General features: G+C 42.0%; 3 protein-coding genes and 1 long non-coding RNA gene across 4 annotated transcripts; 2 read left to right on the plus strand and 2 right to left on the minus strand.

The window, feature by feature from the left end:
• Nucleotides 1–3,510: 3,510 nt before the first annotated feature.
• Nucleotides 3,511–10,456, plus strand: LOC142045930 (uncharacterized). Its single transcript, XR_012654856.1, has 3 exons — nt 3,511–3,573; nt 7,084–9,226; nt 10,415–10,456. It is a non-coding gene; the product is annotated as an uncharacterized LOC142045930 (long non-coding RNA).
• CCDC38 (coiled-coil domain containing 38) lies at nt 4,362–58,918 on the minus strand. The gene is given in 16 exon segments (XM_075060746.1): nt 4,362–4,418; nt 4,420–4,473; nt 6,692–6,785; nt 19,641–19,846; nt 29,706–29,841; nt 35,084–35,235; nt 35,619–35,682; nt 36,973–37,084; nt 41,349–41,474; nt 42,524–42,792; nt 52,816–52,896; nt 52,993–53,156; nt 54,149–54,216; nt 55,275–55,449; nt 58,454–58,548; nt 58,852–58,918. Coding segments are annotated over 16 exon segments (1,920 nt in total).
• Nucleotides 58,919–64,721: 5,803 nt separating this feature from the next.
• Nucleotides 64,722–85,779, plus strand: AMDHD1 (amidohydrolase domain containing 1). Its single transcript, XM_032788519.2, has 9 exons — nt 64,722–64,858; nt 72,604–72,710; nt 74,472–74,536; nt 76,950–77,227; nt 81,571–81,796; nt 82,778–82,902; nt 84,555–84,648; nt 85,071–85,231; nt 85,662–85,779. Exons 1-9 carry the CDS (start codon nt 64,722–64,724, stop codon nt 85,765–85,767), a joined length of 1,299 nt encoding a protein of 432 aa, XP_032644410.1. The 3' UTR covers nt 85,768–85,779.
• Nucleotides 85,780–90,482: 4,703 nt separating this feature from the next.
• HAL (histidine ammonia-lyase) lies at nt 90,483–119,752 on the minus strand. Its single transcript, XM_032788528.2, has 20 exons — nt 119,377–119,752; nt 118,912–118,972; nt 118,712–118,739; nt 118,091–118,165; nt 117,918–117,990; nt 117,760–117,826; nt 117,544–117,581; nt 117,333–117,458; nt 104,765–104,904; nt 103,036–103,083; nt 100,827–100,974; nt 100,643–100,738; nt 100,469–100,527; nt 99,698–99,778; nt 98,776–98,841; nt 98,525–98,690; nt 94,065–94,199; nt 92,766–92,874; nt 92,594–92,663; nt 90,483–91,286 (listed from the first exon to the last, which is right to left on the minus strand). Exons 1-20 carry the CDS (start codon nt 119,621–119,623, stop codon nt 91,137–91,139), a joined length of 1,983 nt encoding a protein of 660 aa, XP_032644419.1. The 5' UTR covers nt 119,624–119,752; the 3' UTR covers nt 90,483–91,136.
• Nucleotides 119,753–122,978: the final 3,226 nt, after the last annotated feature.

Consider the following 122,978-nt stretch of genomic DNA (forward strand, 5'->3'; position numbering starts at 1 on the left):
CAACACAGCTAAAGTTAATTAAGTGTAAGCCAGAAGGGCATTCTGGGCACCCTATTGCCAAGAGAGGTAGCAGTAGTTCTATTGCTTGAGGTTTAAAACTATACTGCAGTTTCCAGTCCTGCAGTGGCAGGGACACAGACTAGATGAGTTAAGTGTTCTTTTCCTGTTTTAGTTTTGATAATTCCACGCCCATATTAATTAAAATACCCTACTCTATACACTACTCTTTTAAAATGAAATCCAGTTCACTACGCTTTGCTCCACCTCAACATATTGCATGAAACTGGAAAAAACTGGTTTTATATGAAAAGACAGTATAACAGAGTTTCTTACCCGAAGGCTCCACCATACACCTCCGAAAGCTTAATGCAGGCTAACCACTGCCACCTTGTGGATAAATATATACACTCACACTACATTCACTTCTGGGATGAGATTGAATCTGGTTTGCAGATTTGTAACCCTGTCGTTCCCAGTAAAAACAAACAGGAGGACTTGTGGCATTTTAGAGACTAACAAAGTTATTTGAGCATAAGCTTTGATGGACTACAGCCCACTTCACTGGATGCATAGAATGGAACATATAGTAAGGAGATATATATACATGACATACAGAGAACGTGAAAAGGTGGGAGTTGCCCTACCAACTCTAAGATGCTAATTAATTAGGATGAGCAATTATTCCCAGGTTATTACAAAGACAATGGGGTTGAGGGAGGATCTTTTACTGCCTGGATCAACTTCAGTTGGTGAATTGCATGTCTTCCAGAAAAACAAAAAAATGAAATTCTAAGAAGGTGGCAGTGACCCCTTTAGCTCCAATCCTGCCATAAGCTTCCATTTTTTTTAAACATTTTTTTGCTCAAATTTAACAGGTTCATTCTCAGCTCAGGAATGAATTTATCATTTATTTGGTGATATTTGTAAGCAAAATGGTTGAGTAGTTTTCAAAAACTAAGAGCACAAACTAAATTCCTTGAAGTTTGTGAGGCACTTGGCTGCTCTGGCTATGGGGGAACTGGAGAAATAATGGGGTATGGATAAGTCTATGAATTAAATAATCAGCTTCACAGCATTGCACAGTGCAGTGCTGCGCACTGGGTCAGGCCACGGTAAGTAGTCTGCGGGGAAAGGCCCTGACCCTGCAAGGGGCTCCACGTGCTTTGGTTCCTCCCTGGGCCTTGGGGACAGTCTGTCTCCCTCTCCCCCCCCACCATCATAAAACCGCTAAGAAAGCGCAGATTCAAATTTCAGCCTCCACATACACACAGGATTACGGCGTGGAACCAGCTGCTACAGGTCGCCCTAACGCAGGGGACGGGGCGTGGCCTTCGACCCTTCCGTCTCCAGGTGGGTCGCGTCACCAACCCCAGTCCCGCCACTCAGCGCCCGACTTTTCCGTTCGCGCGCTAGCCCTCGTGCCCAATGGGACTGAGGCTTTCGTGGGCGGGGAAAAGGCGACAAGTCAGGGTCCCTCCCGGAAGTGAATGCGCAGACGTCACTTCCTGCTTTTCTCTTAGACTTCGGCGGGCGCACGTGCGGCCCTGCGAGTAATTTTTGTTTTTACCGCTGCCTCGTGCCAGGCCGCGTTACCATGGTGAGCGGGGCGCTGCCGCGAGGGGGAGGGGTGGGGGTGTCAGCGGGGGCGCCCTGGGGCGGGGGAGGTGAGGGGGGAATGGCCGGAGAGAGGGGGCGGGGCGGGGTTCGGGAGCCGGGCCCCTCCCCTGACCGCCGCCGTTGTGGTGACTTGCCCCCGCAGCAGCTTGCCCTGAACCCCCAAGCCCTCTGAACGGCTGCGGGAAGCCGGTGATGGTGAAGCTGAAGTGGGGATGGAGACAAAGGGCTAACCTGGTGTCTGTCGACGCTACATGAGTCATGCAGTGTCATGGAGCCGGACCGGCGCGTCCCGAGGGCTGCGGCGTGGGGCTGCTGCAGGAGGGATGGGGATGGGCCCAGAGTGGTGGGGGACGATCAAAAGTTGGGTGTGTGTCAGGAGGTCAAGGGGCCCAGAAGTGGTGTGGGTGTCTGTGTATCATGGTCGTTCAGAGGGGATGGGGCCCTACAAGGCGGTGATGATAGGTATTCAGGGGCCATTCGGGGATGACTTGCTGGTGGTCAAATAATCCATCTGACAGGTAGGTAGGACAGCAGCTTGTCAAGGTGAAGGTAAGACTGGATTGAGAACTGATTAAAAAGGTCTATATAAGGAACTGATTAGTAGTTGCTTTGAAGCCTGATGGCAACTATGTTGTTTTAATCCTCAAAGTCAACTTACAGGAAAGTTTAAAAGCAATAGAATACTTGGTAATAATATTACACACTGGTAGTCAAATCTTAAATGAAAGTGAAACATAATCAAGCTATATGCATCTAAAATAAAGTGCTCTATTGAGGTTGAGTTACTATGAACAGACCCAGTGTCCAAAACCATAACCCTTGAGGTGACTTCAGCCTTACAAAGTCTTACTGATTGCTGGCCGAGATTTTCTTCACAGTCTAATATTTTTTCCTTTCAAAGCTTGCAAACACAGACGAATACATCGATAGGTATGTGCAGGAGCACCTTGTGAAGTTATGATAACGGTAACTATCAAATTGAGTATTTATAAGTACATTAAGCTAGGAATATTACATGTGATGGACATAGTTAGTCCTATACTCAGCCTAAAACCAATCCTGAAACTTGCAACGTTAAGACAATTAATTTTTGTAGTTCCATTTCTTTGTAAACGGTGCCAGACAACACTTGTTAAAGGATAACACTAAATAGTATAGATTTGGATCGGAGGAAGCAGGTGGGAGAAGGAACACTAAAATAGACAGATGGTTTCATAATTTCACATCCTTTTGTAAATGATGATCTTTCATTGGTTCATCATGGGTTACATATGATTGGATAAATTGATATGAAGATCTCTGTGATCAAATACCTGAGGAGAAATTCTCCACTACCGAGAGTGATGGAAGTTTAATATGTAAGCACTGCGAACAGGCTTTGTCACAGAAATGCAAGGGTCTTAAATATGGGAGAGTATCCAACAGGTACAGAGACCCATCAACTAAGTATGGTGGGGAGGGCAGAGAGTTTTCAACAGAAGTATCTAATAAATCTAATTACATATGTATTAAAGCGCCTGGCCTTCTGCAAACAGCATAGTGCTTGAAGTTAAGCGATGGGCATAAGTTTATAGGATATCGGGCCCTAAAAATAAGTTAGTACTAGTGTACAATGGAATCTGTCATTCTTTTAGTAACTTATTTTCTCAGGCATTTTGTATACGGTCCATTATAACAATCTGAAAGTCACTTGGACTGTGGGATCACCATCAAAATATATTTAATTGGTTAGCCTGATAAACTTGATGATGGAGGGTTGTTTTTTTTAAATAGAGCTGGTCCAAGTTCAATTTGAAAAAACATGTCACTTAGTTAAAAACTAGTGTTCATCTGGGGAAAGTCAACAAAAACATGTTTAAAATTAAAGAGAACTTCTGGTTCTATTACAGGTGTAACAATGTCCTATACATCAGAGGAGTAGAAGAAGAAGAAGAAGATGGGGAAATGAGAGAATAAGTTGTATATTTTCTGCGGAAAATAAAGATCAGTTTTTCACAACTTTTGTTAAGGAGTCCGAAGTTTTACTGTACAAATTTATATAAAATTCATAACTTTTTATTTAGTGTATTCTCATATGGAGGGAACTTTGAACTTATATAACCCATCTAATTTAAAGTTCAAACTTTTTTAAAGTTGTTACAAGATTAACGCTAGAGAGGAAATCTGTTCAGTCTGAAACGGAAATAAGATTACATAGTTGATAGGATGAAAAATGACATTTTAAAATACTAATATGTGTACTACTTTATTCTTAGAGGTGAACTCTTGCATCTAAGTGGCTTCCCATAGTAAATTTATATCTTTAAAGTTGTGCATATCAACAGGATTGTGGCAAATCACTTTATGTAGCAAAGGGTGTTCTATCTCTTTCATTGCACTGCAGTTGTATTATAGAGCAGCTCAAAAGTCAATGAGGATTTTTTTTTTACTGTTGCAAGCAGCTGTCTTTCTAAGCTGACTAACTGGAGTGTACTGAAGTAGTTATGGAATGGCATTTTTCTCTGCTGATAGTGGTAATAGGTGTTACTGAACAAGCAGTGAAGACATTCTGGTTTTTTTCACATATGATGTACAAAATAGGTTTACTACTTACACTATGGATCCCTGCTTTGTTAGTGATAACTCCTCTTTGTTTGTAAATTCGTTAAACTACAGTACAGAATATTAATCTTTTGCTCTAGATGAACTAAGTAGGAAGATATACCTGCAAACCTCCCTTTAAGGAGGTGCAACTACTTTTAAACTCAAGTGAAAAATAACATATCGTCTTGCATTTTTGTGTTGATCTCTTTCAGGCACACGCTCCTTCTTTCTGATCTCTGGAGGCTGTGAGCGAAATACCAGCTTTCTTCCCATCTGAAATGTTGGAGAAGGAAAATGTTGAACATAACATATGCATCTATGGAGACTCACATTTTTATCATAATTCTATTATAGACTATATAGGGTTGCATTGTGAAATACTTCCACAGCTCCCTTTGGGTGTGGAATTGGCATTATGCCCCAATGATTCCAAGAGTCATTTTGCCCTGAGTAGTCAAAGCCTCCTGAAGTATGGCTGCTGTATTACCTATAGAGAAAAATATGGCCTCAGTGGCTGGATGGTGACATAATAGAGATAATCCTCAGCTGTTGTACATTTGCATAGTTCCATTGAAGTCAATGGAGCTATGAAAATTTACAGTAGGTGAGGATCTCTCCAAGGTCTCCTACTATGCATAGGTCTGGCACAGCATAGCCTTAGTCTGGTTTATAACATGCAGATTCTTCCTTAAGAATATAACTAGACTTTAAGGTTTAAAAAAGAATAAAACTGTTAGTTGATTATTTAAAAAAAAATAAAATGTCCTCAACCCTTGCCTGTGCATCTGGCCTGAAGTTCACAGCTGCTTTGCTGTTATCACCAGCCTGAAGACCATGACCCTTCTGAGGCTGTGATGGCACATTATATCTAAGAGTGTAAACCCCTATGCATTTAGTTCAGAATGGCAAAGTACAAACCAGAACTAAACGGGGGTATTAGTGGAGTATGAAGAAGAATTAGTAGAGGAGAGAAGGGTCTGTGAATGCACAGACTGTCAGAACCTGGAGCACATAAGAGGCTATAAACACCAGCTACTTGCACAGGAATGAGAAAAAGCAGCTTGGGGGGCTCACTGGGCGGGAGTCTGATGACATGGTACAGAGGGCGAGGGGTGGGCAAGGACCACCCTCCCGCAGGGCCAGCTCAAGGAAGGCCTGAGAGGTAGGCAGGAAAGGTTACCTTCCCCTCCTGGAGTATACAGCAGGAACATGAGGGGTGGAGAGCCCCATGTACTGACTCACTGCAGCAGCTGTGCAGGCAGCTCTGGTTTGGCTGTGAGTTTGCCTCACATGTAGGGCCTGATCCAAAGTCCAACTGAGTCAGTAGAAAGACTGGTTGATTCCACGGGGCTTTGGATCAGGTCTTTACCCAACTGCCTTCAAAGCAGACTCTTGATTTACACCAGTGTAACTGAGAAGAGATTCAGGCTTGATAGCTAGTAAGGCAGAGATCATTGAAGGGATTTCAGCTGGGAAATGTTTGCTAATGGAAAGGCCAGCATGAGGGGACAGGGAGGGATAGCTCAGTGGTTTGAGCATTGGCCTACTAAACCCAGGGTTGTGAGTTTAATCCTTAAGGGGGCCATTTGGGGATTGGTCCTGCTTTGAGCAGGGGGTTGGACTAGATGATCGCCTGAGGTCCCTTCCAACCCTAATAATCTATGATCTTAGATGTATAATTAGTGTTACTGCATTTGCTTCATTATATAATTAATATATACAGTCAGAGGGAAGAAATAAGGTTGGGGTGATAATGTTCTGTCAGTTTTCTGATTTTACACTGTGTTTTGGCTGTAATTGAACAACTGCACAACTCATTCTACATTTACAGGCCTACTCAGTTTGAGTAATAATGCTAGCAGAATGCAGAGTAGTACCAGCATCCAGAAAACGTTAACCAGATAGTATTGTACATCTTATATATTGCAGTTGAGGCCATGGAAACAGTTCAAGTATCACCCTCTTGAAATGTGAATTCTCTGCTGATTTCTAACGGCTAATGATGTGACCTCTTAATTAAATAAAAGGACCCTGAACTGGATCATACCTTATATTTCCCTCAGCCACCTTCAAGTACTATTTTACTGAAATATTCAGTTAGTCACTATTCAAAATAAGGGCTAGATATTTTCAGTTAATCCACTAATTGGCTACTTGCATATTGTAGTGTTTTATAATTGAGTTTTCACCAACTGCTAGTTAGCTCTTACTCAAAAAGGCCTGTCTGATGTCAAATAAAAAATGACAGTGGATTAACTATTTTTAGTGATCTACTGCTACTGCAAATTTTGTAAATTTATTTACAGACTAGGCTAATGATCAGTGGTGTTTTTTGTTTTATTCATAACTACATGCAAATTTCTCTCCTGCATAGAAAAAGTAAAGCTAATCCTAATATTTAACTTTAAAAGTGCTATAAAGGGAGAGGATTTTTATTAAGAAAAATACACATGGTCTCAGACTTTTCAGAAAAAATAAACTAAATGCAAACCTTCTTCTTTGGTGCTGCAATTGCTCTTTTCAGAGAACACTGGAGTCGTTCTTCCTGAAGTTTCGTTTCTTGTTTCTTTTTTTCTTCACGTAACCTGCAATAGGGAAAAATGAAATTTGCTAGTGACTCATAAGGTATTAATAGGAACAAAAAGGTCTGAAACTTTTAACACAAACTCTTTTTGCTTCTTTAAATTTAATTTTGGAGGCAACAAACAGTAGCTTTGAAACAGTAGTTAATTATCTTGGTTCAAGGAAGGTGTTTTCCTGAACTACCAGCAAAATGACTAAGGAGAATGAAGTAGGGAGGTTTGCAGATTAGAATGTTTTTTAAATAATCTGGGATCCTATATAGTTTCTTGGTTTTTTACTAGAGTATTGTTACTGTTTCAGATATCACATGGGATGATCTGTTCAGGAATTTGGTGGAAGCAAAGCTTGTTTCTTATAAAAGGGCATCATGTCTAACTTGCAGAGCAGCGGAGAAGAAAAAGGCACCATGATGTTATTTCCACACAAGGCAGTCATTGGCTTTAATTTTCTTTTTTCTTCTTTTAAGACTTTTTTTTTTTTTTTAAATCATGCCCTCTTGTGCTGTGATTACATCAGCTCTCACAAGCTATGTGATGTTGGTCCTAATCAGCACTCAGATAGGACACTTCTAAACAACAACTGCATGACAGAGAAAGTGTTTTGACAGGACGAGACACTCCTCTCTCTCCAACTAAATTGAACCTCACAGACTGGTGAGAAGGGGTACTGTGCTGCTGGAATTGCTGCTTTTGGAGACATAATGCATGACGACAATCGGTGAGGACCTTAAAATTCTCATGGGACTTCTTTGCAAAACAAAAGTTAGCCAAACGCTGACCTATCCAAATCCAAGCATGGGTAATCACACTGACATTTCAAAAGGAACTTAAGTAGTGCACTGTTAGATAGCTGCCATATTCTACCCCAGAAATGACTATACATGTGTATAACTAATAGGTTCCAAATACTTTAGGAACTATTGCTGAAATCATTTTATCCACTTCCAGGATGGAACATGGTAGCAGTTTCACAGTGACATTATTTAGGTTAGAACAGAAAGCAAATACTAACATATCCTCTTGAAACTGCAAGGTATGTTGAAAGGGGATGGGAAGGCAGGAGGCAGATACAATATTGTTACCCAAATTGGGCTTTGGTCAGAACTAGCTAACTTTCTTTCATCTCTTTCAAAAGGGGCTACAAAATCTTTATCACGTGTTCAGGTGTGGGGTTTTATGTCTTCTCTGAACGATGGCATATCCATCCAAAAGTACAATCTGTCCCTTCACATCATGCTAGGGTACTAGTTTAGTAATGACTCAGAATAAAGAATGGCCTTCCAGCTACATTACTCTCCTTTTTTTTCCAGGCATACTCTTTTGATGCTGTGTGCTTTGTTTATTCTTTTCTGGGGTGGGTGTACAGTAGACTGCAAACTGTAACTTACCAAATGTATGATACTAGGACAAAACAAAGAGGCTTTACAAAATTCTGGTTACTAATGTAGCTAATGCACAAAAAGTTTTATATACTATTTAAGTATCTCATATGCTGATAAATCCCATAAGGGGGCAGTACAGTACAACTATTCACTATATTAGACATCACATCATATGGTTAATGCAAAAGTGTCACTTAAAAACAAAATGGTGACTTTGCAACAATGCAGAGGAAGCCTTAAATATTGCTAAAACAAACAAACCCATGAACTCGTTTACTCACTTCACAACAGGCTGCCATGTAGAGAATCAATTTAAGCTCTGATCCTGCAAACCCCTATGCATGTCCTCTGAAGAAGTTCTTAAATTACCAGAAATGATCATGCAAAATCTCTCCTCAAAAGAGCAAACCAACTTTTGAAAGAATTGAAACCATTTGAAAAAATTACCACAGTAACAGGCTGGTACTGGAGTTAAACTACCTGCATTACATCAGATATGTTTGTTCTGAACTTTCATTCAAAACTCCTTACATTTGTAATAATTTTTTGGTGACTAGACGTGATTGTCAAGGCAGGAACCTAATACGCCTGCCAGGTCTTTTATCTCTGTTTTTGCTGGGTAATTTAACACAAGAACAAAGCACACTGTAACTGCCTTGACATCTATTTAACTTTGGAATTCAGCTAAAACAGATGCCAGTTTCTTTTCCCAGATAGTACTGCCTTATGGCATCTTGTGGTGTCACACAATAGCAGTAGCTTTATTAATTGTCGTATTATCTATGCTCCCACAGCCCAAGTCAATGCAATTAGCACTGCTGTGATCGCTACACAAATACTATGTCTTGTTCTGGTGTCCACATTTCAAGAAGGATGTTGAAAAATTGGAAAAGGTTCAGAGAAGAGCCCTGAGAATGCTTAAAGGATTAGAAAACATGTCTTACAGCAATAGACTCAAGGAGCTCAATCTATTTAGCTCAACAAAGAGAAGGTTAAGGGATGATTTGATTACAGTCTATATGTACCTGAATGGAAAACAAATAGTTAATAATGGGCTCTTCAGTCTAGCAGAGAAAGGTAGAACATGAGCCAATGGCTCATATGATGGTATACACTGTAGAGTGATCCATGGAGGGCAGCTCACTAACAGCTTCCAGGTGCGAACTGAAGTCAGACAAGGATGCTTGTTGTCAACACTTCTCTTTCTCCTCGTCATCGATTGGATTATGAAGACATCCACTTACGAGCATAGGAACGGAATCCAGCGGACGTTGTGGACCCAGCTTGACGACCTGGACTTTGCTGACGATCTTGGACTTCTTTCGCACAGTAAAGAGCAGATGCAAGAGAAGACCAACACTGTGGCAGCCACGTCATCACAGGTTGGCCTCAACATTCACAAGGACAAGACCAAGATCCTTAGGATTAATTCCATCAGCAACGACCCAGTCACACTGAATGGAAGCCCCTTGGAAGAAGTGCAGTCCTTCACCTACTAGGTAGCATCATCGACCAGCAGGGTGCACAGATGCAGACATCAAAGTAAGGATTAGTAAGGCAAGAGCAGCCTTCTACAGCCTCAAGAACATCTGGAGCTCCAGAGAGCTGTCTTTGGCAATAAAAATTTGACTGTTCAACTCCAATGTGAAATCAGTCCTACTGTATGGAGCTGAAACCTGGAGGACAACCAAAACAACCACCAGGAAGATCCAGACCTTCATTAATAGCTGCTCAGAAGGATTCTCAGAATCGCTGGCCAGACACCATCAGTAACATCCACCTCTTGGAGAGGACCCGCAACTCCCAGCAGAGGAAGAAATCAGAAGGAGAAGGTGGGTTTGGATAGGACATACACTATGCAAGCAGCCAACTAACATCGACCAGACAGGCACTGCGGTGAACCCCCAAGGCAAGCGGAAAGAGGCCATCCAAGAAACCCTGGCGAGGCGACCTTCAGGCTGATAGCAAAAAAATGGGCTATACCTGGAACCAGCTAGTAGCGAATGGCCAGGATAGAAGACTCTGGAGATCTGTGGTTGGCAGCCCATACCCGATTGGGTGACGGGCATGAGTGAGAGTGAGTGAACCAATGGCAGAAAGTTGAAGCTAGACAAATGCAGACTGGAAATAAGATGTACATTTTTAACAATGAGATTAATTTCCCATTGGAACAATTACAAGGGTCATGGTGGAGTCTGTCACTGACAATTTTAAATCGATTTGGATGTTTTTCTAAAAGATCTGCTCTAGGAATTATTTTGGGGAAGTTCCATGGCCTGTGTTATAGGAGATGACTAGATGATCACAGGTCGCCTTCCAGGCTTGGAATCTATGTGGCTAGTTTCTTAACAAAGTGTGTGTGTGTGTGTGTGTGTGTGTGTGTGTGTGTGTGTTGGCGGGATTAGCAGGGCCTTAGTCCCTTGCTTCTGTGAAAGTAGCACAGCAAGGGTAACATGCTCAGCCCCTCTCATCAGGAAAAGGATCTCTGCCTTTCAAAGGCAGTTCTCCTGCTGATTCATGGCAAGGAGCATATCTCCTCCGAATCCCTTCCTCCTGGGCTGAGAGGTCTGATGCATGCTAAAGGTAGAAACAGCATTCATCTTCTGATAGAAGAAAATTTAGTGCACCAGGGACTCTATGGCAGTTTAGAACAAGTGGGAGCATTGGGACTTGAAGGACACTTCCAGCTGCAAAGGAAAATGTGCTGTTATTTGGAAAAGCCAAATTGTGTTTTTATGTGTGATATTTTGAACATGGTTGACACTCCCTAATTTTAAATGGGATATTGATGTTCCAGAATAGACATCCAGTGCCATGCAGCTGGAGAGTAGTCGTATCTCCGCTTTGTTGTTTTTGTAGATCATCTAAAAGCAACTCACAGTCCTAAAACATTTTAATGTGACCTTGTTTCAACAGATACATCTGGTGCATTGACAGAAAATAAAAACCTTTTAGCTACTTGTATTTTTATTGTAATATTCATATAGAAATGTCAACTATAGTATTCCAGTATACCACAGTATAAAGATTTAACTCATGATTTCACTTCCCTAACAAAAAACAAAAGCATTTTTATTATATAACAAAAGAAGTGTAGACCTATTACTGCACCAAAAGTAGAAAAAATAATTCCAGAAATGCTTAGAACATAAAAATATAATTGGGGCCTTTTATGAGATCAGTGTTGTATTAAAATAAATATTTCTGAGGGGCTATGTGTATTAAACCGTTTGTTTTATGTTTTTTAAAAAATGTGTGTGATATCACATTAAATGAACTGTTTTTCTGACCTGTGGTAAACCCAGCTTTGAAATATACTGTAGTGACATCCAAAGAAGAAGCATTTGGCAAGATGTTTGCTCCCCTGAGAACTCCAACTCGATACTATCTCACTGGCACTATTAGCATATCACACTCTGTCCCCCTAACATAATTCATTTAAAAAACAAGTAACAGGAAAAACAGGAAGAAAAAATTTCCCAATCCATTTGTTTCCATTGGTGCATAGCTGTACAAATATAGTACCTCCAGATAATGAATGCTAGACTATTGAGGACCAACCAGACACTCTCATATACAATAGGGCAAAAAGTTGAACTATAGTGCATTGTTAATGGCTATAATGTGATAGTGCTCCTCTGTCACATTATCACTGTAACACATGTGTTAGGGTCTGCTCCCTACTCCGGCTGACTTCAATGGAGCAGGATCAAGCCATTAGTGACTTTCCTGGTTGTTTCTCTATTGTTCTAGGACTAGAGAGCCCATCAAGTCATACGTTTTTGTCCATTTAATAAAAGTAAAAACATCTCAGTTTGCTAAACCCAATAGGTTAGACATCCACTGGCTGATATTAGACACCATACAAGTCCTTCATATCCCATGATCAGAGGCGGATTATGGTTTCCAGGGGCCCTGGGCCAGAGCAACGGAGGGGGCCCTTCCCACCCTTCTGTCTGCAGTCCTGCCCCTTCTGCCTGCAAACCCACCCACAGCCCCACCCCTTTCTGACTCCTCCCCAGGACCCAGCCTCTGTTTCACCCAGGGCCTCTCTCCCATTCCGCCCATCCCACAACCTGTTTGCTCCTTTCTGCCCTCCCCCCACTCCACCCCAAGACTGGAGAGGCTCTGTCCCCATGCCATGGCCCCAGGGCTGTAGCAGGGAGTGAGATCTCCTCCAGTCCCAGGGCCGCAGCAGGGGTCCAGGTGTTGGGGCTTCCCTGCCACCCTCCGCACTTCTGCAGGGGACCAGGGTTGGGGCACTGGGCTTCTCCTGCTCCGCCTGCCTGGCACTTTGCCAGAGAGTGGGTTCGGCATGGGGGCTTCACCTGCTATCCTACGGCTTCTGCCGGGAGGAGGTCAGGGGGCTTCCCTGACCCATTCGGCAGGCAGCAGAAGCAGGGAGAGCCCTAGTTGGCTGGGGCCCCTGGGCTCAGGCCCTGTGGCTAATCTGCCACTGCCTGCTGTGCTTCTCAGAATACTGGCTTTATTTATGTCTGAAGGTGCTGTCATCTGCCTTCACACATAGCTGAAGATCCACTGGTATATGCCTCGCTCTAAAAAACAGATGACTCTCCAGATCCTGCATACCATCTGCATTTGTACTGGGAGGCATCTATTAGAGCATGTGAGCTAATGCATGTGAAAACTACCAACTGCCCTGTTTCACTACAGTTTTACCTCAAGTTAAGAACCTGCCTTTTTTGCGTGGGAGTAGTAGTGAAAACTAGGCTCTAGATGTCTGATGTTGTGGTAAACGTCTGTCCCAATCTGGACTTTAGCGACAAAATCTGGCTGCTTACTGTGAACCTTCCAAGCTTATACCCAGTTTGGATCTTATTTCGCTGCCACCGCCGAAGTTTTCCAAGGTTTCGGCCCCTCGGGTTCCCCAAACTTTTCCTTGGGGGACCCTCCAAGACCCAGAGCCCCTGGGTCTCCTCTATCTCATTCCTCCAGCTTCCCCCCCTTTCCTGGGATAGCCGGTGCGATGCTGTCCTATTCCCTTTGAATACAACCAGAGAGGCAATCTAGCTTCCCCGAAGCTATGCATTCAACCCTACTCAGCTCACACCAAAGATTACCCCTCCTTTGTCCCGTTTGTTGTTTGGTTCCCCCTTTGTTCACCCTTTACAGGTAAAAGAAAAGTAACCCTTACCTATCTACTTATGACACGCCCCCAAATCACCGACAGTGTAAAATTTCACTGGAGGTGATTTCTACCTAGAACTTAACTAAACAGAGTAATACAACACATGCACCTTTACATTTACTAGTAAGCATGTAAACTACAAGACTTCTACATCTTAAGGAAAAGTTTTAACCAGCGTATTCCGGGAAACTCTTGCGGGAGAGTGCATCCACTACTTTGTTAGAAGCTCCTGAAATGTGTTGAATTGAAAATCAAAATCTTGGAGAGCTAGACTCCAACAAAGAAGTTTCTTTGTTTCCCTTTGCTGTATGAAGCCACTTTAGCGCAGCATGGTCAGTTTGTAGCTGGGAACGCCGTCCCAAACGTATGGGCGTAGCTTTTCCAGGGCGTACACAATGGCACAGCATTCCTTTCACTGACTGACCAGTTGACTTTCCCTCTCAGATAGTTTCTTGCTGAGAAACACGACAGGATGGAAGTTGTGATCCAGTCCTTCCTGCATGAGAACTGCTCCTATACCACCTCAGATGCATCGGTGGTTACTAGGAATGGTTTGTCAAAGTCTGGGGCCCTTAGTACAGGGTCAGACGTGAGCGCCGCCTTAAGTTGGGTAAAGGCCTCCTGACACTCCTCAGTCCATTTAACTGTAGTTGGCTGGGGCTTCTTGGTCAGGTCGGTCAGTGGTGCAGCGATTTGGCTTGTAGTATGGTACAAATTGCCTGTAGTACCGGCCAAGCCTAAGAAGGATTGGACCTGTTCTTTGACTTTGGGACAGGCCACTTTGGATAGCCTCCACCTTGCCTGTAGGGGGTTTATGGTTCCTCGACCCACCTGGTGTCCCAGGTAAGTCACTCTGTTTTGGCCTATTTGACACTTTTTGGCCTTAACAGTTAGTCCTGCCTGTCTGATACGGTCAAGACCTTTTCCAGGTGTACTAGTGTTCGGGCCAGGAGTCTGAAAAAATGGCCACATCATCGAGGTAGGCAACTGCATATCTCCCAGTCCTGCTAGTAGAACATCTACCAGTCTCTGGAAGTGGGGGTGCATTTCGCAGCCGAAGGAGTACATTAAATTCATATACCCCTGCATGGGTGACGAATGCTGACCTTCTGGCAGGTTCATCTAGCAGTACTTGCCAGTACCCCTTGGTTAAGTCTATTGTAGAGATGAACTGGGCACGTCCCAACTTTTCCAATAGCTCATCGGTGCGTGCATTGGATAGTTGTCTGGACAAGTTACCGCATTTAGCTTACGGTAGTCCACGCAAAGCGTATTTCCCCATCTTGTTTGTGGGTACCAGACACCTGGAGATGCCATGCACTGGGTAGATGAGCGATTATACCCATCTGTAGCTGTTCTGATCTCCGCTCTATAGCAGCGTGCGTGAGGGGACACCCGGTAGGTGGTGTTTCTAATTGGGTGAGCATTACCTGTGTCAATGGAGTGGTATGCCTGTTCAGTCCTCCTGGAGTGGCTGAGAACAATGGTGCGAAGCTGGTGCACAGCTCCTGGATTTGTGCGCTGCAGAACGTTCAGGGTGGTTGAGAGGTTCACCTCTTCCACGCCCCGTCCTCTTCCCGTCATAGTAGACGCCATCAGGCCACTCTGCGTCCTCTGTCCCTGGACTGTAACTGACAAACCTGTAAGTCTCTGGAAAAAGGGCTTGAGAGAATTAACATGGTACACTTTGGTTTTAGTGAGGAATTGGGAAATGCTATGAGATAGTTAACAGCTTCCCAGCGCTCTTGGACCGTGAATGGCCCCTCCATGATGCTTCATCTTATGGGCCTGTTGCGCCTTCAAGACCATAACCTGGTCTCCTCTCTTGAAGGAACGGTATCTGGTATGTTTATCGTACCAGGCCTTTTGCTCTTCCTGAATATCCTTTAGGTTTCTCTAGCAAGGCGTAAAGAATGGCGGAGGGTGTTTTGTAGGTGCTTACAAAGTCCAGAATGTTAGTTCCTGAGAAGGTGTAAACCCCTCCCATTGTTGCTTCACCAACTGTAATGCCCTTAACCTCATGGCCATACACAAGTTCAAAGGGTGAGAACCCTAAACTGAGAGTGTGTACAGCCCTGTAAGCAAAGAGCAACTGCTGCAACACTAGGTCCCAGTCGTTGGAGTATTCATTTACGGATTTACGGATCATGGCCCCAAAGTTCCATTAACCTTTCCACCGGCCATTGGTTGATGGTGGTACGCGGTGGAACCAAGTGATTCATCCATGATTTTCCCACAGGTCTTTCATGGTGCCTGCAGGAATTAGATCCTGAATCGTAAGGATATCGGAAAGGGCCAAACTACCCTGGCGAAAATGTCTGTTAGGGCCTGGCACACCGCTTTGCCTGGGTTGCTAGAGCAACTGCTTCTGGCATCGGGTAGCAAAAGTCCACGAAAGTCAGTACGTACTGCTTTCCCCTGGGTGTCTTTCTCAGAAAAGGACCAGAATATCCACAGCTACTCACTGAAATGGACCTCAATTATGGGGGTGGCTGGAGAGGGGCCTTGACCAGATCTTGAGGCTTTCCCACTCTTTGGCACACCTCACAAGACTGGACATACTGGGCAACTTCCTTGCCCATCCCTCCAAGTGAAGACTTCCCACCTGTCTTGTTCTATTTACCCCAGCATGGCCACTGGGATGATCATGGCTAAGCTTAAGAGCTTCCCCCGTACTTAGTTGGAACCACTAACCGTTTGTGCGGCTGCCATTCTTCCTGGTGTCCCCAGAAAGAATTCCTTGTATAAAGTCCTTGGTCTATAACAAACCGGGATCGGTTAGAAGAGCTGAGAGGCGGTGGGTTGCTCCGTCCGCCACCCAAGCTTTCTGAAGGCTGTCATCTGCTTCCTGCTCAGTCTGGAACTGTTCCCTTGAAGCTGGGACACCAGTTCTTCCTCAGACTGGGGACTTGGGCTTGGTCCTCTGGAAGTGATGTAGATGATGGGGTTGTTTCTGTAGCTGGGGGGGTACGCTGTCCGCTGGTGCACCTGTGGTATTTCAGGCTCTGCCTGAGCCTCTTCGGTATGGTTGTCTGTTGCTTCTGCCAGTTCAGGCTCGTTGGCCTTCTGGCCGTTGGGATGAATGGTTGTGGTTGCACTTGCTTGTGATGGTGCTGGTTGCTGTTCCAGTTCCGGGTCTGGGACTGAGGTGTTGTGGCTGGTTTAAGCGTTGACATGGATCGGTCCACTACCTCAGTCTGGGTCTCTGGTAACACAGACAGGTTCTCTGTTGGACGGCTCAGGAACAGGAATGGGTCTGGAAGCTTGCCTGGCTTGGCTGCGTGTAAACCATTCCACTCTTTGGACTGCTTCACTTGGTTGGCCAAGTCTTCCCCAGTAGCATGGGGATGGATAATTGTCATAGACTGCAAAAGTCCACATTCCTGACCACCTTTGTACTGGACAAGCAGTTCAGCTGTAGGCAAGTCCCAGTTGGACATGAAGGGGTAAATGGTCACTTTGGCCTTGGGTTGATGAGTTTTGGGATCGACGAAGGATTGGTGGATAGCTGACACTTGTGGCCCCGTGTCTTCTCCACCGCGGTAACCTTTCTTTCCGCCCACTCTCAAAATTTCCCTTTGCTCCAAGGGATTTGAGAGGTATCTGGGCCTGGGATCTTTGGTTTGCTGGGGGTGCAATGACTTGCACCCGGGTGTGTTATTCAGGCAGTTGGCCTGTGGCAGTTGGCTTTGATATGTCCCGTTTCATTACACTTTATAGCATCTTCCAGATAACGGTCACTGGGTGGAAGTAAGTTACTGAAGATGTGGTGATGGAAGGATAGGGTGTCTGTGGCTTTCCTTGGTTTGTAGGTGGGGTTTTGGGTTGCCCTCGGTTGTAGGTTTATTGTCGGTGTGGCCCTGGGTTTTCACTCCCCTTTACAGTAGCTTTCTTGCTTTCTGCCACTCCATCCATTTGGCCTCCAATCTCCCTGCCTCGGTGAGATTTTGGTTTTCCATCTAGGATGTACCGTGTGATTGTCCTCAGGAACACCATCCAAGAACTGCTCCATGTTATATGAGGTGGCACAGTTCTTCAAAGGTTTGAACCTGGGTTCCTGATATCCAGGCGTCACAATGCTTCCCATCGTAGGTAGGCGTGGGTCGGGAAATGACCTCTAGTTTCCACTTTTGGTTTCTGAACCGCCGACGGGCGTGATCCGGGTTATCCCATTCTGGATCTGGCCCTGGACTTGAAACAGTTTATAATCGCATTTGGCCCCTTGCATTTTTAGCGCCACGTCCTCTCAAGGTCACTGATGTGTGACCTCAGCTTCTAGCAGTACTGGTCTTCAGGGATGTTTGTACCCAACACGACCCTTTCAAAAATTTTCTAAGAAGGTCTCCGGGGTCATCACTGCCTTGTAGTTGGGAAATTTCCTGTCGGTTGACCCGCAACTGGCGCGGAGGGTAGATTTGCTGGGTGCTGATGCTTAGCCTGTATCTACTTCGAGTTCATGCTTTCTCTGTTTTTCCTTTCTCTTCACTTTGTTTTTGTTGTTTCCTCCATTTCTTGGCGGTGGTTCTCCCTCTCCTTTGGAAGGCTGCACCTTTGCTGCTTCTTCTTGTTGTACCTTTCCATCTCTAGTTCTGTTTTTCATCTCTAGTTTGTGTGTTTTCTATCTCCCGTTGGAAGGCTGCATTTTGGCTTCTTGTTCTCTTTTATGGGTTGCCTCCTGGGTCTTGTTCAGCCTTAATTGGTCCATCTGTTTGATGTCCTTTTCGTTGTCTAAGGTTGTTTGCAGTTGCTATTTCCCTTTCAGCGCATCTTTGGCACTTATGGTTTCTGTTTTCTTGTGTTGGATGCCTCTGTGTTTGTCTGCCTGAATTGCTGGCTTTCTGTCTCTTGAGATCTGGCCTACAACTGCTTTGACTTGCTCTGGCTCTGTTTGATAGGCAATTGAACCAAACAAAAGCTACTGTATTTACCTGTGTGCGTTGCTGGCTGGGATACTTAAGTCCAATTGTTTAACAAAAGACTGTAATGGTTCTTCTTAAATGACCTGTTTTAAAATGACAACTGCCAAAGCAGGCAGGAAAAAGTTTCTCTCTCTAGCACTTTAAAACCAACCCTTCCTCACTGCTATCCCTAGCAGGAAAAAGAAAATATATATCTACTGGTTTCTGGATTCGTATTTCCACCCGCTGCCTCCATCTGGGTAAACGCTGTCCCAAATCTGGACTTTAGCGTACAAAATCTGGGTGCTTACTGTGAACCTTCCAAGCTTATACCCAGCTTGGATCTTATTTCGCTGCACCAGCCGAAGTTTCCAGGGTTTTGGCCCCTCGGGTTCCCAAACTTTTTCCTTGGGGACCCCTCCAAGACCCAGAGCCCTGGGTCTCCTCTATCTGCATTCCCCAGCTTCCCTTTCTGGTTAGCGGTGCGATGCTGTCCTTCCCTTTTGAATAAACCAGAGAGGCATCTAGCTTCCCGAGGCTATGCATTCAACCTACTCAGCTCACACAAGAGATCACCCTCCCTTTGTCCCATAGCCTTTTCCCGCCGGACAATAGAAAGTAAGACACAGAGCTTGGGCTTTCCCTCCCCCTCTAGCCTGTCACCGATATAACAGAGCTCTGGGCACAGAATTTCTCTCCCGCTGCCTCACTAGGAAAAGAAACTCCCACAAGTTTTAAAAAGACTTATATAAAAGAAAGAAAATACAGAACAATAATACTGCATTAAGAAACTCAATACAGGAATATGGTCTATAGAAATAGGAATAAACAGTCTGATCTAAAAGATAGCCCAATTAAACCAGTCAGCAATCAACTCCCATGTAAATACAAATCAAGCACATCACAGCCGATTACTTTGGTTCGTTTGTACTCACACTTGATCGTAGAATATTTGAAAGAAGATGGAGTTAGAAGAAAAGCTTGTTTACTCACAGCGAGGAAAACAAAAAGACACCGAGTTTCCAGTTCCCTCCCAGACTTTAAAAAAATCCAGGTCTTCTGATTGGTCCTCTGGTCAGGTGTTTGGTTCCCCCTTTGTTCACCCTTTACAGGTAAAAGAAAAGTAACCCTTACCTATCTACTTATGACAGATGCTGAAAACACCAAAGGTGCACTAGGAAGGCATGTAAAGTTATTTTACTATCTTAAGTACAAAACATTATGCTGCCCCTAATGTGATGCTATGTAGGTAAACATCTAATTTATGCACATCCAAAATATACAGAAACATTTGTTGTCAGAACTTCCACATTTTGCAAGATTAAGACCAATATTGTTAGTTAAATGCCCTTAGCCCATACAAAAATTGTTCAGAATATAAATCAGGAAAGAGCTTGCTCATTTTATACATATTGAACATTCACTTTACCTTTGCCTTCTGTCTTTCATCTTAATTTTCTCAATTGCTTCAATATTTTCTTTTGGAACTGACTCCAACAAGTCACACAGTTCTTCAATTCGATTCTCTATTCTCCTCAACATCTGAATGGAATTAATGCTTGATGTGTCTACTTCTCCAACACTAACTCTGTACACTTCTGCAACCTTTTTAGTAAGTGAATGTAGCATTTTGTCCTTAGATTAAACAAAAACAAATCTGTAAGAGCCTATAAAATATTGCACAAGTGATATTTGAATATAATAGCATTTCTGTAAATGCCTTGAAAGCAGAAGACAATATACACATGTATTTACTATCAACGTGACAGTCATATGTGATCACATCAATAAGAGGGCGACTTTTGTGTTATGTGAATGGTGAAAAAACAGAAGCATTTTAACCTTATGAAAAACAACAAATACTCAGCCATGGAATCCAAGGAAATTCCACCTTAGCATTTTGGTGATAAATACTTCACCCTTTCCTGAGCTATGGCTCTAATTCAGCAAAGTACTTATGTACATGCATACAGGTGTATCAACAGGACTTCTCACATGCTTACAGCTGGGCACGTGTTTAAGTCCCCAGCTGAACTGTGGCCCCAAAGGGGCAACCCTGAGATCACCTGCAGCAGCTCTACTGAGGTAAACTACAATTTATCCTATTTACACTAGGATTTTATAACGTGTTATCTATTAGGTGAAATCTACCTCATTACAAACAGCCGTTTTTTTTTCTGGTTCCAAGGCCATGTAGACACGGCCTTGGAACCAAGAAGCGGGTTCTTTCACAAGAAATAAGCCGTTGACAGTTGTGAAAGTAAAATTAATTATATTGTAAAAATAAGAATGGATTAAAGAAATGTTGTCTGCACCTTTAAGCAAAATTGTTGGAATGTTGCAATCCAGCATCCAAGGGTCAGGCAACACAGACCATTAGATAGAACAATATGCACCGTTTAAGGGATCATTGGAAAAAGTATTTTGCTTTAGATCCGATACCTTAGACGTTGATGGAATATGCATGCTGTGTCACAGTGGTTCTTTCCTGTCTGTTCTTTCTTTGTCCCTTTTGTCTTAATCCTGCCTGTTATATCTTGTATTAAATCAGATAGTTTTGTGTCTTGTATGGGGCGTTACATTATGTCGAGGAGGTATTAGCAGGCACGCTGTTGCTAATAAAACACGAGTGGTCTGAACAAACATGTGGAGATCCTGAGTCTACTTTGCAATTTGGATCGGTTCCCCGGAAGGATTGCACCGTCTTCAGCTGTAGGGCTGTGATGCTCTGAACATTTTGGTGGATGGACCCGTGGCAGCGCACTGGCATTTGGCCCGAGCGGTCTCACTGAACGGAAAGGCGACACAACACACGTGACAGTCTTTATGCCATCGAACCGTGTTGGTTCCCCATCTTTTATTGGGTAGGGATTTCCCGGGATCTGAATCGGGAATTTGGTTTCAGTTATTATTCCTGTGTTTTTGTCCGGACCGGGACTGTCTTGTTCTCGTGTGTCTATCCGTCCTCATATGTGGGATGGTCTTTGGTTGGGTTGCATCTCTGTCTGGAGAAATCGGCGACCAAGGGTTCTTTTGTCCCGGGAGTCTGAGCTGTGGAATCCTGCACAGATCGCAGCCGCACGCACCTGTAAACCCTAGTGTTGAGGCAGGCGATTGAGGCCAGTAGCTGTCGGGTCCTTTTGTCGTTTGTTCTGATGTGGCAAATTTCTTCTTTCGTGTTTACTGGTGGTGTTTCGAAGTCTCTGTATGGGTCAACCCATGACGGTTAAGTTGGGACAGTTCCCTATGAACGCCGCGCTTATTTTTATGTATTTAGATGGCGTCCAGGACTCCTTGTTAAAAAGGGTTCTGGACTCCTGTAAATTTCTGGAAAAATAGGTCTGGCTAACTCAGGGGATCTAAATCAGTGGCCACTTGTTAACATCTCTTGGAACAAAGGACGAAGTGGAGGTCTTAAAGGCAAACTCGGCAAGCCATATAACTAAATTTGGGGCTTCAGAGGGAGAGGTTAACTGTTTCATCAGTGGGTGGGAAAAGGGCAAATCGCGTAAGGTGACAAATCAAAACATGCCTCTCTTTATTATTCAATTAATAATTTCACAGCTTTTAAAAGACTCCTCTCCCACTCACCAGACCGATTGCTCACCTGTACCCGTTCTCCAATCCCCGGGATCGATCCACAACCCTTCAATCCGCATCTCTCATTTGTAAAACAGGGAACAAAACCCAATAACTGATCTCTTATGTGTTCCCATACCAATTCCAGCAGAAGAGGAGGCTCACTAATCATCCCCCACCCTCCTGGTCCATTCTTGAGTAACATTATCCTTTCAAATGTGAAGTGACCAAATAGCACTCACAACCGGGTTCACTGGAAAAAGCAGGATTGGGCAACAAGAGCACATAGCAAAGATAAGAGAAACTTGAAAATAGGTTGAAAGCCAAGGAATGAGTGTGGCAGTATGAAGAAAGAGTAAGTGCAAGGCGATCGACCTCGGAACAATACTTACAGAATGGTGAAACTAGGATGTAAGGGTGTCATTTTGTGGGACATAAACAAGGTGATTAAGGAAAGAGAGTGAATAAGTTATAACTTCAGAAGTACCGATGGCTGCAATAGAGACGTTAAGCAGTTAGAGAAATGGTATCTTTTGATGTTAAGTGACATTAAAGAGATGGTTTCTTGAGCATTCTGAGGAAATTGGGCCTCGTTTTCAGAAATCCTTACAATAATCATATATTATATTACAGCTATCGCAAAAACAAAGTGCGTGTCAAGAAATGTAAGGAAATAAGAAAATTGTGAATGTATCATTTGTCTGGATAATATGGTAACGATCTAAGAACTGAAACCCAACACATCTGTTTTAAACTCACTGTTTCTAGGATGTTGAAGCGATAGAATTGGTTTTGTTTTTGTTTTAAGTCAGTAAATTCATTTGACTCTTTTTCAAAGTTGCAAAAAGACAAGCCTTTGTGCAAGAGACCTCTCGGTAATTTTGCTGTTTGAGCTCTATGGGATTTAGCATTTAACTTCCACGGTAACTTGATATCTTTACAAGCATTATTAAACTGTTGTAAAGATTAAAAAAACCATTCATGGGCTGACAGGATAGGGCAGTCAAAATCACGGAAAGATAAGGGAAAGATTCTGAAGTGCTTTTGGGTTGGTTGTTCGTTTGTAAACAAATAGCAGATCCAGAGCTGTAGCTAGAAAGAATACAGAAATTATACATGACCTCATGAAGCAAAGCCAGCAGGTCAAGCTGGCACAAACAATAAGGAAGCAAGTTAAAAACACTGAGCCTCTTAAAAAGCTCTGTAATCAGACTGTCACTTTTAAGGTGTCATAGAAAATCTGTAAGATACAAAAAGAATAAACAGTTTACACCTTAGTAAAAATATATATGGCTAATTTTTGAAAAGTTATATACTGAATGAGAAGAATTGTGCATTCTTCCTAGGACATGTGCAAGTGTATCATTGTAGAAAGGGGTAAAGAATGAGCATAATGAAACCGGTGCGCTGAAATTTATTCTATTAGGGCTACCCAAAAGAACCGCGCATAGGCTGTGTTTTCTCTTTTCAGATTCCCGTGTGTTATAGACAAGTAGATCTTCTGACTTCTTGCGACTGGCTTTTTAAATCGAAAAAGTCAAGCTCCCTGTTGTTTGATGGACAATTACCTAACTGGATAAAGAAAGGTGAGACTGCCAGCAACAAAGAGCTCGCAAATGGAATATCACACAGAAAATTTGGCCTACATTAAGGGCTGATATAACAAAGCAGTGTGAAAAAAAAATGTTAAAAGAAAAGAAAATGTATATGTATTATTTGTCTGTGAAAATAATGTAAAAGTTTAAGAATCTAAAACCAACAAGTATCTGGTTTGTAAAAACTCCTGTTTCTAGGTGAATAAATTGGTTTTGTTTTTTGTTTTTCATGCCACTAAAAATTCATTTGACTCTTTAATTCAAAGTTGCAAAACTGACAGACCTTTTTGCAAGACCCAGGTAATTAGTGCTGTTTGGCTTTGGGATTTAGCATTTAACCTTAAGGGATAACTTGTTTTTTATTTACAACATTTAAATGTTGTTAAATAAAAACAAGTCATGGCTGCAAATATGGCAGTCAAAATCAGAAAGGAGGGAAAGATTCTGAAGTCTTTTTGTTTGGTTGGTTGGTTTTTTGTAACAATAGCAGATAAGAGCTGTAGTGAAAGAATAAGAAATTAACAGGAAACCCTCTGAATAGCAACAGCAGAGGTAAGATGAACAAAACAAAAAGAAGCAATGTTAAAAAACACTGAGCTTAAAATAGCTCTGTGTAATCAGACTGTCACTTTTAAAGGTCTGTTAAAACTCTGTAAAAGAAACAGTTGCACCTTATGTAAAAATTAATATGGCTAATGTTTTTGAAAAAGTTATAGTATAGAAAAAAATGTGCATTTTCCCTAGGACATGTGCAGTGTATAAAAAAGGGTAAAAAAATGCAAATGAAATTGTGCTGCTGAATTAAAATCCTATTAGGGCTCCAAAAAGAGCCGCAATAGGCTGTGTTTTCTTTTTTCAGATCCCTGTGTGTTAAGACAGAGTCTCTGAGCTCTGCTGATGGCTTTGAATCCAAAAGCCAAAGCCTGTGTTGATGCAAATTATCTAACTGATAAAGAAAGGTGAAAAGAAACTGCCAGCACAAAAGAAGCTGCAAATAAATAAAGAATATACCTGGTCAGCAAACAGATTGCCTACATAAAAGGCAGTGGTATAACAAGATATCTTTAAGAGATTTGATGCTAATTTATTGTTAATATATTAAACATTGAATAAATTTATGTTAGTAGGTACCCTGTAACAACTTATAGTGTATATGATTTTTGAAAAAATCCTTTAAAGTAATATGGTAATAAAGCTTCTCAGCTATTACCAGTGAATAAACTTAAAGCTTAACACAGCAGGAAAACATTACAAGCTTGGTCTGCTATATAAGAGGAAAACTTGAGGTACACCACCTCATGAATTTTAATAACTAAACAGTGGAATAATTTCTGCATAACCTTAAAAAGTAGAAGCCATTACAACCATGGCCTGCCTATAAAACAAACAACAACAAAAAAAAAACACAGGACAATATGGGGGTAATTCCTCTGTTTTGCCTGCAATCAGCAAGGGTATTTGTAAAGAAAGGAATTTTTAAGTAATAATCAATGCCACCGCCAAAAGGGTAGAAAATGTTATTTTTGTCTTTCAGATAATCCAAAGTACTGTATAATGGGCTATGTGTATGTGTTAATTCTTGGGGAAAAAGTGTTTAAAAAGTGTTAGCAACCCACCACAAAGACAATTGTAAATGTTAATGTAAGTACTGTGTTTTACCAATAATCACATTTACTATTTGCCACAACAACAACAAAACAGTCTCAGCTTACTGTAAGCACTGATTTAGCTGAGTTCTCTCTATCTAAGCTTGGCACTGAATGGCAAACAGTTACAAATAATGTTACTACCCCCTAATTGTTTTTGGTTTTAAATTGTATGTGTTTAATTAAAATGTTTAAAAATGTGCTGGCGGATAAAAACAAATGTGTGCAAAGCTAAAGCCACAAGCCCAAATCACCTCCCAGTATTTTCTATTAAGTGGACTAAATAAAAAAGTGACACTGGCGATTAATAATCTTAGTGTCAAAAGGGGGATATGTTAGGAGCAGGATTTTATAATGTCCCATAAGAATTAATGTATGATTTGATTTCATCCTGCTAACCACCCTTTTGAATAGCAGAAAGAAAAGACCCTCTGGGACTATAAGATCTGTTTTCCCATATGCATTACAAATTGGGCCTCTCTTAACTCTTTGTTTTAAGATTTAGTTAGTAAGAGACAGGATTCTCTATTGTGTCTATGTTAAGTAAATTAGAAACATTGAAGGCCTGGCTCTCAATGTAAATTGTCTTAGTTATTAATTGTAAAACTTAGCAGGTTTAATTTGCAATGCTTTTTTTTGTTCATAGAAATACTACTGTTGGTATTCTTAATCTATTTGTGTGAATGAGGAATGTATGCATCAGGAAAAGATAAAGGTGTGAAGGCCATTGTTATAGCCAGAGTCAAGGGAGAAGTAGTAAAGAAAACTTAAAGCACTGTTACTACCCCGACGGCTGTTAAACTGTCTGGCATCTCAGAGTGGATACATGCTTCACAGTGTAAGAATGTACCACCCTCAGTGAACCAATCATCACTCAGGACCACGCAGAGTCAATTTTGACTCCAGAAGAAGACGTAGAGAAACAGCCTGCAATACCTTACAATCTACGCTCTCATAAGGTTGCTCCAGAAGCAGACGAGTACATAAAGCAAGGCCCAAGAAGAAGCAGTAGTGAGCCTAGCGCCTGCTGTCTGGTGGACATAAAACTGTGACTGCAGTTCCTCAGTTGAGGTTGTCAGAACCAGAAGGGCCGCCCTGCCTCCAACATGCACCTCTGGTGGTGCCTGTTCCTCGGCTGCTGGTGTCTTAAGGTCTGGGGAGTCCACAATGACAATTGCGCAGTTCTTTTATCCACACAAGTGTGGATAGCTGAGACCTTCTTATTTCTAATGCTGGTTTCGCCACATCCCAGCCCACTCTCAACTGGTGTTCCTGTCCTGGTTATGCCCCCTCTCCAGACCTCACTAGAGCTTGTCTGTTAAACACAATATGGAAGCAGTAATGACACTTGGGAAAAGGCTGGCAGTTCCTATATCCACTTGGGGTGAGCCCTGGCAAGAACAGGGGCGATCCGACAGGTGCCCCTCCAGAACCGTCAGGCATGGACATAGTGCTGACGGCCAAAGGAGGGGCCTGTGCTTTCATCAAACAATATTGTGGTTTCCTGACGATACCATGAGAAGATAAATTCGCTGCTAGCCACTTAGAAAAATCGCATATCTTCCCCAAGTAGAGCCAAGTTCCTTTGGAAGTGCTAAGTAACCTGTTCAATTTCTCTGGCTAGAAAACTGGTTGTTTCAGGAGCCCTGACTATGCTGTTTGAAATCCTAATAATTTTTGTATGTTAATCTCCTGTTGCATCCAAAATGGTGTAAGACATGTCACACAGATAGCTGCCCCCAAACCAGAGTGCTAAATATAATGATTTTAAATATCACCGATAAAGAAATAAGAACAATTGATTTGTGGAACCCAGTAATTTTGGTCATGGCGTGAGCTTGACCAAAAAGGAGGGATTGTGAAAGTAGAATTAATTATATTGTAAAAATAAGAATGGATTAAAGAAATGTTGTCTGCACACTTTAAGCAAAATTGTTGGAAGTTGCAAATCCAGGTGTCAGGAACACAGACATTAGCAGTCATGAACAATTGCAACCGTTTAAAGGCAATTGGAAAAGTATTAGCCTTAGACAATAACAGTTAGTAAGGACGTGGAATATGCACTGCTGTGTCACAGGTGGTTTTCCTGTCTGTTGCTTTACTTTGTCCCTTGCTAAACTCCTGCCTCTTTTATCTGTATATAGAGATAGTTTGTGTCTTGATGGGGCTCACATTTCCTGGGTGTATTAGGCAGAGCGCTGTGCTATAAAACAGAGTGGTCCTGACAAACTGTTGTGAGTCCTGAGTCTAACTTTGACACAGTGTCAGAGCAGAATACTAGCTCTGCTACAGTTAAGGTTCAGACCAGTTTTCTGTTTAAAGGCGGACTTGGCTAAGTCCTATAAAATCTGCAGTTACTCAGATTTCCTTGAAATATGGTGTGCCTTATGGGGCATGGGTTAGTGAGCCAAATTTAGGGTCATTGGACCAAAGGATTCCTGAGACACAGCACCCTCCCTCACAAAAAAAACAACAGCTTTTCTTAAGGTTGACATACTTTACCAACTTTCTTTTTTTCCCCCCAGTTGGAGAGATTAAACCGTGGCTCTGAGCCTGGTCAAAATGATCTTAATCACTGGACATTTATGTCAGCTGGTACATTGGAGCCATTATCCTTTTTTAGCAAAATTGAAAATGGTAGTGTCAAGATAGTTAAGATTTCAAGTTAGGTGCATGCCTAATGTGTGGGCACTAAATGGATTACTTGGAGCATGCATGAACATAATAACCAACAGGGTTTCTAGCTTGTGTGTTTTCACTGCAGGTGGATAGCTCAATGGGCTCTACACCAGCCATTAAACCTGACTGCCAGTTTGAGTCCAACTTTGGGCAGAAATTTAAGAAAGAATTTAGCACTATGCCTTCAGACCTAACTTTGTCAGGGGTGTGTGTTATTTTGAGACAATGTAATGAAACAGGAAAATGCTTGCTGAGGAGGAACAGTGGCAGGGAGAGGTTCTGGAGTTGCACTAAGGGAAAGGGGAGGATTTTGGGGATAGAGGGACCTCAGGTGAGGGAAGACAGTGAGGTTAGGGAGAGCTAAAATCCACCAGCTGGGTGACCTTGGGCCAGTCACTTCACCTCTCTGTTCCTCAGTTTCCTAGCTGTAAAATGGGGAGAACGATGGAAAGTACTTTGAGATCTATTGATTAAAAAATACTATGTAATGGCTAATTCTTTTTGTTATTACCTAACCGCAACTGCGTATCACCCGTAAACCTAAGCAAGAACTACAACTGCCTAAATCCCCACTAACTCCTACAACAAACCTTTCTTTTTTTCTTCTTTCTGTTAATAAAAGAAAACTAGGAAATTCACTGACAAAACTTTGTGGACACACGGAGTTAAGATTTCCTGGTAGTATCTCATGCTCTTTGTCAGAGTCGCTGGGTGGCCAGCTGAGGTAGGAGCAGATGCTGGCTGGAGCAGGGGCTCGTTCGTGTGGAAACCCGTATGCACATGATGCCCTCTAACACTGGACTGTCACTTATCCACCATCAAACCACCCTAACTATTGACAAGTCCCATGGCATGAAGATCCTTTGTCCCACTAGTGACAAAACCTACACAACACGGTGCTGAAATGAGGCATATTGGATCTCTCAGTGTACAGATGCACCTCTTTCCTTTGGTCACACACATGGGGACCGGGTAGAAGGGATCGCCCTCACAGCAGCATACCCTCTTGATTGCAGTTTATCACAATCACAGCTCTTCCAAGCTGCTCCAGATAATCTCTCCACCATTCAATACAACTAACACAGTGAATGCAGTGGGAGTGCAGGCAGTTAATTCCTAGTTTCTATTATCAGCTTCCAGGAGGCAGAGTTAAGGTTACATGGGCCTGTAATTTAACACTTCTTTTACTGATTTTCAGAAGTTTGAATTTTGCTTGTTGAATTAAACTGTCTGGAAGAGTACAATATATCAACAGACATCTTTAACTCGGTGTTAACAACGTTTTTTGGGAGTGAATCAGCATTATTATTATCCAAACATGCATTTATTTACATATGTTCAATTTCTGAAAATAGACTGTGAACAGAATGGATTTTGGAAGCCAGGTATCACAGTTCAGGTTTGCACTGAGAATAAAGCAAAGATTTATGTTACTGTATCTTCTTGATCTCTGTGTATCTTCCTCTAGCACAACCTATATGATATTTTTATTGCAGACTCAGACCCAGTCCCAGCCCCAGGGACTATGGCTCATATTTATATGAAGTAATTGCACAACTGCATAAAATGTATGTTACATTTATCTATCTTTGTGCTCAAATACTTGAAGTATGTAGTCTAAGGGAAAAAATATAGGCTCAGATTATCCCTTTCCCCCCACAGTGTTATCTAGTCAGATTTACTGCACCATAGCTAGAAAGAAAAATGTGCTGACTTCTACATCAGCAACTTGAATAGCTGCAGATAGTAAATGAAGAAATAATAATAATGAAGTATTAGACACTGCACAACTGATGCTGTTATCTAAACAGGAACAGATTAGGAGAGAGGGGAGGAACCAAATGGAATACTTTATGCTACTATTTATTTCAAGGCATAAGAAAATCCCCATACCAGCACTTCTTTTTTTTCCTCTGTGATAAGAATGTTATTTTTTAAAGATGTAATTGCAAAATTTGTTCTCTTGATATAAAACGTGTTTTGCAAAAGAATTACCTGGATTTCTGGATTAAACTCTCCAAAAGAAAACATTTTAGCCCTTAGTGCCAAATCTGTGCATTTTTCCTCTTCATTGATGCAGGCAGCTTTAAGAATTTCTTTATGTCCTACAACAATACTTACTTTTTCTTCTCTGTGGGGAAAAAGAGATCTAGATTTTAGTCATATATTCTGTGGATTCATTTTGTTGTGCAGTAACTACCACTCAGCAGTTTAAAATGTTCTTATCAGATAAGTGTTAACAGGGCCGGCCCACAACATTTTGGCACCTGAGGCGGGGAGCTCAAGTGACACACCCATACCCCCTCGCTTGGGCCAAAACTTTGAAAGGTCTCAATTCTGCCTTCTTCCTGTTCTACTCTTCTTATGGTACTGCTCTGCTACCTATCTCAATAAAAGAGAACTAACAACTTAAAATGCCCTGTTCAAAAATTTTAAGTAACACTTAACTTTCAAACGCCTGAACGGCAAATGTAACTTTTCTTGTCTGCATATTAAACACCGGCATTTTTATCTCTTTGAATAATCAAAGTAGTGCTTTTCGTGCCTTCTTGGTTGCAAAGATTTGAACTGCTTCCTGAAGGTCCACAGTCTGGGCCAGCTCATGCTCTATTGAGATGGTTGCAAGGCCGACCAGCCTCTCCTGAGTCATTGTGGAGCGTAGAAGTGTTTTTATTAACTTCAACTCGGAGAAGCTGCTTTCTCCACTGGCCACTGTTACAGGAAGTGTTAGAAGTATGCACAGAGCAACAAAAGCATTTGGAAAGAGGGTGGTCATCTTATTTGTGCACATATATTCCAGAACAGCCTTTGGAGTTGATCCTGCTGAAATGTATCTTGAAAGGGCTTTCAGTTCATCACCTAAATCACTCGCATCAATATCGCGCATGTCATCATGTGTCAACACTGTCTCTAGTGCCCTGCATTGCTGGTGTAGGTCTTCTTCAGGTATAGTGAGGAGTTTTGGAATATCATACAACATCCCAAATATACTGCTGTGTTCCTTGAGCTGCATGAATGTTCTTCAACTGACTGTATTGCACAATCTAGCACCTGGTTAAAGAATTCAACTTTGAATTGTTGTTTGGGGTCTCTTATGGGATTATCCCGTGCCTCGTAATCAAAATGTCTTCTTCGGTGACTCTTGTATTCTTGAATGGGTGGGAAAATAGCTTCAGTGTGAAGTTCCTCTGCCAACTTCTGTGCACTCTTCAGAACGTTTTGAAATCCCTCATCTGACTGGTAAGACTGTAGGTATGACTTTGCTTTGTCCAGTTGTTCCATTGCTCCAGATATATCAAGGTCAACACCTTGGAGTCTCTTGCTTACAACATTTATTTCAAACAGTATGTCATGCCACAACACTAAGCCACACAGAAATTTGAAGTTATGTATGTTTCTGGTGATTCCATTTCCCTCTGCACTGTTCCCCATGAACAGTTCCTGTCATAGCATTATCCTCCATAATGGCAACTATGGCATCATCTATCTTCCCAATTTGGTGTTTGATAGGCTTTATCGCCTCCACTCGACTTTCCCATCATGTGGCACTCAGTGGTTTCAGTGTCAGAGAGGATGTTCCCAGATGTTGCTTCAAAATTTGCCATTGATGAGTTGATGCAGAGAAAAATACATAGATGCTTTGAATTACATTAAAAAATTCAGCAGCCTCACTAGAAGCTGATGCTGCATCACTGACCACCAAGTTCAATGAATGAGAACTGCATGGGACAAAAAAAGCTGAGGGTTTAACTCTGGATCCTGTGTCTGCACTCCTCTGTTCTTTCCTCTCATGTTGGCACCATTATCGTAGCCCTGACCTCTCATGTCAGCTATCGCAATTCCCGTATCTTCCAGCTTTTTTAAGAAGCACATTTGTCATACCAGCTCCTGTAGTATCATCAATGTCAATAAATTCTAGAAAATGCTCTCGACAGTCACCATTGCAGGGACATTTTCACTAGGTTCTGTTGTTGTTACAAAATGCACCATTAAAGTCATTTGTTCCGTATGGCTGATGTCAGGTGTGCAGTCCAGAATAACAGAGTAATATCTTGCTGACTTCAGATCTGCCACAATCTTCTGTTTGACTTTTGTTGCCAGTAACTGTATGATCTCATTTTGAATTGTTTTTCCAAGGTAGTGGTGTGTGTACATTTCTTGGTGGTGACTCTTCTTAGATGCTCCTGGATAGCATCAAAGTCATCCATCAGCATCACAACTCAGCCTCAGCCCATCACATTTAAGGAAGTTTTCACAGCATCATTGCCAGGTAAATTTTGACCATTGCACGCTAACTCATGGTAGCTGAAGTTGCGCATCTTAGGGTCAACCTCCCCTCAAGTGTAGACCTAAACTTAGATGCTTCCTGGATTACAGCATCAAACTCAGCCATCAGCTCTACAATTTTAAGGAAGTTTCCATTGTTTGGCACATACAGCTGATCTGAAGTGCCACGCAGTGCTAGGTTTTGGGTAGCAAGCATTCTCACAATGGCAATGAGCCTTTTCAGAACATTTTGCCAGTAAAGAGACTCTGATGCAATCTTCTCTTGATGCTGATCATCTATGGTGGCCTTTAACCTTAGTCTCATCTCAAGCTCTTTCCACCTATGGAATGCTCTCTGGTGATTTGCTGCCTTCTCATGGCATGCCAGATTTCTAGCCAGATTTTTCCAGTCCTTTGTTCCTGTAGAACCCAATGTGGCTGGAACATTAGACTGGAAGAGTTTGCAACAAAAACAGTATGCAGCATTCTGGGTTTTTGAGTACATAAGCCATGGCCTCTCCACTTTGTCACCATTGGGGATTTCATGCCAGTAATGTGTTGGATGGAAACTTCTATTTTCATTGTCTTTGGGGAACATGAAGTTTTTCACTTGCTGTGGCCCATGCAGTACAAGGAAGTTCCCTCAGGCTACTGCTCAAGTGGGTCCACAGTCCTGGATCATCTAGACTTAAGGAACTAAACTCAGCAGCAGCTGTTTCTTGCGCCTCCACCACACTCTTCTCTGATCTACATTTTTCTTCAGGAATGTGCATGGTTACATCCATTTGAGATGGAGATATGGATGCTGCAGTAGCTGCCAGGTCACCTGCACTCTGACTAACTGGAAGATCAGGCATCTCCTCACCACTCACATCCTCACTGGGGCCAGAAGGCTCACCGTGAACATTTGTGTCTATGTATCTCAGGAGAGCTCCTTCCTGCTTAGATAGAAAAGCTTCCTTTGCTTTCTTTCTTTTTCTGAATGCTGCCCCAGAGGGGCGTTTTCTTCTTTCACTCATGACAGCTGTTCTGTGCCAGCTATAGGGCTCTCAACACTCAGTTGAAGGGGACAAACCTGAGTGAGGGAAGATATCAGTGTCTTAAGGCCCTAACTGGCTCCTACTACTTCAATTGACTGCCTGTTCTCCTCAGGTGGGTTCAGGGAAGCAGCAGGAAACAGGAAGCTCCCTGAGAAGCTGAAGTTAATCAGTCCAAGCTCCTGGGAGTGCTAGAGGGGTACATAAGAGGCTCCTCCTCTCTCTCCCTGCAGCTCCTGCTGCTTTCTGCTATTCCCTCTCATCTTTTGTCCTGCCTGCCTGTTATGTATCTGGTGCCTTCCTTCCTCGAGCACAGCACTCCACCATCTCTGTGCATCTAGAGCAGAGAGAATACATATACACCAGCAGCAGACACAATTTTTTATATTCTGGGTCCTAGTGCCCCCCACAGTCTAGCACCTGAGGTGGCTGCCTCAGTTCATCTCACGGTAAGGCCAGCCAGAACTGTTAATATCTTAGAAACTGCCTGTTCTAAGAAAAGGAAGACTTCAGAGCTCCAAAGTCTAAACAATAAATCAGTTTACCTCTTGCATGGGGAAAGAAAATGACAGAAATTCTTTTTTCATATAAGTTAACAATTTGAAAGCATTCTAGGCAGCTAGAACAAATTTTGGCATTCTTTAAACTTCACTATAGTGACTGTCATCAGTCATTATCAATTGATACTATAACAAATAAGCATTATGCACTGTAGAAATTAGGCAATTAAATAGAGAAAAGAAACAAAAAAATGCATTTTAAAAACTTTGACATTAATTAAAAAATAAAATACAAATAAGCTGTGCATTTGTGAAAGGATATTAACATTGCTCACATGTACCGTTAGACAGAAGACCATAAAGCATCTGTGAAGTAATATCTGCAGCTCACAAAGTAGCTTTCCTCCCAAAGTGCATACAAAATAATATATAGGGGTCAACACACTGTCCAAGGTGGATCCTGACTGCAAAAGGGATGGGGGTATGGCCCTGACTCCTCCTGCTCCCCTGGTAGGTTGAGGTGTATTCCCACAGTCTGTTGAATAGGCCGGGAGGAGGAAGAGGAGAAAAAAGCCTCCTTGTGCTCTTCTGTAGGAATATAGGCCCTCATTAGATTTGAGTGAATTATGGGTTTAAACTGAGTTGGGATATTAACATGCATGAAAGGAACAAAGCCTGTGACCAAAAAAAATGAGATCACGAGAAAAGAAGAGGAGTTGTGTTCAACTTGTAGTGAAACTTCAAAATACTTGTGTTATCTTATTTAAGGTTTGGGCTGAAATAATAGAAATAAAATGTGGGTTAATTGGTACCAGGTGCATTACATAATTGTCTACATAAGAAACTGCTTCATCTGGCCTTAGCTAAAGTCTGAGACATGGCAATGACATCACTTGTTTGGAGCTGACCAATATGTCTCTAAGCACCCTAGGTTTAGCCCATTTGCAAGTATCTTGATCAAACACTTGTAAGTGTTCTGTTAGAGCTTGGATGTAATAACTGCTTATTCGTTAGGCTTTTTAGGCATGTTTAGAGCAATTGTATAAATACCATTCAGCCTGACGAAGTGGGTATTCACTCACGAAAGCTTATGCTCCAATACATCTGTTAGTCTTTAAGGGGCCACAGGACTCTTTGTTGCTCCATTCAGCTTTTGTATTTCATGAAGGCATTTATGGTTAAATGAGTGTCATGGTAATCTCCTGCATAAATAATAATCTCAGAACCTTCTTCTCCACTCCATCACACTAGACCAGGGATTATATGGCCCTTACTAATTACAAATGGGACATATACAACACGGAGCATATTTGTCTCCCCTGTCTACCTCTTTGCAACCCAAAAATGCCAAGCTGTGTAGTGAAACTGCTATTTTCTATTATATATCTACCTTATTCAGAAACTGTGTTCCTTCAAAATACCATATAAGCCATACTTAAAGCATGACTATGTTGAAAATGTCTCTGCTTTGCTGTTCAGGGAATAGGTCAGGTAATCAAAATATCCAGCGGTGAAGAGGTACCAACCAGCTTCTGAATTACACTTTTCTCTCTCTAGCTCAATAACTTACAGTTTTGCCTTTATAATTTTTGCCATCTGCTCAAGTTCATCCATAGTTTCATCTAAGTCTTGGTTATTTCGGATCAATGCAAGATTTTGTTCCTCTAACTCTGTGAAGATCTGAAGTAACTGTTTTGGATCTGTGAAATATATTTCTGGCACCTAAGATAGAGGAAAGAAAGATACATAGCATCTACTGGAAGAGGAGCTACACATATATTAGGTAACTTCAGTTTTGCTGCAAATAATTCTTTCTAAAATTTAAAACAATAGAAAAGTGTTAATGACATGTACGGGGGGAATCTTAAGGAGCTGATTAAGAAAGATCTGTGGCTGATTGAGCTGTTGTAGTGATGCAAAGCTGCTGGACCAGAGCTAAGAACCTGGCCAATGGCTTGAACATGTGCAACCAAATACACAATCTGGCCCAGAATTTCTGCAGTTTTTCCATAAGAAAAATCAAGTCATTAAAAGTAAAAAATAAATAAATCTCATTCCTTTTCCAGAGTACACAGGCTCAGTTGAGAAGTATAGTTTTTCATTACCATATCCATGTCCAAGTCTTTCAAGGAATCTTCATGAATTGCACAATCACTTTCGCTTTCCCACCTGATATAAAAGGGAAGGAGAAAAGGAGTCAGTTCCTGGTTTCTAAGCCTAAAATCCCCAATCCTGTAAAAGCTTTCTGAATTCAGTGTGTGGAAAGGGAACTCCCATCATTGAAAAAGATGTTTTCAACTCTTTGAAGACTTAGGCCTTAGTCTTCTCCACATATGCACAATAGTCTTGTTTTCTCAACAACACAAAAACATGCAGTAGAGAGAAGGGAGGAACTGAAGCTTTAACCAACAGGATTAAATTTGATTTTATAAAGCAACTCTCACACCTATTCCTGCATGGGAACTATTTCAATGCACTGTCCTGTACTTACAGATTCTTCAGGACTCTATTGTACCTACAAGAATAGTTTCTGCCCTTTTCAATAATAGCTGCTTTATAAGTGCTTCACAAAGTTGTGTGTTATATACAGGTATTAATGACTATGTAGGCAAATGGAGCAATCGTTGTGAGCTTATTAGCTCACATGTTGCCTTGGATATATCTATTTTTAAAATTGGGACAGCCCTTCAGCAGGTTCCAGCACATAATCAAGGGCAGAAACTTGGCAAAACGGATGGGCAAAACAGAGACGTCTATCTGCAAAGAAAAACAACATTAACTAAAAGAGGATGAAAAGGACAGTTAACTATATACGATGCTAAATTGCAGTTCTCAGTTTTGTCTGACTCTGCTCCCCTTTGTTTCTCCCAGTTCTCTTGTCTTTCTACACTGCTTTGTAACCAGTGCTGCACCTCCTGGGGGAGCCCCTCAGCCAAGCCTAACTGTGAGCCTTCAGCCACAAGACAGTTAATTTTGCTGTCCCATCACAGGCACCTTCACCTGATACTGGTCTGGCTCCAGATATTCACTGACAAAATTTTCATTCAGTCATCATACTTCTCCTGGTGTGAATAATCACAACAAACTCTTGGGCCTTCATCCACAAGTCACCTTAATACTAAGTTTTTGATTTAAAGTTGCTAGCATCGATGATTGTTAAATCCTTCTATCTACCAGATGTCAATGCTCAGAACAGAGGCTAACCTAGGGGCAGAGGAACAGACAAATGTGGATCCTTCTAGTTGGCTTTGGCCATTGGTACCACTACCAAATCACTATCACTATGGAGGTGGGAGAATTATTGATAAACGTCCTTACTGTTGTATGCAGGTATCTGTTATAATTGCATTTTTTATTTTCATTTGCTCTCTTACTTGATATATTTTCTTCTTATTGTACACAGGAAGATGGAGAAAGCAAACTGAGAATGGAGAAAGCAAATTTTGTCTGATACTACACCTTGATGATGTCTTTTTTTTATCAGTCAAGATGGATTTGCACTCATTTAACATTTTCACTTCTTCACCCAAGTCTGCTTCTGTGAGCTTTCTAGAAGACCTGCGTTCATTTTCTTCAAAATGTGAAGAGATAGAAGGATAAATTTGAAAGTAAATATGTATCCAAATTATAATATTATTCATCTATATGAATATGAACTTACACACTAAGGGGTATATTCTTATCTTGATCCTTAGAATATTACCAGCCATGGTCTCCAGACATTAAGGTGGTGTATTTTACCAGTTTGTCTATAACTATCATATAGTTTCTTTCTAAATATATATTAGATAAATACAAAGAAATCCTGTTTTCATAACTTGTAAATGAAACCAACGTTATTTTAAGGCTTCTGAATAATAACAACTTCTTACCCACTTTATAAAAGTCATTTGTGATGTGTTTTCCTTGCTTTGGACTTGAGGCACCAAGAAATTTTTCCTTTGTGCTGTGATTCAGTTTCTTTTTTCAGTGCCTAGCAGTGAAGCAGCTAAACTTCACCTCCATCTATATGTAGCTCTCCAATCAATACTTGTTGATATTCATCTCAATATACTTATTTTACAGATGTCTTCAGTGAGGAACAGAGTATTTAAGTGCTTTGCCCATGGCCACATAGTGAATCAGTAGCAGAGCTATGTAATCTAGAGTTCATAGCTTTTAACGCCAGAAAAGACCATTAGATTTTCTAGCCTGACCTCCTATATGTCACAGGCCATTGAATTTCACCCACTTACCCCTGCACTGAGCTCAATAGCTTGTGTGGGACTAAAACATATCTTACAAAAAGATGGTTCTGTTCACCAGTGGATTGCTTTAGCCACTAGGGAACATTAACAAATAACTCCTCAATTACAATACTTTTAACTAACTATTCAGTCATACGTTTTCTTCATATTAACTTTCTATTATAACTTTTATAAAATATCAAAACCCTGAAAAATACACGAGAAAAGATATCTCATCCAAGTTCCATTACATCATAAAACTTAAGTCTTGTCTGCACTGTATTTGCATAAACAAATTGTTTTGTATTATTTTTTTCAATGGTGTTTTACCCTCTCTCGTTTTCCTTCTCTAGATATGGAAAGATGCAAGTCCTAAAATGTTCACTTAGGTCCGATCTGGAAAATGGGTATACATATGCTTAATTTACACCCAGGAGTAATCCCATTTACGTCAATGGGACTACCTGCAGGTGTAAAGTTAAGTGCATATTTAAGTCTTTACAGGTTTGGGGCAATAAGCTGCAAAACAAGGAGCAGAGAGTGGTCCAAAATAGGGATGCAGAGTTTCTAATTTTCCATTGTTTATTTGTATAATCACCATCTCTCATACATATATCATCATGTTTTGTCAATGTAACCTAGGCCTATATTTAGTAAACGTTTGTTCAGAAAGGGAAAATTCCATTCACATCTCATGTAACTCTTGCAAAAACTTTACAAACTATCCTGGCCACACCTCCTACTTTTTCCTTCCTAGCATATATTTGGAGAGGGTTCAGAAAAGAGCCACAAGAATGATTAAAGGATTGTAAAACATGCCTTATAGTGACAAACTCAAGGAGCTCAATCTGTTTCGCATATCAAAAAGAAGGTTACGTGGTGACTTGATTCCAGTCTGTAAGTGTGACAGATTGACAATATCCTGAACAAACCTTACAGAATTAAGATAAACTTTACTGAAATAAGTTAAACCTTATTGAATGAGGGTTAACATTTTTGGAGTTCATGGCATTACAAGTGCAAATGTTTATGTACTATTGTGAAATTGTATGGAACTTCTTTAACAGAAAGACAAGATTATTGCAGTCCCTGGAAGGTAGGAGGAAGTTCAAAGATTTTTTTGGAACCATATATCTGAAGTGGATTTCCTTAAGAAATATATTGAGGTGAAGAGAATGCACATTCTCCCCCTACAAAGCCATCCTTTTGAAGATATGTCCTGGGGGGAGATTCTTTGTATACTAACTACCGGGTTCCGGAGACTCCAGTTCAAAGACTCGAACCATATAATAAGGGAACTGAACATGTTACGAGGGTGCTTGTTCTGTACTGAAGCTCTGAACTTATAACCACAAGGACGCCCCTAGGATGGGTATTAAAAGACTGCACTTGTCAGAACCCATGTGAGAGTTGGGATGAACTCTGGTAACCTTATTACCATGCATGTATGTTCTCTTACTGTTTTTAATGTTTTCTCTGTAATGTTTCTTACCTTGAGAAAAATGGGTTTGCTTAGAAAATAGTATGTGGTAACTTATATGTGTAGCAATTGCACTGTTCTCTGTATTTGAAGAGAAAGCAAGCAAGTGTCCTAGGGCATCTGTCTTTGCTGGGAATGACACAGTGGAGGTAGGGAACTGTCCAGCCTGGGAATGCTCTGGGCGAAGGAAGAGAGACCGGTGTCTCCACCCAAGAGAAGCAACAGCTGGGGTGCTGAAAGCGAAGAGTGGATTCCCTTGCTGAACTACTGAAATACAGGTGCAGTTGGCCTTAACTGTGACAGTAAGAACCTATATGGGGAACAGAAATTTGATAACAGAGAGCTCTTCAATCTAGGGGACAAAGTATAACAAGATCCAATGGCTGGAAGCTGAAACTAAACACAAACTCAGAATGATGCACAAATTTTTAACTGTGAGGGTAATTCACCATCAAACCAATTTACCAAGTCTTCAGATGGATTCTCCAACCTGGAAAATTTTAAAATCAAGATTGGATGTTTTTCCAAAAGATATGCTCTCATTCAAACAGGAATTAATTCAGGGAAGTCCTGTGTTATACAGGCAGCCAAACTACAGGACCACAATTGTCCTTTCTGGCTTTATAATCTATGGTTTTGTGAAAATAGTATCTTAATTCTTTAGGGGTTCATTTGAGAAATAAGAGTCAGGATACAATCATAACCCTCTGTTTCCTATAACATAATTGCAAAGAGGAGATAGCAATCCTCTATTTTGGGGTACATCAGAGGCAACTTGAGTTCTAGTTTCCCCAGTCTGATCAATTTGAGGTAAACTTGCCCCTCTCTTTCTTCCACCCCCACCAAAAAAAAAGATTCCTTCCACTATAGGGCATTTCCTCAAGTTTCTTCCCTACTTGCAGGAATACCAGTATCTAGACTACAGATGTGGCCATTTAAATCAACAACTTAGTATTAAGGTGACTTGTGGATGAAGGCCCAAGAGTTTGTTGTGATTATTCACACCAGGAGAAGTATGATGACTGAATGAAAATTTTGTCAGTGAACATCTGGAGCCAGACCAGTATCAGGTGAAGGTGCCTGTGATGGGACAGCTAAATTAACTGTCTCTCCAGAGGTGGTGCAGAGCAGTGCAAAGAGGAACAACATGGGGAGAGTGGGGGGGGGGCCGCAATGTTTTGTCCCCACCACCGCCCAGGAGGCTGTTGCATGTGGCCACGGTGGCCGCATTTGAACTAAACAGTCAGGCTTTGTGTTGGGAATTCTGCAACAGCAGCAGGGAGGGAAAGGATGGAATCCATACCCAAACCTGCAGCTGGGCAACAGAGGTACAGTGCATAATTTCTACGGCCACTGAACAGTGACTATAGCCCCTTCTAACTCCTAGGAAAGGGTGCAGTGAGACTGGATCAGCATAAGCACCAATCTAGTGGTCCTTTACTGCCTTGCCCCAATAGACCCTTTTGTGTCAGGCTATTTGAAATTGAGGCCTGGTCTACACTACAGAGTTAGGTCAACATAAAGCCATCGTAAGATGTAAGGTAGACGTTGCTCCCACCGACGTAAATCGCCTGCTACATTGACCTCATAACTCCACCTTTGCAAGCAATGTAGCCCTTAGGTGGAGGTAGTCAGGTGACAGTGTGTCGTGTTGACAATGTGTTACTTCGCCTGTTTTTGGCTGTCAACCCCATGCAGGGCTCAAAGCTGGAGACACCCCCACTCTCCCTGGGGCTGACAGTCTGAGCTGTCAGCCCCGCATGAGGCTCACAGCTGGAGCCCCCCGCCCCAGGGCAGGGGTGGGGACTCCAGCTGTCAGTGCCCCACACCATTAAGTTGGTGGAAGTATTTCTGGTGAAGATACACACCTCTGACAGAGGGGGCATAGTGTGGATAGGAAGCACCACAGTAAGTACTGCAATCACTGTATGTCAGTGTCACTTAGGTTAACTTAATTTTGTGCTGTGCACTCATATGTCTGGCTGCTTCATCTATGCACCCTCTGTCCCTGCTCCTCACAGACACAACCCTACTAAGGGGAGGACCTTGTATGAACCCCCTATGACTGTGTGAATTTTACCATCAGTGAACAGGAATACCTTCCCCACCCTACTGCATAGACCTCATACCTTTGTTATCATGCACCGCTGTTCTCTGGTGACAACTCGCACTTAGAGCTGATGCTTTCCTATTGTGTCCAGCACTTTTCTCAAAGTTGCTGATGCGCCTCTCTGTACTTGCAGCATAGAGTCTATCTAAAGATATAAACAGCACTATAACTGAAGAGTTTTACTAAAAGAAATGTGGCTTGACTGATAGTAACAACAAAGTTACTGCTCTGATTTACTGTGAAAGCAAGTGGAGAATATAATTGGATCTAAATAAAGAATAACGTAAAGGAACTTTTTATCTGAGGTACAGCTAAACCAAGAAAGCTCTTCCAACTGCTACAGGGAAAAACAAATAGTAATATGGAAAATGGCCTTTAACAGTAAGGTCTTGTCTGCACAAGAAACTTGCGCTAGTTAAGCTAAAATCAGTTTTTAATTTGATTTAGCTTAACTGGTGCAAACCCGTGTAGACACTTCTTATACTGATTAAAACTTGATTTAGAAGATTCCTTACCACATTAAACTAAATCAATGCAAGACAGGCTTAAATTAATTTGAGTATCCACATAGAGGTTTCCACTGCTTTAACTAAATCAATTTAAAAAAACATCTTTAATTAAATTTTTAATATAAACAAGGTCTAAGTGAGGCATCTAGAAAAAAATAAACATTTACGTTAGAAAGCAAGCCTAAACAGGCTTCAAAAGACACAACTCACTAATGGGGGCTTATGTCAGCCACATTATTTACCTCGAATTGCCAACCTTACATGTTCAAAAAATCATGATTCAAGACCCCAAAATCATGAGACTGGCTTAAAAATCATGAATTTTTCAAAAAAAGAGGTAATAAATTTGGGGTTCTTTTTATTTGTCTTCTGGTTTTTGAGTCTTTACGGTGCACTTGCTTCATTTTTTTTCAAGCTTTTCTCTGTAACCATGAAGGCTAGAAACTTACTTTTTTAAACACTGAAAGCTGAGCTCTCACACAATCCGTGGATTCCAGAAGCTAGGGTTTTAAGGGAAAAAAACACCAAAATTGCGAGACTTGTGGTAAAATTATGAGAGTTGGCAATGCTGAAAGGGAACCAGCATCTGATCACTTCATTTTTGAAAGTCCTGACTTGTGTGTGTTTAAATTTTCAGCCTTAATCACATTTATATAGATTGTGCTTTATATTTTCAGATACATACTTTGCTTTAAAAAAATAGAACCGTGGTGTGGTTGGCGTGGTATTGAAGAACTTCTCTTCTCTTTGCGTGCACTTTCTTTTTCTTGGTGTGGAGTGAAAGCACATGTAATCATTTCTCGCTGCATGATCTCTCTTTCTCTCTGTTTGTCTATTCTTGCTTTCAACTTTTTTGTTCTCTGTTCTTCTTGCCATTCTTTAGGAGAAAGTTTCATCAAAAAATCTTCATAATATAAACTCTCCATGAGAAGGAATTCGGCATTTGCAATTTCACTACAAAAATATGTTAAGAGTATACAGTTAATATACAAGCAGATATACAAAAAATGTAAAGTTTAAATTATATCAACTTAAAATGACATTATCTTAGTCATATATTACACTGGCATTTTTCAAAATGTCGGTTACTGAGAAACCCTCTCACATCTGGATCAGGAGGTGACTTCAAAGTTCCTCCTCAGCATATGGACTCACACTTATTATAGATACTATGGTGCAGAACTAAAAAGGTGTGTTGAACTGTTGACAGCCTTTCAATGAAACACTAAACACAAGTTCTTTCTGCTGATCTCTAAGGAAAGTGAATGAGAATTTCTTACCTGATCATTTTCTTTCTGCTAGCCATCTCTCTCCCCATTTACCCCTAATGTGTTAATGTCCCCCAACTCTAAGGAATTTGGTGTGGTCCAGTGTTGTTGCTGCATACTGTAGGACTAAGTACCACCCATCAGGTCAGGCCACCAAGCCATTAGAAGAGTTCTTCCAGAGCAAAAGAAACACTCCAGCAACTGATTTATTAGTATTTAGAGAACTTCCTGATATAGTAATTAACTCCAATAAAATTATAAAAGGGGTAAAAAACAAGGTGTCATGGTAGGGATCTACTACAGACCACCTAACGAGGAAGAAGAAGTGGATGAGGCTTTTTTTTTAAACGACTAACAAAATCATCCAAAGCACAGGACTTGGTGGTGATGGGGGACTTCAACTACCCAGACATCTGTTAGGAAAATAACAGAGCAGGGCACAGATTACACTGCTCTACAGCCAAAATGCTTCTGAAATAAATGTAGTCAAACTTTACTAATTCTGGGTCACTGAGAACGAAAATGATGCTTAAAATTGTTGATTGCTCTACTTCTACAGCAGTGTATCTCCTGGCAGTGTGATGTTAGGGTTCCAGGTCCGGCGTCAAAAGTATCTGTCCATTCTTCTTCATGGAAGGGATCTTGAGCCTGCAAACAACATCGATGGTGGTGAGCGTTCAACGTTGTCAACCGATCCCAGATGAAGTGGAGACGTGTCATGATTCATCGAAAATCGGAAAGCTGTTGCTGCATAACAAATGTTTAGCCAAACAATCCGTTGGTCATTTGCAGCCATGAAAAACCTATACAATATGAACAACTTTGAGGGTGGCATAAACTATGAGCAATAAGTGGCACTGTTGTGCAATTGTAAGGTTGTTGCTCCCATGCTGGTCGCAGACTGGGATACCAAAGTATTGGGCTGATTTCTGCGAATGGGATAGTCGTGCAAGAGATTCCCATACATCAAGAAAGATTGGCCACCCGACAGTTCATTGGACTGGAGAAAGTGTATCAATCCATCGCTGGTTGAATCAAGGAAGATGTTACCACCTTTACACCATCTAAGTGGTCGATGAAAACTTTGTCAGGCCATTGACAAACAACAAGCAGCTTTCAGTACTCCGTGGAAAAATTTCCAAGGTTAAGTGAAGCTCAGATAAGGAAGGTGCTTTGTTGTCCTGCAGATTCGGAAACTTCTTCTCGAGATATGCATTTGACATGCACGTGCGTGGCAAGGAAAAGACAAGAGAAAGCCTTTCAGTTTGAAATAAATTTCTCTCGGAAACAACAGGCAGACAACTACAGTTGTTGGTGGAACACCTCTCAAGGCATACAAAAAGCCTTGTTGCAACATGTCACTAAGAAATTACATTTTGCACTCTCGCTATATTTTTTTCCACCAAACCGGAGCAGTGAGCCACAACACGGTGAGCGATTCACCAGGACATTGCAAAATGGAGAAACGCTATCAGGGCAAGAATGGAGCCCATCAATGCTGCAGACTATTGCTGAACATGACAAGATGCTCCATTTAATGAATACATAAGACAAACAAGAACGCCGAGAGACACGAATAGGACTAAACTATGGCACATAATAGTTTTTTGCCTTTTGTTTCAAACCATAAATTTATTATATAACCCTTTGCTGATTTTTAAAGTGTACATAAACAGGACAGTGAAATATTACATGAAAGCAACCAAAACACATGAAAAGATCTAGTTTTACAATTTATGATTAAAACTCTACTATCTCCACCATATACATAGACATAAAGTAAAAAACTTAATACTTAGAAACAGTAGCCAATCAGTTGTTTAATTGTCATATTTGAATTCAGCACATCAAAATACATAATAAATACCAACATTTTATCTCGAAGCAGATGACTTCTCAAAATTGTAGACCAGTGTTATCTAATAAGTTTTTGGAATGTATTGAGACAATTTTATTCAGATAGGTGGACAACATAAGGGAGAGGCTGTTCTAGATTTGATATTGACAAATAGGAGAGATCTTTGTCCAATCTGGACAAATGGAGAAATGGTCTGAGGTAAACTGGATGAAGTTCATAAAGACAAATGCAAAGTGCTCCACTTAGAAGGAACAATCAGTCCCCCACATACAGAATGAGAAGAGACTGTCTAGGAAGGAGTAGGCAGAAAGAGATCTAGGGGTTATGTGGACCACAGCTAAATATTGAACAGTGTATACTGTGCAAAAAAAGCAAACATATTCTGGGATGCATTAACAGGTGTTTTGTGAGCAAACCATGAGAAATCATTCTTCCTGCTCTACTGCGCCTGGTTAGCCTCAACTGGAGTATTGTGTCCTTCTCGGCACCGCATGTCAAGAAAGATCGGAGAAATTGGAGAGGGTCCAGAAAGAGCAACAAGATCATTAAAAGTCTGAGAACATAACCTATGAAGGAAGGCTGAAAGATGGGTTTGTTAGTTTGGAAAGAGAAAACTGAGAAGGGACATGATAGCAGTTTCAGGTACTAAAGGTGTCATAAGGAGGAGGGAGAGAACTTGTCACCTAGCCTCTAGGATAGAACAGAAGCAATGGGCTAAACTGCAGCAAGGGAGGTTTAGGTTGGACATTAGAAAGTTCCTAACTGTCAAGGTGGTTAAACACTGAAATAAATGCTGTGAGGTTGGAATCCTCTCTGGAGATATTTAAATAGGTTAGATAAATACTATCAGGATGGTCTCAGGGTGAAAGAACATAAAGGACTTACTGTACTCCAGAGTCCTACAGAGGAGGCCTTAACCGAAGTAGGTGTGCTTCTATCGGAAGAGGTAGGCCTTAAATCCCAGGCCTTTTAAATCAGATTTAAAGGGTCGGAGTGCTGAAGCTAGGAGCTGGCCCTTTAAATCACCTCCGGACTACAGCTGCAGACGGCGAGAGCCCCGGGGTTTGGGCAGGGCGAAAGTAATTTACATTCTTACCCATAGGTCAATCGCAAGCAACCCACCTCTCCTACGTACTCATGGATCCTCCCATTGCACACATAGATGGAGAAAATAAAGCTACTATTACTACTAGCAGGACTCGTCTGTAAAACTTCTACTATGAATAAGCCGAAAACAGTGAACACTCAGCTCATTTCCTCGTGTCTCCCCTCCTCCCCAGTCAGGCAGCCAACACTAGCCGTGCTTTCCTTGCCTGGCACTCACGCTGCAGGGGCTCCCTCTAGCTTGCAGCAGGGAGCAGGGAGACTGGCTGAGGGAGGGAGAAGCCTGCCTCCTGCATAAGAACAGTTAAATTCAGCTGTTCCCTGCGTGGTTCATTAACATTTCAAAGAGGATCTGCAAGCAGTTTGGACATCACAACCATCGATCCTTGCTGGGGAGGGAATGGGATAGATTTGAACTTGGAAATAGTTCCTGATTTTGATTGTGTTTTTTGTGTATAGGAGATCCCCTCATCCCGGCGGCAGAAAAGAACTGCCCCTGCCGTGGTCACTGGCCCACAACAACAACAACTGGGAGTGAAATTAACAAGGATGCCAGAAACGGCTCCTAACCCTGGGGGCTGAACTGCGCAGGGAACAGCTGAGTTTAAACTGTTCTTATGCAGGCAGCAGCAGCAGGCATCTCAGCCAGTCTCCCTAATGCAAGCTAGAGCCTTGAGGAGAACCCCTGCTCAGGGGAGTAGAGGCGGAGGAATGCAGAGCCTTGTCTGCAGCCTGGTTGGAGGAGGGGGAGGGAGGAAATGAGAAACCAATGTGACAGGAAGTTTTCCCCTTCCACCTGCTTTTATTAGCTCTGGATTTAAGCTGTGCAGCCAAATGCTTGTATTTGTTGTGTATATTAGTATTGGAGAGATCCCCTCATCCCAGGGGCAGAAAAGGATTGCCCCTGCCATGGTCAAACACACCCTCCCCCCTTCCCCCAGCTACTGTGAGTGAAATTAACAAAGATGTCAGAAACCGCTCCTAACCCCGGGTGCTGAACCGCTCAGGGAACAGCTGAGTTTAAACTATTTTTATGCAGGGGGCAGGCTTCTCCCTCCCTCAGGCAGTCTCCTTTTCTTACCGGTTCTCTGTACTGGCCCGTACCGGCTTACTTTCACCTCTGGATGGTCTAGACAGTATTTGGTCCTGCCATGAGGGCAGGGGACTGAATTCGATGACCTCTCGAGGTCCCTTCCAGTCCTAGAGTCTATGAATCTATGAACTTACTGAGAATTTGAAAGTGGAAGGCAGCTTGGGTGAAAGTGATCACAAAATGATAGAGTTCATGATTCTAAGGAATGGTGGGAGGGAGAACAGCAAAATAAAGACAATGGATTTCAAGAAGGCAGACTTTAGCACACTCAGGGAGTTGGTAGGTAAGATCCCATGGGAAGCAAGTCTAAGTGTAAAAACAAGAAAAGACAGTTGGCAGCTTTTTAAAGAGACATTATTAAGGGCACAAGAGCAAACTATCCCACTGTATAGAAAAGATAGGAAGAATGGCAAGAGATTGCCCTGGCTTACCCAGGAGATCTTCAATGATCTAAAAATCAAAAAAGAGTCCTACAAAAAGTGGAAACTAGGTCAAATTACAAAGGATGAATATAAACAAACACCACAGGTATGTAGGGACAAAATTAGAAAGGTCCAGGCATAAAACAAGATCAAACTAGCTAGAGACATAAAGGGTAACAAGAAGCAAGAGGAAGACCAAGAACAGGAAAAGCCCGTTACTCAATTGGGGGGGCAGGGAAGAGGAATAATATCTGGAAAAGGCAGAAGTGCTTAATGACTTATTTGTTTCGGTTTTCATCAAGAAAGTTGGTGATGATTGGATGTCTAACACAGTGAATGCCAATGAAAATGAGGTAGGATCAGAAGAGACTAAAATAGGGAATGAACAAGTTAAAAATTGCTTGGACAAATTAGATGTCTCCAAATCACCAGGGTCTGATTAAATGCATCCTAGAATACTCAAGGAGCTGACAGAGGAGATATCTGAGCCATTAGCGATTATATTTGAAAAGTCATGGACGATAGGACAGATTCCAGAAGACTGGAAAAGGGCAAATATAGTGCTAATCTATAAAAAGGGAAATAAGGACAACTCGGGGAATTACAGACCAATCAGCTTAACTTCTGTATCTGGAAAAATAATGGAGTAAATAATTAAGCAATCAATTTGCAAACATCTAGAAGATAATAAGGTGATAAGTAACAGTCAGCACGGATTTGTGAAAAACAAATTGTGTCAAACCAACCTGATAGCGTTCTTTGACAGGGTAACAAACTTTGTGGATGGGGGAAAGTGGTAGACGTGGTATATCTTGACTTTAGTAAAGCTTTTGATACTGTCTTGCCTGACCTTATCACAAACAAACCAGGGAAAAGCAACCTAGATGGAGCTACTATAAGGTGGGTGCAAAACTGGTTGGAAAACCGTTCCTAGAGAGTAGTTATCAGTGGTTCAGAGTCATGCTGGAAAGGCATAACAAGTGGGGTCCCACAGGGATCAGCTCTGAGTCCGGTTCTATTCAATATCTTCATCAGTGATTTAGATGGCATACAGAGTACACATCTAAAGTTTGCAGACGATACCAAACTGGGAGGGTTGCAAGTGCTTTGAAGAATAGGATTGTGATGGGTTGGATCACAGAACCCCCCCTTGGGGCTGCCAACTTATGTGCCAAGACTACTTCTGCCCCTGCTTTCCCTTCTAGCTTGGGACTCCAGAGCCCTGCCTGGTTGTGTCAGACATGCTTATCGGCCACAAACACAGACCCAGGTCTGAACCACGTCCCACAAACGGCAAGCTTAAGTGATAGCAACTTAAGAAGTGTTCCTGTCTCTAACACTCAGATGCCCAATTCCCAATGGGGTCCAAACCCCAAATAAATCCATTTTACTATGTATAAAGCTTATGCAGGGTAAACTCAGAAATTGTTCACCCTCTGTAACACCGATAGAGAGACATGCACAGCTGTTTCCTGCCCCCCTCCCCAGGTATTAATACATACTCTGGGTTAATTTATAAGTAAAAAGTGATTTTATAAAATACAAAAAGTAGGATTTAAGTGGTTCCAAGTAATGACAGACAGAACGAAGTGAATTACCAAGTAAAATAAAACAAAACACACAAATCTAAGCCTGATACAGTAATAAAACTGAATACAGACAAAATCTCACCCTCAGAGATGTTTCAATAAGTTTCTTTCATAGACTGGATGCCTTCCTAGTCTGGGCACAATCCTTTCCCCAGTACAGCTCTTGTTCCAGCTCAGGTGGTAGCTAGGGGATTTCTCATGACTGCAGTCCCCATTGTTCTGTTCCACCCACTTATATATCTTTTGCATAAGGTGGGAATCTTTTGTTCCTTTCTGCGTTCCCACCCCTCCTTCTAAATGAAAAATCACCAGGTTAAAGATGGATTCCAGCTCAGGTGACAGGATCATGTCACTGTAAGACTTTATTACCCACTTGCCAGCACACACTATACAGAAAGATTTACAAGTAAAACAGAGCCATCTATAGTCAATTATTCTGGTTAATGGGAGCCATCAAGATTCCAAACTACCATTAATAGCCTAAACTTTGCATAATTATAATAGGACCTCAGAGTTATATTTCATATTTCTAGTTTCAGATACAAGAATGATACATTCATACAAACAGGATGACCACATTCAGTAGATTATAAGCTTTGTAATGATACCTTACAAGAGACCTTTTGCATGAAGCATATTCCAGTTACCTTATATTCACACTTAATAGCATATTTTCATAAAATCATGTAAGGTGCAACGTCACAAGGATTAAAGTTCAAAATGATCTGGACAAACTGGAGAAAGGGGATCTGAAAGTTAAAAAGGATGAAAATTCAATAAGGACAAATGCAAAAGTACTCTGTTAGGAAGGAACAATTCAGTTGCACACATACAAAATGGGAAATGACTGTGAGGAAGGAGCACTGCGGAAAGGGATCTAGGGTCATAGTGGATCACAAGCTAAATATGAGTCCAACAGTTTAACACTGTTGCAAAAAACAAACATCCTTCTTGGATGTATTAGCAGTAGTGTTGTAAGCAAGACACAAGAAGTAATTCTTCCGCTCTACTCTGTGCTGATTAGGCGTCAACCGGAGTATTGTGTCCAGTTCTGGGCGCTACATTTCAGGAAGGATGTCGACAAAATTGGAGAGTCCAGAGAAGAGCAACAAAAATGAGTAAAGATCTAGAAAACACGACGTATGAGGGAAGATTGAAAAAACTGGGTTTGTTTAGTCTGGAAAAGAGAAGAAGTCTGGAAAAGAGAAGAAGATATGATAACAGTTTTCAAGTATGTAAAAGGTTTTTACAAGGAAGAGTAAGAAAATTTGTTTTTTTTAACCTCTGAGGAAAGGACAAGAACCAATGGACTTAAATTGAAGCAAGAGAGGTTTAGGCTGGACATTAGGAAAAACTTACTAACTGTCAGAGTGGTTAAGCAGTGGAATAAATTGCCTAGGGAGGTTGTGGAATCTCCATCATTGGAGATTTTTAAGAACAGGTTAGACAAACACCTGTCAGGAATGATCTAGGTAATACTTAGTCCTAACACAAGTGCAGGGGGCTGGACTCGTTGACCTCTCGAAGTCCCTTCTAGTTCTATGATTCTATATGTCTAAATCTCCTTTTTGAGAAAAAGTTGTTTGTATTCTGGTTATTTACCAGACTACCAAGTGAGTTGAATGAGGAGACAAGGTCCTAGCAGAAAGAACACTATTAGGATAAGAAATTTCTCATTCTCTTGCAAAGCTTCTCTCCTAATTCATCAATAATGGGAAGCAGTAAGAATTGAATCACAGAAGTGTAGGGGGATGAGTGTTTTAATTATTATTATAGTAGAATAATAGGCAGGAAAGGAAGTTACTCTCATATAAAGCAAGGAATTAGGTGGGAACTAACCCAGTAGCAACTTCCTACTGAAGGACACCTCTGCAAAGGAATGGAAACTTACTTTGAAAATCTTCCTCGGATGAGGTACAGATATTTTTTCCCCCATGCCACTAGGGACTTCTGTGAATAGCTTCCCAGATGCTAAGCATGCCATCTGGTGCAGTTTTTTAACATATTACCTGTAGCAACTTTGAGATCTGAAGACAGGGCCAGATTATGACATTCTGAGGCCCTAAACTATGTCCAATGTAAGAGGCCCCATACCATAAAAAAAAATTAATTGATTATTTTCACAGAAAGGACATTGAACATATAAACACAAAAGCTTTATATTTGCATATATGCAAAGGCGAAGTTGTAAAAATAGAATATTAATTAACTAAAACACATCTTGCAATATGCCTGTCTGAATTATAAAATAGTTTCAAATTAATGTATTTTCATCTATGATTTCTTAATTAGTAGATATGAAAACTTTATACCTACAGCAACACAAACACAGTTACAGTTACACAGACCAGCTTACTTAAAGGCAGCGGTACAACCTGAGTACGTCTGTCTGCACATCACATTAATTGTAACACTGAAATTTAAAACATTTTATTTCCTGATTTTTGGAGAGCAAAGTCATTACTGATGCCCTCAAATGATAAGCTTTGGAGTTTGTCACTTTCGATGCACAGAATGCTTAGGGCGGATAGCTTTTCTTGCAGAATATTCTAGGCAGACATCTCTGTCATAAACAGATAGCTAAGGGTTAATGTCTCTTTTACCTGTAAAGGGTTAAGAACAGGGAACAACACCTGACCAGAGGACCAATCAGGAAACCGGATTTTTCAAATCTCAAGGGAGGGAAGTTTTTGGGTGTGGGTCCTTTGTTCTGTGTCTGTTGCTCTCTATTTGCAGGGACTCTGAGTGAGGGTGAGAGAAACCTGATCTCTCTGGTTTGTTTCAAGAATTGAAACAGGGTGATCTCCAGGGCCATCCAGGGAGGGGAAGCCTGGGAGGAAAGTAACGAGGAGACAAGGGGGGGGGTTATTTCCTTTGTTGTGAGACTCAGGGCATCTGAGTCTTGGGGGTCCCCCAGGGAAGGTTTTGGGGAGACCAGAGTGAGCCAGGCACTGGAATTCCTGGCTGGTGGCAGCGCTATCAGATCTAAGCTGGTAATTAAGCTTGGAGGTTTCATGCAGGCACCCACATTTTGGACGCTAAGGTTCAGAATTGGGACTTATGCTTTATGACAATCTCTCTTCATATTTGCTTTTCTATCCTCTTTCTCCCTCAGGACCACTAATTAATCTTGAGTAAACACCTTGGACACACAGAGTCACAACAAGCTATATGCGTGAAAGAGAAAGAAAGAATTTACCAGAAAAAAACCTGGTAATCTAGACAGGCATTGAGAAAGTGAGAAAAACTAGCCTATATTCAAGCAAATAGAATGCATATTACAGGCTTTAATAGCACATAGAAATAACTTGCTCACCAAGTACTCAGAATACTTTGATATATATGTATATCTTCCTTCACTTCTCTCAAAACCCTCTATTTATCCTTTTGTCAGCACTCTCTAACATTTACTGTGAAGCTTCCCGAAACTGACGGCAGGAAGCCAACACTTCTGCACTTAACTCACTTCATGGGGATCAACGGGTGTCGGGGATAGGCCCAAACTGTGCACCTACAGAACAGCTCAATGTGGCCGTGGGTGAACCTCAAAGATTAGTTCCCCCCAGAGTGTTCTTCAGAAGAGAAGAATCTGTGCCACTGTTACCATAAAAAGAGGAGTACATTTGTAACATAAAAATCTCACCTTTTAACAGCGAAGAGTTCATTAATAGCAGACTTTACATCTGCTGCCATTTCCATTTTAGATTTTGTTTCTTGGGCTGCACTAAAAAGTAACATGGAAATATTACAGAGATGTAAGTGTACGGTTTTTGGTAGATCAAAAATTAAAACAAACATTAACTGTAATAGCGATTCTAACATTTTAAGTGCATCTGCAGAACTTCGGTCGTTTTCTTTCAGAAATTCCTCAAATGCAATTGTATCGTCTTCTAGCTTTGCTTCAGCAGAGCTGGCCTCTTTCTCGGCTTGCATTGCTAATTTCTCCAGCTTCTTTATAGTTTGTTTTTTCACTTTTACTGTGTACTAGGAAAACAGAGTGGGGAAATATTATGTACAAAATGCTGTCCAAATGTATTTTGCATTTGTATTTCATCATTTCAGGGAGCAAAATAAACTTAGCAAGACATGCTCAAAGAGATACGAATAATTGCCCTAATTCAGACAAGGATAATGACCCAAAGAATTAATGGTCAAAATATATTATTTCAATGCTAAGTTTACGGATTTAAACACAATGTCAAGAAATACAAAACCAAGAATCCGATAGTTACATTTTTCACTCACACTACATATACCAAGCCTGACTCTCTGTTGTCCTAGGGCCCCTTTATGCTGTTTTTCGGCAACAGAACGAGACCTTAGAGGTAACAGAGCTTTCCCGAGGGACTATCCTCAGTGTAAGGGAGTTCCTCGGGCAGTACAAAGCTGGCAAAATGATTCTGTGCTGGTCGCCAGCCCAGGGGACAGAGCTGCAGTCCTGCTGGAGGCATGCAGCCTGAACATAAGTTAAAAGTTAATAGTATGGAAAAACCTGCACTGTTGTCTGTGATATATCTGGTCTTCAGATATACTGAGAATTTCTGTCTCCACTGATATCAATTTGGCAAAACTTCCAAGTAAGGCCTGACTTGTCACAGAATTGGTAATTGTAGAAAAAAAAAGCTACCCATCCATACACTTTTATTATGATGAATGTGAGCCTTACTCAACTTTTTTACCAAATTCAGGGCCAAATCCTTTAAATACTTAAATATGCGAGTTAGTTTTACTCACACGAGTAGTTCCAGTGACTTAGATGACATTGAGTAATCTTACTGTGTTTGCAGGGTTAGACATGCAGACTAGTGTGGAACCTCAGGTCAAGGTGCCTCTTACCATCACAAAAATTCAGACTTAGAGATAAACAGAAATATTCTAATCTCGTTACTTGCACAATTTTTATTTCACTTAATGTGCATTTATAACTACATTTTTCAGAAAACATCAGCCATAAGATCAACAACATTTTAGGGTACCTGCAGCAGAAACAACTCCTTCTGTTCCTTGATATAATCTGTTAAAGACTGTTTGTCACTTTGGCAACCTTTTAAGAAAATTTAAATGTTGTTAAAATTAATCTGATGATGTTACTATTATTCCTCCAAATTCCATGGTAAAAGATCCCATAAATTACATTTGCATTCAAAGATTTACAATACATTTTTATATCTTATTTAATTTGATAAGCAAAAAAATGACATCATAAGAAGTCTTACTGGGATTAGTTTCAAAGAATTAATTCACTAGACTTCCCAATGCTCTAATGCTGAAAACAGCACAATACATAAAGGAACTGCTTTTTGCAGCAGACTAATTCTTAGTACAGTGGTCCCCAAACTGTGGGGCGTGCCCCCTCAAGGGGCACAGAGAAACATTGGGGGGGATGTGGCAGGACCCAGGTCAGCTCCCAAAGGGGATGGGGAATGAGTGCCACCTAGCCCCACTTTGCCCCCAGCCCAGCTCTGACCTAGCCACAGCTGCACTCTTCCCCCTGCTCCACCCCCAGCCCAGCTCTGCCCTCATTCCCTCTCTGCCTCCAGCCCAGCTCCGACCCAGTTACAGCTCCACTCTGCCCCCTGCTCCACCCCCAGCCCAGCTCTGCCCTCATTTCCTCTCTGCCCCCAGGCCAGCTCTGCCTCTAGCCCCATCCCCAGTTCAGCCCCCAGATCTGCCTTCAGCCCAAGCTCTTCTGCTGAGGAAGCCATGACTGTGCATAAATGGAAGTGGGGGACGAGACACAAACAGATTCTGTTACTGGTAAGCGGGGGGAAGTTTGGGCACCACTGTATTAGTAACAGACTGTGGTGGTGGTGGTGAGATGGGGATGCAAACATTTGCACTCTCTTCAAAATTTGGATGCAAGTCTAAATCCTTGTCCTGAGTATCCTGAAAACTGACCTGCATGCCGAACAGTCAGATCCTGCAACCAAATCCCTTTGCCTTTATGGAGTGCCACTGAAATCAATGGGGTTCTATGCAGGTGCAGCGGTCCAGTTACAGGGATCCAATTACAGAATCTGGTCCTAAATGACCAAATCTGTGTCAAGGTAAGCAACTCTGACATGTGTATAACAAAATGTAAAGCTGAAAGAGTGTACTCACATTTTGCAAAAGTAAGAGCCCAGTTGGGACTAGAAGTAATAAACACTTTATCTACTGTAGCCCGGGTCTCTCTTTCAATGACTGAGTCCATCTTTTTCACAGAGTCTCGAGACTTTGCTCGTGAGGAAAATGTGCTCTTTTCATGGACCTTCAAATTCTGTTGAGCTATTTTATCCTGCATTTACAGATTTTCAGATAAGTGTGTTTATTAATGACACTATGAGCTCTTCGGGTAGGAACTTACCTTTCTGTAAAATACCATACATCTACGGCACTGTATAAATAATATCTCAGGGCCCTATTCTGCCACCCATATTCCATTTATTACCAAGTCCTGTAAAGATTTATGCATGTGTTTAACTTTACTACTATGAGTTGCTCTATTGATTTCAATGGAACCACTCATGGTGGTAAAGTCTAGCACATGTGTAACTCTGCAGGCTTGTGGCCTTAGTCTGCAAGTAGTCCCATTGGTCTTAATGGGACTACAATACAGGTAGAGGAAGATACTCGGTGTGAGTAAGGGTGGTAGAATTTGGCCCTTAGCTTGGACACAGTAATGGCCCTGAATATACAAGCACTCTTTCCATTTGCTGAAACAGTTCAGAAGACCGGAGTGTCTATGAATATTCATACACATATAGTTTGTATTAGATATATAAACTAAGATGCTATGTGAATTCATCTTTAAAGTACATTGCATAAAAGTCACTAAAAGAATAAGCTTTCATAAATTTCTTTAAGTTATTTAATTTATTTATTATTAGAAACAGAAATTAGAGATGAAGAACTGGTCATTTCATCAGTGCAAGATTACACACTACAGTACGTATATTATATAGTATGTACTCCTAACAACTCTTTTGGCCTTTGATTAGAATATTATATAGCTAATACATAGTAAAACACAAGAGTTGTATATGTGTGTATGTGTGTATGTGTTTCTTTGTTTTCTGTGTTAGCTATTTAGGGTCAGCTTTTGGGTTTGGATTTTTAAAATCTTTTGAAGCCCTCATATTCTTAAGAACAGCCAGAGAAGGTTATAAGGTCTAGCTGAGAAGCAACTAAAGTACCATCTGTTGCTGGGAGTTAAACAGCTTGAACTATAATTCTGTGCTGGGTAGATCACTGGCAACCAGGACATCACAAAAGCCCTGATTCAACAAGATACTTAAGCACATAAGTACTCCCATTGACTTCACTGATCAGGGCACGTCTACACTGCGCACAGGTCTAACTAAATGAGTGTGAACAGCAGTGTGCAACAAAGTGCTGCACTGTAACACCCCTGTGTGGACTCTGCAAATATAAACTTATAGGTCCCGAGTTCACACTAATGCAGGAAGTTTGCACCTGCAGTGTAAACACAGGGCAGTTACAGCGCAGCACTTTGGTGCGCACTGCTATTTGCACCCACTTAGTCCAAACTGCGGGGCAGTATAGACATGCCTTGAGACATGCAAAAACATTATCTAAACTGAAGCGTCCCTAGCCTCTATTTTCCAGAATCTGGTAATGGGTGACAGGGATGGATCACTTGATGATTACCTGTTCTGCTCATTCCCTCTGGAGCACCTGGCCTTGGCCACTGTCGGAAGACAGGATCCTGGCCTAGATGGACCATTGGTCTGACCCAGTATGGTTGTTCTTATGACTACTCACATGTTTAAAGTTAGGCACATGCTTAAGTTCCTTGCTGAATCAGGATCAGGGCTGGCTCTACTGTTTTCGATGCCCCAAGCAGCATGCCAAATTGCCGCCGCGGACGGCAGGGGCAGTCCGTGTGCCGTTAGGGCGGCACGTGCGTTTCTGTGGCGGCGGCAATTCGGTGGCAGCTCCTGTCTTCAGCCGGAAGACAAATCTGCGCTGCTGCGGATAGCTGAACACAGAAGCTGCCACCAAATTGTCACTGCCGTGGAAACACGTGTGCTGCCCTAACAGCACATGGACTGCCCCCGCCGTCCGTGGTGGCAATTCGACACACTGCTTGGGGGCAAAAACCCATGGACTGCCGTCCCTTGCAGACTGCCGCCTCAAGCACCTGCTTGGAATGCTGGTGCCTGGAGCTGGCCCTGATTGGGATCTAAATCAGTAGGGAGCTGGGGGACCAACAAAAAAATTGAATGAGACAACTTGGCAATGAGGAGTGGCTTTGGAATGCTAGCCTGAGGGAGATGTTTCATTTTCTATTCTGCTGGGTCTGAAGCATGCAAAGTTTCTGGGCATAATGGGAAGGGGGCACAGAGTTCCATCATTTTTACTTTTGTGAAGTTATGACAAAAATATTTTACACTGAGAAAGTACGTTTTACACAAAACCTAACTGGCCTGAAATAATGTGAAGTCCAAGAGTGTATAACAAATTTGCATTTGTTCTCTGGATTAGTTCCAGAAATTTAGAAACAAGTTCAGTTAAATCAATGCAATTTCTGAATTCAGATGAGCTCAAAGGCTATGGTCAGCCCTGATGGGTCAGTGACCTACAATACCTTTGCAGTTAGGACACAAGCTTAAAAGTACCATTCAACAAAACTCACTAATAAAAAACAATTCTCAGGACTTCCAAAGTCTCCTCGTATCTGAGTGAACCTCAGATTATTTTGCAAATATTAATAAATTTAGCCATACAATAAAACAGTATGGGAAGAAACTATTATGAATCCCATTTTACAGATGAGGAAACTGAGGCACAGAGCTATTATGTGACTTACTCAAAGTCACACAGAAAGTCTACGGTAAAGTCAGGACTACAACTCAGAATACTTTACCCTGAGTTCTGTGCCTCACCCACTAAACCATACCTCAGCTCTTAGGCTGAATGTTCTAGAAATATGCTACTGGATGACTATATCTGGGGCAGCCTGATTTTTTCATTCTTTTGAAAGCATGTACTTCCTGTGAGAAACTACTGCAGGAATATTATATATACACATCCAGCATCAGCTAAAAGAAATTTAAAATGCAGTATTTACCACCATAAAAGTTTTTAACACATTGTACTAAACTGGGGAGCTGGGGATATTTATCTGCAGACTTTTCACCACTTTGTTTTGTTTGGTGAAATGAGTTCCTTTCCCCCTAAACAGAGGAACTTGACAGTTATAGGTAAAGTACTTTAAATTAATAACATACCTAGACTTAGCATGGGCTCTGACAATTAAACCTGACACAAACACATACCTCTTCTTTGGCCCTACACTCAATGTCTCTGTAAAGAAATGGCTTGCAGTCCACAATTGTAAAAGGAGTCCTCTTTTGATTATCAGTGTCATAGTCTATAAAAGATGAAAGGGAAAAAAATAATATTCTGACACCTTTTAAAACACCACCATGTAAAATTCAGTCCAAAAAGCTGTTTTAGTGGAACATTAAGCTTGTGATTCAAACTCAGGAAATTAAAAATGTGCATTACTTTGGCACCCTTCACTCTATCCTCTCCCGTATACATAATTCATAAGCGCTGTACTGCGAATGTCATCCTTCGAGCACAACAACCCCTTCTTGCAGTTGTTAAGCATTACACAAAATTCACATATGGTGTTTATTTGTTTATTTTTTTAATCAAAACATTTTTTTACCAAAACTAACGCCCTGAAATCTAGGCGTCTGGGACTGAGTCGGTGGAAATAAGTCTTCTGATGCCATCCCTACTTTCTGAAATTCCTTCGGGAACTGCTGAAATAGACAAAATGGAAAAAAAAGCATTAGCATTAGAATATTAAATCTGGTAAAGACTTGAGGCCAGCTTGTCTTTTGGTCTATGCATAGAGACAAATTGAGTAGTAAGGCACATAATTAAATACGAACATGCACAAACACAGGTTTGAGTTTTATGCACATACATGGGTATACTTGCAAGTTTTCTGTGAGCACAATATGGAGATCTGTTGAACACTGGACCCAAAATATCTGTGGAATAATTGAAGCAGTTTTAGCAGTACAAACCACTGTGGGGTCTCTCATCAATTTCTATTTTAACGCATAAAATAGTGTCACCCGAGACTACCAGAATATCCAGCGAGAACTCCTGGAACAGGTCAGAGACACAGGATAGGATTCACAAAGTTACTCAGCTGCCTAAACCCCACACTTAGGTGCCTAAATCTTAAGCACTTAAATCCCAGGTTTGGCTCCACTGAGATTCACAAAACTCCCACCCCTACTCTGTAGGGGTCTAACCTCCTGTGGCACCTATGTTTCTGCCTCTGACCATGAGCACTGCTGCCTCACTCTAAGTATCCAGGTGCCTATCTCCCACCTAAGACCCAGAGTGATTCACTAACCACATTTGCCCATTTATCTTGTGTGAGGGGCCCAAGCTGGTAGGCGTGCTCAGATGCTGCCCACCGGCTCAGGTCACATTCCAAAGCCAGCCAGAGGAGAAGGTGACAGTGCTGCCACCACCCACTTTCTAACTTTTGGCTCAATGGCTAGAGAACCCACCCAGGGTGGGGGAGACCCATACTCAACTCTCCCCTCTGCCTGAGGGAAAGAAAGGGTTTAAACAGGGTGGGAGGGTTTCCCATCTCTCAAGAGACTATTCTAAACACTGAGCTATTGGATAATCTGAAGTGGAACTCCCGCAATCTCTCCTGCTGAAGCAATTTCCCTGTGGATAAACAGAGTCACTGGAGCAGCAGGACAGAACCCTGGGTCTCCCATGTGGATGCTCTAACCACTAGGCTACAGAGTTAGTCTGTCTCTCTCTGGTCCAACTATTTAACTATTTAATCTACAGCGGAACAGCTTCTACAGGAAAGGTTTCGGGAGCCCCCATCGGAATATCCCAGAGCTCAATGGTTTGGCCACTCTCCTGAGAAGTGGGAGACTCCTTTTCCAATCCTTTCCCCTCATCAGACAGACAAGGAAATTGAACCTGGGTCACCTGAGTTAGAGTGCTCTAACCACTTGGCTAAGTTATAAAGCAGGCAGCAGCAGCAGCACCTCCTCATCTAGCCATTTGTATGTAGTTAGGCACCTGCCTAACTCATTCTCAAAAGAAAATGCCTGAAAAAGTCACCTGACTCCAGGAGAAGAGTTCCCTGTTTATGAATTGCTAACAAAGATAGGTGCCCAAGTCCTAGCTGCAGGGAGGCGCCTACCTCTGAGAGAGAGGGTTAGGGCTTTGCAGTGCTGTAACAAGGACGAGGCCAGTGAGGCACTTGCCTTGGGTGCGCAAAGCAGAGGGGCGCAGCTCTGCTGCAATCAGCGGCACTTCAGTAGCAGCTCTACCGCTGCCATTTCTTCGGCGGCAATTCAGCGGCGGGTCCCTGAGTTCCTGTCAGAGAGAAGGACCTGCTGCCGAATTGCCACCACCGCTTCATTCATTCTTTGGCGGCAATTTGGCAGCAGGTCCTTCTCTCTGACAGGGACTCAGGGACCCGCTGCTGAATTGCTGCCAAAGAATGAAGGAAACGGTGGCGGCAATTCGGTGGCAGATTCTTCCCTTCAACAGGGACTCAGGGACCTGCCGCCGAAGAGCCCGGACCCAGCCCTTGCTTCGAGCGCAAAAATTCCTTGTTACGGCTCTGGGGCTTTGCACACACCCCTGTTGTTGGCATCTCCCATTGGCTAGCTTAGACAGCTTCCTACTAAGTATGCTGGTGTCAGAAACAGATAGTAGAAGTTAATAGCACAGAAGTACTTTATATCTCTTTTGACTGTAAAGGGTTAACAAGTTCAGTGAGCTTGGCTGTCACCTGATCAGAGAACCAATCAGGGGACAGGATACTTTCAAATCTTGAGAAAGTTTCTGTGTGTGCTGTTAGTTTTTGGTTTTTGTTCTCTCTGGGTTCTGAGAGTGACCAGACATGCAGCCAGGTTTCCCTCCAATCTCTCCGATACAAGCTCTTATAAGTTCAGAATAGTGAGTACTAGGTAGATAAGGCGAGTTAGACTTATGTTTGTTTTCTTATTTGCAAATGTGCATTTGGCTGGAAGGAGTTCAAATCTGTATTTTGCTGAAAGGATTTTAATTTGTACTTGTATACTTAGGCTGGGAGGGTATTACCAGTGCCTATAGCTAAAAAACCCTGTACCTAATCCATCTTAAATTTACAAAGATAATTTTTACTGTTTTTCTCTCTTTAATTAAAAGCTTTTCTTGTTTAAGAACCTGATTGTTTTTTTATTCTGGTGAGACCCCAGGGGACTGGGTCTGGATCCACCAGGGAATTGGTGGGGAGAAAGGAGGGAAGGGGGAGAGAGAGGTTAATTTTCTCTCTGTGTTAGGATTACTTTCTCTCTCAGGGAGAGTCTGGGAGGGGGAGAGAGAAGGAGGGAGGAAGGTGAATTTTCCTCTCTGTTTTGTGATTCAAGGAGTTTGAATCACAGTAATCTTCCAGGGTAACCCAGGGAGGGGAAGCCTGGGAGAGGCAACGGTGGGGGAAAGGGTTTACTTTCCTTGTGTTAAGATCCAGAGGATCTGGGTCTTGGGGTTCCCCGGGGAAGGTTTTGGGGGGCCAGAGTGTACCAGGCACTGGTATTCCTGGTTGGTGGCAGCACTACAGGTTCTAGGCTGGTAATTAAGCTTAGAGAAATTCATGCTGGTACCCCATCTTTTGGACGCTAAGGTTCAGGGTGGGGCTAGATACCATGACAGCTGGCTTTCTGGATCACAGTCTAAAGCACCCATCTCTGTCCATTTATTGTATAGGGAGCCTAGGTGCCTAACTCAGATTTTGTGAACCACAAAGTTGTTCCTGTGATTTTCTAGGCACCTAAAAGTTAGGCCTTATGACCCTGAGCATCATAATGCCCAAACTCCTTTGTGAATCTAGCCCACACTCCTTTAATCCTCAACCAACCCAGCAGCTAATCCGCCGTCTGCTTTAAGGGGGAAAATGTTTACAAAGAAGCCCTGCCTCTTCATCATTGCCCAGGCTCACCAGTGGGGAGCATGATGCCACATCATTAAAGATTTCCAAACACTGTCAATTACTAAAGAATTTAAACTACCATCAAAATATTTGTTCCTACCTCACAGTTTGTCTCATCTGAAGAAGAGGTTAGCTCAATAAGGCACATCCATGAAGCCTAGTACACCTGCCCCTTTTTGTTTATATACACAAAAATGTGTTGATATTATATTTTAATCTACATGTTACAAGAAAAATATTGACAAACTGGAGGGAATCTAGAGAAGAACAACAAAAATGGAGAGATCATTGTATGTAAGAAATTAAAAGAATGAAGCAATGACTAAACAGGAGAATGCAAACAGTAGTCTACAAATATTTTAGGGGCATACACATTGAGGAAGAAATGATGTACTCTGATATATAGGAGTTTGCCTAAAAGTGAAAGGTTGAAACAAAGAAATGGACAATTTAGGATGAATACCAAGAAAATCTTCCTGCCGGTGAGATGTGTTAGGCTGTGCAACAGTATCCCTGAGAAAGCTGTGAAAGCCCAATTATTCTGGGCTTCTAAAAGTAGACTGGACAAAGCATTAGTGTACGGGTGGTATGGAACAATCCTGCATTATCAGGGAGATGGGATGGATGATCTAATAAGTCTCGTGCACCTCTAAGGTTTGAGAATGTTGTAGAATCCTGGAAGATTCCTGGCTGGCAAGAAGGTACATTTATATTGACCTACCAATAGCACAAGGAGAACATGGGGAAAGATCTCAAACTTCAGTACTTAAAATTAGATTTTGGCACTGAAATAAAAATTGCCCAATTTCCAGGGGTGTTGAGCACCTGCCGAGCTCCAACTGACCTTAGTGGAATTTGTAAGTGCTCAGTTCTTCTGGAAATAAGGCACTTTCATTTAGGTCTAAATACGGAATTAGAAACCTACCTTTAGACACCTAGGTTAGGAGATTTTGTCCACAGCATTGTATTGTTCTCTTTTCTTTGAAGAGAGAACACCTAAAATGTTCATTTTGTGAGTAAAAATTCCTACTAAAACTCTCCTGTCTTCAGCTCTATAGGGGCAGTAAAATCTTAAGATTTATTTTTTAATCTTGGTGGAAATCAGATAAATGATAAATTCCCTAACCAAGTTTGGCAAGGGGCATCCGGCACACATGGGGCTGGATTCCTGTGATTCTGGGCAGGTCACGAACTTTAAGGGTGAACATTCCAAATTAGGAACCAAAACATTCCAGACGCCTCAGTCTAACTGTAACACGAAAATAAGCAGATGATATCCGCATTGCCATTCCCACCACAAAGCAGGATTAACAGGCCACTGGGGTGATTTGCTTAACAAGGGGAAATCTCCAGCTGGCACAGAGCCAGTATAGGACATGTGGCCAGAACCGCACTTCCACTCTAGCAAACCCCAACTGGCAGATTGGCCCCACTGGGGATATTACAAGCCAATACCATTTGCAGGAGTCCTTCTGGCGGATCTCTAGATTGCAATAGAGGAACTCCTACCCAACTCCAGGCTTGAGAGAGCACAGAGACACACAGGCACTCCAGTATCAGAGGGGTAGCCTGGATCTGTCAAAGCGGCAGAGAGTTCTGTGGCACCAGCAAATGTACTAGAGCATGAGCTTTAGTGGGTAAATACCCACTTCCTGGGATGATTGTCAAGCACATCCTGTGCAGTGCCATTAACAATCCTGAAACCACCTAGGCCAACCCCACCCCCAGCCCCCTTCCTCATCTAGCCCAGCAGAGCCCAACCACTCCTGAGGGCTCGCCCCAGGCTTGAGGACAACGGGGGTGAATTCAGTCTCGCCCCTCTGCAGTTACGCGCCTCCGAGAGAACAGGGACGTGTAGCTAACGTTGGGCTGGGAGCCTGGGAGAGGGGAAGCAGCAAGCTGGCCCCAGGCTTCTGCATCGGCCGGGTTGGCCCCCTTGCCCATCCGAGGAGAAGGGGGAAGCTCCCGGCGGAAACCTCAGCTCCCCCCCACCGAGCCTAGACACACACACGCCCCTCCACCTAAGGCCCCAACCGCTGCTCCCTCACCTGGCGAGGGGGCCAGGAGGGGCGCGGCCGAGCACAGGGGCAGCCGCAGGGACGGAGTCGGGGCCCTGCCTGGAGACTGTTGAGCAGCGCCGCGCGGGCCCGCTCGAGGCTGGGCGCAGAACTAGAAGCGCCGCCCCTCCCCCCCAGTGCCTCAGTTTCCCTCCGCGCTCGTCCCACGCCCCGGGGGCCAGGAGGAGCCCGTGCGCCCTCTAGCCGGCGGCAGCCCTTGCAAAAGCAACCCCAGCCCAGGGGCTTGGCAGATCCAGGGGCTGGATCCTTCCCGGGCCCCGCGTAGTCAAGGAGCTTCCAGCCCCGGCCCCTCGGCCCGCAGGGTGGCAGCGCTGCGAGGGGCAAAAATCCAGCCGAGAAACTCCATTGCCAGCGCTGCCCGCGCTCGGCCGCTGCCCAGGAGACTTTGAGCTGAGCGCAGGGTTCACACCCCTCCAGTCGCTGGGCTGCTTCTGGCCTCTGCCTGCGGCTGCTGTGCAGATCCAGGGCCGGGGGGGCTGTCGCCGCACCGACATGGCTGGCGAACACAGGCTCTTGCTGCACAACGCCCAACAGCTGGTGCTCATCTGCACCAAAGGCGAGAAGTACCTGCTGCAGGCGGGCATGCAAAACCTGGCCGTGCTGGACAATGCCAGCGTGGTGATCGGCAAGTAAGTCTGCTCTGCGCGCCTGTCCCCTGAGCCCCCGGCAAGGCACGGTCCTGAACAGGCACCTGGCGTGATTCAGCCAGATCTGCTCTCCGCATTCCTGGGAGCCCTCAGGTTCAGAAAATAAAGTCTGGTGCCGCATCAAGTTATTCCTTACCTTTTTTTAAAAGGCAAATTCTTCAGTTCTGCAGGCTCGCCATCAATTCAGACAGCGACCTGGCATTTTGGAGCGATCCGATGCCACAAGTGCGTTAGAATTGAAAAGGTGGTGTTTTTTAAAAATCTGAATCCACAATAAAATATTCCCAAATGCTTACTCATTGCTAGTTGCTGAAAATAAGGAAAAAATATGTTATTCTTCGTGTTGTGGATTAATTCTGCCGAAAAGAAAACCTGCAGACTGGAATCCAGAATCTTAGCTTTTTAGTCAAGGGGATTCCAGTTGAGAAACAAAAAGTTACTTTGCTGTTTTTAAAAGACAAGCGTTGGCTTAAGTGTGCCAACACATTTGTGACTTAAGTTGCTATGCCTAAAACTAAGTGTTGGAGTGCTAAAGGTGAGAGAGGACACACAAACTATTTTTAAAAGAGTATGCTGAAAAGTAATGTAAATTCTGGAATAATTATATTCTTGATACTTAGAAAATGATTTAGCCTCTGTCCTAAAAAAAACTTAAGCACATAGTTAACTTCATGCAGGAGTAGACCCACTGAAGTCTTTACTCAGTGTGTGAAAATAAGTATGCAAGTAAGACTTTACAGGGTCAGGACCTTAAAGCCAACATAAAAGGTAGTGTTATAAGAGGAACAAATCTACATGACAGTATGGACTAAACCAAATTTTGTAACTAGATCCATATAACACCAAGATGATATTTTTAAAAATTCTGAAAGCTCTGTGAAATTTTGTAAAGAGAAATTTTAAAAAGCATAGCTTGTAAGATAATTTAGAAGTCTGGACTCAAAAAAAAGTCTTAGTAGTGAAAGAAATATAATGTATATTTTAACTTTGTAAGTCAGTTGTGTTGCTAACTTTTCTTTGACAAATCAGGTCACACTGATAGTCTGACAAGATGAAAACCTGTCTTTGAAAATCCCAAGATGTAATTAAACACCTTTATAAATGTTGTTGCACATGAAATTGCTGTGACCTCACTGTCTAGGTTCCTAATGTGTCCCCCATCCCCATAGAAGCTGAGCAACAATTCAAAGTTGCATAAAAGCTGAACAGCATTTTAAAGTGGCTTAAAATATTTGCTGTATAGTTCATAAAAAGTCTATCTCCAGTCTGTCTAGACTCTGAGTGTATACTTTTTACATAAAAATAATTGGCTATTGTGTGTGCTGTAAAACTTATGTTGCCTTCTGTTTGGGATGTTTTGTTGTGACTAGGATACAACAAATGTTGGAAGAGATTACTGGATTCTGTTATTATTTATTCAGGGCTTGGACTATTTAATATCAAGGACCTGGCTCTTAAGACTATTAAAAGAAAACATGTCAGCTTGTTTGTTGACAATGTAGAAATCAATTATATTTTTTCTTCTAATTTTTAACTGCCAGTATTGATTTTATTTTCCCCTCTGTGTTGATTTATTTTTGTCTCAGACTATACAACAGGATGAAAAGGAGATAATGATTAGCTTTAAATTAATCTTTCATAATTTTGACTACCTCAGTTAACATCCCTCTAACTATTCTCTTTTTCAGGCTAGTCTTTCTAGGCAAGTCCTGTCATGTCATTGACCACACTTTCTGCCCTCTCTGGACCTTTTCATTCTCTGCTTTAACTTTAAGTGAAGTAACCTGAACTCAATAAAGTAATTTAAATCAGGACGTACCATTGTTTTTAATATTACATTATTTTCTTTCTCTTTTTAAAATGCTCTCAATCATCCTATTTGCCTTTTTAAACTGCTACTATGTATTACACAGATGTCTTCAATGAGCTGTCTGTGCTGAGTCTCAAGTCTTTTACTCCAGTGGCTCTAATATTGTTGGCGGGAGAGGAGACAATATAGATTTAGAGATGCCAGGTGTCCAGTTTTCGACAAGAACTCTGGTCAAAAAGAGACCCTGATGGCTTCAGTCAGCACCGCTGACTGGGCCGTTAAAAGTCCGGTCGGTGGTGCAGCGGGGCTAAGGCAGGCTCCCTGCCTGCCATCATTCCATGCGCTGCGTGGCTCCCAGAAGCAGTAGCTTATCCCCCCTCCAGCTCCTACACGTAGGGGCAGCCAGCGGGCTCCATGTGCTGCCCCCACCCCAAGTGCTGGCTCTGCAGCTCCCATTGGTCAGGAACTACAGCCAATGGGAGCAGTGAGGGCATCACCTGCGAATGGGGCAGCGTGCAGAGGCACCTAGCCATGGCTCTGCATACGATCAGGAGGGGGGAAATGCCACTGCTTCCGGGAGCTGCTTGAGGTAAGCATTGCCGGGAGCCTGCATCGCTGATCCCCCTGCCACACCCCAACCCCCTGCCCCAGTCCAGTGAAAATGAGTGAGTGAGGGTGGTTAGAGTAAGCACCAGAGGGAGGGGGGATGGAGGGAGCGGAGCCTCAGAGAAAGGGCAGGGCCTCAAAGGAGGGGTGGGGCAAAGGGTGGGACAGGAGAGTTTGGTTTTGTGCGAGTTGAAAGCTGGCAACCCTGTGTAGAATTGCCCCATAACCTCCAAAGCCCATGGAAGCCTCTCCTCTAAAATACCACATGATTAGGGGGGAGTGGAGTTCAATGACCAGTGTTTGGCCAAGGAAAGTCTATTCTTCCTGGTATCATCCCTAAGCAAACCTACAGGGAAATCCGTGTAAGTGTGAAAGCTAACCTTAAATACATCCAACTCTTGCAGATTCCACTCCATGCTATCTAGATCCTCCAAAGGGGCAAGTGTACCCTTCAGGTGTAGGCAGGGAGGCAATGGCAGCATGGTTCTTCTGGAGGACAAGAATGCTCTGCAGTTACTGACTGCAGGGATGCTGTGCATTTGCTAACCCACAACAGTGCAGTAGTTTTAGATAACTGAAAGAAAATAAAAACTACTGTTAGCCATTAAGCATAATTAATATGATTATTCCCTGGAGGGAAATGATCCCATAGTTGGACTCTCCTTCCAGATGATGTTATGGTATCCGCTCATACTGAGGATACCCCTCCAAGGGAGGGAAACCCTTGTATTAGGAAGAGACAGGTAAGAATATTGGGGGATTTGATTATTAGAAAAATAAGTAGTTGGGTTTCTGAGGCTGGCAAAACCACATGGTAAATTGACACCTGGGTGCAAACCTCTCGAGACATGTAGATAGACTTATGGGCAGTACTGGGGAGAAGTTGGTGGTTACAATACATGTAGGCACTAGTGACATAGCGAAAGGTAGGAGAAAGGTTGGAGAAAGGTCCTGATGGCCAAATTTAGGATGCTAGAAAACAGATTAAAGTTCAGGACCACAATTTCTCTGAAATACTCTCAGTTCCTCAGGCAGGGGTAGTTAGGCAGAACTCAGGGTTTCGATGTCTGGATGAGACAATAGTGTTCAGAGGAGGGATTTATGTTTATTAGGAACTGGGGAATGTTTTGGAAAAGGAGGAGTGAATACAGGCCAGATGGGATCCACATAAACCAAAACAAAATTAGATTGCTGGCATGTAAAATTTAAAAGGTTGTAGAGGAGTTTTTAAACTGAGGAGGAAAGATGACAGGTGCGGAGGAGCACACTGTTGGGACAGACACATCCCTTAAGATAGGATTAATTGAAGGGGATATTCTATGTCCTAGTAAAGAGGAGAGGATAGAAGTTGATAAAGTACAGATTGTAACTGAAAAGAAACAGTCAGAGGAAAGAGAGTTCCAGTCAAATTCTACTGAGGAAAATAGAAAGGAGCATAAACTCTGGCAAGTTAAGTGTGAAAGTGTAATCAGCCAGGCCAAAAAAGAATTTGAGGAGCAACTAGCAAGAGACACAAACACTAACAGTAAAATGTTTTTAACTACATCAAAATCAGGAGCCTGCCAAACAGTGAGTGGAGGCACTGGATCATCAAGGTGCTAAAGGAGCACTCAAGGAAAATAAGGCTGTTGTAGAGAAGCTAAATTCATTCTTTGCCTCAGTCTTCATCCTGCATCAGTCTTCAAATTCAGGGGCGGATTCGGCAGCATGCTTGTGGGAGGTTTGCCAAAGCCGCTGGACCAGGGACCTTCCGCAGGCATGCTGCCAAAGGCAACCTGCCTGCCACCCTCATGGCGACTGGCAGAGCACCCCCCGTGGCTTGCTGCCCCAGGCATGCGCTTGGCGTGCTGGTGCCTGGAGCCGCCCCTGTTCACATCCTGCAGAGGATGTGAGGGAAGAGTCAAGGAAATCATGCCTCACAAATCTATTAGAACTATCTGAGGAGGGTCAACAAGCATGTGAACATGAGTAATCGAGTTATTATAGTGTATTGGGACTTTCAGAAAGCCTTTGACAATGTCCCTCATCAAAGGCTCTTAAGGAAAGTAAGCAGTCATGGGATAAGAGGGAAGGTCCTCTCATGCATCAATAACTGGTTAATAGAGTGGAAACAAAGGATAGGAATAAATGGACTGTTTTCACAGTGGAGAGAGGCAAATAGCAGGGTCCCCCAAGGGTCTACATGGGAACAGTACTGAGTTCAACATATTCATACATGATCTGGAAAAAGCAGTAAACAATGAGGTGACAAAGTCTGCAGACAATACAAAATAACTCAAGATAGTTAAGTCCAAAGCTGACTGCAAAGAGTTTCAAAGCTCACAAAACTGGGTGACTGGGCAACAAAATGGCAGATGAAATTCAGAGTTGATAAATGCAAAGTAATGCACATTGGAAACCATAATCCCAACTATACATACAAAATGATGGGGGTCTAAATTAGCTGTTACCACTCAAAAAAGAGATCTTGGAGTCATCTTGGATAGTTCTCTGAAAACATCCACTCAATGTGCAGCGGCAGTCAAAAAAGCAAACAGAATGTTGGGAATCATTAAGAAAGGGGTAGAAAATAAGACAAAAAAGGTATCATAATGCCACTATATAAATCCATGGTATGCTCAAACCTTGAATACTTTGTGCAGCTCTGGTCTTCCCATCTCAAAAAAGATACATTCAAAATGGAAAAGATACATTCAAAATGGAAAAGGTACAGAGAAGGGCAACAAAAATAACTAGGGGTATGGAACAGTTTCCATATGAGGAGAGATGAAAAAGACTGGGATTTTTCAGCTAAGAAAAGAGACAACCAAAGGGGGATATGATAGAGGTCTATAAAATCATGAATGGTGTGGAGAACATGAATAGGAAAGTGTTATTTACCCCTTCACATAACTCAAGAACCAGGAGTCAACCAATGAAATTAATAAGTAGCAGGTTTAAAACAAACATAAGGAAGTATTTCTTCAAACAGTGCACAGTCAACCTGTGGAACTCATTGCCCGTGTATGTTGTGAAGGTCAAAATTATAACTGGGCTTAGAAAAGAATTAAATAAATTCATGGAGGACAAGTCTGTCCATGGCTATTAGCCAAGGTGGTCAGAGATGCAACCCCATGCTCTGGGTGGCCATAAACTTCTGACTGCCAGAAGTTTGGACTGGATGACAGTGCATGGGTCACCTGATAAATTGCCCTGTTCATTCACTCTGAAGCATTTGTATCATAAGCCTTTCTCCCAAATCTGGACTTTAGCATCCAAAATCTGGGTGCTTAGCATGAACCTCCAAGCTTAATTACCTGTTTGGATCTTATCTCGCTGCCACCAGACAGGAATTACAGCGCCTGCCTCGCTCTGGTCCCCCCAAACTTTCCCTGGAGGAACCCCAAGACCCAGAAGCTCTGAGTCTTACCGGCAAGGGAAATCCTCCACTTCCTCTTCCCCTCCCTCTCCACCCCATCAAGACTTTCCCTCTGGGCTAACCTGAGAGTATTGAATGCAAATTCTTTACATCACAATACCAAGAAGCATATCTCCTCTATTCCAAAGAGGACAAACCCCAAACATACGGAAACAGAAATGATTCCTATCTCTCTATCCCCTCCCACAATCTGGTGCTGCATGAGCTTATCCTCCGTAGATCTAAACACAAAGAGAATTCCCTTCCCTTGGTTTCTTAGCCTATCCCAGAGAGAAAAACTCAAAACAGTCTAAAAAGAAAACTTTATATAAAAAAAAGAAAAGAAAAAAAGAGCATCAACAATTCTCTGTTATCAGATGACAATAATACAGGACATTGCTTAAAAGAAAAAAATGAATAAACAAACCTTATTCAAAGAGATAACATTAAACATTCCAGCAAGTTACACACATGTAAATCTCCCAAACACATAAAGCCTATATTGTTTTTCTACCTGTATACTTACAAGTTGAAACATCAGAAATTAGAAGATAGAAGAGCTTCTCATAGCTGAGAGACAGACAAAAGACACAGACAAGACAAGAACGACCACAAATTCCCTCCCTTAAGCTTTTAAAAAATCCGGTTTCCTGATTGGTCCTCTTGTCAGGTGTTTGGTCCTCTTTGTTAACCCTTTACAGGTAAAAGAAACATTAACCCTTAGCTATCTATTTATGACAATCTGCCACCAGCAAATGTCAGAAGACAGGATATTAGGCTAGAGGGACCAATAGCCTGACCCAATATTGCTATTCTTGTGGCCATGAAATTTTGTCAAAAAAATGGAAAGATCAGTTATCGAGTGAGATTTGGCAGGGTGGTGGTGGTAGTCTTGCAATGGTCAAAATTAGTATGTCTGACAGGTTGAATGGAAAATGACAAGGACCTGAATCTCTGATGAGGAAGAAAAATGTATTGATATAAAATAGCTCATCCAAGTGAAAAATGTAACCTTGTAATTGGCCAAATTGCATAAGACCTCAGATAATGAGCTTTCGAGCTGCCAGCTCAGCAAATTAAAGCTGCCTGAGCAGAGCTGTCTCATATGCACCAAATATACAGAGAGGAAAACTAGCTACTTTTGGGACTGCGCACTGTGTCTGGGTACACTTGGTAAGATTCCTATAGTGGTCACAGCATTTTCAAGGCAAGAATACCACTAAATTCATTTATGGAGGTTGGAACAAGGGAACTGCAATGTGACATTCAATTATACTAAAGGCCATCAGACCAAGGTCTTAAATCTTACACATAATATACCATTTTGTTGCCAAACGAAAAGAGTCAGTTAATGATTTATCTTGTGGCAAAAAGAAAATCAATGTTTTGGTCATATTTAAAATATATTTTCTCTCTCTTTGTTATAATATACATATATATGGAAGACAGGATAGTGGGCTAGACGGTCCATTGGTCTGACCTGGTACGGTCATTTTTTTCTTCTTACATTCTTATTTCAGTAACATAAGAACAACTTGAGGATACTGTTGCTTTGGTAATAAGAGGCTGGGCTAATGAATACATTGGCATTTGTCTTTGAGTTACAGGATACATACAGATATTACTTCATAAACAGGGCCCACAACTTATCATCCTAAGAGAACAATGGTGGCAGGGCATGGGAATGGCCGAGGCTTCACAGACACCTTGAGGTCCACTGGATTTCCTCATAGATCTCAAGGCATCCACATGATTAGCAAACAATCTTCCCGGTCCATTTTCAGAGTCCTGCAAACAATGACCCCATCACATCTCTGAAAGGGTGATGATTCAGGAGCTCCTAAGTACAACTTGCTGAGTTTGCTTTTTAAACAAACTCACTCAGACTTGTTTGTGCATTGTTTGTTTTTGCAGAGATGGCTGTATAAAAGCTGTAGGCCATACAGATGCTATTCTCCAGCAATTTTCAGAAGCATCATTTGAAAAAATTATTGACTGTTCTGGGAAATGCATATTGCCAGGTTGGTGTATTTTCTTCATGTTAATGCTGCAAATCAGAATGGGTGAACATGTGTATAGACAAAGTACAGGTTCCTCAGTTACTCAAACACTCCCCAAGCTTCTTTTCTTTGTATAGTGCAAGCCATACGTAAGTTATGCCCTTGGGTATTTGAGCAACTAACCCCTTCCTTCACATCATCCCCAGGCAGTTGAGACCATTTACAGTGCCTTTGCTCCCCTCTGGAGGTTCAGCTTGAATCAGATGAAGGGCAGGGCCTTCTTGGTTCAGAGACCAATTCTTTACAACTCTGAGGAGGCCCCTTAGACTACTTCTTTGGCTAGCTAAAATGCTTGTTGAAAAGTCTATTCATTTGGGCTGTTCTTTCTCCTTGGGTTTTTTATTCTTCTGTTGGCCAATTTTTTGTTTGGCAGAATGACTGGCTCTCTCTCAGCCACCTATTTGTTTTCTCTGTTATTTTAACTTTTGTATAGTGCCCAGATATAAAATACTATGAACATCTCTTTTATGTAATACTTTAAGGCCTAAATTGGCACTTCAACTGGAGCCCTGAATAAGGGGCAGCATGTAGCTATTTCCACCCCTCACCCTGTCCTGGAACAGTCCAAGCAGGTAATTGTGACTATAAAGGGTCACACAGGGCTATTCCTGGCTTCCCTGTTGCTCTAGGGGAAAGGAATCTGAGGAGGATCAGCAGATTATAAGGGCAAAAGGGACCATCATGATTATCCAGTCTGGCCTCTTGTGTAACACAGGCCATAGAACTTCCCTGAATTAATTCCTGTTTGAACTAGAACATATCTTTTAGAAAAACATGCAGTCTACATTTTAAAATTGCCAGTGATAGAGAGTCCATCACAACTCTTAGTAAATTGTTCCAATGGTTAATTATCCACTACTCTCCTATTCCAATAACAAGTTACTTCCCGCTCCATGCTAGCTCAGGTGGGCTGGTTGACATGCTGAAGGGGCAGAGTCAAAGCTCCACAAATTCCCCACCCTTTTTGTTCCCTTCCCTGTCTACTCATGGAGCCTACTCTCCCCGCCCTGCACGCAGCCTGGTGATTTGGGTCAAAGTCAATGGGACTTAGGTGCTTCTGAAAATTTTACACAGTATAACGTAAATCAAATGACTTGTATTTATGAACTGGCATTTAAGCTGCTAGACATGTGTTCTGTGACACGGACTCTGGCACTCACCTAGACTAATTTCACAGGAAAAGCTCTCACTCAAGTCAGTGGTCTATTGCTAGGATAAGTGCTACAGGATTAAGCCCAATATATGCAGCTTGCCCTTTTAGAGGGACATCAGCATGAAATCTAGTTGGTGGGTTTGAAGTGAGCTGAAATTATTTCAGTGTATACACCTCCTTGTAAGTCCTCATGCCAATTTTCCTGTTTTTAAGAAATGTTTCTCTCCTGTTACTGTGTGAAAGACCCAGACAAACAAAATGGGAGAATGACTGACAGACTTATTATATAGGAGAAACAGTTTAACTCTACACCAAGTGCTACCTGATAGACTAAAATACTCTGAAAAAATATTTTTTTCTTGCATATCTTCATTATAGTAATCAGAGGTGTCTTTTGCAATAATATAAGATAAAAACATTTTTCAAACAGAAGTATAGCATGGTACGGGTTTTTTCTTCAGTTGATACTGTCCCTTTAATTTGCTTGCACTTTCTCAAGTTTTTCTTTTTCCCAAACAATGAAACTTTGCAATGTGTATTTATTTTATTATTGTTGGGGTTTTTTTTAGGTTTGGTAGATGCACATACCCATCCAGTGTGGGCTGGTGACAGGGTTCATGAGTTTGCAATGAAGGTAATTTCACATAATTACAGAGTTCATACACAACCATCTCTGCTTTCTCTACACTTCTATTTCTCATCTCTGGAAAGTTAGATCAGTTACATCATATGTAATTTAGGATGGGAGTGGAAGCAACGGCTTCTGGAGACCAAGACGAAAGAGAGAGGGTTGAAGCCAAAGGAAAAGAGATGGGGAAACAAGGAGCAAGAGGAAGAAGGAAAGAGAGAGCAATCTAGTGACGGCGGGGAAATGAAATAGGGGAGACAGAAGTAAGATAGAACAAAACATATAAAAGGGAGATAAAATGAAAGTGAGGAAAATGAGAATGAAATTGGGAAATGGAAAAAAAAGGAAGAGATTAAAGAAATGAAAACAATATAAAGGGTGAAAATTATTTTATTTACTCATACACCTAGAATTTGTTTCTGATGTAACCCAAATGGGGGTATGGGATAGAGATGAGGGCCTAGGGTGGATTGCCAGAAGTTTGCATTATGGATGGGGAGGTTGGAAATCCCAAGTGGACATGGTTGAGTCTGTATAGGATGGAGGAAATGCAAGCATCTGAATGGCTTTGGAATAAAATGTTTCCAACTCTGAAGTGCTTGTTGTTTCTGTGGCATGTTGTGTTTTTGGAACATCAGTGTATGATTTCAAATTGAGGGTGGAGTTGGGGGTTAATTTATGGCTGTTTATCTATATGTTACTGAGATTGTAAGGTTTTTGGGGCAGGAACAGTCCCTTACTCTGTATGTACAGGGTCTAGCACAGTGCAGCTCCATTCTCTGTTGGCCAACAGGAAACAGTGTAATAAACATGATTAATATTTAATAATAGGGGGTGTCACACCGGCCGCAGTTGCACACACCTGTAATCCCAGCTACTTGAGAAGCTGAGGCTGGCAGATTGCTCAGGGGTTCTGGGCTGCAGTGCACTATGCCAGTTGGGCATCTGGTGCCACTGACAGCCTGGCCAGCAGGTGGCTGAGGGACTGGCTAGAACACAAATGACATGTTGTGATCGGGCACTCTTTCTGTGAGGGCTGATGGATCAATCAATCAAGGCGAACAAGGGTATCATGTGATGCTGTTAAAAGAGAGATGAGAGCTGCTATGTAATTGATCCCGTGGGAGGGAAAGACAGGGAGGGATAATTTAATCATGATACAACCTGGCATCACAACATGGTGAAAGGGCCTCCTATGACTTAATCCTAACCTGAGTCCCCTCCAAAATCCTAAAGCTGGTCCTGCTAAAAAATGATAATGTTCAGGTAATGCAACTGCTGGGTAAAACCATGTCTATGGTAAAATAGACAACAAAACCAATAGTAATAATTACTTTGGGTAGGCCAAAGTCCAGTTCATTGTGTCTTCTTTCTTCCTTTCTCCTTTCCCCTTGTCCCCTTTTTAAAAATCACACGTTACATTGAGATATGCATTCTAGGTTTTGCCTTTAAATCTGCTTTAAGAAAGGGGATTTGATGTTCTAAAGCAGTGTTTCTCAACCTTTTAGGTACCAGGGACCAGCTTGCTCACTTCCTAAACTGTATCAAGGAGATCTCAAGGACCGGCACCGGTCTCTATAGACCGGTTGTTGAGAAATACTGTTCTAAATTACATCACTCCTTTCTGCATTTCTTCTGTCTCTGGAGATGGTTCTGTGCAACCTAAGCATCAGACACAGTCCTGCCCTCCTACAATGGACAGTCTTGTCTCAGTTTTTTGGCTGGTGGCCTTTACTGGAACAGGCTGTGTTTAATCCAACTGAATGCACAACTGGGAGGAAATACTTATTTCAGCACTGAAATAGGTTTTTGTTTTGTTTTTTTTTGCAGCATGACATCACTACCAGAGTCTTTCCCGGGGCAGATTCAGCACTGATGCAGGGAATTTGTCTCCCTATTTAGTCCTCTATATGATCTAAGGCAACCACGAGTGCTGCCCTTGCTTATGCCTTGTGCAATGGCAGTGAGACAGAATTTCTATGTCATTAGCCCACCCCAAAACACCAGCTGCTCCAGTTGGTGCAGTTGTCCATAGAGCTGTCTCTCAGGCTCTGGTAGACAGTCTCCTGCCATGGAGGTATTCCTATGCATTGCTTTGGCTGGCACAAAGGGACCACGGCCCAGGGGTGAATTTCCCTATTACCTTTTCTCATCAACTTTGTCTCCACTCCAGTTCCCTTTTTCCCCATGAAAATGAATTTGTGATGGCAGCCAAACTAGGGCTGATAACCACTTCCGGACTCAGGGGAAGGAAATCTTCAGGAAGATCCCTTTATGAAGTTTCTTCCTCATAGTTCCATCACTGGGATGGTTTTTTTTCTGTCCCCTCTCCACTGTGGATTAGGCCAGATGCTCCTCGCAGAATCCCTTAAAGAAGGTGAATAGAATACTCATGTTTAAAAGAGAATTTTGTTTTTAGCTGGCAGGTGCTTCCTACATGGATATTCATCAAGCTGGAGGGGGAATACATTTTACTGTGGAACACACCCAGAAAGCCTCAGAAGAGGAGCTGTTCAATACTTTCAGACATCGACTGCTGCGTATGCTCAAAGCAGGAACCACTTTGGTCGAATGCAAGAGTGGATATGGTTTAAACCTAGAAACCGAGCTTAAAATGCTCAGGGTGATTGAACAGGCTAGACGGTTACTGGATAGCAACATTTCCTCTACATACTGTGGAGCTCATTCTGTGCCTAAGTAATGTGATTTATTTTTTTCATGTTCTTCTAAACAATATTACTCTCATATTATTTCATAAAGCATGAGTGCAGCTCCTGAGTGAATAAACTACGAATTGGTGGCAGATTATTCAGAAATAAATGAGGAGCAACAGTGCCAGGTTGAGGGTGAAGGAAGCTGCAGCAGAATTTGGCTTCCTCACACAGTTTGTTTGGTGGTTTTGAGGGTTCGTTTTTTGTTCTCCCCAAAATGGCAACAAAGTGTACAGTATTAGAAATAACAGCATTCAACAAAGTAATGCTTTCCTAAACTGAACGTAGAAGTAAGTGAGGGAGCATCCTGGTGTGGTGGTGGTCAGTTATGAAAATAGCCAGACCACAAGGTTTAAACAAAAATCGACTGGATTCAGCCAATGGGCATGTAGCCATCCTTTGCGGTTACCCACTCCAAGCTGTATGGAAGTTTTCAGGAACTCCTTTTCAGAAAGTCATTCTGCTTGAATTTGCCACTGCCATCATGCCTTAAGCTGTCTGGTTTTCATTTTAACCAGCCAAGAGAAAACAATATTATAATACTTAATCATCAGAAATTTTAGTATAACAACAAATGTGCTTCTATTCAACCAGTTAAGCACTGTATCCTGTGAGTGAGTGTGAGCCCAGCATTTAGGTGCTACTGCCAATAGGAAGCACACTCTGGTTATCTAAATAATCGGATTATTAGCATGCATTCTGGTAGGTCAAGAGAGGTCCAACTGTAGTATATTAACAAAACAACCCACTCTTTCTCCTTTAGTAGTTTTTTTTTTAGTTTATTTTTATTTCCAGTGAAAAAGATAGCTACTTGGGTTTATGAGACTTCACTGTATTATGGAGTTAATGTCATAAAGAATGTCAGCAGATGTCCTGGACAAATGGTCTTGGACAAATAAAAGTAGCACATTTCGACAAACTGAGAAGTGGGCCTGGTGAAAAACAGACATGTAACAGAAGAATGCATAAAACTGTAGAAATCATGCACAACAGTGTCCTAAAATGATGCACCTCCAAGAACTCACTGCACAATAGCACCTACCCATCTCCCATTACATTCATGTCAGTTTCTCCTGCTTTAATCAATGAATAACCTATTTCTTCTAGGTTTAGTTTGTTCTTAAATTTCTCATAAGAAGTTTTTAAGGATGGAGCAGAGGTGGGTGGGTAATTTTATTTTTTTAATCAGAATTTTTAAATCAGTTTTTTTCAGTTTCTCTTCGGTGGGTTTTTTGGTGTTTGTTTTTAAACCTGGAGAATTTTGACCAAAATGGTCAAAGTGCCATTTTTTGTCAAAGACATTTTTTTTAACAAAATCATTTCAAGCAGCTCTAAAAATTAATCAGCAATAGTTTACCTCAGAATACACCAGGTGTTATGCAGATATGAACTCTCATTGTCAACATGTGCATAATTTCAGCCTCAGGGTCTAATTCTGCTCTCTGATGATGTAAATCAGGTCTAATTTCAAAGAAGATACACTGCTGTAAACCAGAAGAGAATCAATCAAGCCCTGAGTTTCAGAAATGAGAAAATCATCAATTTTTATTGTCTGAAGCCAAATCAGTACATGGCACAGTCTATGGTGACCCAGTTTTGTAGGGTGACCAGATAGCAACTGTGAAAAACGGGACAGGGGATGAGGGGTAATAGGCTCCTATATAAGAAAAAGTCTCAAAAAATGAGACTGTCCCTTTAAAAATGGGACATCTGGTCACCCTATAGTTTTGGCTTCTTAAGCATTCCCTCAGTTCTGTTTACAATTCAGTGCCTCTAGAAATTTCCAGTTCCCAAATTCTGCAGATTTTCTCAGGTCCAGACCTCAAATGCTTTAGACCCTCTGTATACACATAAAAGGATACTCTGTAAGTGATTTTTAGTGGCTGTTAAAACTGTTGTCTTCCAAGACATGTATCTCAGTTCATGCCATGTTTCTTTCGCCCTTATATTCCACAAAAAAAGGTGCAGTTATGTATAAATTGTAGAAACTTTTAAACAGAGATTAAGAACTAACCTCAAAACCACGGTCTTTATTTAAATCCTTGTACTTTTATACACATCTGTTATAAAACAGAACTTATCTGTTGCTCTAGGCACTCCTTGATCATTCTTAATTATACAGGTGTAGAATAGACCACACCTACAACATTCCTTAGGTTACTATAACCAAATCAAAATTTTATCATAAATCTTATGACCTTAAACCATTTCAAAATCATTTTCCTTAATCCAGAGCAAAACTGTGGCATAATACCACCTAGTGACAGTGAGAAATGCTCATTAAAACCTTCTAGAGCTGTCACAGTAGCTGTTACAATGCAACTGTGCAACATCCGGTTAAAAGTCATGTTCATGCCAGTTTCTACATTTTTGTTACTGTAGTATCGCATCACATATTATAACCCCCTAATGGCAGAAACATCATCAGAGGTTCTTTGCACCAACAGTATAGGCAACTGTTGTGTTTTTATAGCAAGTCTTGCAATATTTGATATTTTCCAGGTCCTGGAATCATGAGATTCTCAGCTTTTTTCTTTTTATTGAGTTTCCAGCCTTCATGCTTACAGAGAAAAGTTGGAAAACAGTAAAGGCTCAAAACCCAGAAGGAAAATAAAAATCCACCATCTTATTTTAATCACGATTTTTAAGTCAATCTCACGATTTTTGGGATGCCTGGCTCATGATTTTAAACATTTAAAGTCAGCAGTATTTTCCAGACTGGGCAGACACTTTGAAAGTGAATTCCAGTGCTGTTTATTAGAACGATGGCAGTCTTTCAGTGTATCTGTTTGGAGGCATTACAGCAAGTAGAACAAAAACAGTGGAATCATACTTGTCTTCCCTCCCTTTTCTAAAGGCTCTAGAGTTAATCTTTAATCCACCTTCCTCCACAAACTGCTGAGCCAAAGGAGGAAAAGAGAGAAGGCTGGACAAGGCAAAAGCCAAACCAACCCCAACAACTATTTCAACAAGTGAAGAAAAGAGGCAATAGGTTAGATCAGGGGTCGGCAACCTTTCAGAAGTGCTGTGCCCAGTCTTCATTTATTCACTCTAAGTTAAGGTTTCGTGTGCCAGTAATACATTTTAATGTTTTTAGAAGTTCTCTTTCTATAACTCTATAATATATAACTAAACTATTGTTGTCTGTAAAGTAAATAAGGTTTTTAAGATGTTTAAGAAGCTTCATTTAAAATTAAATTAAAATGCAGAGCCCCCCAGACTGGTGGCCAGGACCCGGGCAGTCTGAGTGCCACTGAAAATCAGCTTGTGTGCTGCCTTTGGCATGCGTGCCATAGGCTGCCTACCCCTGGGCTAGATTCTGTTCTGGTTCACAGCCATGCAACCTCATCTGTAAATGTGAGCAGAATTTGACCCTTCACATTACTGCCATTGTAAAACTCCGACAGACAACTCCAAACATCAAACATATATAGCATATGTACAGGACTGGTGCACTGTTGTTTTTGTTTGTTTTACAGTGGCTGAATTAAGGCAAGAGATGTCACTGTAGGTCTTTAGCCTCAGTAGCTATCGTTATTATTTTTCTGTCTCAAAGGTACAAAGAAATAAAGAGCCCTATATAGCTTTCTTTAAAAGGCCATTACTGACCTCCCATAGGCAATCTTCACATACCAATGACATTCTAAAGTGGTTGTGACAGTCACAGCAGCCTAGTCCCTTGCTGGAATGCCTGGATAAGACAAAACCAGCTCTCTGTGACTGTGAAGGACCTAAAAAAAAAAGAGAGAGAGAGAAAGAAGTAAATTTAAAGTCAGTTTTTTGCTGAATGCCCCTGTTAGCTTTGATATTTCAGGTCTCTACACTCGAGTTAATGATTTTTTTTAAAAAGTGTCTGCAAGTTGCTTTTAAGGATAAAATTTAAGCAGTTTAGAAAGTATAAATAGCAAAGTAGAAGATTTTTTTTTTTCAGGGCAAAAAAAAATTGGTTGGCATCTAAAGAAATCTGGCTTACAAATAAGAGGATATAGCATAATCCTTTAAAAAGGATATTAGAATTAAGTCATGTTTATGTTATATGAATTACAATATTTTTCCTCTTGCATTGTTGTTTTTAAAATTTAAATAATAACTAGGCTTAAAAACAAGGCAGCAATTGATGTAAAATTCAGTGGCGTAGAAATGTTCAGAAACATTATCAACAAAGATGAAAAATATATGGTCAACTGTATTTTTGTCATATGCTAAATATCTGAGGATTTTTTTGTATATATACCTTTTAAAACTAATGTAATTATTACATACATTAATTACATACAAGGTTCAAAGACTAAATCATTCTGTGTCTTTGTAACATTTTCTTTTCATTAGAGGGAAAAATGCTACTGAAGCCACAGATGACATTATCAATAACCATCTCCCTAAACTGAAGGAGCTGAACCTAAGTGGTGAAATACATGTTAATAACATAGATGTGTTTTGTGAGAAAGGTGTCTTTGATCTGAATTGTACCAGAAGAATTCTTCAGGCTGGAAAAGAGATAGGGTTACAGATTAACTTCCATGGTGATGAACTCCATCCAATGAAATCTGCAGAGGTACTTCTTCATTCTGTATACATTTAAGCCGTTTTTGCTTTTGACTTGCCTTTGGGAGAACTGATGCTTTGAGAGATTTACAATATTCCAAATCAATATGTTGTTCTAGAAAAGTATGATAGTTTGTGAAATAAATCACAAGTACCACCAATGTGCAAAGTTGACGAGTTAAAGATGTGAAACCCTTGATCTTTATTGGTAACTTGTCTACTGGCTTTTCAAATATTGACTTAGCTTATCCTCTGGTAGTGAGATCAATAGGAAAGATGGATATCTGTGACCCTGTTCATTACTGGTACAAAGTATAGTTTTGATACACTACTTTAAAAATATTTATTTTTTCCTCAGTCATGCAGTTCATATCTTCCCAACAGTACAGACATTCCCATTGGCAGCAGCAAATAACAGCAATTCTGTAAAGGGGTGTCAGAGTCCATATTTCATCATCATTAGAGTAGTGCCTCCTTTTAATCCTCCCTCATTAGTCTGCCAAAGCTTAATTTTGTTGTATTTGGAGAAGATCAGTCTGGACCAATATAGAATTCGATACAGTGGGTAGCTCTAGAATTGCATAGGACAGTTTCCCCATTTCCATAAGAATATCAGTTTCCATCAACTCTCTTCTGCACAAAACCTCTTTATAATGTTATCCATAATTGTACAATTGTTTATATTCATTGAGTCAGTTAAAATTCTGTTCAGGGCATCAGCCTGACCAGATTCTTTTGATTACAGTTAAAAAGGGGTTAATAACTTTAATAACTTCATGAAAACTTTACTGCAGTAAAATTTGTCTTAAAATTATTTATTCTTTAGAGATCACTCTTTGAATTTTTTTAACTAGTGTTTTGTAAATAGGCCTTAGGTAGCATCCTAATGAATTTTCTGTCCAAGCAGATTGATAGTAAGAACATAGCTTCAGTGATTCCTTGGTATCTGTTAGTAATTTTTCTGTTAAATCTTTTGTGATAATCTACTTAGCTTGGAGGTGAACTAGGAGCCCAGGCTATAAGTCACCTGGAAGAAATTAGTGATGAAGGCATCGCTGCAATGGCAAGTGCAAAGTGTGTGGCTGTCCTTTTACCAACCACTGCCTACATGCTGAGGTAATGCCATTTTGACAGATTGGAAATGACAGCCAAAACTAACAGCAGGAGCATTCTTTGGGCTCAAGAGTCTCATATTTCAGAAGGTTCTTATCTTCCTTAACTCAGTCAGAGACCACGGAAAATGGCCACACCTGTAAAGAAGGCTAGATGGGCCTCCACACATCTTATTTACTATGAGGTCCCATAAAATCTAGTCAAAGCCCTATTTCTGAGATGCACTCAGATGGGTCCCCAGCAACCTATCTGATGCATTAACTAAAGCAGCTAGGCATTAACTGAAGATGTCACCTTGCAAACTGGATTTTTCGGTAATCCGAATTTTATTTGCAGTATGTACATTTGCTCATTTGTGAAAGTTTCTTCTATATCTGACTTGAAGAAATGGACCACTCATTGCCTAACAAGCTGAAAGGGGTGCATGTAAAATTTTAGCAGTTTTGTTTAATTTTTACCCAGGCAACATCAGGTATTTTCTCAAAAGCTCTGTTTGCTTTTGACAGATATTTAACATACAGATCCATAAACACCAATTAAATGGGCAACCTCTTTGTGTCCACAAGTGTATGTCTACACTGCAATTGGGAGGTATGACTGCTCTGAGGAAGTGTGATTGCAGTGTGATAGGCGAGCCCAAGCTAGCTTTTGATTGAGCTAACACACTAAAAATAGCAGTGAAGCTGCAGCAGCATGGGTGGTGGCATGGGCTAGTCACCTGAGACCCTGAGGATGTACTTGAGCAACAAGCTCAGGCTGCCACAGCTTCCCTACTCTTGTTATTTGAGCTGGCTAGATCAAAGGTAGCTCATCTTTGCCTAAACATGCTGCAGCTGAACCTCCAAATTGCAATGTGGACATATCCTAAATTAACCAACAAGGAACTGAAAATCAAAACCGAACAATAGCTCCTTTGTTGTGTCAGAGAAGCATTTGAATTGGATTGTTGTGTATCACCATTCCATTCTCATACAAAAACTCTCTGTGATTCTGCCAAGAAGCCAGATTCAGGATTGAGGAAGTCATTTGACTAGCTAATATAGGCACTTTGCCCCAGAAAAAGAGTCTGATACTGAGAAGTGGGGAGTACCTCCAGTAATGTGCTCAACATCTTCACCTCCTTTTGTCTTCATTGGCAGAGTAGTCGGGAGTACTTAGCACCTCACAGGATCAGGCCCCGAAAGCTCTCACTGGCTGCACTGAGAATTGTAGTTGTTCAGTACTTCACAGGTTTGGTTCAAAGATTCCAAGCTGTGCAGCTAAATTATAGGACAACAAGCTCAGAGTTTGACTTTTATTAGCAGCTCTTTGCTCCCTCAGATCTGTGCATCCAAGAAATATGGAAGGGGGAAGGGGAAGTGAAAAATTAAACCACCAGCACCTAAATGACGAGTCAGATCTTTTATATCACTGCACTAATTTGAGAGTGGCTGCCACCAAAATTACAGCAGCTTCAAAAGCACAAGGTACCAATTCCAGCTATAAAATCAATGGGGTGGGTAGCTGAGAGCAGAATTTGGCTTCTGGTTTCCAAAGTGATTAGTGAATCTGGTTACACCCTATATACAAACCCAATAATACATGGAATTTTTCCTGGTGTAATTCAAAGCATAATAGCTAAATGTACGGTACTGACAAATCTATTTTTTTCCTAGACTGAAGCAACCTCAAGCAAGGAAAATGTTAAAAGAAGGGGTTATAGTTGCTCTTGGCAGTGATTTTAACCCTAATGCGTACTGTTATTCAATGGTAAGCCATTCTTAATGCATATTACTGCACACAAAATGGTTAACAGTCTTCTACTGTCACAACACACGAGTAGTTCTTGCTCTCTTAAAGGGTGTCTTCTTAAAAACGAGACAGAAGATCAGATCCTCAGCTTAGATGAATTACACCTGCTGAGGATCTGACTCAGAGTATTTTCTCCAGACATGCCTCTCAGGTCAAGCGGCTCACTTTTTTCACATCTGCTTTGGGAGGCTAGACCAGTTATGGAGGAGGAAGGAGCATCTTGAGTTCCCAGTTCTTGTTTTGGAATGGACAAGATGCAGGAGACCAGTTACCTGTGTCAGCCTGCTTGGGGGCTCTGGGCCTCCCCAGCATTACACAATAGGCAGATGACCTAGTTGCATTATTGGTAACTCCTGTTTTCCCCTTTATTTTTGTATTAGCCCATGGTAATGCACTTGGCCTGTGTAAACATGAAAATGTCAATGAATGAGGCTTTAGCAGCTGCCACCATTAATGCAGCTTATGCTCTTGGAAGATCCGATATGCATGGCTCCATAGAGAATGGCAAACAGGGAGATCTCATTATCATTAATTCATCAAGGTATGTACAGTATTTAAATTGTTGTTTAAAACCTAATTTAACATAAGGGGCCTGATTCGCCACTGCATTGCACCTGGCGGAGTCACTTACACCTGTACTTTAGTAGCATTTTACACTGGCTTTGCACTCATTTTCAGTAGGTATAAACTCCAGTGGAGAATATGGACCAGGATTTTTAAGATTAGACACTCATAAACCCTAATACCACAACTATTTTGAAAGTACTTATTACATGGAAACAGTGCAAGGAATTCTGTACTGATTTGTGCATCTGTAGCTTACTGTCTTACTATAATACTGAGACAAAGGATCAAAACATACTACTTGCTTCTCGTGATTCAGGCTGGCCAATTTGTTCAATGTATGCTCTGTATGTGATCTGTTTTTGTGAAAATATTGATATTACATAAATGTTTTACTGTCTTTTTAGGTGGGAGCACTTGATTTACCAGTTTGGGGGACATCAAGAATTGATTGAGTATGTTATTGTTAAAGGAAAAGTTATCTACAAAAATGAAAGTGTTATGGGCTACTAAGTACTTACTGAAAGATGGTGATAATTTAGAAGGATATTAACATGAAAATGATACTGAAGGGTTTCAGTTACCCAAGAGCAACAGACAACTTGGATTTATATTTTACTGGTACATTTTTTGTATGCTCAGCTTACTTGCTCTACATTGAAATAAACTTTACTAAACATTTCCATTCAACCCTTGTTCATAGCAAATGCAAACCTATTATTTATACCTTTAACATAAGACATTCTTGAAACAGAGACATGGAACAAAGAGAACAAAAAAGCCCTACAAAGGCAATGAGCTAGTGTTCAGATTCAGGTCAAATTTATAGGCTAGAGTGGAGGTCAAAGGGTTAATCCAGGATAAAGTTTGGAATCAATGCTACCAAAATCTTGCAAGCAGTTCTCATAGGCAGTAAACCACAAATGCAGGAGTCTTGTGAGCTCAGCTGATGTCTGAATATTTGTCATGTTGAAAGTCAAAAAAAGATTTCCACAATCTTGGGACAGACTTTCCCAAAACAGCTGTTCTGATGTACTTTAGGCTGGATCTGAACTGAAATACATGTTTGTGAATCTGACCTGAGTTTATAAGCCTTTTGTGATAGTGGGTTGATCATGAATGTAATGATCCTCCAACTCAGGCTAATTTTAAGTGGTTTGAAGGTTTGGGTTTCCTTTGTGGGGGCATCTTTCTCTTCCTCTTTGTATGTTTCGGAGGCTTGCATACTCATTTGCGACATTTACAAACTAGTATATCCTATCATACCTCCATCCGCAACTTCAAGACGTTTGTGTGGTTTCTCCATATAAAAAATAAGCACATACATGCTCTATGTTCACCCCTCACATAGACTACAGTATGTAGAAGAGAGGGCAATACAGCCAGCAGTCTAAGCTAGGGGTAGGCAACCTATGGCACGTGTGCCAAAGGCGGCACGCGAGCTGATTTTCAGTGGCACTCACACTGCCTGGGTCCTGGCCACTGGTCCAAGGGGCTCTGCATTTTAATTTAATTTTAAATGAAGCTTCTTAAACATTTAAAAATCCTTATTTACTTTACATACAACAATAGTTTAGTTATATAATATAGGACTTATAGAAAGAGACCTTCTAAAAACGTTAAAATATATTACTGGCAGGTGAAACCTTAAGTTAGAGTGAATAAATGAAGACTCGACACATCACTTCTGAAAGGTTGCTGACCCCTGGTCTAAGCCATCATATGCATAGCATGTGGTTTTCTTCCCTCCAATACTTGCTATCACTAGGGCTCTACCGCTAATTTGACTGATCAAATATTCGGTATCTGCAGAGTGAAAAGGTCTCAGTTTTGTTAATAAGATAGTGTACGAAAGTAAGTGAATAGTTTACAAGTCTACGTAGCTGTAATGTTATTTATAAAAGGCAATTACAAGGACAGCTTTTCAGAGACTAGCTCTTTATCATTAATGAGGCCAATCATATTTGAAACCCACCACAAACATGAATAGTTAACCCTTATTATGAACTGTCTGATCTGTCAGAGCCTTGAGTTTTCTATGTACTTCAAAAAATACATAAGCCCCAGTGAAGTGTGTCATATTCCTTTGTCCTAATTTTAAGCCAGAAAAGCCAACTAAATAAATTTGTGTAATAATTTAATGACATGCCTATCACTAGACATTCTTCATTGCAAGCAGATGTTATACCAGCTGTGGGTGTGGACCTCAGTGTAACACCTGTGCTCTCCCACAGTCAGTTTTTCCTTAAACATCACTCTGATAGCTTTGGTAAATAACATTTATACAGGCAATTGGTGAATGTCTCAGACACTAATTCAAATATTTTTAAAATGCAATTCTGCTCTGAACGGTGATGCTACGAAAATGGCACAGTGACATTCTGTGCTTATTGGCTCTGAATGATTCTCAGCTCAAGTATGCTCTATTTACAAGTAAAAATGTTTTTCTAGCTGCCAACCCTACAAGTCAAATTAGGATCAGTGAGTCAAGCTGGTCTCTTTCCTTCTCACCTGTCATCACCTCCAATTAAGGTCCTAGAAGCCAAGCTATGCCCTCAGTGACATTTGTGTAAGACTGTTACATCTTTGCAGCCCCAGTGAAGGTAACTGATTAGAACTTAGTAAAAAGATTCTTCTGAAAATGCACAAGGAAGAACAAAATTCAGCTGTCATCCCCACAGAAGAGAAGCCCAGTTTAAAAGAAACCCTATACCTGTAAGTAGGTATCACTGAATACAAACTGGAGGCAGATCTGGTGAGCAGAAAAGTGACAATTTTACACAGTCCCTTGGCAGAATTAGCATTGTGTTGAAGTCAATACAGTCAGCTTGCCAAATATATTTGAATCAGGCTCAGGTATGCTGTGGAGTTGGCTCTCTGTGTGTTAGGGGCAGAGATGAGTGAACAGGGATGTCTGCTCTGCAGAAGCATCAGCCCCTTGGGGATGGCGTAAGAGGAATATTACAGCATAAGCTAAGGCTCACCCTGTCATATTAATGCTGCTTCCCTCATAGGAGGGTTGTCTTGGCCACAGGCAGCAGTGAGGACTGAATTGTGTAGCGGCACTGAGGCCTGGGTCAATATCACAAGATCCCCACTTGCAATGCACAAAGCTCGAATTAGGCACCTCGACTCCATATACAATGAACAGGGAGAGACAGGCATGTAAGAATGCAAACCACAAAAGCCAGCAAGCTAGGCAGGGAGACACCTACATTAGCCAATGGGAGATCCTGACTAGAGGGAGTGTCCTAAGCTCCACCTCCTCATGGAAACAGGCTCCCAAGTTCCAGCTGCAGGGAAGCACCTATCTCTGTTTAGCAATCCACAAACATGAACCCACCTCCTAAGTTGTTTCTTGCAGGAATGAATTAAGTGCCTGCCTCATGCCACACAACACAGCCAGAGAAGGAGGAGGAGGAGCCACTGCTGCCCCCACCTTATACCTTTTAGCTTAGTGGGTGGAACAACTTGCTTGGGATGTGGCAGATCCAGGTTCAATTCCATCCTCTCTGTCTGAAGGGGAGAAGGGTGACTCCCTGTCCCGTTCAAATCCTCTCTTTCCAAAGAGTGATCTAACAAGTGAGCTGTAGGATATTCTGATATGGGGCTCCCTTAGGGTGACCAGATGTCCCAATTTTATAGGGACAGTCCTGATATTTGGAGTTTTGTCTTATATAGCAGTCTATTGCCCCCTACCTCCTGTCCCGATTTTTCACACTTGCTATCTGGTCATCCTAGGCTCCCCTAGTCTCTCTTGTTGAAGTTGTTCCACAGAGACCAAATAATTAAAGATTCATTGGAGCAGAGGGACTGGACCCTGGATCTCTCACCTCCCAGTGGATGCCCTAACCACCAAGCTACAATCATGCTCTCTTTCTCTGGTCCAGTGACTACTATTTATACAGAGTGATATAATCAGACAGTTTAGGACTTATGTGCCTAAGACAGTGGTTCTCAACGAGGGGTACACGTATACCCCTGACAGTACACAGACATCTTCCATGGGGTACGGCAACTTATCTAGATATTTGCTTCATTTTACAACAGGCTACAGGAAAAGTACAAACTAAAATTTCATACAATGACTTGTTTGCACTGCTCTATATCTTATACACTGAAATGTAAGTACAATATTTATATTTCAAGTAAAAATGAGAAAGTAAGCAATTTTTTCAGTAACAATGTGCTGTGACACTTTTGTATTTTTATGTCTGATTTTGTTAGCAAGTCATTTTTAAGTGAGGTGAAACTTGGGGGAGTACTCAAGACAAATTAGACTCCTGAAGATGGTACAGTTGTCTGGAAAAGTTGAGAGCCACTGGCCTAAGTACTTTTGTGGATCAGGGCTTAAGTCTCCATTCAGATGTCTGATGAACCATAGAATTTCAGATTGTGGCCTTCTAAATCCATTGATTTAGTCCCTTACCCGCACCACTTCCCGTTGTGATGGGCAATTTGCGACGTTTCTTGGCCCTTGCATTCTCTCTCACGTCCCTCCTTCTTCCCCCCCGAGCTAATATTTTGCTTCAAATTTTCATTATAACATATGAAATAAAACCCCACAGATATAGATGTGCATGGAAATTGGCTCTGGGCTTGCCTATATATATTTTAGGTGTGATTCCATATTCTCTGGAAAACTAACTGAGTTATGTATATTCCATTGGTAATAACACAGCAGGTGTGCTCTGAAGCAACAATCCATGTGCTTTTTGTAGGGGTATTGGAACAATTTTTATGGGGGGGCGGGTGCTGCAAGCAGAAACTATGTATTTGATTGTTGTTACTACTTCAAGCCAGGGGGTGCTACTGCACCCCTAGTTCCAGCACCCCTGCTATATTAGTGTCCATACAACTTTTCTGATTTGTGAAGAAGCTGCTATAAAATGCTCTCTCATTACACAGGACTGTTTAACTCACACTTGATCTGCACCATGTTTGAGGTGCATGTAAAACAAACCAATAGAGATAAAAGTATCAGACAGTTTTGCTAAGGTTGGAATGCAGCATGTCAAAAGGTCTAACTCAAGAGAGACAGAAGCATGAAATCTAGCTTGATGTGCTCCAGTCCTCAGTTATACTAACATTGACAAAGCTAGAGATAAATAAAAAGCCATATCCGTACCCAAAGGATGGCACAACGTGAAAACAATGTTTAAATAGAAACAGAATCAAAAATACAATCCAATTAATAGCTTTAAGTACCCTCTTTATTTTTCAGAGGTGGAATTTAGCAACACAGCTCCCTCCAGCTGACATTAATGCAAACTTATCTTACCAGCTGCAGAGTGGGTGGATTACATATTCATAAATAGCCAGGATTATTCACATGAAGAATTTACTTTTTATAGGAATATCATAGTTTGTTTGCTTTTTAAATCAGTAAGGAAAAGGTAACCCCAGTAATATTCTGCCATTGCAGTTAGCCAGCTCCGTACTATATAATGTGTCCATTCCACATATTTTTTTTGTAAATAAGGATATTAGGCCAAATCAAGCAGTTTTTAGGCTAAACTCCCATTGGCTTCAGTGGAAGTTTTGCCTAATTAAGGACTAAGATTTGATGCATTTCTAATTAAACTGATTGCTTCATGTTTGATCTCATTTGGCCAAATTCAGGGCCAGCATTAGCAGGCGCAAGTCCACTGAAGTCAATGGAGTTGTACCAATGGTGTATCTAGACCATTGTTTAAATTAGATCATCAGTATATTCAATCTAATCCACTCTACAATTTGACACCATCTTTTTACAGGTGAGACAACTACCTATACACGCTTCCTTTATATCCTAGGAAGAAACCATGTTGTATCATCATAAAACAATCTCCATCAAAGAAAGCACTGGAAAGGATTTTCTAGCTACCAGACTTCATAGCACATTAAAGTTCATTCTGATCACTGTGATCAGTCCCAACACATTTATTCATTCTCAATGAATCCAGAGAAAAGGCTGTGGGTGAAACAGGTCTTGATTCAGGAATATGCTCCAGTCTATATTTTTCAATGTAAGGTTCAGCTACTTCCCAAACCTACAAGACAGAAAGAGCAACAGCAGAGTGAGACGTGAAGGCTGAAAGATTTTATGTTCAAACTGAGACACACGTCAATGTACAAGATTAGAGCATCCTGTGCAGACACTAGCAGGGCATAACTGATTGTAATAGACATACAGAAATAAGTTGCATGTGGCTATCTGAAACAGACATAGGGTCAAAGATGGTGGCTGAAGAGCGAGATTGCTACTGAGCACAGAAATCTGTAGGGACATTACAGTTTTGCTGAGTAAAGGGAGATCTGGGTGCAGTTGCAAGAGAATGGTATATAGCTTCTGTCCTGACTGGTGCAAGGTGAGTTTTCTCAGGTGGGAGGAGACATTGCATCTCCTACTACCCAGATGATGTCATAGGGAGGGATAGGAGCTGGTAGGGATGTGTCCCTTGTGTCTTATAGAAAGCATCTTGTCATGCAGGAGCCAGGGTAGCATGAGTGGAAGACTGGCACGGCCAAGAAAGGTCAGTGATGGGCAGCACTGGCAAGGAATGGCAGATCTGACCAGACTTTGGGGCTTGGATTTACTAAGGAACCTAAAGGTTTGAAAGTTTCCCTTTTTCTTCTTTATCATTCCCCCTAGCAGGGCTGTAAGACAAGTGGGCTGCTAGGGTCCATATGGCTGCAAATAGTTTGATAGGTCAGTAGAGAACTCCTCTTTCTCTCTCATTCTTCTGTTAGTTAGACTTTACAACTGTAAAAAAACAAAGTGGGTTCTGAACCCTCTAGCCAAGCACAAAGTAGGGCTGTGTTAATGCATATCCTAGTTGCTGTTCTCTCATCCTTGCGCTCCTATAGTTTGCCAGGCCCTCTCTTGTATCTGGTCTTGAATTGGGTAACAAGCTCTTTGGGATATGGACTATCCTCCTTCCCCCGGCCCCTGTCCTGCAATGAGCTCCCCATGCATCGTACTCTGCAAGTGTCCACAGTCCCACTGACTTTAACGGGGCTCCATGTGGATGCAGGAGACTGCCTTCATGGGACTCATTGCAGGAATGGGCCAATATTTGTAAAGACCTGTCAGTTTCAATAACCTAAGTCGTTTATCAATAACACAACGGAGGGGACTCATTTTAAAATATATTATTTTTAAACTAAAAGCATCCCTTTAAAAGACTATGACAAACTAAAATCTCCACACATATTCCTTCAGAGATGGTAATTAAATCATGCATGTGAGGAGAAGAGCTGTTTAACCCCTCATGCATCAAGGACCATTTTAAAAAAAGAACTACAGATCTCTTCATAAGCAATGAGCTACTGCACAAATGCCAGTATCAACACCTGCCTTCTGCTCCACAAGCAGCCTGTGAGCCGCCTCAATGTCTGGGGCCATGAAGCGATCCTTTAGCCAAGGCCTGAAAGGTGACAAATTGAGAACATTAGCCAAACATTAACCAACACCGTAGTTAGCAGGTCTTCAAAGCTGTAACCTTTGGGAAAACGTTATTTGATTTTACCTTACACCAGAGCGCACAAGGTCATAGACTTTCTCCAATGGGGTGGTTGTTCTCAGGGGGCGTAGGAACTCAATGCCCTGGCAGGCTGCAAGAAGTTCAATGGCCAACACTAGGAAACCAAACAATGTAAGGCAGGATAGTGGGTTTCGAGATGTACAACCCATTGAACGTTTACATATGGAGAACCTCTAAAAGGAGCTTGTTACTGTTACTTAGTACCTCACAACATCAAAGTGCTGTGCAAAGTTTAATTGAGGAAGATAAACAGAAGACCCATTTAACAGATGGGAAAACAGATGGAGGTTCTGGCGGATACTTAAAAACAGTCTGATTTTGGATGTCCAGATGTGCTGAGCCTGACTTTTCAAGTTTCTAAGTGTTCAGAGAGCCCATTGTCTTCAACTGGCATGCTGGCTGCTCAGCACTCATGATGTACTCCAAGCACACCCCAAAACAGAGACATCCTAAATGAGAGCCCTTCCTCAGAACTAAATTAGATGTAGCGATAGGCCTGAGTTGTATAATTCAGATCCAGTTTTGAAACTCCCAGGTGTGCTGGGGTGTCCAGAGATAGAGTTCAGTTCAGATCCATTTCTCATTAGTATGAGAACTCTGGTAGAACTAAAAGATCTTGATACATATGTATTGGAAAAACTTGCACAGAATCTGCCTGTCTAAACAATGGCATTTGTCCCTCACTTACACAACGGCCAAATTCTCTTAAGGAAAATGTTACCTAAGACACATTGTTTTCTCTAGTTACATGTTCACTTTGCTGAATGTACAAAATGATAATATTTAGTATTTTTAGAGATCTCTATAACTTCAAAGCATTCCTCTGTATAAACCCATGTATGAGCAAATTAGGGTGACCAGATGTCCCGATTTTATAGGGACAGTCCCTATTTTTCACACTTGTTCTCTGGTCACCCTAAAGCAAATTGCACATATTGGTTTTCGTGGTATGTATTGTTGTGTTTTCCAGCAACAGCTGAAATTTGTATTTTAAAAAAGTTACAACTTTAATCATTCGAGACAAAGATGAATGGAAGAATTTTGGCTTAGTGTCTCTTTGATAAGCCTATTTGTTTCAATGGAACACACTAAGCTACATTCTCAATATTATTTCTGCTAGAAAGAAATTAAAGTAATAACTTAAAACAATATCTTAAAAGACTTCTTTAAAATGACTGAAGGGTCCATTAAAAAAAAAAAGGATGCCATGTAGAAGAAAGGCATTTAGTTTTAACCTAGTTACAATACAGTAGATCTGTCTAAAAATCAGTGTCTTAATTTTACCTTGTTCAACATGTTCAATAACTTTTAATGCTTTTCGTGCAGCCCATCCGCCCATGGACACATGGTCCTCTGTAGCAGCACTGGTTGAGAGAGAATCCACAGAAGAGGGGTGGCACAAGGCTTTATTCTCAGAAACTGCAAAAGTCCAGTGTGAATAAACGGTGTACTGTATGGACAAACAGGAGCTAGAAACAATGGCTGAGTCTAAAACACTGCAGTGAAGGATCCAGATCCATCCATGGTAAGTGCATGCCCATGGTGTGGCTTGACTGAGCCATCTGCAATATCTTAACATTCAAGCCATTTTGCCCCTGAAGACAGTAATATTGTACATTGATCATCCAATGCTGATATTAACCCAAATATATAAAGATAAATATTACATCCAGAGAAAAGATCTTGTTTAAAATAGACCACAGCTAAGCTCTTCAGCCCAGCTCTGGTGGTGCAAACTAGCTGCAAAACCTCCCCATTATTCCTCCTCTGCTCTTGGCATCCTCAATGTAGAACATTCCCAAGAGAAAGAAGATATGGCTGGGCAATTCCAACACCCCTGAAATCCAGAGCTGTTTGAATGGCGTCTTAAAGCAGCCCCCTAGGATGCCTTAACTTATGTCAGACCAGCCCCCAGCTGGCCCCAGGATCTGGGGAGCTTAAAACTTGCTTTCCCCTTCCCCAGCATCGAGCCTGGCAGGTTCAATATACTAAATATCTGGTTCAAATGTGGACTGTATATACCTATGTTTTAATACTCAAAAGAATGTCGTTTCCCAGTTTTGACCTTTCCAGTCCTATATTCTACAGTGGCACTTGGTCCTTTTTATCTTCTTGTACAACTTTCTGACTAACTCAAGGACAACTCCTTCCCCTGACCTTAAATGCTTTTCTGCTGTGTATGATTTGGGTGCTTCTAACTCTAACAGAGCTTTCAACAGCAATAAAAGCAGAGAAAGAAAAAGACCCTGAAGAGCCAGAAAGTGAGCTTCATAGTGAAAGTACAAGGCTGGGAAATAGTCTTGCCATTGCTTTATTTTAGGCCATTGGTACTTTACATCTCAAAAGGGATTGGCTTGCCCAATTTTCTTTTAATGATAAATACAGTCCAAAACGTAGCATTAAGAGGAGAGGCTGAGAGACCACAAACTGATGAAGCAGTCAACATCTGCAGAACTTGCAAAACGCCCCTTGAAAGTAATGGGAGCTTTGCCAGAGTAAGGATTGCAGGAAGTTGTCTGGAAGGCTGTCTGTAAAATGCAGTCTCACTTTAGCAGGGGGGTAATGAAGCACTTATTCACAGTATTCTAGCTTCATCGGACCTAGATCTTTCACTGTGAATCTGACTAAATAAAATTCACTTGTAGCCCCCTTGCCACAGAGAAGCAGCTCCCACATAAAACAACCCAGAATCAGACTGAAAAAGCAGCTGTCTCCCTTGCCTGTGCTGGAGGGATGCACACAGCTCATGGAGAATTGGCCATACAATGATTGGCATGTCTGGGATGGGACACCAATGGCAGACTCCAGAGTGCCTTCACATGGCTGGGGCATGTGAGCTGAGCCTGGGAATCAGGATGGAGGACTTGGAAGAGAAGCAGTCTCAGAGTTACTCTGTGCAGTAGAGGGGCGACAATCATTTTGCCTCTCCCAGTCAGAAGGTCCTGGACCGACCCACTATCCCTAGCTCCAAATCAGAAAGTCTGAGGTCCAAGATGAGACTGCACCAATGAAGACTGAAAGCCAGATGAGTCTGTTAAGGCCTCCTCTCCCGCACTCAACAGAAACAGAGCTGGAATTAGCAGTCTCTTGTCCAATACACGCCTCCAGTTATAACACTGGATATTCATTTTACTTTCTCATGTCTGGTCAAGAAGTTTGCCTGCCTGTGGATGTTTGTTTCAGCATTTCTGCAGATAGAATCCTACCTGAAACGTACCTTCAATATACTATCCATCAGAGAAAACAATTCTAAACTGCCCAGCACCAGCCCACTACTGCTACACAGAACAATCAGAGTAACAAAGCATGCTATGACCAAATGGTCAGAGACCAGGAACTGTACACAGAAGTCAGGACCCTGGGCATTCTTGGGGGACACAATATTGAAGATGGGTGGAAGGCTGAGCCCCACACAGAGTACCAGGCCTGCCAGTCTATTGACTCAAGCTAGTGAAAGGGGTGGGCCCCTCCACAGACCTGCACAGGAATCACATCCTTCCAACAGGACAAGTGGTGAGGCCTGTCAGAACCACCTCACCATCAGCATACACTATTTGACAGACAAGCGGTCAGCAATGGCCTCAAAGTATCACTCCTTTACAAGCCTTCAGCTATTCCCGAGAGGTCAAAAGATGATAATTACCTTACATGATAGCTCTTTCTGACTTTGAGGGAGAGGACAACATTGGGTATCAACACCAGCAATTTACTTTTCAAGTGCCTGAGCCCAAGGTCTCTGAACGAATTGGTTCACACTGGAGTGCAACAATCAAGTTAATATCCCAGAACCATGGTATGCTTCACCAGTTCATGATGTCATGCCTTATCTACTCATCAGGTCACCCTACAGTGGAGAAAAAATGTCCAGGCCATTCATGGTCAAGAAGAAATCAATGACTCTGGCTTTGAAGGTGGAGAACATGACATGATGGTCACACCCTACCTGAGCCTAGATAGGTTAAGCCCACCATAAAGTTATCCTGTGATTCACTGAGAGTCCCTACGGATGTGGTACATAAATGGATAGTAGCCCAAGAAGGCTTTGTTGTTATGACCTCTGGGACAGGGCATACGGCGTGTAACATTTGGTATGTCCCAGAAGCACAGTATCATGTATACACCTCTGTATGAATCAGGGGTTATATAGGTCTGAGATTACATAGCCCAGAAGAGTATTTTCTGTATTTTGTATGTTTGCATATGATTTGTTTTAAACTTGATGAGGCCATCAAAGTCTGTAGACAGGGAAGAGTGTAGCCTCCTTGCTAGGCTGGGGACTTCAGAGAAACAGCTCCCAGCAGCTCCCACATACCATAGCACAGTCTCAGAGACTGGAACTTCAGTGGAGACTGCCTGTCCTCGGTGGGAGAAGGAGAGAGACAGCCTTTGGAGGATGGGCCAAGAGTCTGACTGACATGCCTGAGATACCAAGAGCAGACCCTAGGAAAGCTTGCACATGGGCTGGGTCATGTGTGCGGAGCTTGGCAGGGACCTGTGACCAGGGGGAGAGCTGGCTGCCGGGAGTCAGGCTGGAGGAGAAACAGCCTCAGATTTGCTCTGTGCAGTAAAAGGGGAGACAGGCAGCCATTTTGATTCTCCCCATGAGAAGGACTGAGCCCCCTCCGGAGCCCCCAGCTCCACAACTAAGATGAGTCCTGAGATTCTGCTGCACCCCTGAGAAATGAAAGCCAGCTGAGCCCGTAGGCCTCCCCTGCACCGGGATCGTTGTTGTGGGATTGGTTGAGGCCGCATTTATTTAACTTTCTTGATTCCTTTGCCTGTTCTCTTCCCCTCTTTTAATTTACCCCCATCCCTTCTGTGAATAATATGACCGTGTGCTGGGTTTGACTTACCGTACCTGTGAATTGTAATAGCCTGGGGCTCATAGGGCTGGTTACTGGTTTATGCACCCAACCACTAGCTGGAGACACTATGTGCTAAGCACCCAGGGCCTATTGCTGTGTCCCTGAGAAAGAAAGATTAAGGGGTTCCACACCACCCTTGAGGATTGGGGTGTCCCAGAAGTGGAGGGCTACAGATAGAAATAATATGTTTTTGTAGAATCAAAAATAGAATTGTTTGTACATAGATAATTTTCTTTTTAGCTTTGTTGTGCTTTTAGGGCCTGATTTTCAGAGGTGCTGGGTACTTCTTGCTCCTACTGATTTCAAGTGGGACTGTGGTGCTTAACCATTCCGAAACTCGGACTCCAGTCCTACAAAGATTTAAGCACCTGAGTAATCCTACTGTTGCCAACATTGCATTTCAGAAATAAGGGATTGTTTTCTTAGTACCCTCGACTCACCCCACTCCCTAATATTATCATCATTATTATCGTTAATAAATCAATCAAATAAATGAACATTACTCACCTAAATTCACATGGGACATTTCTTGCTACTTTTTGCAGCACTCAGCAATGCCTGATCTTGTACAGAGATGAAAAAATAAGGGTCGTCCCTTATAATAAGGGATGGTTGGCTACCCTAACTAGACTGCTCACAGGCTTAGAGTAAACAAATCCATAAATCTTTGCAAGTTCAGGGCCTCTGAAGGTGAGACAGGGCTGCAAACTATATCAGATAGCTCAGTTGGACATGGGGAGAAAAGAAGAATTTACCGCTGGAGCTGAGAGCTGTTTTTTCTGGGGGTTCCTTTATCAGTACTATCAAACTACCACAGTGCTAACATAGGTTGATATTTCTAATTTCTTGCCAGCCTTGCTTAGGTCTTCATGTACTCACCCAGGGCCGCTGCTGTGCAGTGAGCAATCATGAAACCAGAATTTAGACCCCCTTCGGTGACTAGAAATGCAGGCAGCTCACTGAGAGATGGGTTGCATAGTCTTTCAATCCTTCTTTCACTAATTGCAGCAAGTTCATGGACACCAATTGCCAGGTAGTCCAGAGCCTGCAAGAGAAGCTCTTGATGGAATCAACTGATTTTTTTAAAATTTTCAGAAAATAAACTAATATTTCTCCAAATGCTTAATTACCTTTGCAGGGTATTCACCATGAAAATTTCCTCCAGAAATGATCTCTCCCCTTTCAGCAAAAACCATCTTTAAAGACAAGTTAAGGTGTGAACATGAATGAAGAACTGCTGACGTACCACACATCTCTGGATAACCAGAATATCCTGTCTGAAAGGAGGAAGAATTGATGTGCAAATGCATATGCATATATAGCATAGCTTGCACTTCTGCATATTCAGTTGTCAGAAAAATGTAAAACAATGCCCAGTTCTCCCACCATACAGATACAGATGAACAGTGTATTTTATTAAATAGGCAGGATGGTCAGCAGGTGAAAGCTATAAGGAATGCAAAGCCACACCTGAGCACAGTTTCTAGTGTAATTTTCAATTGCCAGTGGTGCTCTCGCCAATGGAGGTGAAATTTTATATATAGTGAACAAGATGGGCACTCATCACTGCTATCAGCTAACACAAAGGAGCATCTTTTGTATATACCTTTATTCTTAAAGAGTGAAATTCACCCTTGTTCAGAGCACCAATACAGGGCGTATGCACAGAGCTTCCCAAAATGAGCTCACACAGCTCTTAAAAGTGGTGCATAGCTCCTGTAGTTACCCTTTGTAGAACTCAAAGTGCATTCTAGAATGCAAGTTTTGCCAACCTTGAGCCAACCTTGTGTCAACTGACAAGTCACTGTTGACCTTCAAGTCCAATTGGCTGCCAGAGTTCCCAGCTACCCTTATAACCATGTAGGCCTTGATCCAGCAAAGCACTGAAATGTGTGCTTAACTTTAAGCAAGAGCAGTCCACTGACTAAGCACATATGGAAGTGATTTGATGGATCAGGGCCATAATTTCTGCTTCATTAGCTAATAATTATTTAGAAGGGAAAAAGTAACTAAACAGAATTTTACTAAGAAACCGAATCATCAAAAAGATACAGGATTGTCCGTTGCACTGTTAATTTCAGTCGTGATTATGTCCTTTACAAAAGCTATCGTGTCATTCGCCACACCGTGGACCTAAAAGAAACAAAAGCAATTAGCCACAGGTCATGTCTATTTATAGCTCATCCTCAAGACACAGATCCATCCAATTCTTCTTTCTGAGAGCACACTTCTGCCTTGATCTCACTCCCAGAGTTGGCACTCACACAGGGATACACACTTTGATTTGATGTGATAACCAGAGAAATTGCTGTTGTGGAATGCTAGATATATTGTATTCATTAAAGATATGACTTACTATTATTATGACATTATAATATGATAATGACAACATAAATGTATAATCCTTTGTGTGTTTGGGTTGGCGTCCCCTTGTTCCTCAGCCACATGTCCAACCTCTATCTGGTGAAGAAAGTACTCAAAGCTTAGCTAATTGGTCAATGTACATTAGGTATTATTAAGGAATTATAATTAAACTTAGGAAACCCCAGTTCTTTAGATTTTACACGGCAAAGCTCCCACCAATTTCAATAGTTTTGCTTGTGTTAATATGGATTGAGTTCATTGAAAGTTAAAAATCACTCCTGTGTACAAGATCCAGGAACTACTTACATCTCACTTAAGCCCTATTTTGAGCTGAGTGGGAAATAATGTAATTGCATTATTTTAAAGGAGACAACCAATATTTGACTGACATTACACTGGGACTGGGATTCCACTGCCACTAGCCTTTCTCTGTCTGAGGGAGTGGGAAACTCATTTTACCTGAGGGCAACAGCGCAGTGTATATGCATCCTGAACTCTGTCACAAAATCTGTGACTCTCTGCAAAACAAAAGGAAGGTTCTTATAGAAAAGGCCACACGTCACTGTTTTAATTTTCTGTCTGTCCTGCAAATCAAATAGGTGACTTTCATGGCAAGAAGCAAAGATGTTTCACCTGCTATTTCTGATGGATGATGGTCAGAGTCTAAAAGCGACCTAAATCGGAATGCCACTTCAATCTGCCCCCGATGGGCACGCACTGCATGGATATCTGTTAAAACAAATGAAAGAGCATTACACTTTTGCTTTCCCCTCTCCAAAAGCTAAGAGCAAGTGAACATAGAAAATTAAATACCAACCAGTGTCAAAGGCTCTAGTTGTACCCTTCAGGACTTCAAGTGTTAGTGCAGCAACTATGTCTGATTGCCTAGCAATAGCGCTGGCTCGTTCCACTGCTTCACATCCCAGAGAGGAGATCATTTGGGTTCCGTTGATAAGAGCCAGACCCTTCAGAGAGATAGCAGGTGTTTATTTTAAGTGAATCTGTTGCAGCCTTACACATGCCACAGCCACTGTAATTTTCATAATTACATGTGTCAGTTAACGAAAGGCCTTTTCTAAGATTCCTGGATCGTCATTAAATGAATCATAAAAAGGGCTAGAGATGCTATGGTCTCAGCTATTTGGTTATTTTTTGATACAGACAAGCCACCAGTTACTTTGAAGTTGTTACATCCCCATGTCTCCGAACTGGGAGTTGTTTGCCAATAGATAGTTTCACTAGCAAGCCAGTTATAGCCATCTGACTATGACTGCTGATCAGCTCAGGGGGTTTCTGGTATAGGTTTGATGAAACCTAGAAAGCCAGATATACAGCTAAGGCCCTAAAGACTCTTTCTGTCATTCCAACATGCAGATGACTGTCTAAAGTCAATGGGAGTAGTGTGTGTACTAGGACTACAGGAGAAATCACAGGCAACAATCCACTTCAAGATCTCAAAGGGCACGACAAACACTTCCATTTGTCCCCTCTATGGGTCCCAGGACAACTATATTATGCAATGGCGAATACTAAACATTTACATTATTGCAGTAAAAGTGGAGGTACTTTTCCTACAATAAAATAGTGTGGTGATGTGACATCATTACTGTAAAGCAAACGTTTACTTTTAACTGTTAGTCTCTATGTGTACCTTAGAAATTCTGCCATGTTACATGAGGTTTATTTCACGTGACTTCAAACTTTGTTTAAAGGGTACAGGATAGCTTTCTTTTTCATTTTCTTTGCAAGAGTAACCCTTCTACTGATTTTTGACAAAATTATTAAATTCAGCTCTAGACAAGAAGATGAGGTATGAAAAAACCCCCACCAAAGCAAGGAAACCTAGGACAGGTTTATACTGCCACTTAAGCTGATCTAACGTATGTTGCTCAGAAGTGTGAAAAAGACCCATCAAACTCTTCCCCCCCGCCCCCCGCCCAAGCAGTGCAAGTTTCCCGCTGTCCGCACCGATGCTATGTCAGCGGGAGACTTGCCATTAGACTTAAGGTGGAGATTCTGTTTTAACCCACCTTGGGCCTATTCTAAAGCTCATTGAAGCCACGGAAGTCTTCCCATTGGCTTCAGTAGGCTTTGGATCAGATATCTTGCCGCATGTACTGTAGTTATGACAATTACTATGGTCCACTATCAAGAGCACTGAAATATCTTACATACATGCATGTCAGTTTATGTGGGTAAGATTTCATCAGCCTGGGTTTTTGTTTAATAAATAGAATAATATGCTTACACAAATAAATATTTATACCACACTAATGCTAGTTACTGCTTATTAAATATCACAGAATGTGTTTAAGTTATAAAATGTGTTTCTTTCTCTAAACTACCAACACAAAAAGCCTTCTGGTCCCCACAGTGCAGGATAAAAACCATCTGAATTACTAAAGGTTTTACTTAAACAAAACCCATCTCATAAAATAAGGGCTTGTCTGAACACAATACTTCTGGTGACAGCCAGCTGAGATGAGCCCCGAGCACTGAAATGTAGAACAGAGAGCTGACAGGTCAGTTCTGCAGTAATTAGTGCAGCGTGCAACAGCAGGAAGAAGATTATTTGCACTGGTTTAGTTGCCATGGAAGTGGGATGCGTCTACACTGGCACTACACCAATTTAATTTCCACTGATGCAGACTTACTTTAGATAGGAATTGGGGTAATTTCCATTGATGGATATCCAGGAAATCACTGATGGTAAAAAGTGTGTGTGTGGATGAATGGCAGTTCCCAGTGGAACTTTTATAGATAGGACCTAAGTTTTACCCTGGACTGAAACTTTGTACACAGAGGTTCTATAAATGATTGCGGTTGAACTAAATCATATGTAAGTGGGAGGTGAAATGGAAACGCTGATGTACCCTTTACTATAGTCTCTAATGGGTTCCCTGTAACAGATGTCTAATAACCTTCTTGAACTGGATTTAAAATAATAATTAATTCATCTCACTTTTAAAATATGGGCAACATATGCATAAAGTAACTACCAATTGGCTAGCCTTGGTTTTCATTACCTCCTTTGGTTTCAAGGTTATCGGTTTCAGGCCATGGGCTTGCAGCACCTGTAAAGCAGTTTATTGAACAGGGTGTTAGTGAAAAATGCCTTTCAATACACTGATTGGATGACTTTGCTGATTGCATACAACCCTCATTATTCCACAGTAAAGGGAGGGGTGGGGGGGAAGCTTTTTATGCACTAACATTTAGAACCCTGTTTTGACCTGGCTGCCTGAACTAATGCATGCTCTGTCCTGTCACATGACACACCCGGCCTTCAAGTCCAATGCTGTCATTCCCCAGGGCCAGCACAGCCTGGGACTAGGAGTGCTTGAGAGGTGGTGCAGTCACAGCCCATTAAGGAGCGGTGGCATTATTCCACACCATGAAGCAAAGACTGTTATGGCAAATGAAGAAGCATTGCTTTGATTCTGATGAGAATCCTACTCAGTCCTCCTCAGCTGGACAGATTGTAAAACGAAAAGTGAAACCTGCTGAAGAAGTGATGACCGGGAGAATTAGGAAGAACAATGGCAGGAAAGAGATGCTTGAGCCCCCAGAGGAGCTGCAGAAGACTTTTCCACCAACAGCAAATGCAGTTAGTGAATGGAGGAAGGATGGCTTTTGGTTAGGGTAAGTAACTGGGAATCAGTAGGAAGGGTTCAATTTCCAACTCCGCTACAGACTGCTTGACTTTAATGAGTATATCATTAAATGAGATTAAAATCCTTAATCTCTTTGTGCCTCAGTGCCCTTCTGTAAAATGGAGATAATTGCACTTCTCTATCTCATAGGGATGCTCAGAGGCTACATACTGGGGAGGTGCTCAGATACTATGTTGAAGGGAGCCATGTCAGTACCTAGGAAGATAAAGAATAGAATAAGCTACTGAGAGGGGTTATGGAATCGCCATCATTCAAGAGATCCATGGCTGGATCAAACACTGAATTAATGGGGATGGATAAATTTTAAAAAATAAATCAATTCTGCCATGGTATAACTGGGTAGATTAAATGATGCCACAAAGAACCCTTTCAACCCAAATTAATCTATTGAAAATATTATATGTTTAAGTCATGTGTTTTCAGCGTTACTGAAGTTTATACATCTGCTTCTTGCCATTATAATACATAACAGAAATCTTAATAACTCCTCTCTCCTCAGGAGAGAAAAAACCCTAAAAGTCTCCATTTACTTTTAGCATTTGAAACCACATCATTAATCCTCGGTTTTGTGGGATCATCTCAGGTTTGGTGGACCAGTTCTGATCAGGCCAGTTCTGATGTTTGCAGGACAGAAGGTGCACTAACAAATCTTTGGAGCTGGTACAACATGACATCTTGTCCATCCATCCAGATTTGGGTACTCATCAGTGTTGGATCTTGCATCATGTTGCTTTACTGCAAGGTCACCATATCTATCTAGGCATTATTGATATGCCAGACATGGTAGTATCTAAACCCCAATATCATGGTGCCTGGTGTGTGTTTGTTTTGTTCTATTCTCATGCCTCATTTTTCACCATGGTACCTGTCTTATAAGACAAAGTGTTAAAGCAGTGCAGAAACAAATACTTCAATCACCAGAAAGTGACACACAAAATCCAAAGGATATAAAATGTCATGAATCCATCGCATAGTTCTGATGAAAAATTTTCCCTTTGTTTTCATAATACAAATAGTCTACTCACAGCCAATTGAAGGAGACAGACAAAGAAGTCCTAGTAGTCAGACACATTGATCTTACATATTTAGCATCAGCCCAGCCACTCTTTGGGGACCACATCTTCCCTTCTCCTATGAACCCCAAAGCAAGATGAGAAAGAGGGGCTAAGTCTCCACTGGCTCCAACCGTTCCTTTCTCGGGGATATAAGGCAGGCACGATGCTAAGAAAAAAGCAGAAATCAGACTTTAGTTAGAGCCTCCATCCATTCTCTCCTTGAAACAGAGACACAGGCAGGTGAATCTGCCCTGGTTGTCTTGAAGTGACATACTGGAATAGGAACCAGTGAAATGGAGAAGCATCACCCCCTCTGCAAACTGGCATTTGTTAATTTTTCCTAAATTAGCTCGTGTAGTTTAAAAAGAAACCAATTGTTTTTGGCTGACAAATCAAAACAAAACAAACCTGATATGGGATTAAAGTTCTGGTGTAGCTTAGTCCCACAAAGGCCAAGAAACTAAAAGTTAAGGTTGAAATTCCAGCTCCAGTATAGGAATGGGAGAACCTCAGATGTGTCACTACATCTGACAACCATTGGTGGGGTCACAAGAAAGGCTCCCACTCAGCTCATCATAGCATAGAATAGAATCATAGAAATATAGGGCTGGAAGGGACCTCAAGAAGTCACCAAGCCCTACACTGAGGCAAGACCAAGAAAATCTAAAGGGCTCAGTCCTAAGAGGACCCTTTAAAAGTAAGGAACCCACTGAACTGTTGGCTGCCTTTGAGCCGCTGACTGGAAATATAGGTTAAACTACAGGCCATCACTTTGGCATCATACATTTGCAGAAATTGCAGTGCCTCAGTAAAACTGGGGTGAGTTTCAGCCTTTGAGGGACACCAAGCTTATGGAAAAGGATGCAGCAGACAGCATCTTTGCTCGTCCCCAAGTAGAGTAAGATTTAGCCAGGGCTGGCCTTAGGGGTGGTTGACGTGGCTGACAACCCAGGGCATCGTAGTCAGGGGGACGTTGTGGTGAAGAGGCAAGGGGCTCAGGCTCCCCCTCGGTGCCTGCAGGGTGCAGCCTGGTGCGACAGGAGCACCTGCCTCACTGCTCCTGAGCGGAGGGCCCCTGCTAGCCACCCCACCTGGTTTCCCAGCCCAGCTCCTAATCCTGCCTCCATACTCGGTGAGCCGGCAGGTTCCTCCCACCCCTCACTCTCTGGGACGGTCCCAGCCCAGCCATTACTCCTTCCAAGGGCAGCCTGAATGAGAGTGATGCTGCCCAATGGAAATGGAAGCTGTGAGATGCCAGCCTCTTCAGGGTTGGGAGGAGAAGGGAGCTGAAACTGCAGGGAAAGAGACAAGTCAGTCTGGGGGGTCTTGACACCATGTCCCAGCTCCAAGGAGGCCCCTCCCTGTGCCCTCAGGTCCCAGCCCCCCAGCTCCCAGTGGGCCCCTCCTGTGCCCCCATTTTCCAACACCCCCCCGTGGCCACCCAGCTCCCCAGGGGCCCCTCACTGTGCCTCCAGGTCCCAGCCTTCCAGCTCTCAGGGGCTACCCCTTTTTCTAGCTCATTTCAAAGCGAGGTGTCAGTGCAGGGCATTTGGGATATTTCAGGAGTGAACTTTCCACCATCACCACCCACCCTAGCTACATCCAGTGCACTGGAGCATTTGCATTTTAACCTCCCCCACCCATAACCCACCTTCCTTGGGAGTGGGAAGAGGCATTTGAATATTGGGGATGCTCAGTAGTGGGGTGTGGGGAGAGATCTGCCCTTCTGAAGCCCCCATGTCACTGTCCCCGTGCAGCCCCACAAAAATGAGACTCTGTACTACTCTGGTTCCCTCCTCTCCTTCTGGGTCTCTCAGGTCACCATGCTCCCCTGCCACCACAGCCCTTTGGTGCCCTCCTGTCACTGCTCCTCCCCTTGGGCTGCTGACCTGTTGTGGGGAGCCCAGAGAGGCAGCAGGGACGAGGGCAATGAGGGGATGGATGGGGAGCCTGGGGAGGCAATGGGCCAGAGATGCCAAAATACAAGTTCAGCCAGGGAGCTATTTTCCCTAGGCCAGCCCTGGATTTAGCCCCTAAGGGTTGTTGATGTTACTGAATATTTAGAGACTCAAGTTTCTCAGATCACATTAAAGCATCATTTCCCAGATCTCTGAACACTAAACTCCATTCAGGAAAATAAAAGCAATCACACACACACCACTGTCAACACTTCCACATTTTGTAAAAAGTCCTACCCATACTCATGTATAGATCATCTGTGCCCTCCATCTCTCCACCAGTTCTGGAAGGTGCACCCAACACTTCAGGAAATGCTTATTTAGTGCCTACTTATGCACCAAGACTGAAATGTTGGCTCCTTCAGCCCATATATACATATATGCTAGGAATGATTGGGCATTTTCATTTAAAGAAAGAAAATCAATGGCACTCTGTGTTCTAGAAAGTACAGTAGAACCTCAGAGTTGCAAACACCTTGGGAATGGAGGTTGTTCGTAACTCTGAAATTTTCATAATGGAACAAAACATTATGGTGGTTCTTTCTGAAGTTTACAACTGAACATTGACTTAATACAGTTTTGAAACTTTACTATGAAGAAAAATGTTGCTTTCCCTGCTTTTTTTTTTTTTTTTTTTTTTAAGTAGTTTACATTTAACACTGGAATGGGTTACCTAGGGAGGTGGTGGAATTTCCATCCTTAGAGGTTTTTAAGGTCAGGCTTGACAAAGCCCTGGCTGGGATGATTTAGTTGGGGATTGGTCCTGCTTTGAGCAGGGGATTGGAGTAGATGACTTCCTGAGATCTCTTCCAACCCTAATATTCTATGAACACAGTACTGTACTATATTTGCTGCTGCTGCTGCTTTTTTGTCTCTGCTGCTGCCTGACTGTGTTCTTCCAGTTCCAAATGAGGTGTGTGGTGTTCGTAACTCTGAGGTTCTACCGTACATTTCTCAATTAAGTCACTTCAGTCTGGCATAGAAGTTTCAATTAAAAATCATCCTGAAATCCAACAATTATATTTTTAAAAAATGGCTGATAAAAACTTGACCAAACTTTGTATGTCAAATTTTAGCCCTAAGCTATTGTCTACAGTAGGACTCCAAAATTCCTCAGCATGAGAGTTTACAATGCAAAGGTACACAGAACAACAACTGGATCCAGAGCCACTATAATTACATCAGCCACAAACTTCAGAAGTGATTCATGATTTTCAGTACCTCACTTTTGGGTGTCCAAGACAAATTGAAGAGATCTGATTTTTACTACAGTTTTTGGAAAAAAAACCCAAAACCAAACCAAAACAAAAAAAAAACCCCACCCCCACACCCAGCCTCTTTAAGGAGTCTAAAATTGGTCATGTAAAATCTTACTGGCCACTAACACTGGAATATTATATTACCAGTGGCACATGGTTTACGCTACACTCCTGGCTTCTTCTCCAATGTTTACAATAGATTTGAATTTTTCAGTCTGAAAAAAAGGTTCCACTGACATCAGACCCACTGCTCTAGTGAAAAAAATAGGTGAAAACTAAGTTAGAAGAACCACCATTTTGAAGCCATGGATACCTGGAACTTTTCTCCTATTTGGGAGGAAGAGTAACCACTGCAAAGCCTTAGAATCCAACAGGAAGCCAAAGCCACCATGAAGACCTTACTGGTTTTTCTTGCTTTGCAGGCCCCCTTCTCCACGGCAGCATGGCTCCCTTATGTGACAAGCTGCCATTGGATGTAGAGTTGTTTGAAAAAATTTTTTGGTAAAGACTAAATTTACCAAAAAATGCATTTTTCAGGGCACCAAAATGATGTGCAAATTCAGGGCAAATTTGGCAGTTAGTTTCAGCTGAAAAAACCTGAAAACGAAAATTTTGGAAATGTCAAATCAGTTTATTGAGGAAAAAATTGAAATCAGTCATTTTGAAACTATCAGATCAAAATGACATTTTCAAAATGAAATGTCAAAGCCAGGGTTTTTCAAACAAGGGTCACTGCTTGTGTAGGGAAAGCCCCTGGTGGGCCGGGCTGGTGTGTTTACCTGCCCTGTCCGCAGGTCCGGCCAATCATGGCTCCTGCTGGCCACAGATCACTGCTCCGGGCCAATGGAGCTGCTGGAAGCGGCAGCCAGTAAGTCCCTCGGCCCATGCCACTGGCCACCCATTCCAGCAGCTCCCATTGGCCTGGAGCAGCGATCCGCAGCCAGCAGGAGCTGCGATCGGCCAGACCTGCGGACGGGGCAGATAAACACAGTGGCCCAGCCCACCAGGGGCCTTCCCTACACAAATGGCAACCCCTGTTTGAGAAACCCTGGTGAAAGCAAAATAAAAAATTCAAATGTCATTTCAATTCGAAATGAGAAATGTTTCATCCCAAGTGATATTTTGGGGGATTTTCATTTTCGTGAGACAAAATTAAAAAAAGTTTGGATTTCATAGAATCATAGAATATTAGGGTTGGATGGGACCTCAGGAGGTCATCTTGTCCAACCCCTTGCTCACAGCAGGACCATTTCCCAACTAAATCATCCCAGCCAGGGCTTTGTCAAGCTTGCCCTTAAAAACCTCTAAGGAAGGAGATTCCACCATCTCCCTAGGTAACCCATTCCAGTGCTTCACCTTCTGAGTGAAAAAGTTTTTCCTAATATCCAACCTAAACCTCCGTCACTGCAACTCGAGACCATTACTCCTTGTTCTGTCATCGGGTACCACTGAGAACAGTCTAGATCCATCCTCTTTGGAACCCCCTTTCAGGTAGCTGAAAGCAGCTATCAAAAAAATGAAGTTTAAAAGAAAAAAAATACCAGTCTGTTCTTTTACAATTCTTTCAATCACTTCTCTTGATTGTCTGACTTTAGCTTCAGCTTCAGGTGTGAGCTAGAAAAAACAAGTGTCAATATTCATTCCTGTATTACTACTTAAAAAACTAACTAAAATAAAGTATTTAGGAGAATTAGAGTCTCAAACTTTTCTATCTACCTTGATCTTGTAGAGCCGCCTTTCCTAAATTGACACGGTCCTCTGGTGTTAACTGTTCCCATTAAATAAATATACTGCACAAGAACATGCATTTTAGTAAGTGTCATATATATGTAATCAATTTTACGCAATCATAACTAAATAAATACAGTGAAAAGCTTAATAGTGACTGCGTTACAACAGCGTTCAATCCTGTTCTCATTCATACAGTAAGAACTCTCTCAGAGAGCATTAGCAAAGAACAGACTTATTTATGAGAGGTAACAAGTTAAGCAGTCATCGTGGATGATCCTGCAAACAGTGCAGAGCAAATGCTTCTGCGATAGCGTTGGTGAAGTTACCCACAGTAATAGAAAACACTTACACTTGGTATTAATGTTGCAGGAACTTACTGAGTCCTACTTAAAACAATATTAGTATATGTCACAAACAAGCAATTCCATTGAAATGATCTGTGGGGTTCCCCTCTGTGTCATGGGCAAATAAGAAAATAGGTTTTCTTGAATGCTGCCATTTCCCCCACGTGATAAGATGATTTACCCTACTTAACCTTCGAACATAAAAAACTATTGAATTGGGGCACATTGTATTAAGATCATTACTAGCCATACCTCTTTCTGGTTCTTGATATTTGCTATATCTGAAGCCATGTAAAGGAAAAAAAGGACATAAAAACCCACACAAATAGCTGCCATTTAATCAGAGTTTTGAAGGAAGCCCTTTGAAGGGCAAAAGTGCTAAGCATTTTCAACTTTTGCAATCTAAGAATTTGTAAAAATTAACCAAAACAATGCTCAATAAAGGATACAAATCAACTCCCTCTAGCTTAGAGCAATGAAATCTGAAGACATTACATCTCTTCTATAACTACAATGAAGAATGGGAAAAACAAACAGAAATAAAAACTATTGCCCATAGTTTGTTGCTACAGAGTATTCTTCATTAGCTAGAAAAACATCAGTGACAAGAATTCTAATTTGCAGGCTAAAGTATTTAAATGTCTTAACAAACATACAGTAAAATGTAGTTACCACACACAAAATCCAAAACCTACAGGCAAACTGTATCATATCCCACCCAACTTATGACACAAACAGAAGACCTAAAAAGCCTTCTCAAAACTGAGTTTGCAATTTAGTATTTTTTCTTATTTTAGATTTGCTATATCACAGAAACCTAACATTTCAGATAAACAGAAAATACACACTTTGGGTTCCTAAGCAAGTGCAGTCACCATATATTTGTCATATGCAGGTTTGCTTACAACTTCACAAACTCGTTGTCCTCTAGTGTGTTGTCCAGTATCATCAAGATCCAGCAAGCCAAGCTTTTGCACCTCTGAACACAGAATTTACTTCTTCCACTGAGGCAAAGCCCCCATTATCAGGCTTGTTTTTCATGTAACGTCTCACAGCTTCCTTCCCCAGCCATCTCACCGTGTTAGCACAGTTGGCAAGGCACTGCTAGCCATTCCCCTCGGACATGCACTGTGTACCTCGGCCTACTTCTCTCTGCCTACAGTTGTCCCTCCGCTGAAGAAGGCTGTGGTGTGCATCAGTCTTGTGTTTTACCACACTATAGCCTAAAGAACAGCACCTGACTGGATTCCAGTGTCCCAATCAGGAAAGGGCAAAAATCCTCTCTCCACCCCCAGATCCCTGCCTTCACAAATAAGTTAGTGTATTTAACAAACTTTATCTACTAAAAGCCAACCCTAGCAACAAACCTTTTCCTAGACCGGGGATGTGAAACTGCTGGACACGGAATATCTTTTGAGATTGGTGCCAAGGGTGTGCACCAACTCATAAGGTATTTAGGCGCCTCTATACCTCTTGAGGGTCTGGGCTGTTAGAGTCTAAATCTAGCTCTAGTTTTAGAACAAAGAATTTCGAAACATATTTCAAAAGGTTCTGGCGGATGTATTTTTATGGGGCTTGGTTGTGCAATTTTTAAAAACTTCCAAGTGTTTTAAACAAGTTCTTTCTAAATGGCAAACTCCCACCCTCCTTATGCAAAAAACCCAGGCAGGCACATCATAACATACACCACTAGGGACTGACCTAAATGGCCTCTTGGTAGGGACTGAAAGACTGAATATGAACACACTCTAAAGATGCAGTCTCTCTAGAGCAGGGTAGGCCAATTGACAGGCAAGCAAGAGGAAGCTTATATTATGATCTCATGGCTGGAGCTTGTTGAGAATATATAAATTTGCATCCTACAAAGAACTTGGTTCTCAATGTTGGCTGTCGGAGAACTTCTACAGCATACAACCACCTTTTTAAAAAGTAATATTTACTGCAGACTCACAGCTACAAACTAAACAAAACTAACACTAGCATAATCCCATAAGAAACGAGTTTACATTTTAATGTAAAAATTGTGAAACCAGCTTCTCTACACGTCTTTAACACCAAATTTGCTTGCATGCCAATCGCAAGCTGAAAAAGCTGAAACACTGAGCACTTTGGGTTGGATCCCAGCCAGGGCAGCCTTGGCTCTGGAATGTATAAGTGACCCTTCTTACACAGGGTCCAAACATCAATGAGATTTTGCCTAATAAAAGGAACTAAAACCTTAGGATTTTTAATATCATGCCATGCATGTGGTACTCTGTTTCCCAGCCCTCTGTACACACGCGTACCCTCCAAGGTAGCACAAATTGTTTAGCGGGAAGGTAGATATCACCATTCCTATCAGCTGGCGAGAGAGACATTTACCCCCTTCGCGGCTTGTCCATATTAAATCAGCTGAGAGGATCCCGGGCAACCAGGGTGACTAATGAGAAAAAGAACATACAGTGAATAGCCATAAACCACTGGAGAGCCACTGCTGTGTGAGTTAGGGTGACAGATTCCACACACTAAAATATCGGGACACAACTGGTGGTGGTTGCCATCAGGCCCTCCCACAGGGTCCACCCTGCTTATTCTCATGGCTCCGCCCCCACCGCTCAGGTCCCACCCCCTCCCCACTTGGCTCCCCAACACCCATCCCCACCGTGCCTCCTCATCCCCGGCTGCTTGCTGGCTTTGCTGCGGTCCCTCTCAGTCCCCCACCCACTGCTTGCCTCCTCGCCCACTCTGCTTTCCCTCTTCACACCTGCCCCTACCCCATGGCTGCCGAACTTCCTCTCCAGCTGGGGTCGCCACACCCCGCTGCCTCTTCTCTCCTTCCCCCCAAGTTTCCCACCCCTGCCCTTGTTCTCTCTTTCACCTCCTCCCCTGAGCGCGCCTTGGCCTGCTTCTCCCTCTCCCCTCACTGTGAAAGCGCTAAGCACTGCAAACAGCCTGTTAGGTGGTGGGAAGTGCCTGGAAGGTGAAGGCGGGGATGTGGCATGCTGGGGGAGGGGGCCAAGAAGAAGGCAGCTTGGCCTGCAATTTTTCCCTGTCGTCGCTCCGCCCAAAGCACCCTGGGGTCAGCGCCCTCCCTCCCCACTTGCCTCCTTAACCTGAATATTGGACAAATTGGTGTCCAGGTCGTACATTGAATGATGCGGACAAAGTGTTACATACGCACAGTCCCATTTTATTGGACAATATCTGTTGCTAGCTCTGAGTTGCTTTGTAGACTCAGGAAACAGGAGGAATTAAAATAAGGTTGTTAGAAACATCCTGCTTGAAGAGCACAAGTAAAACCAATTTGATACTAGGTATAATGTCTATTTTCACTTGGATAGATCACCTTTAAAGAGGAAGACATTACCCCTTCATCTTAAAAGGTCTCTTACAAATGTTTAACTGTGTGTAGGAGTAGCAGTATCTATATGCTACCTATATCTGTATGTTCAAAAAGGTCTGTTATACTCCCCCCACCCTTTGAATACCTGTTGAAGGGCTTTCTACCGCCTCCCCCTCCTCGAATGCTTTAAACAGCTGGGAAGATCAGAAGAGCCCTAAGATAGACAAGGAGTCTGGACTCTAATTAGGGCACTCCACACCCAATGCATGGGACCTGGCGGAGGTGGATGTGACCAACCTAGACGTGCCAAGTCATTCTAGTTTGCAGGCCATGGGAGATAGATCCTTAAAAGGAGAGTGGCCATTGGCTCCAAGGAGTGCACTCATAAGTTTGTACTTTGCAGGGACCAACCTGCCAGATGGTTCGCTGCATTGCATTCCATCCGCGTGCCTCAGGAGACTTATCTTCATTCATGCTGCCAGTCGTTGTGCTGTGGGGACACTTACCTTGAAGGGAATCCTTGATCTCCAGTTCATGCCTGCTCCTGGGAGATAGAAGTATGCGAGTGTGAATGTATTCCGCCGCGACGGACTTTTGAGCTTAGCTATCAGTATAGATAAACTTGCATGCTTTCTGCCAACTTGGTGGTCATTAGTCCTCCCTAAGCTTATTAAGCTGGACCCATTCTGGGTAACCATTTACTCACTATGCTAAACGTTCACTTGTATGTAATTCATGACAGTGATTACTTTTCCAGACCTGAAGAATCTATGTAGCTCAAATACTTCTTACCAACACAAGCTGCTCTCAATAAAAAATTACCCTCACCTGCTTTGTAGATTAACCCAACACATTTACTCTAACAATTACCTATTGCATCAGGCTAGCATGAGGAAGGAGATATTTTCAAGCCATTAGGAAACTATTACAATATCACATTTTATTAGTATAGACTTGTAGGAATTTGTGGAAGAGAAACAATTTGAAGTCAATTTCCCATTATCTGTGAATGTGAACTAAAGTTAAATCACTTGACGTTTCCTAAAGGAAAGCATTACATGGCCAAACCAATTTCAAAATGGTTAAAAAAATAAAAACGTTTTTCAAAATCTGAAAAAAATTCCCTCACAGTTTTAGGAAGAAAAATGTGACTAAAAATATGTACACTGTTTAGAAATTATGGATCTACTTTCTATCACCCATTTTATAGTTAAGAGCATGGGATACAACACATTGAGTACTAGTTGGAACAACAGTTTGGGGCAAAACTTCCCAAAGCCAGTGGTGATCTTAAACAGAACTGAGATTTCACTCGAGAGAGAGAACTTTACTTTAGACAGCAACGCAACAGCAGGTATTTTTCTGCAGTGAGGTAAGGCAGACTTCTCAAATCAAGATAGCATTTATTAGTCACCATGGAAATAGCATCTGCAAAGTCTTAAGCTTACCTTTCCAGTTTACCCTCAACCCAAGACAGAATCCTTCCCCCTAATAGGTTAGAGTATTACATGGAAAAGAAAATCCTTTTTCCAAATGGTATGGTCTCAATCAGACCATTAAATACTCTATGCTGAATAGTAAGGATGGGAAAGAGTGCTTCATTAAGGCTTTTACGCACAGAAGACTATAAAGATTTTAGTGCATTCCCTCCAAAGGAAGCGCTTTCAGTTTTGAGTGCCTTCTTCAATTAATATCAAAGTTTCTTAACTAGACTTGAATAGATGATCAGGAAGCAGTAAACGATTATTCACCCAAGGGCAAAGTTCATTTGCCTGACCAATCTGGATTACCTTCTAATGATGAGAAAACTGGCTCTGCGGACAGGGGAAAGCAGTGGATGTGATATACCATTGACTTTACAAGCTTTTTGATACAGTCTCCACAGTATTCTTGCTAAGCAAGTTTAAATAAGTGGGCTGGCATGATGGACTATAAGTGGGTAGAAAGCAACGCTAGATTGTCAGGCCCAGAGTAGTGATCAATGGCTCGATGGCCTAGTTGGAAGCGGTATCAAGCAGGGTGCCCCTAGACTCATTCGCCCATCAGGCACTGTGCTCTCAACACGGAAGTGGGAACTATGGGATAGCTGAGGAACAGCTACCCACAGTGCACCGCTCCTGAAATCGATGGTAGCTTTGGACCATGGACGCAAACAATTGATTTCGTGATCCCACTGCAGACGCGCTAAACCGATTTTATTAGATCTGTTTTGTAATATCGGTTTAAGCTAATTCGAAATAATCGTGCAGTGTAGACGTACCCTGTGACTAAATTCATGTTCCTTTACTTCCCATGTCACATCATGGAAGGCAGCACAGGGTTCACCCTCTTGAGTTCACCCTGATGTGTATAACCGTAGCGCCTCTATTAGCTTTATGTGCCCAGAACAATGCAAAAACCTTATATTCATATAAACAGATTTTTAAAAAACAGTGGATCTTGTGCTCAGGAAAGATGATGGATTGAAATAAAACCATCTAAACTGAAGTTTATTCACAGAATGAGTATAATAGCAGACAGATAGACAGTGAGAGGAAGTTTACAGTGGCTCTCTCAGGGCTGGTCTACACTACGGGATAAAATCGATTTTAGATACGCAATTTCAGCTACGTGAATAACAGGTGAAGTCGAATATCTAAAATCAATTTACTCACCCATCTTCACCGCACGGGATCGATGTCCGCGGCTCACCATGTCGATTCCGGAACTCCGTTGGGGTTGGTGGAGTTCCGGAATCGATATAAGCGTGCTCAGGGATCGATATATCCTGTCTAGATTAGACATGATATATCGATCCCAAAGCAATCGATTTTAACGCGCCGATACGGCGCGTAGTCTAGACGTGGCCTCACTGGCGGGACTATTTCTAGGAATGAAAGGTAGTTAGTTTCCAAGGCCACCCTGAACTTCCCTGCTGAGCCTACCAGCAATGATATAAGTGGCATTAACTGTTTCGATGGTTTTGTTAACATGATTAACTGTCTACCAGCAACCAGCCTCAGGCCAGCTACTCAGTTAGGGCCCACTTCTGCAAATCTTACTCACAGTGAATTATTCCTGTGAGCCCTCCAACTGATTTCAATGGAACTACTCACATGAGTAAACATGTCTCAGTGGTCCTAGCCCTGCAAACACCTATGTGATAATTTTTTTCCCAGGAAGTAGTGCCACTGAACTCAAAGATACTCACATGAGTGTTAGCCAGATCAATGAGCAACTGTTGCTGAACTGAACCCCTAACAGAAAGCCTCGCAGTTCAAGAATCAAGCCCTTAGCAGAAAGGCAGTCACTATGGTGATAGATGAGGTATAAACGCCTAGAAAGAGTAATATTTCACATAGGCCGCTTTTCAAATAACTAATAAAGTAACAGCTTGCACTGACTATTAGCCTTCAGCTGCTTTTGAACTGGCAACCTAGTGTCTTCTCAGGTAATCAGTCCTGAGCAAGCATTCTTAATTCTGCTTTCACTGTGTGTTAAATGCACACAGTGGAATTTATTTTCATGCCAAAGTGTTACCATAATATAATGACCCAAAGGGACAAAAGTAATACAACTGCAAAAGGTAATCTGAAGTGCTGCCTTTTTCTCCTCTCACAAACTATACCACTGTTCTTCCACCACAATTTCTGGCTCGAAATTAATAAAACTATGAACACTTAATAAAAACAAAATCAATAAAGAAGGTAGGGGTTATGGTTTGACACTGGACTGGGATTTAGGAGATCTGGGTTCAATTCCCGGTTCTGCCACAACCTCCCTGGATAATGTTGGCAAATGGACTACACTCTCTGTGCCTCAGTTCCCAATCTTCTGCATGCTGTATACCTTTGTCCCATCTTGTCTACCTAGACTCTTTGAGACAGACAATCTACTTGTGCAGTGCCTAGCACAATGGGCCTGTGAACTAGGCTGCAGTCTCTAGGCACCATTGTAATACAAAAAAAACAGCTGTATTCATTTCTAAATATCTTTTTTACCATTAAATGCTTCAATAACTTGCTGGAGAGTTTCCAGTGAAATTCCACTGTATCCTTTTGCTAAGACATTGATCCTGAGAGCTAAAAGCATGCGAGATCTCTCTGGGATCAAAGGCTTCCCGACACCTGCAATGACAACATTCTCAAGGTTACAAACCTCAATTTTAACAGTTGTGGAAAAGAAACAAATTTGAAATCAATTTCCCACTACCTGCGGAATGTGATCGAACTAAATTCACTTGAAGTTCCCTACAAAGAAAGAAAAGTCCAGTGTTCAAACATAGGAAAAAATTTTCACAAAACTGAGCAAAAATATCCCTCTCCTTTCAGGAAGAAAAATGGACTAAAAATGTACACTGTAGAAATAATGTGGATCCACTTTCTACATCCATTTTCTAAATTAAAGAAGGAAATAGATACAACATACTTGAGTTTACTAGTTGGAATAACTGTTCGAGCAAACTTCCCAAAGCCAGTGGTGATTCCATAAACAACTGAAAGAAACAGATATTTCAGATAAAGAAGAGAATCTAATTAAAGTCAGCTAAAACTGACAAAATGAAGTTAGAAAAGAAAAAAAAATACCAGTCTGTTCTTTTACAATTCTTTCAATCACTTCTCTTGATTGTCTGACTTTAGCTTCAGCTTCAGGTGTGAGCTAGAAAAACAACAGTGTCAATATTCATTCCTGTATTACTACTTAAAAAACTAACTAAATAAAAAGTATTTGGAGAATTAGAGTCTTTCAAAATCTTTACCTTGATCTTGTAGAGCCCCTTTCCTAAATTGACCAGGTCCTCTGGTGTTAAACTGTTCCCATCTAAATAAATATACTGCACAAAAGAACTGCATTTTAGTAAGTGTCATATATATGTAATCAATTTCTAAGCAATCATAACTAAATAAATACAGTGAAAGCTTAATAGTGAACTGCGTTACAACAGCGTTCAATCCTGTTCTCATTCATACAGTAAGAACTCTCTCAGAGAAGCATTAGCAAAGAACAGCTTATTTTATGAGAGGTAACAAGTTAAGCAGTCATCGTGGATGATCCTGCAAACAGTGCAGAGCAAAGTGCTTCTGCGATAGCGTTGGTGAAGTTACCCACAGTAATAGAAAACACTACACTTGGTATTAAATGTTTGCAGGAACTTACTGAGTCCTACTGAAAACATATAGTATATGTCACAAACAGCAATTCCATTTGAAATGATCTGTGGGGTTCCCCTCTGTGTCATGGGCAAATAAAGAAAATAGGTTTTCTTTGAATGCTGCCATTTCCCCCACCGTGATAAGATGATTTCACCCTACTTCACCTTCGAACATAAAAAACTATTGGAATTGGGGCACATTGTATTAAGATCATTACTGAGCCATACCTTTTCTGGTTCTTGATATTTGCTATATCTGAAGCCATGTAAAGGAAAAAAAGGACATTAAAAACCCACACAAATAGCTGCCATTTAATCAGAGTTTTTGAAGGAAGCCCTTTGAAGGGCAAAAAAGTGCTAAGCATTTTCAACTTTTGCAAATCTAAGAATTGTAAAAATTAACCAAAACAATGCTCAATAAAGGATACAAATCAACTCCCTCTAGCTTAGATGCAATGAAATCTGAAGACATTACATCTCCTTCTATAACTACAATGAAGAATGGGAAAAACAAACAGAATAAAAACTTATTGCCCATAGTTTGTTGCTACAGAGTATTCTTCATTAGCTAGAAAAAACATCAGTGACAAGAATTCTAATTTGCAGCTAAATGTATTTAAATGTCTTAACAAACATACAGTAAAAATGTAGTTACCACACACAAAAATCCAAAACCTACAGGCAAACTGTATCATATCCCACCCAACTGTATGACACAACAGAAGACCTAAAAAGCCTTCTCAAAACTGAGTTTGCAATTTAGTATTTTTTCTTAAATTTTAGATTTGCTATATCACAGAAACCTAACATTTCAAGATAAACAGAAAATACACACTTTGGGTCTCCTAAGCAAGTGCAGTCACCATATAATTTGTCATTGCAGGTTTGCTTACCAACTTCAACAAACTCGTTGTCCTCTAGTGTGTTGTCCAAAGTATCATCAAGATCCAGCAAGCCAAAGCTTTTGCACCTCTGAACACAGAATTTCACTTCTTCCACTGAGGCAAAGCCCCCATTATCAGGCTTGTTTTTCATGTAACGTCTCACAGCTTCCTTCCCCAGCCATCTCACCGTGTTAGCACCAGTTAGGCAAGGCACTGCTAGCCATTCCCCTCGGACATGCACTGTGTACCTCGGCATACTTCTCCTCTGCCTACAGTTGTCCCTCCGCTGAAGAAGGCTGTGGTGTGCATCAGTCTTGTGTTTACCACACTATAGCCTAAAGAACAGCACCTGACTGGATTCCAGTGTCCCAATCAGGAAAGGACAAAAATCCTCTCTCCACCCCCAGATCCCTGCCTTCACAAATAAGTTAGTGTATTTAACAAACTTTATCTACTAAAAGCCAACCCTAGCAGCAAACCTTTTCCTAGACCGGGGATGTGAAACTGCTGACACAGGAGTTATCTTTTGAGATTGTGCCAAGGGTGTAGCACCAACTCATTAAAGGTATTTAGGCGCCTCTATACCTTTGAGGGTCTGGGCTGTAGAGTCTAAATCTAGCTCTAGTTTGTAGAACAAGAATTTCGAAACATATTTCAAAAGGATTCTGGCGGATGTTTTTATGGGGCTTTGGTTGTGCATTTTAAAAACTTCCAGTGTTTTAAACAAGTTCTTTCTAAATGGCAACTCCACCCTCTTATGAAAAACCCAGGCAGGACATCATAACATACACCACTAGGGACTGACACTAAATGGCCCTCTTGGTAGGACTGAATAGACACTGAACTATGAACTCACCTCTAAAGATGCAGTCTCTCTAGAGCAGGGTAAGGCCAATTGACAGGGCAGCAAGAGGAAGCTTATATTACTGATCTCCATGCTGGAGCTGTTTTGAGAATATATAAAATTGCATCCTACAAAAGAACTTTGGTTCTCAATGTTGGCTGTCGGGAACCTTCTACAAGCACTACAACCACCTTTTTAAAAAGTAATATTTACTGCAGACTCACAGCATACAAACTAAACAAACTAACACTAGCATATCCCATAAGAACGAGTTACATTTTAATGTAAAAATGGTGAAACCAGCTTCTCTACCACGTCTTTAGACACCAAATTTGCTTGCATGCCCAACTCTGCAAGCTGAAAAGCTGAACAGCACTGAGCACTTGGGGGTTGGATCCCAGCCAGGGCAGCCCTTGGCTCTGGAATTGTATAAGTGACCCTTCTTACACAGGGTCCAAACATCAATGAGATTTTGCCTAAATAAGGAACTAAACCTTAGGATTTTAATATCATTGCCCATGCATGGCTGGTACTTGTTCCCAGCTCCTCTGTACACACGCGTACCCTCCAAGTCAGCACAAATTGTTTAGGGGAAGGTAGATATCACCATCCTATCAGCTGGGAGAGAGACTTTACCCCCTTCGCGGTGTCCATATTAATCACTGAAGGGATCCCCGGCAACCAGGGTGACTATGGACAGAAGAACATACTAGGAATACCCATAAACCACTGAGAGCACTGCTGTAGTGAGTAGGGTGACCAGATCACCACACTAAAATATCGGGACACACTGGGGTGCCATCAGCCCTGCCCACAGTCCACCCCTGCTTCTCCTAGGCTCCGCCCCCACTCTGCCTCAGGTCCCACCCCCTCCCCACTTGGCCTCCCCCACCCATCCCCCACCGTGCCCTTCCTCATCCCCCGGCCTGCTGCTGGCTTGCTGCGTCCCTCCTCAGTCCCCCACCCACTGCTTGCCTCCTCGCCCACCTGCTCTTCACCTCTTCACCCCTGCCCCACTCCTATGGTGCCGACTTTCCCTCTGCCAGCTGGGTGCTCGCCCACCCCCTGCCTCTTCTCCTCCTTCCCCCAAGTTCCCACCCCTGCCCTGCCTCTTCACCTCCTCCCCTGAGCGCGCCTTGGCCCTGCTTCTCCCCCTCCCTCCTGGAAAGCGCTAAGCACTGCCAAACAGCTGTTAGGTGGTGGGAAGTGCTGGAAGGTGAGAGGAGCGGGGATGTGGCATGCTGGGGGGAGGGGCCAAGAAGAAGGCAGCTTGGCTGCAATTTTTCCCTGTCAGTGCTCCAGCCCCAAAGCACCCATGGGGTCAGCGCCTCCCTCCCACTTGCCTCCTTACCTGAATATTGGGACAAATGGTGTCCAGGTCGTACATTGATTGGATGCGGGACAAAGTGTTACATATCTGCACAGTCCCAATTTTATTGGGACATCTGGTTGCTAGCTCTGAGCTTTCTTTGTAGACTCAGGAAGCAGGAAGGAATTAAAATAAGGTGTAGAAAAATGCCAGCTTGAAGAGCACCAAGTAAAACATATACTAGGTATAATGTCTATTTCATCTTGGATAGTATCACCTTTAAAGAGGAAGACATACCCTCTTCATCTTAAAAGGTCTCTTACAACATGTTTACTGTTGTAGGAGTAGCAGTGATCTATATGCTACCTATAATCTGTATGTTCAAAAGGTCTGTTATACTCCCCCCACCCCCTTTGAATACCTGTGAAGTGGCTTTCCCTACCCCTCCCTCCTCGAATGCTTAAACAGCTGGAAGATCAGAAGAGCTCCTAGATAGACAAGGAGTCTGGGACTCTAATTAGGCAGCACTCACACACCCAATGCATGGACACTGGCGGAGGTGGAGTGTGACCAACCAGACGTGGCCAAGTCATCTCTAGTTGCAGGCCATGAGGAGTAGATCCTTAAAAGGGGAAGTGGCCATGTGCTCAGGAGTGCACTCATAAGTTTGTACTTTGCAGGGACCACCTGGCCAGTGGTTCGCTGCATTGCATTCCATCGTGCCTCAGGAAGACTTATCTTCATCATGCTGCCCATCGTTGTGCTGTGGGACACTTACCTTGAAGGATCCTGACATCTCCAGTTTCATGCCTGTCCTGGGAGCATGAGTATGCGAGTGTGAATGTGATTCCCCCCACGGACTTTTGAGCTTAGCTATCAGTATAATAAACTTGCTGCTTTCTGCCAAACTCTGGTGGGTCATTAGTCCTCCCTAAGCTTATTAGCTGACCCAATTCTGGGTAACATTTACCACTTATGCTAAACGTTTCACTTTGTATGTAATCATGACAGTGATTACTTTTCCAGACCTGAAGAACTATGTAGCTCAAATACTTCTTTCACCAACACAAGCTGCTCCAATAAAAATTACCTCACCTGCTTTGTGTAAGATATACCAACACATTTACTCTACACATTACCTATTGCATCAGTGCTAGCATGAGGAAAGGCAGATATTTTCAAGCCATTAGGAAACTATTACAAATCACATTTAATTAGTATAGACTTGTAGGAATTTGTGGAAGAGAAAAATTTGAAGTCAATTTCCCATTATCTGTGGAATGTGACTAAATTAAATTCACTTGACGTTTCCTACAAGGAAAGTCAGTTACAAGCCAAACAATTTCAAAATTGTGTTAAAAAAATAGAAAACGTTTTTCACAAATCTGAAAAAAATATCCCTCACAGTTTAGGAAGAAAAATGGACTAAAAATGTACACTGTAGAAATCATATGGATC

The sequence above is a fragment of the Chelonoidis abingdonii genome, chromosome 1, assembly GCF_003597395.2.
Source record: "Chelonoidis abingdonii isolate Lonesome George chromosome 1, CheloAbing_2.0, whole genome shotgun sequence".
In the NCBI taxonomy this organism is placed as follows: Eukaryota; Metazoa; Chordata; order Testudines; family Testudinidae; genus Chelonoidis; species Chelonoidis abingdonii.

Coding starts and splice junctions, on each gene's coding strand:
- AMDHD1 (XM_032788519.2), top strand. CDS start 64,722: ATGGCTGGCGAACACAGGCTCTTGCTGCACAACGCCCAACAGCTGGTG. Junction 72,711..74,471: donor TGGGAAATGCATATTGCCAG/GTTGGTGTATTT, acceptor GGTTTTTTTTAG/GTTTGGTAGATGCACATACC. Junction 82,903..84,554: donor ACCACTGCCTACATGCTGAG/GTAATGCCATTT, acceptor TTTTTTTCCTAG/ACTGAAGCAACCTCAAGCAA.
- HAL (XM_032788528.2), bottom strand. CDS start 119,623: ATGCCGAGGTACACAGTGCATGTCCGAGGGGAATGGCTAGCAGTGCCT. Junction 117,459..117,543: donor AGTTCGATCACATTCCGCAG/GTAGTGGGAAAT, acceptor TTGTCATTGCAG/GTGTCGGGAAGCCTTTGATC. Junction 91,287..92,593: donor GGCTGCTTGTGGAGCAGAAG/GCAGGTGTTGAT, acceptor TCTGTCTTGTAG/GTTTGGGAAGTAGCTGAACC.